The sequence below is a fragment of the Camellia sinensis genome, chromosome 1 (assembly GCF_055761805.1).
Source record: "Camellia sinensis isolate YWXY chromosome 1, ASM5576180v1, whole genome shotgun sequence".
Classification (NCBI taxonomy): Eukaryota; Viridiplantae; Streptophyta; class Magnoliopsida; order Ericales; family Theaceae; genus Camellia; species Camellia sinensis.
The window spans coordinates 140,119,289-140,263,467 of NC_138961.1; the positions used below are offsets into that span (position 1 = coordinate 140,119,289).

General features: G+C 37.4%; 1 protein-coding gene and 1 long non-coding RNA gene across 2 annotated transcripts; one reads left to right on the forward strand and one right to left on the reverse strand.

Annotated features, from left to right (window-relative positions):
- Window positions 1–8,206: 8,206 nt before the first annotated feature.
- Window positions 8,207–71,358, reverse strand: LOC145797943 (uncharacterized). The gene is made up of 2 exons (XR_014339165.1): window positions 70,977–71,358; window positions 8,207–8,432 (listed from the first exon to the last, which is right to left on the reverse strand). It is a non-coding gene; the product is annotated as an uncharacterized LOC145797943 (long non-coding RNA).
- A 47,540-nt stretch (window positions 71,359–118,898) lies between these two features.
- Window positions 118,899–119,843, forward strand: LOC114282573 (proteoglycan-like protein). The gene is made up of 2 exons (XM_028225282.2): window positions 118,899–119,102; window positions 119,322–119,843. Exons 1-2 carry the CDS (start codon window positions 118,995–118,997, stop codon window positions 119,634–119,636), a joined length of 423 nt encoding a protein of 140 aa, XP_028081083.1. The 5' UTR covers window positions 118,899–118,994; the 3' UTR covers window positions 119,637–119,843.
- The last annotated feature ends 24,336 nt before the right edge of the window (window positions 119,844–144,179 follow it).

Consider the following 144,179-nt stretch of genomic DNA (forward strand, 5'->3'; position numbering starts at 1 on the left):
AGATTATGGCTACTACAACTGAAACTGCATCTGGCAGTGGTACTCCTATTGTTACACCTACATCGGCCCCTATCCAGAACCATGTTCATGTACCAATCAATCATGGAGAAAAATCGGAAAAATTTAACGATACCGAGTTTAAGAGATGGCAGCAGAAGATGCTGTTCTATCTTACAACTCTTAATTTGGCCCGGTTTCTCCATGAAGAGGCTCTAGCACTTAAAGAGGGTGAAAATGATCAGCAAGTTGTTGCCGCTGTAGATGCTTGGAAACATAAAGATTTCCTATGCAGAAACTACATCCTGAATGGCCTTGACAATTTGCTGTATAATGTATACAGTCCTCTGAAAATAGCAAAAGAATTGTGGGATTCTTTGGAGAAGAAATACAAGACAGAAGATGCCGGCACGAAGAAATTTGTCGTCGGTAAATTTCTTGAATTTGTAATGGTAGACTCCTAAACGGTAATTTCTCAAGTTCAAAGTTTTCAAATAATTTTGCATGATATTCATTTAGAAGGTATGTCTCTTAGCGAGTCATTCCAAGTCGCTGCTTTAGTGGAAAAGTTACCACCGACTTGGAAAGATTTCAAAAATTATTTAAAACATAAACGCAAAGAGATGACTATGGATGAATTGATTGTAAGATTAAGAATTGAGGAAGATAACCGAAAGGCTGAAAAGAGGAATGAGAAAAATCCTATTGAGTCTAAGGCTAATGTGGTAGAACAAGTTCATAAACTATATAACAAAAACAGAAAGTTTACTAGAGATGGTCCTAAACAAGGCGATAGTAGCAAGAAGTTCAAAGGAAAATGCTATAACTGTGGCAAAACTAGACATCGAGCTTTTGACTGCCGCCGCCCTAAGAAGGATCATGGAAGTACAAGTAAGAAGACCACCAATCAGGCCAATGTAACAGAATTGGATTACATCTCTGACGGAGTAAATGACATCAACCTTTCTGCTGTGGTGTCTGAGGCTAACTTGGTTGGAAATCCCAAAGAGTGGTGGGTTGACACTGGAGCAACTCGTCACATATGTGCGGACAAGAAAATGTTCTCTACCTACAATGAGGCTACAAATGGTGAACAACTTTTTATGGGAAATTCTTCTACTTCTACTGTGGCTGGACAAGGGAAAGTGATCTTGAAGATGACATCAGGGAAAGAACTAACCCTCAACAACGTACTGCATGTACCTGACATCCAGAAGAATTTAGTTTCTGGGTCTTTGTTAAGCAAAAATGGTTTTAGACTTGTATTTGAGTCTGATAAATTTGTATTAACAAAGAGTGGTATGTATGTTGGTAAGGGATACATGAGTGATGGTCTCTTTAAGTTAAATGTAATGACAATTGTACCGAAAGTTGCTATGAATAAGAATAACACATCTTTTGTTTATATTCTTGAGTCAAATTTATGGCATGGTAGATTAGGACATGTGAATTTTGATGCTTTGTGTAGATTAATTGGTTTAGATCATATACCAAAGTTTGAAATTAATCCTAATCATAAATGTGAAATTTGTGTAGAAGCGAAACTAACTAAGGCTCCATTTAAATCGGTTGAAAGAAAAACCGAACCTCTAGAATTAATTCATACTGATGTATGTGATTTAAAATTTATTCAAACTAGAGGAGGCAAAAAGTATTTCATAACATTTATCGATGATTGCACAAGATATTGTTATGTTTATTTACTTAGAAGTAAAGATGAAGCCTTAGAAATGTTTAAACTTTACAAAACAGAAGTGGAAAATCAACTTGGTAAAACCATTAAAATGGTTAGAAGTGATAGGGGTGGTGAATATGATGCACCATTAAATGAATTTTGTGCACAACATGGCATTATTCACCAAACTACAGCCCCTTATTCTCCACAGCAAAATGGAATTGCTGAAAGGAAGAATAGAACCCTCAAAGAAATGTTGAATGCCATGTTACTAAGTTCAGGTTTACCACAGAACTTGTGGGGGGAAGCAATATTGTCTGCTAATTATGTTCTTAATAGAATACCTCACAAGAAAACCAACAGCACTCCTTATGAATTGTGGAAAGGTCGACCGCCTTCCTACAAATACTTAAAAGTGTGGGGGTGTTTGGCAAAAGTTGAAGTTCCTATTCCTAAAAAGGCTAAGATTGGACCAAAAACAGTAGATTGTGTGTTTATTGGTTATGCTCAGAATAGTAGTGCATATCGGTTTCTAACTTATAAATCAGAAATACCTGATATAAATGTGAACACTATTATAAAGTCAAGGAATGCTGTGTTTTTGAACATGTCTTTCCTTATAAGAAAGGACAGGAATTAAGTTCACAGAAAAGAACTTATGATTGTACACAAAGTCAAGAGACTAATGACAATCAAACACAAGAGACTAGTAATGGTCTCGACCAACAAGATTTAACTGATGATGAACCAAGACGAAGTAAGAGAGCGAGAACATCAAAATCCTTTGGTCCAGATTTTTTGACATACTTGTTAGAAAATGAACCTCAAAGCTTTAAGGCAGCAATGACAGGTCCTGAAGCACCTTTGTGGAAAGAGGCTGTTAATAATGAAATTGAATCCATTATGCAAAATCATACTTGGGAATTGGTGGATCTTCCACCGGGTTCTAAACCTCTTGGATATAAATGGATATTCAAGAGAAAAATGAAAGCAGATGGTACAATTGACAAGTATAAAGCAAGACTTGTTGTTAAAGGTTACAGACAAAAGGAAGGTCTGGATTATTTTGATACATATTCCCCTGTGACAAGAATAACATCCATTCGCATGCTTATTGCTATAGCAGCGTTGTTTAATTTAGAAATACATCAAATGGATGTTAAGACAACTTTCTTAAACGGTGATCTAAATGAAGAGATCTATATGGAACAACCCGAAGGGTTTGTAGTATCAGGGCAAGAAAAGAAAGTTTGTCAACTTGTAAAATCCCTTTATGGATTAAAACAAGCACCTAAGCAATGGCATGAAAAATTTGATCATGCAATGCTTACTAATGGGTTTAAGATAAACGAATGTGACAAATGCGTCTATGTTAAAAATACTGACCAAGCATATGTCATAGTTTGTCTTTATGTGGATAACATGCTTATCATTGGAAGCAGTCAAAACATGATCAAATCAACTAAGCAAATGCTTAACAAAAGATTTGATATGAAAGATATGGGGGTCGCAGATGTTATATTAGGAATGAAAATTACTAAAACATCTGACGGATATGCATTATCTCAATCTCATTATACTGAGAAAATTCTTGATAAATTTATCAAGGATGATTTGAATTTAGCTAGAACACCTGTAGACATCAGTCTATATTTATCGAAAAATAAAGGTGATACAGTGTCTCAGTTAAAATACTCCCAAATCATTGGAAGCTTAATGTACCTAATGAATTGTACTCGTCCTGATATAGCTTATGCTATCAGTAAATTGAGTAGGTACACTAGTAACCCCGGAGAAGACCATTGGAAAGCGATCATTCGGGTTCTTAGATATCTAAGATTCACCCGTGATCATGGTTTGAACTTTACTCGATATCCAGTAGTACTTGAAGGTTATTGTGTTGCAAATTGGATATCGGATACTAAAGATTCAAAATCCACAAGTGGATATGTCTTTACTCTAGGAGGCGCTGTTGTTTCTTGGAAATCCACGAAACAAACTTGCATCGCACGATCCACAATGGAATCCGAGTTCATTGCTTTGGACAAAGCAGGAGAAGAAGCAGAATGGCTTCGTCACTTCTTAGAAGACATTCCAATGTGGCCAAAACCTGTGCCAGCTATTTGCATTCATTGTGATAGTCAATCTGCAATAGGCAGGGCACATAATCATATGTATAATGGTAAGTCACAACATATTCGTCGTCGACATAATACCGTAAGGCAATTGTTGTCAAACGGAATAATCTCAATAGATTATATAAAATCTAAAGAGAATATTGCGGATCCGTTAACAAAAGGTTTGACAAAAGAGCTAGTGTATAGTTCATCGAAGGGAATGTGATTAAAGCCTATTACATAAGAGTCGTCATAATGGTAACCCTACTTATATGACTGGAGATCCCAAGAACTAAGTTCAAAGGGACAACTAAGTTATGTATGGCTCACCAGAAATCACCAAGGGATTAAAAATTCCCTACCCATTCCTATGGTGAGAGTGATATCTGCAACATATGTTGTATGCAGGGGTATAAGGTTAAGCTTTGTTTTTAATGATTACTTATATCTTGATTAAGGTATAAAATCAAGACGAGTATAAGGAGATACTCACAATAAGAGTCACCTATATGAGTGTTGAACTGGGGCCGGTTCTATGAGAATGAAAAGGCTAAATTCTCTAGAAACTCTTATGAAAACCAGGCGCGTTCAAGGCCAAAATGAACGCAACAGTGAGAACCACAATGTGTTAGAAGATATTTTGTGTGAAATCTATTGTCTTGGCTTACACAAACGGCTGAACAATTCAAGGCATCGCGTCCATTGGTTAGCCAGTAAGTCCGATAGGTTATCACTAGGGAAGGTTCAAGGCCGAAAACTACCTATCCTGATGCAAGATATTTTCGACTTATACTCTTTTGTTAAGTCTGCATATTGTTGCATTTCCGTTGTCATCAAATTCCATTCATGTGGGGGATTGTTGGAAATGGTAGAAAAATTCTGGGTAAAACTAGAATTTTTTCTCAAGTTTGGTCTATTTTTTAGGTGGGCCCCGAGCGTCGATTTACTCGGGTCAAAGTGGTAACGCGTTCTATGCCGTGTTGTGATTCACGTGGTATATTTGGTTGCTCAAAACCATTACCGAGTGAATGGAAAATTGAAGCCAAAGTGTGCTCCATGGAAATGGAGTTTTGGTGGAAATTCCTTAAGGTTGTAAATTGGCTTGTCCCACATTGATTTGGTGGGAAGTTTTGAAAGGGTTTATAAGGCTTGGGTTAGATACTTGGGGTGTGCCCCAAGGGGTACCCAAGTGTTTTAGAGAGAGAGGTTATGGGCAAAATGGGCTAGACCCATTGGACCAAAAAATCACCACACATGCGCGCGCGCGTTGCCGCCGCCGTTCGTCCGTCCGGTCGGGCGGGCTGGCCTGGGCCTGGGCCTGGGCTTGGGCGCGGATGCGTGGTGTGTGGTTGGGTTGGGCTTGTTCGGCCCAATACTAATCTTTTTGGGTAAAAAACATTTGAATTTAATTTTATTTTTGGTAAAATAAAATCCAGAATTCAAATTAAACTGATTTGGATTTTCTGTACATCCAAACAGGGCCCTTCCCGTTTTCAAACAGAAATAAACTAGTTTGGAATTAGTGCACACCCAAACAGGGCCCTTTCCGTTTTTTGCTATCTGTTTGAATTATTAACAGATTCAAATCTGTTAGAATTCAAAACCAACAGGTATCATACCTGTTCAATTTAAAACGAAGAGCCACCTTTACATCTATAAATAGGACTACCCTCATTTGATTTTTTTTCATTCAGAAATTTCGTATTTCACCTCTGCTTGTTGTATTCTTCATTTTGTTGCATTTTATTTCTGAAAGAAAGAGTGTAAACACTTAGTGTGTTCGTAAGGCAAACAATTTGTAGTGCTGCTATTGTTTGTGGTAGATCATTTCATCCTGGGAGATAGACGTCCAAATTCTGATAGCACCGTGGAGGGGACGAATCTGTCTTAAGGACACAGTGTCAAACACTGGACTTGATCAGAAAATAATTCAAAGAAATTAAATCAAGTAAGTTATTTAATTTATTTTCAGTGTTGTTTTTATTTATTAAAATTAGATTTAAATTTTGTTTTTGTAACAAAATAAAATCTGTTTTTATTTATTTATTTTTATTTCGAGTTTGATTTTTGTAATCAAACAAATTCTCTCATTTTCTTTATTTCTTTATATTCATGTTGTTGTTTTGTACACAACATAATTTAATCTATTTAAATACAGTGAAGATTGTCCAATAGCTTTACTATTGATTGGTGATATTATATGTTAATAATGATGTGATATCATTATTATATGAAATTTTTACTCAAATTTTGTAAAAATTTAAATTATCTTACCATTATATAATTTATTTTAAGACGTAAATATATGATTTTTTTACATTGTCTATAATACTCTAGTTACATTATATGACTTTTTTACATTGTCTATGATATACTAGTTATACACAATACTTTCTTTTCGATTTTACTCGAAGTTAATTGTAAAATTTTATGTGAAATACTTTTCTAATAATTTATTTAAGTTTTTGTATTTATTATTAACTCAAAAATTATTATTATCTTCTTACTGTTGATTATGGAAAAAAGAATTAAAAAAAAAAAGTTGTAATCAATAAGTGCCTTTCTGATTTAATTTCCTTGCTTCGCTCCTGCACATGAGATAGTTAAGTGGATGGTAAGTGCTAGAATTGCAAAAGAACCTTATGTGAAATATCAATACAGAGAAAGATTCTTTTGCTTCTGTAATATAAGACTAAGGGGTTGTTTGGGATGACCTAAATAAGTGCACTTTTTGTCTTTTTACGAAAAGATGTACAGAAAAGTAGAGAGGTGATATGATAGAAAAAAGATAAAAAGATGGATTATTTTGTGTATGCCAAACTTGGCCTAAATTCTGAACAACACATAAATGTACCGTAAATATTGTCTCTTTTGCCAATCTAGCTTTACTCAAGTTAGGATGTCTCATTGGGCCCTCAATTGTGAACGTATACGTTTGGTTATTTGTTCCAAGGTAAGAAGATGAGAAATTGCCTTTTTGTGTATACACTATGAAGCACGGAAACTTCTACGAAGGAAGCATGTCATGTCCGATAACTGTGTCAAACACGACACTCTTTAGACACTCCTAAAAGCATGTCTGGCACTCCTTCAATATGTCTTGATTAAAAAAATCAAATTTATAACATCAGACACTTTAGCGACACTTCTTGAATCCTCCATATACATCTTATATGATGAATCCCTTCATTATGACAACATCATCCATTCTTTATAACACTTCTTGAATCCTCCATATATGTCTTATATGATGAATCCTTTCATTATGACAGTGTTCTCCATTCTTTATAACACAACTTATGCATCCTAAATATGTTTTGAAACATTTATAAGATGAATACGTTATGTGCAATACAATATTATATAATTGTTTTGCATTGTTTAGAATATAATTACTATGTAAATGATATCTTGATATATTTAATTTATGAAGTATAGTCCTTTAATGTAAAAAATGTGTTGTGCTATCATTTTTTATTATCTTTAGTAAATTATTCATATTTATAACATATAATAAATTTATAAAAATATAAAATTTTAACGTGTCTCAAGCATATCGTGCCTTGCGTTTTATGAAAATCAGCTTGTTGGCGTATTGGTGTCGTGCCCATATCATGTTGCGTGTCCGTATTTGTGCTACTTAGTGTAGGCCCTAGCTATTTGTGTCAAGAGAGACAAATATTTCATAGATTATTTGACCTGTTAAAATGGGAAAGTTATTTATCTAATTCTACACTTAATTTTCTCACAGAATTATGAAAGATTTCTTCAAGTGTCTTGCCTCATTCATAGAATCCAATTTTGACAATCTAAGTTTGCCATCGTCTTTCATTGGAAACTTATATTAATATGAAATTGTTTTATTTCCAAAATGAGGATTTTGAAAATGTTTTGAGAAAGAAATTTACATGCACCAAATTCGTTGACTCGTGTCTTTCTAAATGCAATCTTTGTAATTGATGTTTAGTGCCGGCATGCATCACCGTGTGATAGTCTAACTACCGCCACGTACAACTTGTGGCGTTGTGTGTCATCATCTCTATAGATCATATTATCCCTTCATTAATTTCATTAGTTGCATTGCATACACCCATTTCACACAATGAACTATTTTTCTTCATAAATAGCATCACATGCTATACCCTTCTAAGCCTCCCAACAACTCAGTCTGGTGAAACACCCTCACTTTTCATGGATTTAGGTCCAAAGTCGACTCTGGAGATGGGAAGTCGAGGGAGAAAAGGTAAAGGTCCTTATAAAGGTGTCTGGTTGAGGGAAGGAAGATGGGTCTCAGAAATACGTATTCCAAAGACCAACTCAAGGATATGGTTGGGTTCTGTCACGCCCCACTTTTTATTACATGAAGTCATTACCAAATTCATGAATTACTTTCAATTTCAGAGATTACATGCGAAAATAAACTCAAATGTTCAACTAGTAAAAATGAATAACAATTCTCTCATCCAAATGCAAATTAAATACAACATAAGCATTCTAAATAAATTGCCCGAGGGCTTACATCATTAAGGAATCAAGAAGAAAGGTGTAACCCTTTTACATATATGGCATTCCGCCAACACAAAAGAGGCCCCGTGGCCAACAAATAAGAAGATCCAAATCTTGTAGCACATCCTGCTTAATACCTGAAAAAGATTCAACAACGTGGGATGAACATATAGTCTAGTAGGGATCTCTACATGATCCTCAACAATAACAACTTACAGATAGCTATGATCATGAATGCTCAATCTCGTACTAGAATAATAATGTGGCAGTTTATACAAAAATATACATAAGTATAAACTTTTCTCAAAACAGTCAATCCATTCAGCGCTATAAGCGATTCATCTTTCATTTCATTTCATTATCCTTTGTTCCCGAACTTTCGTGACAATAACATTTCTTAGAAAAAAAATTTCACTAAGCCTGTTATTTTTCTCCCATTTCCCATACTTACAACAGATTTGCCTTTCTCAAAACATATTTTCAAATACTCAATTTCCTTCACATTTCCCAAAATCCTGAAAATGGCATTTTGGTTTGTTCCCAATACATTCATATCTCTACATGCATGTGTTTAATAAAAAGGAGACAACAAATCATCAACATGTATATAATCAACAAATGAGGCAACTTGGCCCTCCAAAACTGTAACCATCGCAATCCAGAATATACTCAGGTACACTAAGATAACAACAATAAAAACTCTGCTCTATCGGCTAAATCAGTTCTCCAGACGCTAAGTTAGAAGGTAACGGTACCTCTGATTATAAGCGCAGACAGTTCTCCAGGCGTTAGCTGGAAGATAACGGTACCTCTGATTATAAGCGCAGGGTATAACACCAAAAATCACAATACAACTGGGCATAACCAACAAGTGTAATGCACACACATAAACTATCAAGATACATAAGCAATGTGTTAAAGTATATGAACACATAGGTGTGTGGAGTACATCCCCTATCTCCTCCCACACACTGACGTACATCCCCTATCTCCTCCCTAACCATTATACATATATAATGTATCTTAGCACTTCATTACATATAATGTTCAATTGACACAGACGTAATGCATATACAACAATTCAATATAACAATGTCATCCTCCACCGATGACCAACGACAAAACCTCTAGATGTATTATAGCGACCCCGGTATTCCCTGTTGTTGTTTAACTGTAATCCGGACTCGGTTCCGTAGATTCGTTGTGGTCTTATCCTCTTTTCTGTCCCTTACTCTTTATCTTAGAGTTTTGGGTTGTGTTGGTCTTGTTGGGAGTAAGTGTTCTAGAACCTAGAATCTTTGCCCAGTTTTTGACCTTTCCGCTTGAGCGGGGGTTTCGGCGCTCGAGCGGGCAAATCACCTTCCTAGTATTTCCTCTGTAGTGTTGGATGCTCGAGCGTGAGGTTTGACGCTCGAGCGGGAGTTTGTGTGAGACGCTCGAGCGAGGAGTTAGATGCTCGAGCAGGGGGCCTGTTCTGCAAAACTTCTGGATGGTTGTATCCGCCACTCGAGCGGGGTTTTTGGCGCTCGAGCGGGAGTCTGTGAGTGAGGCTCGAGCGGGGGTTTACACGCTCGAGCGGGGCGACCTGTATAACACACCGAGATTCAGCTTTTTGAATCACTTTTTGATTTCCTTTCTCTCTCTTACTTTTTCAAAACCTCCATTGGAGAGCACCTCACTCTAAAACCTAACTTCTCTCTTAGGATTGATCTAGCGAGAGTGTTTTCCCCACCTTGGGCCTTTGCAAGAAATGTGTTGATCGTCGAGGGCTTCGTTGTGATCCAAGAAATTTGGGGTTTGGAGCACTTTGATTTCGGGTCATCTTCTCCATTTGAGTTCTCCATTTGAGGTAGGGATTCTCCTTGTTCTTTTTCAATACTTCGTCTATAGATAGACATGTGATAATTTTATATTGCATAAAAATCATATCCATGTTGGATTTGTTTGAAATCATGAGGAGGAACCTAGGGTTGGGTGTTGGAAAATGGTTATGTTGTCATTAATGATTGTTTTGGGTTAATTGGAGTGTAAATTAACATGTTGTAGTTGATAGAGTAAAAAGCCCTAAATCATATATTGATTGATAAATTAAAATAGAGGATAGTGAATCTATATTGTAAACCTCTAGTGTTGATGTGGGTTGGGTGAAGGTGTTAATGCCTAAGGGATTAACTTTGGCTTTGGAATGGTTTGAAATGAATGTAGTGGACTAATGTGAGTTATGACTTTATTATCAATATGAGTGGTTTTGTAAAACAAAGGAATGAATTTGGTTTGTGACAACAAAAGAGACGGAGTTGATTTTGTGAAAACAAAAGGAATATAGAACTTGTTTTGTGAAATGGGAAAGGTATTTTGAAATACGTATGAAAATCGAATTGTTGTTTCATGAGTGTTGAACACACACATGTGTGGAATTGTATCTTGAACTACCATGTTAATGTTGTTGTCGGGTTTGTGGCCTCATAGTAATTGAGTTTTTAATAGATGTACTAAATATTTGCATCTAGAGGTTTTGTCCTTGGTCATCGGTGGAGGATGACGTGGTTGTGTTGAATGGTTGTGTATGCATTACACCTTTGTTGATTGAACATCTTATGTGATGAAATATTGAGATGCATTATATATGTATACTTGTCAGGGAGGAGAGAGGGGTTGTACTCCAGTGTGTGTGAGAAGATAGGGGATGGACTCCACGCACTTATGTGTTCATATACTTTGACACATTGTCTGTATCTGGATGGTTTATGTATATATGTTGTACATGTTGGTTATGCCCTGTTGCATTTCGATTGTTGGTGTTATACCCTACGCTGATAATCAGAGGTACCGTTACCTTCCAACTAGCGCCTGGAGAACTGAATGCGCTGAGAATCTAAGGTACCACACCCTTCCAGCTAGCGCCTGGTAAACTGGCATGTTGTTGTGAGAAGTGTATCTTTGGCTTACTATGCACATAGCTAATAGAGCAAAGTTTTGTTGTTGATGTTTCCGTGTTTTGGGAAATATCATGGATTGTGTTGATTATGGTTTTGGAGGGCCGAGTTGCCTCATTGGTTTATCTTTCGCATGTCGGTGAGTTGTTATCTCTATTTATAACAGTGCATATATAGAGTTGATTGTATCGGGAAGAAGCCAAAATGTCATCTTTGTCTTTTGGAAAGTGTGAAGGAAACGGATTTTCTTTAAAAGAAATTATAAATTTTGAGAAGGGTCATCTGTGTATGTTTGGAGAACGAAAGAGAGTAATGGGCTTAGTGAATTTATTTCCTAAGGTATTGTTAATGTTATGAAAGGTTGAGAACAGGGATTAATGAAAAGAAAGGGAAAGATGAATCGCCTATGGCGTTGATTGAAATGGTTGTTTTCAAGAAAAGTTCTTACCTATGTATATTTTGTATAAACTGTCACATTACTATTCTAGTATGAGATTGAGCATTCATGATCATAGCTATCTGTATGTTGTCATTGTTGAGGGCCATGTTGAGATCCCTACTGGACTATATGTTCATCCCACGTTGTTGAATCTTTTTCAGGTATTAAGCAGGTTGAACTGCAAGATTGGGATCTACTTGTTTACTGGCCACGGGGCCTCAGTTATGTTGGCGGAATGCCATTGTTGTAAAAGGGTTACACCCTTCTTCTTGTACCTTAAGTGATGTAAGCCCAAGGGTAATTTATTAAGTATGTTCATGTAATATTTACTTTGCATACGAATGAGAGTATCGTTAATCACTTCTACGGATTGAATATATGAGTTTATTTCCGCATATTATCCTTGTAATTGAATTAAGCTAAAGAATTTGGTAATGACTTCGAGTAATAAAAAGTGGAGTGTGACATGTTTGTATTCAATACATCTATTAAAAGACTCAACTATCGTGAGATCTTAAACCCAACAACAACGCTAGTATGATAAGTAAAGGTAAAACCCCAAATGTGTGTATTCAATACTCAAGATACAATATTTCAATTCCCAAATTCATTTTCCATTTTCAAAATCGACTTGTTCCACAAATTATTCCAAAAACACTTTTCCTATTTCCAAAACCAATATCATTCCTCTCATTTCACAAAACCAATTTCATTCTTTCATAACTTTCCAAATCAATTATGCAAATTAATTCATAACAGTAAATTAGGGTTTTTCTCTCTCTTTCTTAATATTGACCAAAAAGGCTCAAATGCTACCAGCAAACAACAATAACCACATTTGAGACCCAAAATACATATGTATTGGCCCAAAGAACAAAACCCCTCTTTTAATTTATCAAATCAAATATAAATTAGGGCTTTTTCTTCTTTCAACAATGATATACTAATTTACACCCCAATTAGTCCAAATCATAATCAATGATAACAAACCCATTTTCAAACAACCAACCCTAGGTTCACCCTCATGATTTTCAAACAAACCCAACATGGATATGATTTTCATGCAATACAAAACTACCACATGTCTATCTATAGACGAAGCATTGTAAAAGAACAAAGAAATCCCTACCTCAAATGTGGAGCTCAAATGGAGAAGATGAAGAATTTCAAAATGCTCCAAACCTCAAGATTTTCAGATTGATAGGAAGCCCACACCAAGCTTTACACTTTTTACAAAGGCACTAGGGTGGAAGATCACTCAAACTAGATCAAACCCTAGAAAGAATGTGTATTCTAGAGAGAGGAACTCTCAAAAGAGGGCTTAGAAAAGTAAGAGAGAGAAAGGAAATGTGAAAAGTGATTTAAAATCACCCAGCTGCCAACTGATATACGTATGACCCGCTCGAGCAGAGAATAGGACGCTCGAGCGTCAAACACAAAAACTGGACTCGCTCGAGCGCAAGAATACCCGCTTGAGCTCTAAGACACAACTGCAAATTACACCCACTCGAGCGCAAAGGAAAGCCCGCTTGAGCGTAGATTACACTCCTCCAGTATTTTTTTATAGACATCGAACACCTGCTCGAGCGCCAAGAGGCCCGCTCGAGCATGACCCGCTCGAGCGTAAGGAAATTCGCTCAAGCGTGAAAAACACATCTGCAGTAGTTTTGCAGACGCACAAGATACTGAAAATATGCAAACTCCGCTCTAGCGCGAAAAGGGTCCGCTCGAGCGGAACACCAAAAATCCGGGCAACAAGGAATGGGACTAAAGCTCAACCAACCTATTCGAAACACGTCTAATACAACCCAAAACTCAAATACAACGAGTAAAGGATGGAAATGAGAATACGACAACAACACATCCACAGAACCGAGTCCGGAATACAATAAAATAAAGAAAGGGAAAACCGGGATTGCTATAGGTCCTCATTCCTCGCCTGAGAAAGCAGCTCGAGTTTATGATGCTGCCTTGTATTACATAAAAGGTGAAGAAGGTTCATTCAATTTCCCTAACCATAGAAGGCCAGATCTGGCTAATGAATTAGTGGGTTCGTTGGCCAATGATGAAATAAAACGTATTGCAACAAAGTTTTCATGTTCGGATGATTCGGGGGCAAGATCAGAGCCTTCTCTGATGTCGTCTCTTAGGGCAGATCATTTGTCGCTTGAACCTTCAGGTTTACCAGATCCACAGAGTACAACTGAAATGGTTGCAAATAAGGTTGATGGTGAACTATATGTCCCAACTTTTGCGCCTGAGAAAGAACCGTTTGTCCCAACTTTTGTCCCAAAGGAACCATATGTTCCTGCTTATGTCCCAGAAGCGGCCTCCATGTCACATGGAAATTTACAATTAGATGAGTGATTTACGCTAGATTTCATTAATTACAGATCTTAGATATATAATATCATGGATCCTGTTAGATTGTGCTAGTATATGTAGGATCATTGTCAATGGAAGCCTTGTCGTAGTGAAGGTGGTTTGAGTCAATTTTAGAAAATCCATTTAACGTGTCTTATCTTTTCTTTTTGTTCTCTTAATTTGTCAACAACAATGTTATCAAAATCATATGAAGAAAAAAAAAAGAAGTAATCACAAACTTGTATCGTTGGTAACTTGAATCATGACATGCTTTTTCATATCATACAATTTCTTATTATATCATGATTCAATGTGTATTGTATGATACATTAATCTTTATCTTCTCCTTGAATTTAGCTCTATTAGCATTTTTTTTTCCCTTCACTGTCAATCACCATTTCTGACGTTCATTGAACAATCATGAATCATATTCTCATAAAATTCATTACAAAAGATACCAAATCCATATAAACTCACTCACAATAAAAAATGACTCCCATACTTTGTTGTTGCAAAAAAAATTGAATTATGCCAATGGGTGTAATTTTGGTATAAAAAAACAAAACAAAACAAGACAGAGCACAGCGAATATGACAAACCTGCCCAGAGGAGTGGAGAAGGCCAGGGAGAGGACGCATGTAGACCTCATCAGTGAGATGACCGTTAAGAAAAGCATTCTTAACATCCATCTGATAGAGAGGCCAAGGTCGAATAGCAACAACAAAAATCAAGGTACAGACATTAGTCATCTTGGAAACAGGGGTAAATATCTCCTCATAATCAATACTATACTGCTATGAGAAATCCTTGGTAACCAAGCGAGCTTTGTATCGCTTAAGAGAACCATCAGAATGAATCTTGACTTTATAGACCCATTTGCAACCAACCAGACTCTTGCCAGCAGGCAAAAGAACCAACTCCCAAGTGTAAGTCTTCTGCAAGGCAAACAACTCATCCTTCATAGCTTGAACCCAATTAGGATCCTGACAGGCCTCCATGTAAGACTGAGGTTCTGAAAAAAAACTATCATAATAGATAAAAAAAAGTACGATAGGAAGGAGAAAAATATGTATTAGACCAACCCAACCTGTTTGGAGGACGACGCTCACGAGTAGAATATCGATGTGCAGCGGGATCAGAGTCGTTAGAAGCAGAAAGAGCAACAACAAGAGTGGAGAAAACTGGTAATGGGGGAGCCTTGCGACGAGAATAGACCAACAATGGACGGAAAAAAGAAGCTGAAAGAGGAGAAGGAGCCATAGAAGACGCAGACAGAGAGATAGGAATGGCCTCAGGAGGATCAGTGGAGGGCTACTCAACAGGAGGGGTAGAAGGGGGAGAAGATAGAATGAGCTCAAGAGAAACAGTGGAGATATACTCATCGGACGGGACCTCAGAAGGAAACGGATCAATATGAACCAAATCCTCTTTGTAAACTCAGGCATTGAAAGAAGGAAGTTGAAAGTAAGGTAGACTTTCGAGAAAAGAAATGTGATGGGAGACATAAAGACGACGGGAAACAGAGTCGTAACACCGATAGCCTTTCTGAGTAGGACTATAACTAAAAAAAACAGAGGACAAACCGGGCACTAAGTTTGGTCCTATCTTTACAGGGAAGAATGACAAAACAAGCAGACCCAAACACACAAATGAGGGAGTAGTTAGGAAGTTAGGAGAACAAAGCCTCATAAGGACACCGACCAGAAAGAAGAAGAGTAGGCATGTGGTTGAGAAGAAAAGCAACAGTAAGAACTGCCTCCCCCTAGAACGAAACTGAAACTGAGGCAGAGAGAAGAGACCTAACTATCTCAAGGAGATGACAGTGTTTACGCTCGACTTGACCATTTTTGGTAGGTGTATCTGTACAAGAAGTTTGGTGAATGGTATCCCAATTGGCCAAATACTCACAGAACTCATTTTTAAAAATTCCCCACCCAAGTCAAACCATAACACTTTAATTGTAAACCCAAACCGAGAAGTGACCATAGACTGGAAAGTACAGTATATCTGGTAGAAGTTAGACTTATGAGTCATAAGATAAACCCAAGTATAACGGATGCAGATGAAACGTAATATTCTCACACAAGCAAATGGTAAACAATCATCAGCCCAATTTCATGAATGGTCCTAAAGTAACCACACAAACCCTATACACGACCCTGAAAGAAGCAAACCATGATAACAAAGAGAATAATAATCTTAGGAAGGAAAAAAAAAAAAAAAAAGAGAAACAAGTTGTCTATAATAATCAAAGGGTTACATATAGGTCCATGACAATTAAATTAGTTGTAGTCTACTACCTCGTAAACACGAGTAATAGACCAGTTACATAGCATGTATACCCAATTTTGTTTTGGCGGGTAGGGGTAACACTATGTCACATGTATGAGTGTTGGGTACGAGTGCATATCTAGAGGCTGGACCCATCAAACCTTATATTTAACCATACACGGACTCGGCAAAAAAATTCATATATATACATATATTTTTTAATCTATTTTGTGATGTCAGATAAAATAGTGTTGTATGTAAATTACAGTGTCAAAAAGAAATTGTACTCATTTGATAGCAATAATACAATAAAATATACATATAATGATAGTGTGAAATACAAATATATAAGAATTGTTTGACGAAAAGTATCGAACATGTATACCACACCCTTGTCCAAATGTCAGGTGTCTAATCACGAGTATTTGAGTTATTTTTGAGAGCCCATGTAACAGAGTTGTAACAAATAAAAACTTGAGTCTTCAATTTTCATAGCCACCTCCACACCCTTGCCACTGTCCCCCTCCATCTCTCCAAAAACCCTTCTCCGTCACCTTCACCACCACCCACAGACAAAGGTGCTGACACAAATCCACGCTTCTTCCACTCTCTCGCTCTTCTTGATTGACAAAAGCAATTAGCTTGAAGTCGCCAAGCAACTGGACCTCACTTTAGGTCAAAAGTCAAGTGGTGGATTGGTCATCACTGTGAGCTTCATGCTACTACCTTTAATTTCATATGCAAATTCACGGTTTCAAATAAAAAATTGAGTAACTTATACCAAAAGTCCCTAAACTTTTCACTCTAGTATAAGGGTTTAATCTATAAAATTATCTCCACTGCAATATCCGCAACAACAAAAAATTGCATGGGATATCACCACTCTTGTGGGGTTCATGCTCCCTTTCTGTAAATACTTCTTTTACGAAGCTTTTTTACGGAGTTATTTTTAAATTTTGGTTATTTTGGAATTTATTATTTATTTTCTTCTTTTTTTTTTTTTTTTTTTTTTCTTTTGAGTTGGCTTCTAAATATTAGGCTTATGATTAATAGAAGACACTTAAGATATTGAGATTAATATTGAATACTGAGCATTAGGGTTTCTTTGATTTGGCCTCCTTTTATTTACACAACACTAGTAAAAATTTGATTATTTATGACAATTTTGAATGGCTTGTGATGCCATTGGGACTCATTAATGCCCCAAGCACTTTTATGCGGGTAATGACTCAAATGTTGCAACCACTCTCTGGAGTATGTGATGCGTATTTCAATGATATTTTGGTGTATAACCGTTGCCTTGAAGATCATTTGATTCATCTACAATATGTGTTTGACACAATTGGGGGGTGCGACTGGGCAATTTACTTCTAGCCCTATAGGAAGAACATGGAGGGATAGATTGATGTATGCGTTTATGTTCACCGCATTGTCTGGCAGTGGCAGTGCTCATGCTCTCCTGTGGTCAGCATGGGTTTTGGTGTCTAGTAGTGGCGATGGTGTTGTCTGGTAGTGGTCATGGTGAGTAGTGATGACCTGTGGTGGTTATAGAGAATGGAAGAGGGACAAATGTCATGGAGAGAGAGAGAGAGAGAGAGGCATATTTTTAGTGGGCCCATTGTTGATGTGTATGGAATCTTGTTGAATGGTTCTATAAGTAATTGGTTTTTTTCTATTAAATTAATCAACAGTTGAGATCAATTATATGAGATCCAATAGCTAAGAGCCAAGGTGCATGAATATGCACACCTTTTATGAGGTGTGTATGGTAGAAGTTCTCGGATGATTAATGTAAATTTATTGAGCTCGAGAACTAAGACGACCTAATTTTGAAAATGTAAGATATTTCAAAGTTTTCATTGTTGTACGCCATGCGATGATTATATTCTTATCATCATTAGATACATCTTACTTAAAGTTCATTTTTTTTTGTCTTTTCTTTACTTGGTTTTCTTGCTTAAGAAAGGACGCAAGTGTGATTGTGAACTATTTTTTTTTAGTTTATCTATGGTTGAATGATGAATGTCGGTGATTCTGGTGAACTACTTTCAACTGAATGTGGGATGTGCTGTTTTTCTACTTTGGTTGAAACTATTTTATGAATTCTGACTTGGTCAATCTTTTGGTTGTTAATATGATTGATGTGCTCCATGTGAATCTTAATTTGAATTTTTAATTACACAAATCACTAGGGAACATTCGTTAGCACATAAATTTCAACTATATAATGGCTAAGCCTAAGATCCATATATGAATTGATCGAGGTTTATATCAATAGAACCAAAAAAGTCTTCGGAATATAAGCAAGATAAGTGCCACATGGAATCTTCAAAGTTCAAGAGACAGTATACCCAATCAAAGGATAACACATGTAGAACCTCCAGTGGAAATGCTACATTGGAGAAATTTAGAAGATGATCATTCAAGTTTAAATTCAAAATACAGGATATAATTGAACAATATATCACAATCTCATACAAATTCAAATTACTGATAATTGATTCTTATCAATGGCCCTCTATAAATAGGAGAACCAATGCACTGCAAGTAGTGTTTTCTACATTCTGTCAAGTGGAGCTCTTCTGCAAACCTTCAAAGGTTCCAAATCTGCAGTTTGGCTTTTCTTTGACATAATTGAAAATTATTGCATTGTATGATATCATGTAATCAAGGGCTCCAAACTCCCAAAATTTTAATAAAAGAAACATTTCCTTTTAAATGTCTTCTTTTCCATTTTAACTCAAGTTCTTTATTAATTGGAGATTTTGCTTATATTGAGCGAGTAATTAATGATTTGGAGCACCAAATTGGAAATAGAAACCTACAAACAAATAATCAACATTGTTTATTTCAATGACTAAATAATGGATATTTGCATACAGACGTTTCGAAATGCAACTAAAAATTTTACATTTCAAAAATTGTGTCAACAATGCCAAACAAAATAATTGCACGTGTCTAAGCTATTACACATATCTCAATGACTCAATCACCTCGGAACAGAGCCAATTTCTAACATATATGGATATATGAATTCCTGTACTGACATAAATTTATGTTTTATAATGCACATAATTATGTATGTATGCACACGTATATGTACATTGGTATGTAAGTTTATTCACTGTTCTCTGACTGTGCCTTTTCAAATGCTTGTCCATAATCTCTTGTAAGCATTAGATGCATCAAAAGTAGCTTTTAGGAACAACCACAGAAGTTAACCAGACTAACATAAACACATAATAGGGAAATAATTCCAGACAACTATTTCAAGCAATATATATATATATATAAATATAATAAATAAATAAATGTGACTTCAACTAGCTATTTTGGTTGGCTTTTTATGAAAAGAAGTGCAAAAAAGCGGAAAAGTAGAGAGAACAATTGATTTTTTGATAGTGACGTTTTGACTTTTTAGCTATTTTAGATGGTTCCCAAACTTGGCGGCAAATATAACCTTTAAATACCAGGTTGCCAAATCCATATATTCATTCAAAACAAGACACTATATTATAATTCTCATATCTAACCATTAGAAATGAAAAGCAACTCTAGGAGGGTTGTACCCAAACCTTAGGAGGAAGAAATTGATAATTCACTCTTGCTGCTTGAACAGGTAGTAGTTGCCATCGATGGTGGTTCATAAATTCGTGCTTTTTTCAAAATTTCTGCAACCACACAATGCTTATGCTTGCTCAATGGCCTAGAAGGGTCCAATCTAACCTGCAATTACAGCTTCATACAATAAGGTTCACTGTACTTGGAAAGTCATTAAAACTCATAATCACGATGATAGACTAGAAAAGGAAATATCAACTTAGCAGTACATGCGACCATAATTCTCAAACGACAAATATAAATATATAAAAATCAGTGATAATCAAAACCAAACAAAGCAGTTGTCATAATGCTTGTGGTCAAAATGACAGCTTATGCCCATGAGATAAAATAACAAAACGGTTAAAAGAAACCATTAAGTATAAGGAAAATATTTGAGACCCCTAAAAAAACTCCCCCTATTTGACCCACAATGATGTGGCATGATAGGTGTCAACTTTTGATTTGTCATACACTCAACCTTATAGGGTCTAACTCTCTTGCCATATCATTGTGGGCGAATTTAAAGGTCTAAATTGCGGATCTTTAGCATTTCTCTAAGTAGAATGATAAATGAAAACCCAAACAAAACACAGTATCACAAGAAAACAAAACCTAAATTACACTAACATCAATATTACCACCATAGTTATCAAATCAAGAATCTTATCGTGAATCAAAATCTTAATTTTGCAAATCAAGAAGTGCATTAAATTGAATCAAATCATGTGCAATGTTGGTAAAAGCATACTTAAAGCACAAAGCGCCACATCAAAAGAGTACGCATTTACAAAATTACACTAAAAACTTTTTTTTTTTGGGTTCATTTTAATAAGCTTAAAGAGGCTTTTGAGATAATTACATTGGCCACCTCTTTAATAAGCTTGAAGAGGGTCTCCCTTGAGGTTTTAATTCACATAACAATTAGGCCCATTTTCATCAATAATTCATTAGTTGTGGGGATGAAAAAATGATATTGGCATCTCTTTACTACTAGCAAATATTTATCTTTATTTATTTCAATGTCTACCCACCATCTACATTAATTTTGGTCGCTTTAGTCTTGTTATAAGGGAGATCAGCGTAATTATTTCAAAAGTGTAGGGCCAAGTGTATTTTTTTAAACCACAAGGGAGGTGAGAGTAAATTACCCTTCATTGTTTTAATCTTAAGAGTGCTTTTATTTTTTGTTTAAAAAAATATAATTTGTTATTTTTAATCTTTAGGTTGTCATAGTACTAAATGAGCCCTCAATCATTATATTTAGGATTGTATTGGCATAGAAACCGCTACTTACCACTCTAGTGCTTTTCGGTTATTGCCTTTTAGGTATACTAGTTGGACCCACACATGGGGGTCACATTGTAGTTGGAGTGCTTATTTTATGTATGTATATATTGTACCATGTTGCCTGGTAGTGTATTGTATTCGATTTATTAGATAATCGAAAATAGAAGAGGCAACTATTAATTCCTAAGAATTAAGCAAAAGTGTAAATCATGGCTATGTTCCACCAATGTAGCTGCAGCATTAGGTGATGCGTGGTATTCAAGGTAAAGAAGAGGATAATAGCCACAAAAGGATTGGAACATATCAATATTGGAATCAAGCAAAAAAATTATAATAAACATAATTGACTTGCAGGATGTTCATCCACTTCTAACAAGCAGTATTCCTCATACAGAAACAAATGAAAACAGTACACTCAAGGTTTTGAAAAGCGGTTGCGGTTGCCGTAACAGTGGCGGTGGCACAGTTGCGGTTGCGGGGTGTAAAGGCCGTAGCGTAACGGTTGTGGTAACCGAAACCGTGAATTTTTTTATTTTTCGCACAATTTGAAAAAAAAACTTATCAATACGCATATTTTTTTTTCCATGATCATATTTATTGGGTTTAAAATAAATATTGATCAATTTTTGTAAATTTTTAACTATGATCCAATATATTTCATATTTTTAAATCACTATAAACTGAGTTTTTTACATTTTATTTTAATAAATGACTTTATATTATACAAAAAATCAATCACTAACTATTATATATAAAATAAACAATAACAAAAGTAAGAGAATAAATAAGAGCCTAAATATATATATATGCATATTTTAACCAAGCCAAATAGATAATGACCACACATATTATTATTATTATTATTATTATTATTATTATTATTATTATTATTATTATTATTTTCAAACAATATATAGATAGACACACACAAACAAAATGGTTGAGTGATAACAACTGAATAGAATAGCATAGGTCTTACAACTTCAACAAATCAGTAACATGCTCTTCATCTTTCCTCTTCTCTCTCTATCTCTTGCTCCTCCATTTTCTCTCTTTATCTTCCCCATTCTCTCTATCCCTCTTCTCCCATTTTCAGTTTTTTTTTTTTTTTTTTTTTTTTTGTGTTTTTTCGAAAGAAGCAATTCAGAACCGTTACGTAACGGTGCGTAACAGGCCGTTACGGCTGTTACGACACCATTACAACCGTGATGACAACCGCTACGGCAGCTGCTACGGCCGACACACCTGTGAATCTCAATCACACTGCAAAAGCGACCGTAACGGGTGGCGGTAACCACCACAACCGTTACGTAATTGCAGCTGCTTTTTAAAACCTTGAGTACATTAATCAATTGCTTTGAGATGATCTCAATCTGGAATCACTAACTTTAGAATCAACATAATTAGATTATAAACCAACTATTTTGAGACTGCCATTTTAGGTATTTAAAAAAAAATGAAGGGATCGGATATAATACAATGCATTCTCATTTATCATGCATAGATCGTTTGACAATCATTTGGCATGCAGCAATTTTAGCCTAAAAGTCAAAAAGTTACTAAAAAAAATCAAAAAGTCTATAACCTATATCAAAAAGTCAAAGATTCCATTTTCTCCTTACTTTTTGAGCATTTTTTTTTTGTAAAAAGTCAAAAAGTCATTCCAAACATACTAATTTTTTTTTTTAACCTCATATATTAGCCAAAAAACTAAAAAGTTACTAAAATAGCATGTTCCCAAACGAGACTTTAATATGCAACGGATTAAATATCCTTCGAAGGATACTGAGTGAAACAGATCTTGTATTGGTCTCTACTCCTTCACTGTCTTAATTCACATTATTCTAATACACAGATAAATTTCCAAACAAGTACTTGCAAGTCTCCTCAAAGCTATTGAATACTTAAATTTTCTTACCATAGACATGTTAAGAGAAAACAATGATACATAAAAAAAAATTAAGTCAAACACATTTGCAAAGAATAGGGGAATGGCTCTAGAAATATGCTCAGATTGTCGAAAGTGCAGTCTGCAAGTCGTTAAATGGCCACAGTAGCCCAAGAAAAAATGATAAAATGTTTCATACTGAGTTTTAGCTTTTTCACGTTACGCTTTGTAACAACCCAAAAATCTGGAAACCCGAACTAACAACTATATTCTTCATTGACATCAATTTCTCATTAAATCATGCGAAAGCTTATAATTAATCTCAATCATTCAATAACCAAACCATACTAAACCCAACATTCCATTCCTAGATTTCTTAAGAGATTACAAAATGAAATCATAGGTGTTAATACATTCATCAATCCTAAGACATGAATCTATAGCATGAGAAATAATAAAATGAAGTCTAAACTAACACAAGTTTTATGTCTTAAAGGTTACAGGTTCCAAGGCATAGCCCGGTTACACCAAAAGGAGTTACACAAACCAATACAAAGAAGCCCTTGGCTATACAAAAAATATACACAATAAACGAGCTTCAAGCTCCAAAATCCTCCCAAGTCATCACCTTGGCAGAGGCATGCCATCAACATCTGAAATTTGACGGCATTGGGATGAGCATTGATGCCTAGTAGAGAGTATCTTAATGAAATATATGATGCTTGACACTGTCATGCGGTGAATACATATGAAATGCCATGCCAAAACATAAGTTTTCATTTTGAGAAATAATTCCATGCACTAGTTCCAAAACCACAATTCAAATGCTTTTCATTTCGATAGAAAACAAGGCAGTAAATACAACTCTGGTAATCTCTAGGCTAGTGTCAGCAAGTAGTCTCATAGAGCACTACCAATCCACTTTACCGACTCTTAACCGGAAAGAACTTGGAACCTACTCCGTGCATGTTTTTGATCTTTCACCATGGACCTAAAGCCAAACTAATTACCACAACTACACCCCCTAAACAGATTCACCACGGTATTTACCTATTTTCTCAAAAACAATGCAATGGTTCTCAATACAACCATTTTCAATGAGATTCTCAAAATCCGAAACACTGAAATTCCAATTCCATGATACGTTCAATGAAATGCATGATTTGTAAACATTTCAATTTGCCTAATTCACATGCAATTCTACAACACGGCAATTCTATCCTCCACCGATAGCCAAACAGTCATCTCTAATTTGATAATTAAAAAATAACAACAGTTTACGATCCAACATAATCTCAAACTTTTGAAATCAATATGATTTTCTAAAAAGCCCAACACATCACAAGTGTTCAATATTTCATCATTCCTCAAGAGTCACATGGATCTCATCAATACAAACCCATTGTAAAATCTTTACATTTTCTAGGTTTTAGGGAAATTTGGGGGTTTCCTCTCAATGCACAATTTTTCTCAAAATCCAAGTCACCAAGTAATCATGAGAGTGTTAATTTGAATATTAAACAAAACTTATGAGTTTCCCTCAATTTATGCAATAGTATATACATAATCAAAACCCTAGTTTTTCTCCAAACTTCTAGCTATCAAGAATAGCACATAATAATGCTAAATAATATGCACATCATTAAGAAAGTCCCTACCTCAAAAACTAGGAGAGAATGCAAGAACACCCAAAACTCGGTGGTATGAAAATGCGATCTAATATGATCAAAACGTTGTCCTTAGCGTGCTCTAGCTTTTGGCCTTAAGAACTAGGGGTGAATTTGTACTAAAACTGGATGATAACAAGGTTGGAAATGCTTGGATGCTCTCAAATGGCGAATAGAGAAGAGAGAGAAAAGGAAAGTGATCAAAACAGATTTTTTTCTGAGACTCAGGTTATATTTATAGTCTAGACCATCATGGGCGCAAACTACACATCATGGACGCGAATAACTCAATTACAGGCGCTGTCAATTCCTCGCGGACGCGACCAAGCTGGTAGCCGGGCCACTATCGCAGGTGAAGCCACTTTCCGCAGGCCAAAGTATTGCATGATGGTTTTGGTTGCAGGAGCAACCTTTTTCTGCAGAGAAACTACTGCAAGATGGTTTTTGTCGCGGCCTGGTTGCAGCCCTTCGCAGGTGAGATGGTGTTGGTCGCGGGCGCCACCAAGCAAGCAGAAGGCACTGGTTCTGTTTTCTAGAGACAAAAAACCAATGACAACCTGTGCACAACTCAATCAAATGAAGTAGGAAACAAGCTCAACAAGTGTAATATCTAAACGAAAAAAGTAAAAAGATCAGGTCTTGACCAGGGCCATTATACGCTTCATCTCAATTTATTATATAGGTGACTTGGGGATCTCCTTTCAGTCCTCTGATCACATCTATATAAGTGTTGCATCTAGTATACTTCATTGTTAATTAACTAAAGCTAAAGTTAATCTGCCAAGGTCCAGATATTGGATAGCTACATTGCATGCATGCGCACATATGCAGTTGTGTGTTTTTTTTTATCAAAGAAAATTTAGTTTAAGGCATCCAGGCCTCTAGATGTGGAGCTTGTATGATTTATTTGGAGGATATTTGCTTTCACAAGGATGAGTGAGTTGTTTTAGAGCAAATGAGAGTGTCCTCAAATTTGTGGTACGCATAATTAGAAATAAATGAGAAGCTAAATCAAATCTACATTAAGAATGTATTATCAAAAAAATAAAAAAATCATCAACAAAATATGCATTAAGAAAATGTGGATATTCACAGGGGAACAGCAATAGTGAAGGCATACCCAAAAAAGGGAGAGAGAGAAAAAAGCAACAGTTAGGGCACTCTATGATAAAAAGTTGCAATTGTAACGGACAAGGGTTTTGCTGATTCCCGGTAATGCTTTATTGTAATTTTATCACATCCACTAATTAGTGCTTCTTTTTCATTGCATCCCTCTACATATCATATATAGATAAAGAGTGGTTACACAATTGAACTTCGCAGATTTTTGTTATCAATTTTTTTCCTTCAATGTTGTTGTTCCTTTATGTACACATTGGGTGAATTTTCGGAGAAAGATATAGTTAAAAAAATAAAAAATAAAAAATTTTAAGCTGCTGCTCAATTCGTTCTATCCCTTCACAATTGTCACCCAAAACAGAGGAAGAAAATGCAAATATGGTCTCTGGTTCTCAAAAAGTAGAAGAAACAAAAAAAACTTGTCTAAACAAAGTGGTTGGGAATCCTGGTAATGGAAAAAAAAAAAATCCTACAATTTCAATTTCTTGCCTATTCTAACAAATATTTTCTCGTATACCAAACAGAGAAAGCTATAATCAACATCATAGGCTCCACCACCAGCCACCGGCAGAATACACATACTCCTTCTAGGGGGAGTCGGAGGCAGAAGCTTTGACATCTAATAGAAATAATGTCAAACAATTGGATCTCATATCAATGGAACAATAACTAACATCTAGTAGTTAATCTAATCCCATAGTTTTGTTATTACGACTCTACCATCCAAAATAGTTTTGTTCTTATTTGTAGTTCTTTACAAATCCAAAATGAAAATCATATGATACGAAGTCCACGTCATTGTTGATATGCAGTGGTTTCTGAGGTGAATGCAAAATAAGAAATTGGGCATTTTTTACACGAGTTGTGTTAAGTTGACTGGTAAACATAGGCATAATACAAAATGCAGGAAATTAACATATGGTGAGGACTACCAACTTTTGTTGCCAACATAGCATACTTTGTTCTTCAACTACACTCATAATGGAGCGGAGAACATTGGCTATCTACGAAATGCAGCCTTCCAACAATGAAGCTGGTGTTGAAGAGGTGGGAAAGAAAACCGTCAATCTCAAATCTTAAAACTACGAGGAAATAACATTTTCAATGCAGCGAACTTGGGAGCTTCCCATTCGCTGGCTTATCAGTTTGGAAGCTTATAGATGCTTTAGTAGCAATGCTTTTTTTTAGCATCAGCAAAGAATTTTAATAAAAAAGAAGAATGAGAGAGAACAAGAAGTCCTCAAACAAACAAAGAAAGAAAAGGCAGAACAGTCAAAACAAATAACACTAAACTACTAGCACTAGAGATGGCAAACAGCAGCCCAATCCCTAGAAATCAAGAAAAATGGAACTCCTTTAAAAGGAGGAGAAGCAAATGCCCAAAATGAAGCCAAGTATCCCGTCCTATCCCACAAAGACTCCGCATCTGATTCCTGCCGTCAAAGATTCGTGCATTTCTCTCCAACCAAATAGTCCAAAAACTAGCAATGTTATGCTTGTGAAAAGCTGTATGTTGCAGTAATTCTCCTGTTTTTTTTAGCACCTAATTTTCCATTGATCTACCAAATTTCATGCCTTCAAACCGATGAAATTCTTGTGAGCCTCAAAAAGATGGTGCTTGCAGTATCTCACAATGCCAGTAGCCATAATAAAGAGGTGTGCAATATGAGATAATAAAGAGGTGTGCAAGCTGGTGCTAGCAGTAGCTCACAATTCCAGCCCTTGTCTTTTTACAAGTATTCATCCACTAAATATTTTTGCCATGGGTAGGAGATAAGAAAGCTAAAGGTACTTGTTTAGCTGTTTAAATCCAGGTTAAAAATCTGACTCTTGGATTCCATGAATCACAGATCATGGCATGGATTTCCATGCTAAGGCACAATTTCAACTCCTAAGATTTAAAATGTACATACCTATATGCAAATAGGGATGGACAGCCACCCCAAAGTTTTTTTTTTTTTTTTTCTAGTTCTATTATAGTAGGTATTAGGCTACGAATATTTTCAAATTATATAGGCTCTCCTCCATATATTTTTTTAGAAAAATTAATACTCACCCCCCCTCCCCCCAAGTTCTTCTGCTTTGGTTTTCACTTAAAGTTCTTCTGTTTTGGTTTTCCTTTGCAATCCTTCTTTTGTATCAATTTTCAGTCTTATAGGTTTGCGCCCGTAAGATTCTTTTAAAATTCAATACTCCCCCCTCTTAAGTTTTTTCTGCTTTTGGTTTACCTTTTCAATTCTTTTTTTTGGTTTTCCTTCACAATCCTTCTTTTGTTTCAATTTTCATTCTTCCTTTTCTTATTATTTGAATTTCTTTTTCAGCTCGTCTTCCATATTTTGTTTTCATCTCTCTTTCAATTTCTTCTCCTTCATTTTGATTTTGGTTTCTTCTTCCCCTATGTTTTGATTTTCATTTCACTTTTCAGTCCTCTTTCTCCTTCTCTGTTTCGGTTTTCACATTGTTAAGTACATTTTTTTTGTGGCTTTTTTATGAATCTATGAACGGTGATGAAGTATAATGCTAACTTCTTCCTTTTTTGGGTAAGTTGCTAACTTCTTCCTTGTTTTATTGTATAATGTATACAAGCATAGAAAAAATGAAAAATTAACCTTATCTTTATTTACATTGAAGCTTTATTGAATAGATGCCTATAACATAATTTTGATAGCTATATCCATATTAATCATACATAAGCATGCATGATTGGATTTATTAATTGTATGATTCTATCATTTAACTATAAGATTAAGCAACTTTTTATTTGTTATAATACAGAGAAAGGTAGAACATATGCCTCTAATTCTAGAATATGGAAGAAATGTTAACTTGAATTGATTAGTATTGTATAATATAGTGACGCAAACAAATTATACCACTAAATATAACATCAGATAGTGTATATGCTCGAGATTTTGATATTTCTTCTGTCATGAAATGTTTTATGTTATAAAAGAACGTCAAAAACAATTCTAGATGCCTAACTTTAGTAATAGATAGAGCAATAGTTCCTAGATCTATACATATGTTGACTAGAAATATGTGTGTACATCCCTGTAAGCATGCATACATATACACACGCACAATCAGAACCACGTGACAAGCATATAATTGAAGACTATGATTGTCTTTCTTTAGTATGAATGGGACTGAATCTGTAGGGAAACAATTTCATGTTGGGTCATTTGCACAAACCCATGCATTACCAGGTAAATGCTTATCCGGAGAGACTATTTTGGTCCATTGTAGAACTTAGCCATGTTACCTCAACATCTAGTATTTTGTATTCCTCTGGGCATTTAAAATAAATAAATAAATAAAATCTAGAATTTATCAGCGAGATCGATGCTCAGCACTTGTACTGGAGTGTCCAGAAGGGGACACCACGTCTGACAAAACAGAACAAGCATGAAAAACTGAAAATTACCCATAAATTTAAATTTTTGTGAGACAAAATAAGCCAATTACAAGCCAAACAACATCAGAAATCGGAAAACTTCACTGCAGATGCAAAAGGACAATAGAAAGATGTCCTATATTGCTTCCAATTATAAGCTACCATACCGAGTTTCAGCTGGTGCCTCAAACTAAGAAGCAATGCACCGTATGTGTGTGCATTCATCTACATCTATTCTGTGTACATATGTATATATATAGAATGAAACAAGATAAATTAGAAAGTATAAATGAATCCTACATATATATATATATATATGGGGTACTAACCCGGTCGCCGATGTTGCAGAGGTTGTGCTCATCATGGGCCATGAATTTGGAGGTGCGCTTGACGTATCGATTGTAGAGCTTGTGGTGGAAAAGCCTGTCGACCGCCACAACCACCGACTTCTGCATCTTGTTCGACACCACCATCCCCACCAACAGCTTCATGTTTCTGTCCTGCCAATACAGATCAATTCAAGTAAAAAAGGATCAATTCCTCCAAGTCAAAAGGTAACCTTGTAAACACAAATTTTAAAACATGAAGGGTGTGTTTGGTAACGTTTACGTTTTCAGTTTATATTTATAATAATTTTATAAATTGATTTTTGTTTATTTTTAGAAAAACATAAACTACAAACGCGTTTGGTAATTGACAAAATGTTTAAAAAAAATTTTAAAAAGTGAGAAATGACAAGTGGTGGCAAGTGGCGGCGGAAGACGGTAGTGGAAAATGGTGACGGTGGGTGGTGGCGGGTGGGTAGTCGTGGTGGGTGGGTAGGTGATGGTGGCGGGTGGCGGGTGGTGGGTGGTAGCAAGTGGGTGGTGATGGGTGGTAGCAAGTGGGTGGTGGCGGGTGGTTGGTAGCGGATGGCGGGTGGTGGCGGGTAGTGGCGGTGGGTGGGTGGGTGGGTGGGTGACGGTGACGGGTGGTGGGTGGTAGCGAGTGGGTGGTGGTGGCGGGTGGTGGATGGAAGTGGCATGTGAGTGGCGGATGACGGGTGGTGGTGGATGGGTGGTAGTGGCGAGTAAGTAGCACGTGGTGGTGGTGGGTGGGTGGGTGACGGTGGCAGGTGGTAGCGAATGGGTGGCGGTGGTGGTGGCGGCGGGTGGTAGGTGGTGGTGGCAGGTGGGTGGCGGATGGCGAGTGGTGGTGGGTCGGTGGTGGGTGGATGAGTGGTTGACGGCGGCGGGTGGTGGGTGGTGGTGGTGGGTGGTAGCAAGTGGGTGGTGGTGGCGGGTGGTGGGTGGTGGTGACAGGTGGGTGGTGGGTGGTGGCGGGTGGTGGTGGTGGTGGTGGTGGGAGGGTGACGGTGGCGAGTGGTAGGTAGTAGCGAGTGAGTGGTGGTGGTGGTGGTGGGTGGTGGGTGATGGTCGTGGCGGCGGCGGCGGCGAGGGGTGTGTGGTGGTGGCCAGTGGGTGGCAGGTGGGTGGTGGCTGGTAGGTGGTGGTGGCAGGAGGTGAGTGGTGGGTGGTGGTGGCGTAAGATGGTGGTGAAAAATAGTGGCGGGTGGTGGCTAGTGTTAGGTGGTAAAAAAAAAAAAAACTCAAAACTCAAAATGGAAACACATTTTTTGTGTTTTCATTTTTTGGCCAAATTTATAAACTGAGGCCACTGATTTATAAATCAAAAATTTTACCAAACAAGTTTTTATTTGAGTTTTTAAAATTTTTGTAAATATAAACAGAAAACTGAAAACGGAAGTGTTACCAAACGGCACCGAAGTGTTTCAACACATTTTAAAATTTTATGTTACAAATGTCCACTGTTTAGTTTTTTGACTAAACAGTATTGATTATTTGAATAGCAGGTTCTTATTTCTGATCTGTATTTCAGATCGTTAATTACACATTTTATACAAATGAAACATCCGATTGATAAAAAAACAAAATAAACAACAAAAGACAATTTAAAAAAAAAAAGAAATATTTTATTGAGATTGTTATGGGTTTTGAACCCTCGAATACAAAATACAGTTTGGGTTTGGAACCCTTTACCTATTCATCGCCATTAGCGTAGGCTCTTGAGTTCTCTAGGCTTATCTTCTTTCTTGTAACGATTTGTTTAGCTCTCAATTTCTTTCTCTCTCTCTCTCTGATCTTTTCACTTCTGATTCTCTGATCCCCGTCTTGTGTGATGGCCCTCATATTTATGGAGGGCCATCAGGTGATAGGAATGCTTCATCTTCAATTTGAATTTCAAATTGAATGATAGCGCCATTTGAATTTTGAATAATAGCGCTATCTGATTAATCGTATATCTTATTAACCGGATTGATGGTTTCATCTTGTGTGGTGTCCTTGCTGTAGGCTCTACAGGTGTCATCTTTCGTAGGCTCCACGTGTCATTTGAGCATCTTGAATAACATTGTTGAGATACAACGTCGTTTTACTTATGTACTTCAACGGATCATATTGATCTTTTTTAGGAAGTGATTACCTACAGCCTTCTTATTATAGGCTCTATACGTGTCATAAATTTAGTTAAAATTTATGTGCCAACAAATGCCCCTCATGGCTTGCACAAGTGAATTTTCTTAACTGTGCGAGTCACGACGATTTGGCACTTTTTTCTAGATGATCTTTAGGTCTTGGATGAGATTATTTCTTTGCTTTGGTCCCTGGTTTTTTTTTTTTTTTTTTTTTTTTTTCATAGGCCCTGTTACTTTTGTTGCATGGGTCTTTTTTGGACTTGATCTTTTTCATTTTTATTTTTTTTAATTTTCTTGTTATTTTTTTGTTTTTTTTTTTAAGGGTCATGAATAAGGTCTAAGATTTAATTGGACATTTCCTTTTGTGGGCCTCCAACTTGCCACCATTTTTGTGGGCCTCCAACTTGCCACCATTTTTTTTTACAGCAGATTTTTCCTAGGTCATTATGAATTTTCCTAGACCATCATGGACCTTTCCTTTTATAGGCCACCATTTTTAATTGGGTCTTTTCTTTTGTGGGCCTCCAACTTGCCACCTTTTTTTCTACAACAGAATATTTTTTTTTTTTTTTTTAGGCCATCATGGACCTTTCCTTTTCTAGGCCACCAATTTTTTTAAATTGGGCTTTTTCTGTTGTGGGCCTCCAACTTGCCATTTTTTTTTACAACAGACTTTTTTTTTTTTTTTTTTTTCTAGGCCATCGTGGACCTTTCCTTTTCTAGGCCACCAATTTTTTTTAAATTGGGCCTTTTCTTTTGTGGGCCTCCAACTTGCCACTTTTTTTTTTTTTAGGAGATATATATATATATATATATTAGGAGTTTGTCTAAATGGAATATGATGGATTGACATTGGTAGGATTTCTAATCCTACACAAACTCTTGCTTCTATAGAGTATTTCAAATCCTACCTAAACTCTTGCTTCTTTGAAGTATTTTAGGAGACCACTACCTCCTTTCTTAAGCAAGAAATTTTTGCTTATATAATACATATCCATGCATGTGGACGATAGATATTTTTCCTCCTACAACTTTGTTCTTCCAGCAGAATTTTTATTTCCAGCAATTTTTCAGCAGCCCTTTTTTATTCTGCAAATTTTGTAGTGCATATTAAGTCTTCATCCTTCAAAAGTTATCTGGCCATTATCTTTCTTCTTTCCCCAAAAGAAGGCACAAAAGAATTCCTTCAAATTCCTTGTAATCAGGTATACTTTCATCATAATATTTGTTGCTTTCTTTTCACCCCTGGTTTTTACTGCTGCCATTTTTTTGCTGCTGCTAGAAGAAAGTTTTAACACCCATACCAACTTCATGGATGTCACGCTCATAAATTCTAGATGTTTTTTAAGGCATAAGATCTCTTTTCTTTAAGAAAGAACATAAAGCAGCAATCTGTCTGGTTTTCTCTTTAACCAGATTTTTTTTTTTTAAGACTGTTTTGAGCAACAACCTGTTTTAAGCAACAACCTGTTTTAACCAGATTTTCTTTACACAAGGCATAAGATGTTTTTTAACTCTCTTTAGCAGAATTTTAAGCAACAACCTGTTTGGTTTGTATTTATATATATATATATATATATATTTTTTTTTTACTCACAATAGAATCAAGTAAGCAGATTTTTAAAAAATTTTTTTTTTTCTGCTGCTGCCAGTTTTTTTTATGAGCCCAAACAAAGACCTTTCTTGTTTTAAAAAAGAAAAAATCTTCTATACCCTTTTGTGTAACAGCATATATTTGTTTATTTAGCAGATTTTGCTAAAAAAATATGAACAGACTTTTTTTTTTCAAAATAATAATAATTTTTTTTTTAAGCCTGCTATCTTTTATTTTATTTTATTTTGTATTAGTAGCAGTCCCTTGTATAATTGGTGCTTGGCTTCATAAGACTGTTTTGATCTTCTTTCATAAAGGTCTTTCAACTGGCCATTATGACAACTTCAAATCTTTCCTTACATTGAATTTCCACTTTCTGCTAATTTATCCATCAAACTTGCATCCCTTCTTAGTTTGACAAAGACAATTTTTGTCTGCTGCTCCAATCAGATTCAAGCTACTTTAATGAATTCCACCATTCAATCTCCCCTTTGATCACTTTTAGAAAAAATTAAAAAAAAAAAAAAATCTGATTGGAACACAAACTTAAGCCTGTTGCTGCTGCCTTTTATTTTATTAGTAATTGGCCCAATTGTACAAAACAACCTTTTTTTTTTTATTTATTTATTTTTTATTTTGTATCTAATCTAATCAAAGACTGCCCCCTCGTGATTCGTGCAAGTGAATTTTAATTGTACGAATTATGATTTTTTTTTTTTTTGGCAATAGCTCACGTCTTTTTTCCTCTTTTGCAGGCAACACGCAAGGTGTTAGAGTTTGTTTGCAGGTATCATTGCCCCTTCTAACCTAATGGCAATGAGTGGCTTGAATCCTTGGCAGTGATTGTGTCCTTTCACCCCAATGGCTTGAATTCTTGGCAGTGATTGTGTCCTTCACCCCAATGGGTTGAATCCTTGGCAGTGATTGTGTCCTTCACCCCAACGGCTTGAAACCTTGGCAGTGAATGTGTCCGTCACCCCAACGGCTTGAATCCTTGGCAGTGAATGTGTCTGTCACCCCAACGACTTGAGTCCTTGGCAGTGATTGTGTCCTCTTGAAACCTTGGCAGTGAATGTGTCCGTCACCCCAACGGCTTGAAACCTTGGCAGTGATTGTGTCCGTCACCCCAACGGCTTGAAACCTTGGCAGTGACTGTGTCCGTCACCCCCAACGGCTTGAGTCCTTGGCAGTGATTGTGTCGGTCACCCCAACGACTTAAAACCTTGGCAGTGATTGTGTCCGTCACCCCAACGGCTTGAAACCTTGGCAGTGATTGTGTCCGTCACCCCAGTGGCTTGAAACCTTGGCAGTGATTGTGTCTGTCACCCCAATGGCTTGAAACCTTGGCAGTGATTGTGTCCATCACCCCAACGGCTTGAGTCCTTGGCAGTGATTGTGTCCGTTATCCCAATGGCTTGAAACCTTGGCAGTTATTGTGTCCGTCACCCCAGTGTCTTGAAACCTTGGCAGTGATTGTGTCCGTCACCCTAACGGCTTGAGTCCTTGGCAGTGATTGTGTCCGTCACCCTAACGGCTTGAGTCCTTGGCAGTGATTGTGTCCGTCACCCCAATGGCTTGAATCCTTGGCAGTGATTGTGTCCGTCACCCCAATAGTTTGAAACCTTGGCAGTGATTGTGTCTGTCACCCCAATGGCCTGAAACCTTGGCAGTGATTGTGTCTGTCACCCCAATGGCTTGAAACCTTGGCAGTGATTGTGTCCGTCACCCCAATGGCCTAAAACCTTGGCAGTGATTGTGTCCGTCACCCCAATGGCTTGAAACCTTGGCAGTGATTGTGTCTTTCACTCCAATGGTTTGATTTCTTGGCAAGGGGCTTTCGTCACTTTCTTTATATTAGGACATTTTGCCTCAACTAACCCCTTTTTTTTTTTTTTTTAGTAAGTATGAAAAAGACACTCGAATATCTTCGACGTGACGAGAGGAATGTATTGGATAAATTTGGTCCGAAAATAATTCGGCACAAACCTATCACTGCTTTATTGTCACCTACCGAGTTGGACCCCTACATCCCTTTACATACGGCTTCTGAAGACTTGGTCTATACAGGAATTCGAAACTGCTGTGAGATTCTCGAGAAAGGGCACTCCAAATCAATCGGTTCATTCCCTGTCTCAATCCTCCGTCCATTTTCTGAAGACCTTGACTGCTCTGAATTTAATACTCTTCTTAAGAGAATGAAACATGAAAAATTGAAGTGGGATAATTCTTTTAATGTCCGCAGTATTTCTACTCATTTGCAATCCCCTATATGGATTTTTTGGTTGAATGACGTTCTTTCCACATTTGCCCCTATTTTGAAGAAGTGTGGGATTTATTCTGCATTCTATGTATCCCAATTTTCTTATGCTAGGAATGTTGCCCTGCTCAAAGGATTCTTAGAGCGGTGGTCACCCAACACCAACACTTTCCACACCATTTACGGCGAACTTGGGATCTCTTTATGGGACCTTCATCGCATTAGTGGGCTCCCCATTCGTGGTGAGTTTTATGAGGAGTTCACCCCCTCCAATGACATTCTATATTCATCCCAAACATCCAAGGCATGCCATGGGCTTTTCTCCAATGACATTCTATATTCATCCCAAGCATCCAAGGCATGCCGTGGGCTTTTCAACATTTATGCCAGCTCTTCTCAATCCAAGAAGTTTAACCACTGGATTTTCAAATTCATTGATGAATCCCCAACTTCGATTAGTGGTTTTCAACGAAAAGACAGAATTCCTGATGATCTGTATCTTTCTGGTTTTTTGGCGAGCTGGCTTAGCGGATTTGTCTTCCCTCACTCTTCCGGGGAAATTCGTCCGACGACCTTTCATGTAGCCACCAAAATGGCAGGCGGAACCTTATTTGGCCTGGCCATCCCCGTCCTTGCATACCTCTATCATTCTCTTGGTAAAATGGCATCATCTTCACCTGGGAAAGAAAATATTCAGGGTCCTTTACATTACCTTTTTGGATGGATTTCATTATATTTTGTTAAGACTTACTCTCATGGGGGTCCTCAGTCGATTTGTCCGATTTCTAATTTTCATTTCATGCCATATCTTGGGTTTATTGGAAACCAATCGACTGCCCAGTTTTTTACTGATAAGTTTCCATTTGTGGATTCTCTCCTAACTTATCGTACGGAGTGTCAGTTTAGGGCTCTTACCCATGAAAGTGAACCTTCAGGCGTTCTGGTCGACTCTGAAAGGATATCACCGTTCCACCTTGGCTATCTTATATCTTTGAGGCAAGGGATTTTAACTTTTAAAATGGGATTTAATTTCATTTCTAAACCGTACTCCCCTAGCCGATATGGTCGTCAATTTGGGTTTGCTCAAGTGTGCCCTACACCGCTTAATGTATCTTGTCGGCAGCCCTCTGAGTGGTCAAAATTTTATTACAACTGGCGCCATATGCTACGTTGCGGCACAAAAGTCTCATTGGAGTTACCAGGCTCCCGATCTACTTCTCACGTAACCATGCCTTATGCCAATTGGTGGTTGGGAACTTCCTTTACCGTGCTTCAATATGTTACTCATACCCAGCCGAAATCTTCACGCAAGAGAAAACTGGATATGTCAATTAAAGACCGAAAGACGAAGAATCCTCCTTACTCTAGAGCTAGGTCATCATCTTCATCTATTGCTCTGGAAGCATCATCACCTCAGAGAATGGATAATAGTCGACCACTTATTGCTCCTTCTCGATCTAGTTACTCGGTTTCAGATCTCCTTCATCTTTTCGAGGATATGTGTAATTCTCAATTTAAAATGAGATTTAGCTTTGAGCAAGTAGATTCTGGTCCTCAATTTTCTAATCTCGCAAAGCTTTTTCCAGAGACTATGTTTATCAGTGATTGTACAGGAACTTCCCAACCCACCGTAGCGACCAAAACCCCAATGGATCAATTTTGCACATACTTGTACTCTTTTCTTGAAGATAAAGATGAGAATATGATTCAAGAACCCTTTAAGGGAGATGGGTATGAATTAACTGCCTTGGGTCGTATTCGCATTAAGAGTGTTGAAATTCCTTCTCCTACCAAATCTTTTGATTGTTCTCTCAATGGAAGTAGCGAGAGTGAAGATGAGTTTTATGACTACACCCCTCTTTTAGATGGCACACCGACTAAGATGAGTAAATCGCCTTCAGCAAATGTAGCTTTTTCTTCTCCTTCGAACGAGTCATCCAAGCTATTAGAGAAAGGTATAATTCTTTTTTTCTTTTCTTTTTTTCTTTTTTTCTTTTTTAATTTTTTTTTAATTTTTTAATTTTTATTTATTATTATTATTTTTTTAATACCTTTCATTTTCTTAGACACTGCGCCTCGGACTTCCCCAACTGCCTCGCATATGCCATTGGCTACCTTTAAGGGTATTCTTATTCATTTCTTGTACCTCATTTTATTTCATCATGTATAGATACTCAAAGAACTCTTTTCTCTTTAGATCATGCCACATTGCAAAATCCATGGTCCGCTTGTGGGAATCACAACTTGTCTCCTCCACCTAAGTCTCTTCAAGCCGTACACCAATGTATACTTCATTCATATATATATATATATATATATTGTTTTTACCTTCTGTGTTTTCATTGAGTATCTCCTTCTATTTTCACAGAAAATACTTCTGACACATTGGAAAAGACAGACGAAATTACTTCTGATACCTCGGAAGAGGCCCAAATTCTTGCAGACTTACTTGAAGCAAATGGGGTTAACAAATTATTTGACAAACTTGAAGCACCCTTTGCTCCATCTAACCTTCTTTTGGGAACTTCCTCTAACGAAGCAGCCACCCATATTCAGAAAGGTCTTACTATTTCTCTCCAATCAATGACGGATGTTAATGGCATGATTGCTGTAGCAAACAAAGTTTTCATGATTTTAAAGAGTTTGGGTGTAGACTTCATCTCCTTTTATGAGAAGGTGAAGATATTCCTTGAGTGCTTTGCTTTGAAAACCCAACTTGCAGATTCTTCAAACTTGTCTACTGCAGAATTTGAGGCCCAATATTATGAGAAGAAGCTTCATTTCGACAAAGTTTCTAGCGAACATGAACAATTGTCTACTTCAATTATCAAGTCGGATGAGCACATTGCGGGTCTTAAGAATGTATTAGAAATAAATGAGAAGCTAAATCAAAACTACATTAAGAATGTATTATCAAAAAAATAAAAAAATCATCAACAAAATATGCATTAAGAAAATGTGGATATTCACAGGGGAACAGCAATAGTGAAGGCATACCCAAAAAAGGGAGAGAGAGAAAAAAGCAACAGTTAGGGCACTCTATGATAAAAAGTTGCAATTGTAACGGACAAGGGTTTTGCTGATTCCCGGTAATGCTTTATTGTAATTTTATCACATCCACTAATTAGTGCTTCTTTTTCATTGCATCCCTCTACATATCATATATAGATAAAGAGTGGTTACACAATTGAACTTCGCAGATTTTTGTTATCAATTTTTTTCCTTCAATGTTGTTGTTCCTTTACGTACACATTGGGTGAATTTTCGGAGAAAGATATAGTTAAAAAAATAAAAAATAAAAAATTTTAAGCTGCTGCTCAATTCGTTCTATCCCTTCACAATTGTCACCCAAAACAGAGGAAGAAAATGCAAATATGGTCTCTGGTTCTCAAAAAGTAGAAGAAACAAAAAAACCTTGTCTAAACAAAGTGGTTGGGAATCCTGGTAATGGAAAAAAAAAATCCTACAATTTCAATTTCTTGCCTATTCTAACAAATATTTTCTCGTATACCAAACAGAGAAAGCTATAATCAACATCATAGGCTCCACCACCAGCCACCGGCAGAATACACATACTCCTTCTAGGGGGAGTCGGAGGCAGAAGCTTTGACATCTAATAGAAATAATGTCAAACAATTGGATCTCATATCAATGGAACAATAACTAACATCTAGTAGTTAATCTAATCCCATAGTTCTGTTATTACGACTCTACCATCCAAAATAGTTTTGTTCTTATTTGTAGTTCTTTACAAATCCAAAATGAAAATCATATGATACGAAGTCCACGTCATTGTTGATATGCAGTGGTTTCTGAGGTGAATGCAAAATAAGAAATTGGGCATTTTTTACACGAGTTGTGTTAAGTTGACTGGTAAACATAGGCATAATACAAAATGCAGGAAATTAACATATGGTGAGGACTACCAACTTTTGTTGCCAACATAGCATACTTTGTTCTTCAACTACACTCATAATGGAGCGGAGAACATTGGCTATCTACGAAATGCAGCCTTCCAACAATGAAGCTGGTGTTGAAGAGGTGGGAAAGAAAACCGTCAATCTCAAATCTTAAAACTACGAGGAAATAACATTTTCAATGCAGCGAACTTGGGAGCTTCCCATTCGCTGGCTTATCAGTTTGGAAGCTTATAGATGCTTTAGTAGCAATGTTTTTTTTTAGCATCAGCAAAGAATTTTAATAAAAAAGAAGAATGAGAGAGAACAAGAAGTCCTCAAACAAACAAAGAAAGAAAAGGCAGAACAGTCAAAACAAATAACACTAAACTACTAGCACTAGAGATGGCAAACAGCAGCCCAATCCCTAGAAATCAAGAAAAATGGAACTCCTTTAAAAGGAGGAGAAGCAAATGCCCAAAATGAAGCCAAGTATCCCGTCCTATCCCACAAAGACTCCGCATCTGATTCCTGCCGTCAAAGATTCGTGCATTTCTCTCCAACCAAATAGTCCAAAAACTAGCAATGTTATGCTTGTGAAAAGCTGTATGTTGCAGTAATTCTCCTGTTTTTTTTAGCACCTAATTTTCCATTGATCTACCAAATTTCATGCCTTCAAACCGATGAAATTCTTGTGAGCCTCAAAAAGATGGTGCTTGCAGTATCTCACAATGCCAGTAGCCATAATAAAGAGGTGTGCAATATGAGATAATAAAGAGGTGTGCAAGCTGGTGCTAGCAGTAGCTCACAATTCCAGCCCTTGTCTTTTTACAAGTATTCATCCACTAAATATTTTTGCCATGGGTAGGAGATAAGAAAACTAAAGGTACTTGTTTAGCTGTTTAAATCCAGGTTAAAAATCTGACTCTTGGATTCCATGAATCACAGATCATGGCATGGATTTCCATGCTAAGGCACAATTTCAACTCCTAAGATTTAAAATGTACATACCTATATGCAAATAGGGATGGACAGCCACCCCAAAGTTTTTTTTTTTTTTTTTCTAGTTCTATTATAGTAGGTATTAGGCTACGAATATTTTCAAATTATATAGGCTCTCCCCCATATATTTTTTTAGAAAAATTAATACTCACCCCCCCTCCCCCCAAGTTCTTCTGCTTTGGTTTTCACTTAAAGTTCTTCTGTTTTGGTTTTCCTTTGCAATCCTTCTTTTGTATCAATTTTCAGTCTTATAGGTTTGCGCCCGTAAGATTCTTTTAAAATTCAATACTCCCCCCTCTTAAGTTTTTTCTGCTTTTGGTTTACCTTTTCAATTCTTTTTTTTGGTTTTCCTTCACAATCCTTCTTTTGTTTCAATTTTCATTCTTCTTTTTCTTATTATTTGAATTTCTTTTTCAGCTCGTCTTCCATATTTTGTTTTCATCTCTCTTTCAATTTCTTCTCCTTCATTTTGATTTTGGTTTCTTCTTCCCCTATGTTTTGATTTTCATTTCACTTTTCAGTCCTCTTTCTCCTTCTCTGTTTCGGTTTTCACATTGTTAAGTACATTTTTTTTTTTTGGCTTTTTTATGAATCTATGAACGGTGATGAAGTATAATGCTAACTTCTTCCTTTTTTGGGTAAGTTGCTAACTTCTTCCTTGTTTTATTGTATAATGTATACAAGCATAGAAAAAATGAAAAATTAACCTTATCTTTATTTACATTGAAGCTTTATTGAATAGATGCCTATAACATAATTTTGATAGCTATATCCATATTTATCATACATAAGCATGCATGATTGGATTTATTAATTGTATGATTCTATCATTTAACTATAAGATTAAGCAACTTTTTATTTGTTATAATACAGAGAAAGGTAGAACATATGCCTCTAATTCTAGAATATGGAAGAAATGTTAACTTGAATTGATTAGTATTGTATAATATAGTGACGCAAACAAATTATACCACTAAATATAACATCAGATAGTGTATATGCTCGAGATTTTGATATTTCTTCTGTCATGAAATGTTTTATGTTATAAAAGAACGTCAAAAACAATTCTAGATGCCTAACTTTAGTAATAGATAGAGCAATAGTTCCTAGATCTATACATATGTTGACTAGAAATATGTGTGTACATCCCTGTAAGCATGCATACATATACACACGCACAATCAGAACCACATGACAAGCATATAATTGAAGACTATGATTGTCTTTCTTTAGTATGAATGGGACTGAATCTGTAGGGAAACAATTCCATGTTGGGTCATTTGCACAAACCCATGCATTACCAGGTAAATGCTTATCCGGAGAGACTATTTTGGTCCATTGTAGAACTTAGCCATGTTACCTCAACATCTAGTATTTTGTATTCCTCTGGGCATTTAAAATAAATAAATAAATAAAATCTAGAATTTATCAGCGAGATCGATGCTCAGCACTTGTACTGGAGTGTCCAGAAGGGGACACCACGTCTGACAAAACAGAACAAGCATGAAAAACTGAAAATTACCCATAAATTTAAATTTTTGTGAGACAAAATAAGCCAATTACAAGCCAAGCAACATCAGAAATCTGAAAACTTCACTGCAGATGCAAAAGGACAATAGAAAGATGTCCTATATTGCTTCCAATTATAAGCTACCATACCGAGTTTCAGCTGGTGCCTCAAACTAAGAAGCAATGCACCGTATGTGTGTGCATTCATCTACATCTATTCTGTGTACATATGTATATATATAGAATGAAACAAGATAAATTAGAAAGTATAAATGAATCCTACATATATATATATATATATATATGGGGCACTAACCCGGTCGCCGATGTTGCAGAGGTTGTGCTCATCATGGGCCATGAATTTGGAGGTGCGCTTGACGTATCGATTGTAGAGCTTGTGGTGGAAAAGCCTGTCGACCGCCACAACCACCGACTTCTGCATCTTGTTCGACACCACCATCCCCACCAACAGCTTCATGTTTCTGTCCTGCCAATACAGATCAATTCAAGTAAAAAAGGATCAATTCCTCCAAGTCAAAAGGTAACCTTGTAAACACAAATTTTAAAACATGAAGTGTTTTAACATATTTTAAAATTTTATGTTATGAATGTCCACTGTTTAGTTTTTTGACTAAACAGTGTTGATTATTTGAATAGCAGGTTCTTATTTCCGATCTGTATTTCAGATCGTTAATTACACATTTTATACAAATGAAACATCCGATTGATAAAAAAACAAAATAAACAACAAAAGACAATTTAAAAAAAAAAAGAAATATTTTATTGAGATTGTTATGGGTTTTGAACCCTCGAATACAAAATACAGTTTGGGTTTGGAACCCTTTACCTATTCATCGCCATTAGCGTAGGCTCTTGAGTTCTCTAGGCTTATCTTCTTTCTTGTAACGATTTGTTTAGCTCTCAATTTCTTTTTCTCTCTCTCTCTCTGATCTTTTCACTTCTGATTCTCTGATCCCCCGTCTTGTGTGATGGCCCTCATATTTATGGAGGGCCATTAGGTGATAGGAATGCTTCATCTTCAATTTGAATTTCAAATTGAATGATAGCGCCATTTGAATTTTGAATAATAGCGCTATCTGATTAATTGTATATCTTATTAACCGGATTGATGGTTTCATCTTGTGTGGTGTCCTTGCTGTAGGCTCTACAGGTGTCATCTTTCGTAGGCTCCACGTGTCATTTGAGCATCTTGAATAACATTGTTGAAATACAACGTCGTTTTACTTATGTACTTCAACGGATCATATTGATCTTTTTTAGGAAGTGATTACCTACAGCCTTCTTATTATAGGCTCTATACGTGTCATAAATTTAGTTAAAATTTATGTGCCAACAAATGCCCCTCGTGGCTTGCACAAGTGAATTTTCTGTGCGAGTCACGACGATTTGGCACTTTTTTCTAGATGATCTTTAGGTCTTGGATGAGATTATTTCTTTGCTTTGGTCCCTGGCCTTTTTTTTTTTTTCTTTTTTTTTTCTTTTTTTCATAGGCCCTGTTACTTTTGTTGCATGGGTCTTTTTGTGGACTTGATCTTTTTCATTTTTTATTTTTTTTAATTTTCTTGTTATTTTTTTGTTTTTTTTTTTTTAAGGGTCATGAATAAGGTCCAAGATTTAATTGGACATTTTCTTTTGTGGGCCTCCAACTTGCCACCATTTTTTTTTACAGCAGATTTTTCCTAGGTCATTATGAATTTTCCTAGACCATCATGGACCTTTCCTTTTATAGGCCACCATTTTTAATTGGGTCTTTTCTTTTGTGGGCCTCCAACTTGCCACCTTTTTTTCTACAACAGAATATTTTTTTTTTTTTTTTTTTTTTTTAGGCCATCATGGACCTTTCCTTTTCTAGGCCACCAATTTTTTTAAATTGGGCTTTTTCTGTTGTGGGCCTCCAACTTGCCATTTTTTTTTACAACAGACTTTTTTTTTTCTTTTTTTTTTTCTAGGCCATCATGGACCTTTCCTTTTCTAGGCCACCAATTTTTTTTTAAATTGGGCCTTTTCTTTTGTGGGCCTTCAACTTGCCACTTTTTTTTTTTTAGGAGATATATATATATATATATATATTAGGAGTTTGTCTAAATGGAATATGATGGATTGACATTGGTAGGATTTCTAATCCTACACAAACTCTTGCTTCTATGGAGTATTTCAAATCCTACCTAAACTCTTGCTTCTTTGAAGTATTTTAGGAGACCACTACCTCCTTTCTTAAGCAAGAAATTTTTGCTTATATAATACATATCCATGCATGTGGACGATAGATATTTTTCCTCCTACAACTTTGTTCTTCCAGCAGAATTTTTATTTCCAGCAATTTTTCAGCAGCCCTTTTTTATTCTGCAAATTTTGTAGTGCATATTAAGTCTTCATCCTTCAAAAGTTGTCTGGCCATTATCTTTCTTCTTTCCCCAAAAGAAGGCACAAAAGAATTCCTTCAAATTCCTTTTAATCAGGTATACTTTCATCATAATATTTGTTGCTTTCTTTTCACCCCTGGTTTTTACTGCTGCCATTTTTTTGCTGCTGCTAGAAGAAAGTTTTAACACCCATACCAACTTCATGGATGTCACGCTCATAAATTCTAGATGTTTTTTAAGGCATAAGATCTCTTTTCTTTAAGAAAGAACATAAAGCAGCAATCTGTCTGGTTTTCTCTTTAACCAGATTTTTTTTTTTTAAGACTGTTTTGAGCAACAACCTGTTTTAAGCAACAACCTGTTTTAACCAGATTTTCTTTACACAAGGCATAAGATGTTTTTTAACTCTCTTTAGCAGAATTTTAAGCAACAACCTGTTTGGTTTGTATATATATATATATATATATATATTTTACTCACAATAGAATCAAGTAAGCAGATTTTTTTTAAAATTTTTTTTTTCTGCTGCTGCCAGTTTTTTTTATGAGCCCAAACAAAGACCTTTCTTGTTTTAAAAAAAGAAAAAATCTTCTATACCCTTTTGTGTAACAGCATATATTTGTTTATTTAGCAGATTTTGCTAAAAAAATATGAACAGACTTTTTTTTTTCAAAATAATAATAATTTTTTTTTTAAGCCTGCTGTCTTTTATTTTATTTTATTTTGTATTAGTAGCAGTCCCTTGTATAATTGGTGCTTGGCTTCATAAGACTGTTTTGATCTTCTTTCATAAAGGTCTTTCAACTGGCCATTATGACAACTTCAAATCTTTCCTTACATTGAATTTCCACTTTCTACTAATTTATCCATCAAACTTGCATCCCTTCTTAGTTTGACAAAGACAATTTTTGTCTGTTGCTCCAATCAGATTCAAGCTACTTTAATGAATTCCACCATTCAATCTCCCCTTTGATCACTTTTAGAAAAAATTAAAAAAAAAAAAAAATCTGATTGGAACACAAACTTAAGCCTGTTGCTGCTGCCTTTTATTTTATTAGTAATTGGCCCAATTGTACAAAACAACCTTTTTATTTATTTATTTTTTTATTTTGTATCTAATCTAATCAAAGACTGCCCCTCGTGATTCGTGCAAGTGAATTTTAATTGTACGAATTATGATTTTTTTTTTCTTTTTTTTTTTTTGGCAATAGCTCACGTCTTTTTTCCTCTTTTGCAGGCAACACGCAAGGCGTTAGAGTTTGTTTGCAGGTATCATTGCCCCTTCTAGCCTAATGGCAATGAGTGGCTTGAATCCTTGGCAGTGAATGTGTCCTTTCACCCCAATGGCTTGAATTCTTGGCAGTGATTGTGTCCTTCACCCCAATGGGTTGAATCCTTGGCAGTGATTGTGCCCTTCACCCCAACGGCTTGAAACCTTGGCAGTGAATGTGTCCGTCACCCCAACGGCTTGAATCCTTGGCAGTGAATGTGTCTGTCACCCCAACAACTTGAGTCCTTGGCAGTGATTGTGTCCTCTTGAAACCTTGGCAGTGAATGTGTCCGTCACCCCAACGGCTTGAAACCTTGGCAGTGATTGTGTCTGTTACCCCAACGGCTTGAGTCCTTGGCAATGATTGTATCGGTCACCCCAACGGCTTGAAACCTTGGCAGTGATTGTGTCCGTCACCCCAACGGCTTGAAACCTTGGCAGTGACTGTGTCCGTCACCCCCAACGGCTTGAGTCCTTGGCAGTGATTGTGTCGGTCACCCCAACGGCTTAAAACCTTGGCAGTGATTGTGTTCGTCACCCCAACGGCTTGAAACCTTGGCAGTGATTGTGTCCGTCACCCCAGTGGCTTGAAACCTTGGCAGTGATTGTGTCTGTCACCCCAATGGCTTGAAACCTTGGCAGTGATTGTGTCCATCACCCCAACGGCTTGAGTCCTTGGCAGTGATTGTGTCCGTTACCCCAATGGCTTGAAACCTTGGCAGTGATTGTGTCCGTCACCCCAGTGGCTTGAAACCTTGGCAGTGATTGTGTCCGTCACCCCAACGGCTTGAGTCCTTGGCAGTGATTGTGTTCGTCACTCCAATGGCTTGAATCCTTGGCAGTGATTGTGTCCGTCACCCCAATAGTTTGAAACCTTGGCAGTGATTGTGTCTGTCACCCCAATGGCCTGAAACCTTGGCAGTGATTGTGTCTGTCACCCCAATGGCTTGAAACCTTGGCAGTGATTGTGTCCGTCACCCCAATGGCCTGAAACCTTGGCAGTGATTGTGTCCGTCACCCCAATGGCTTAAAACCTTGGCAGTGATTGCGTCTTTCACTCCAATGGTTTGATTTCTTGGCAAGGGGCTTTCGTCACTTTCTTTATATTAGGACATTTTGCCTCAACTAACCCCCCCCCTTTTTTTTTAGTAAGTATGAAAAAGACACTCGAATATCTTCGACGTGACGAGAGGAATGTATTGGATAAATCTGGTCCGAAAATAATTCGGCACAAACCTATCACTGCTTTATTGTCACCTACCGAGTTGGACCCCTACATCCCTTTACATACGGCTTCCGAAGACTTGGTCTATACAGGAATTCGAAACTGCTGTGAGATTCTCGAGAAAGGGCACTCCAAATCAATCGGTTCATTCCCTGTCTCAATCCTCCGTCCATTTTCTGAAGACCTTGACTGCTCTGAATTTAATACTCTTCTTAAGAGAATGAAACATGAAAAATTGAAGTGGGATAATTCTTTTAACGTCCGCAGTATTTCTACTCATTTGCAATCCCCTATATGGATTTTTTGGTTGAATGACGTTCTTTCCACATTTGCCCCTATTTTGAAGAAGTGTGGGATTTATTCTGCATTCTATGTATCCCAATTTGCTTATGCTAGGAATGTTGCCCTGCTCAAAGGATTCTTAGAGCGGTGGTCACCCAACACCAACACTTTCCACACCATTTACGGCGAACTTGGGATCTCTTTATGGGACCTTCATCGCATTAGTGGGCTCCCCATTCGTGGTGAGTTTTATGAGGAGTTCACCCCCTCCAATGACATTCTATATTCATCCCAAACATCCAAGGCATGCCATGGGCTTTTCTCCAATGACATTCTATATTCATCCCAAGCATCCAAGGCATGCCGTGGGCTTTTCAACATTTATGCCAGCTCTTCTCAATCCAAGAAGTTTAACCACTGGATTTTCAAATTCATTGATGAATCCCCAACTTCGATTAGTGGTTTTCAACGAAAAGACAGAATTCCTGATGATCTGTATCTTTCTGGTTTTTTGGCGAGCTGGCTTAGCGGATTTGTCTTCCCTCACACTTCCGGGGAAATTCGTCCGACGACCTTTCATGTAGCCACCAAAATGGCAGGTGGAACCTTATTTGGCCTGGCCATCCCCGTCCTTGCATACCTCTATCATTCTCTTGGTAAAATGGCATCATCTTCACCTGGGAAAGAAAATATTCAGGGTCCTTTACATTACCTTTTTGGATGGATTTCATTATATTTTGTTAAGACTTACTCTTATGGGGGTCCTCAGTCAATTTGTCCGATTTCTAATTTTCATTTCATGCCATATCTTGGGTTTATTGGAAACCAATCGACTGCCCAGTTTTTTACTGATAAGTTTCCATTTGTGGATTCTCTCCTAACTTATCGTACGGAGTGTCAGTTTAGGGCTCTTACCCATGAAAGTGAACCTTCAGGCGTTCTGGTCGACTCTGAAAGGATATCACCGTTCCACCTTGGCTATCTTATATCTTTGAGGCAAGGGATTTTAACTTTTAAAATGGGATTTAATTTCATTTCTAAACCGTACTCCCCTAGCCGATATGGTCGTCAATTTGGGTTTGCTCAAGTGTGCCCTACACCGCTTAATGTATCTTGTCGGCAGCCCTCTGAGTGGTCTAAATTTTATTACAACTGGCGCCATTTGCTACGTTGCGGTACAAAAGTCTCATTGGAGTTACCAGGCTCACGATCTACTTCTCACGTAACCATGCCTTATGCCAATTGGTGGTTGGGAACTTCCTTTACCGTGCTTCAATATGTTACTCATACCCAGCCGAAATCTTCACACAAGAGAAAACTGGATATGTCAATTAAAGACCGAAAGACGAAGAATCCTCCTTACTCTAGAGCTAGGTCATCATCTTCATCTATTGCTTTGGAAGCATCATCACCTCAGAGAATGGATAATAGTCGACCACTTATTGCTCCTTCTCGATCTAGTTACTCGGTTTCAGATCTCCTTCATCTTTTCGAGGATATGTGTAATTCTCAATTTAAAATGAGATTTAGCTTTGAGCAAGTAGATTTTGGTCCTCAATTTTCTAATCTCGCAAAGCTTTTTCCAGAGACTATGTTTATCAGTGATTGTACAGGAACTTCCCAACCCACCGTAGCGACCAAAACCCCAATGGATCAATTTTGCACATACTTGTACTCTTTTCTTGAAGATAAAGATGAGAATATGATTCAAGAACCCTTTGAGGGAGATGGGTATGAATTAACTGCCTTGGGTCGTATTCGCATTAAGAGTGTTGAAATTCCTTCTCCTACCAAATCTTTTGATTGTTCTCTCAATGGAAGTAGCGAGAGTGAAGATGAGTTTTATGACTACACCCCTCTTTTAGATGGCACACCGACTAAGATGAGTAAATCGCCTTAAGCAAATGTAGCTTTTTCTTCTCCTTCGAACGAGTCATCCAAGCTATTAGAGAAAGGTATAATTCTTTTTTTCTTTTCTTTTTTTCTTTTTTTATTTTTTAATTTTTTTTAATTTTTAATTTTTTATTTATTATTATTTTTTTTTAATACCTTTCATTTTCTTAGACACTGCGCCTCGGACTTCCCCAGCTGCCTCGCATATGCCATTGGCTACCTTTAAGGGTATTCTTATTCATTTCTTGTACCTCATTTTATTTCATCATGTATAGATACTCAAAGAACTCTTTTCTCTTTAGATCATGCCACATTGCAAAATCCATGGTCTGCTTGTGGGAATCACAACTTGTCTCCTCCACCTAAGTCTCTTCAAGCCGTACACCAATGTATACTTCATTCATATATATATATATATATTGTTTTTACCTTCTGTGTTTTCATTGAGTATCTCCTTCTATTTTCACAGAAAATACTTCTGACACATTGGAAAAGACAGACGAAATTACTTCTGATACCTCGGAAGAGGCCCAAATTCTTGCAGACTTACTTGAAGCAAATGGGGTTAACAAATTATTTGACAAACTTGAAGCACCCTTTGCTCCATCTAACCTTCTTTTGGGAACTTCCTCTAACGAAGCAGCCACCCATATTCAGAAAGGTCTTACTATTTCTCTCCAATCAATGACGGATGTTAATGGCATGATTGCTGTAGCAAACAAAGTTTTCATGATTTTGAAGAGTTTGGGTGTAGACTTCATCTCCTTTTATGAGAAGGTGAAGATATTCCTTGAGTGCTTTGCTTTGAAAACCCAACTTGCAGATTCTTCAAACTTGTCTACTGCAGAATTTGAGGCCCAATATTATGAGAAGAAGCTTCATTTCGACAAAGTTTCTAGCGAACATGAACAATTGTCTGCTTCAATTATCAAGTCGGATGAGCACATTGCGGGTCTTAATCAAAGGATTATTCAAACCAAAGAGTTACTCAAACAACTTGAAGAGGAATTGTCATCCACCCAAGCGGAACATGCATCCTTTATGTATGATTTTGCATAAGCTTTCGAGAGTGTTTCTAAATCAGAAGAAGACGTGCAAACTGCTCTGAATGTTTTGAGCCAACACAAGAAGAAGAATGGACAACACAGTGTTGTGGAACGTACTTTTGAAAGGGCTAAGGCTTCTCTTAATGAATGAATGCACTTTTATTTTTTTATTCATCCGAACATAATGTATTTATGAAATTTCACTCAATGATAGATTTATTTGTTATATGAAATTTCTCAATACAATACATTGATTTGTCTTATTTTAGCAGTACACAATAGATTTATTTGTTTATATGAAATTTTCTCAATACAATACATTGATTTATCTTATTTTGGCCGTACACAATTTATACTCTTGCGGGCCAGGAGTATCCAATGTTTTATCACCTTAGATTTCGGTGAGGTATTTTAGCAGTTTAACCACATACAATACCGTTGGTGGTGTTTGACTTTTGTTTGGCCGTACACAGTTTATACTCTTGCGGGCTAGGAGTATCCAATGTTTTACCACCTTAGATTTCGGTGAGATATTTTAGCAGTTTAACCACATACAATACCGTTGGTGGTTCTGACCTTTGTTTGGCCGTACACAGTTTATACTCTTGCGGGCCAAGAGTATCTAATGTTTTATCACCTTAGATTTCGGTGAGGTATTTTAGCAGTTTAACCACATACAATACCGTTGGTGGGTTTTTTTTTTTTTTTTTTTTTGCATCTAATCTAATCAAAGACTGCCCCCTCGTGATTCGTGCAAGTGACTTGTTGTTTTTGATTTTGTACTTGGCAAATAACTTGTTCAAAGCATCACTCCTGAATGGCTGTCCATTATCCATGATGATACTTTCTGGAATCCCAAACCTGTAAATGATATGGGTTCGGATGAACTCGGAGACAACTGCGCTTTTATATCCTTTAAAGCCACAGCCTCTGCCCATTTTGAAAAAATAGTCAGTTGCAGCTAGGATGTATCGATATCCTGCTGAAGATGGAGGTACAAAAGGACCAATAATGTCCATACCCCATGCTGCAAATGGCCAAGAACAAGTTGTTAAATGTAAAGGCTCTGGGGGTTGGTGGAGAAAGTTCCCATGGAATTGGCAGACTTGGCATCTTCGAGCATAATTTATGCAATCTACAATCATAGTCGGCCAATAGTATCCCAACCGTTTTAGATGCATATGTAATTTAGGACCACTTTGGTGTGCCCCACATACACCTGCATGCATTTCTGCCATTACCTCTTGAATACGCTCCTTGGCTATACACCGCATGAACATTCCATCCAAAGACCTTTTGTATAACGTTCCATCTTTCCACAGGACGAATTTGGTAGCCGTACGTCTCACTTCAATTCTTTTTACTTTATCTTCAGGTAGCCTACCATGTTAGAGGTAAGCTATGAATGGTTCCCGCCAATCCTCCTCGTTTTCTCCTTTCGCGGTGACAACCAAGATTGGAACCAAGTCAGAAACCTCTTTTAAAGGTTGTAACACCCTTCTTTCACCTACCGTGGTAGTAATTGTTTTGCTATCTGGTAGGGTGAGTGATGCAGCCAAACTTGCAAGTGAATCAACTCGAGCATTTGTTCTTCTCTTCACATGGAAAATATGTGTTTTTCTGAATTGCGAAAGCAATTGATCAGCCCTTTCATGATACGGAATGAGACTTGTTTTCTTAACAATGTATTCTCCACGGAGTTGCTTTACCACCAGTTCCGAATCTCCATAAATTAAGAGTTCTTCAATAGGAATTTGTAATGCCAATTCTAATCCAGCAATTACAGCTTCATATTCTGCCTCATTATTTGAGCATCCTTCACTTAAGGCGAAAGAATGGGTGATTATAGCATTGTTTGGAGTCACAAACACAATTCCAATTCCAGCTTTATTGTTTTTAGGATTTTCTTGCTTTTTGCCATCTGGACTCCTTGAAGCTCCATCAAAATACATCTCCCATCCTTTCTGAATTTCTACTTGCATAACCTCTTCATCTGGTAAATCAGTTACTAGGGGTGAGTCATCAGGTATAGGATGTGCTGCCAAAAAATCTGCTAGAGCCTGCCCCCTTACAGCTCTTTGGGGAACATATTCAATTGCGAATTGTTGGAGAATTACAGCCCACTTTGCAATTTTCCCTGAAAGTATGGGCCGTGAAAGTATATATTTCAAGGGGTCTGCTCTTGATATCAACTTGACTTCGTGTTCCAAGACATAGTGCTTTAGTTTTTGCAAAGCGAACACCAAGGCAAGACATGTCTTTTCGATAGGGGAGTAATTGACCTTTGCCCCAACCAAAGTACGACTCAAGTAATACAAGGCATTTTCTTTCCCATGCTCATTATGTTGTGCCAACAATGCCCCTAACGAACCATCCGAGGTTGTTATGTACAACAAAAGTGGTTTTCCTTTTATTGGGCTCATAAGTACTGAAGGCTTCAAAAGATACTCCTTAATACTATTAAAAGCATTTTGGCATTGCTGATCCCATTCAAATGGAACACCCTTTTTCATCAATCTTGAGAACGGCAAACATCGACCAGCCAAGTTAGAAATAAATCTTCTGATATAGGCCAATCTCCCTTGTAGCCCCTTCAATTCCCTTAAATTTCGTGGAGGAGGCATTTCGGCAATAGCTTTAATCTTGGTAAGGTCAATTTCAATCCCTTTGTTTCGAACCACAAAGCCAAGAAATTTTCCTAATGAAACTCCAAATGCACATTTTTGTGGGTTCATCTTGAGTTTGTACCTCCTCAAACGTTCGAAGATTTTTCTCAAATCTTCCACATGGTTTTCCTTTTCCTTTGTCTTGACGACAAGATCATCAACATAGCATTCGATGGTGTCATGGAGCATATCACCAAAAATTACAGTCATCGCCCTTTGATACGTGGCCCCAGCATTTTTCAGGCCAAAAGGCATTACCTTATAGCAAAAGACTCCTCTCGGAGTCCTGAATGCAGTCATTTCTTCATCTTTAGGTGCCATTCGGATTTGATTGTATCCTGAGTATCCATCCATAAAAGACAAGGTTTCATACCCAGTAGTTGCATCTACAAGCATCTACAAGAAGTTCAGTGATGGGCAAAGGAAAGTCATCTTTAGGACAAGCCTCATTGAGATCATGGAAATCAATGCAAACCCTGATTTGACCATTCTTTTTCTTGACTGGCACTATGTTTGCTAGCCAGGTTGGATATTTGACTTCTCTGATGAATCCTGCATTGATAAGCTTGTCAACTTCGGCTTCAATTTGGGCTGTAAGCTCTGGTCGAGTTCGCCTCTGAGGCTGTTTAACTGGCCGTTTCTCAGGGTAAATTGCAAGCTAATTGTAGACACCCCATTTTTGACCGTCCTCAAGACTTGGACGTCACCATTTGAACACTCGGTGATTATCCATGTTTGTGTTTGTTTGGAGTTCCCGGAGGTCTCGGCTCGCGCGCCTTGCCTCAGGATCCCCGAACTCAACCGTTTAGTGTCTGGTTTTGCACCAAACACTTGCATCTTGCCTTTGAGAGGCAGGGTGAGGCTTGTAGACCATCCCCACCCACCACCGGCAGTGGCTAGAGGCCACCGGCTGGTGTTTGATGCCACCGGCAATGTAGTTTGCCGGCCGGCACTATTTATTGCCGGTCAGCACTATTTTGTGCCGGTCGGCACTCTTTTTGGCCAAGATGGCATTTTTGGCCGGCCGATTGCTGTTCATCTGCTTTTGCAGATATTTTTAGACAGCGGTCTTGCTTTTGCTCTCCTCCATACCCGTGTATGGAGGGATCTCCCTCTTGTAAAGCTTGTCTTGTAAGCTTTACAAGAGATATAGAGAGAGGCTCTCTCTTGGAACAAGAAGAGAGGACTTAGGCTAGAGAGAGAGATTTTTTGGGAGCAAAAGACAGCCATTGTTGAGCTCTTGTTCTAAGGTTTGGGTGAGATACACTTTCTATCTCTCTTTCCCTCCCATTTGTTCACTAGGTGCTTTGTGTCTTACTATTGCACACAAACACCTAGTGTTTCACCTTCCTCTTGAAACTAGGGTTCTAAGGGCTTGTTCTTGAGTTTCTTGACTGGTTTGGAGCCAAAGGAGGCCATTGGAGCATCATTTGTGAAGAAGGCTTCAAGGGTGAGAATCTAGTCCCATTTTCCCCCCATTTTTGCATTGATTTTATACCCATCTTAGAGCTGTTTTTGTGCTTATTGTATAACATAAAAGTTCTGTTTTTAGACCCTCTTTGTTGTTTATTAAGAGTGTTTTGTTGTTTGAGCGTTGTTGACCACCCTTAGGCCTTGAAAGGCCTCTTTTTTTGGACCATTTTGCGCTAGCTCCGGGATTTTGGTGTTGGGGTCTCTTCACCACTGAAATCTTGAGGGATTTCAGTGGTGAAGATGATGCCTTGAAGTCCCAAGAATGAGAGGGCCACCCCCTCTCCTTGTTGTCCTTGAAAAGGGCATATTTTGGCCTCTTAAGGAAGCCTATGCTTGAGTGTGTGTTGAGCATGTTTGGTTTGTTTTTCATGCTTATATACCTATAATATAACATGATTTTAAGTTGGTTTTGGAACTCCATGCATGCTTAGCATAGTTGCCATGTAATGCCTTATTTATGCCTTAACATGTTTTAGGTTGTTAGCCTTTGTTGGAGCATGTTTTAGGCTTGCATTTGTGAAGATTTTGTGCTTATCTTGACATGTTTTAGGTCTGTCCCTAAGTGTTTGGGTTGATTTCGGCATGCTTGATATAGCTCCTTTGTATTTGGGCTTGTTGGCCTTGAGTATGTGCATGTGTAGCATGACATCTTTACATTATTTTGATGATTTGGGATCATCCTACATGCCATTTTAGTCCCATTTCCATGCTTGTTGGATTGCCTTGCATGTCTCTTTAATGCCTCATAAGCTTGTGTAGCAATGCTCCATGTTTTGGTGCTTATTCATGCTTTTGTTTTGAGTCATTTGAATGCCATTTAAGTGATTCTTGAGGTTTGTTTTAGCATGATTTTAGAGCTCATGTTGCATGTTAATTGTTCATGATTGCCCCTTTCAAGTGTGCTTGAGGGTTGTCTAATTTGCGCCTAAGTGTTGGGCCTTAATCGTGTGTACGTGTGCATGTGTTTTGGCTTCTTGTTTTGGTCATTATGGCCACTGTTTTAGGCCTTATTAGAGCTGCCTAATTCATGTATAAGCCCATCTTGCCATCCATTTGCATTGCCACATGTATGCTTGCATAATTGCATAAGTTCATTGCCATGCCATGTTGCATTCCTAGCTTGTATGCCTAGGTTGCATTGCATCTTGCATGCATTCCTTGTCCCTTGACTTGGGTGATAGGGATTGGGAGTTTTGTTTGATTGGTTTGCATTGCATTTGAAACCAAAGTTGCATACTTGGTTCTTTGGGCCATCATGCATGGAAATGCGTGATTGGTGGTCCGAAAATCGAGGCACATGCCCCTTTGAGTCATTATCATGATAAGGGACATGGTTGGTGCATACATGCCTTGAATTGTGCTGCCATGCCTTGTTTTGCCCTCTGTTGCTGTGAGTTGCAGGTTCTGCAGGCTTTCTTTGCCGACCGGCAGTGTAAGGTGCCGGCCGGCAATCTTTTCTCTGCCGATAGCTTCAATTTTGTGTCGATGGCCACATACCAGTGCCGATGATGATCCCACTCAGCCGGTGGTACTCCCCAGTGCCCAGGGATGTAACCCTGAGGTTTTGACAGCCTCCAGAGGAGTGAAGGAAGGAAAACAGAGGCAGCTCGTGCATGGCGGCGCGCTTTTTGAGGCGTTTTACTGTTTTTCTTAGTCTATTTAATTTGTTAATTAAATTAGGCAATTTGTAATATTAATTAGCTTGCGTAGTTAATTAATTTGTAATATTTATTCGGTCCCTCCGAGCGAGGGCAAATCTGTAATAAGTGTGCGTGAGTGTGTGTATGTCTTCCAACCTCACGTCTTTCTTCCCTTTTATTTACCTGCTTATGATGGTAGATTAGGGCATGTTTAAATTCAGCATACCTTATGCTATGCATGCGTGCATTCATGCATTTTGTATTACATGCATTAGGCTCGGTACATCACGCTAACTGCATTCGTACTTCAAATCAAAAAGTGAATATGTGATAATTGTGCATTTTCACATGACATGTTTAGGATAGCCGAGCCTATTCTAGCAACATTTTGTATGCGATGCATTAGACACTCAACATGGACTTGGATCATGCATGTTTGCTAACGAGTTCTTTGTTTTGGCACGGAGTACGATGTAAGTATTTCCGCTTTAGCATATCGCATGAGTGTGAATGTCGCCATGACAGCATGCTTAACATGTGGCTAGATGCTTATGTGTTATAAACTGCTTGAATGCCTGTGGGTGAAGGTTGGATTGTTTGAGTTGGAAGAACTCATTGAAATCCGTGTTTTAGCCTACTTGCGAGTAGCAAATTCCAAAGCATTTTCAAAACGAACGGATATGCAATGTTTCTTTCCAAATTAGGCAATCTAGTCTATACTTGTTTGTTGCGCGCATAACGTAGTAATTCTAGGCTAATAATTGGTTTAAGAACACATAAAGTTTTCAAAAACGGATATCACGGTTAGTAGAGGCCGGTCTTCGGACCGGGCGAAAGGGGGTGCTCATAGTTGACCTTCCCCGATCGTACCCAAGCTCCCGAGCCGAGACAACTCCGGTGATGACGGACATGTGGCCTTCGGCACCGAGTCAGGGTTTCCTAAATTTCCCATTTTAAAAAATATTTAGGTGGCGACTCTGTATCTGGCAAAGCAGTCCATGTTTGGCACTACTTTTTCAAAAATCTGTTTCTCAAAACGATTTGCCAAATTTGGACTCTTTGGTTCAAGATTAAGAACCGCGACACAAAATCGAGAGTCTGAACTGTAGCGAGGTCCCCCCGCGGGCTTGTTACACTTATGGACTACAATCTCTGGATTAAGACCAGGCATCTCACTATAGTTCCATGCAAATATGTCACGATACTCCCTTAAAAAGGAAATATATTGCCGAGCTTCTTCTTCCTTTAAATTTGCACTAATGAAGGTTGGTTTGTTTTCTCCTTCATCACCCAGATTTATTTCACGAAGGTCATCCACGGTGGCTTGGCCTCCTGCTTCAAATTCTGCTGGTGCAGGTTGAGCTTCATCTTGGTCAACATCTTCCAGCACATCTTGAGTGATAGTCATGTTTACTGGAAATTTTTCCTCATTCCCCTGATAGCCTAACCCCTCTGTCCTGGCGGTGATAATACCGCCTTGCTGGATAGCCTGCCTCTGTGAAGGTGTTAATGCAAAGTCAAAGGGTGTCATTGTTCCTGGTATTTTTTCAGGATCTAAACCAACTTTTACCAACATCTGTGTGATTTCTGCACTGAAGGTAGGCTTCTGAAAACTCGAGATGTTTTCTTCTTGCATTTGTTCAACTTTCACTTTCTGTTCAACATCTCCAAGCGAGTGGAATATGATGGGTTTCGACCCTTTTCCTTTAGAAGGGACCACAATCTTATTATATTTTTCCACATAGGTGCATTCTGTCCTTCTTAATGGCAACGTGAACTCACCCTTGAGATCCAAAATTGGATTTATTGGGCTAGAGCCTTTGCCCCCAGTTTCCTTTCGGACTTTGGCACATATCGAAAAGTTTTTTTTGTTGAAACTGGAGTAGACTCTAGAGCGTCTTTGACATTCGGAGTATCTTCAGACTTCTTCACATCTTTTCCCTTTCTTTGTGAAGTCTTTGTATAGAAGCGAGCATCAGCATAGTAGGCCTCTACTTCTCCAAATGGATCATTGTCAGCCACAATTGTCCCCTCTTTTTTGGGTGAAGGCAACGGGTACTTAATACATTGGTGAAAAGTTGATGGCACTGCATGATGATTATGCATCCATGGTCTCCCAAGCAAAGCATTGTAAGAGGTGTCTACATCAATAACCAAGAACTCAGTGCTTTCTTCAATATCCCCAAACTTGGTTTGTAATTCAATTTTCCCCATTGGGCGTTGCTCATTCTGATTAAATCCTTGAATGACCAAACGACTTGGGCGAAGTTGTGAAATTCGAACCCCTAATAAATTTAAGGCCCTCCGAGGCAGAAGGTTCACCGCAGATCCTCCATCAACGAGAATTCGAGAAATTTTCGCATCATGGATAAGCCCAGTGATAAACAAAGGCCAATTATGGTCTGTCATTTCAGCACACATGTCTTTCTCACCAAAGGTTACCATAGCCATGCATGTAGTTGCCTTCTCTTGATTTCTACCCTCAATTTTTTTGTGGAAATCCTCTGGCTTGGACAGGGCATATATTAAAGACTTTCGAAGCTCTGGAGACATTTTTAGTGCATCATATACGCTCAACAATGCTGGAATTTTCTTTAGATGAGCTAGTACATCATATTTCACTTGCTCTTCCTCCAGCAAAACTTGTGGAACTTCCGACGTTTGAGGGTCCTGAGGATTTCGTAATTTTCTCCAGTAGGTCAAATAAGTCTGGCATACTTTAGCAACCGCCTTTTCGTTGACCTCAACTTCTTTTATTCCCTCACTTTTTTGGACCATGTTAACTGGTCCAGCTGCAGGGTGGTCATCATCATCAGTCACTTCTCCATCTTCTTGGAGCTGCATTCTTCTCCCATTTCTTAGGTACCGGGAGTCACGCCTATAAAAGCATTGAGATTCTTCAAAACCATTCTTCATGGCCTCCCAACTAGGCACCACGACTCCATCGAGGGAGCAATACCAGTCAAAGGCGATCCCCTCTAAGGAAAGGGGGAATTGTTTTAGGCAAGGTGCTTCATTTTGAGCTGTTTCCCCACACTGTTTCAAAAAACGTCTAATATGTTTTTGAGGATCTCCATACCCCTCATATAGGACAAAATTTGGAAGTTCCTATCCTTCAGGAAATGGTGTTTGCTCTACCCATAAAGGGAACAAATCCCTTGGGCGATAAGTGCCCATCTCTTGAAGGTCAAGGGCAGTTTCAATCTTCTCCTCAATTGTGCCTTCTATGAAATCATATGTTTGACAAGATGTACCTTCGTCATCCAAATGTTCTGACATCTCAATTTCTATTGGCCATGGTTTATAAAATGTCCTATAGAATCGATCAGCCATGGTGTCCCAATCTGGGATAGAATTAGGTGGCAGGCTGATGTACCAATCCGCTGCCCATCCTTCCAAAGAAAGAACGAACTGCCGTAGAAGTAACGCCTGGCTTTTTACTGTGTTTCTACATTGTGCAAGGAAACGAACCAAATGGCACCTTGGACAACCTGTCCCATTATATAAAGGAAAACGAGGTACTGCATATCCTCGTGGGAACTGAACCCATTCGACCCAATCAGGGAAAGGGTGTCCAGAAATTTGATTTCTTTCAATACTCAAATTTTGATGGGCTTCAAAACCCTCATCTTTCAAAGAGACTGTTACTTTTGCCTAATGTTCCGTTTCCCTTCTAGCTTCAATTTTTGCTTTCTCATCATCACCTGAATTGCGAATGATATGTATTTCTCGCTCTTCAAAATTTACGTCCACAGTGATGACATTACAAGGAAAGTCAAAGTGGTCACTTGATACACTTTCTCCATCGTATGTCCTAGCTGAGGATGTGTATGGTGAATCATCAGGGGAAAAGTCAAGTTCCCAATCTTCATTAGGATCCTCAACTTGAGATGACTTTGCTTGTTTACTTGAATGCTTCCATACTTCATCATCCGACTTACACCTGCCATTCACCTCATCATCCTTGAAGTGTAGTCATTTTTTCGCCTTTTTTACAAGCTCAGAGTCGGACCTACACCCAGTGTCTCTTTGTTCTGTTCCCCTTACATATTCTAGAGTGCTTTGATAGTACATTGGTGGTACTGGCGAATACTCTGGAGAAAAGGCTTCTGGTGTATACTCTGGAGAAGCTGGTGTATATTCTGGAGAGGCTGGTGTGTATTCTGTAGAAGTTGGTGTATACTCTGGTGACTCAGGTATACAGATAGAAGATGTAATGCAATCCCCTTCCCTAACTTTTGAACCAACTTCACCCTCATCTTCCTCGCCATCACTCAAAACAATGATGGTTAGGCAAGGGGCCAAAGTAAACTTTTCCTCCTTTCTTTTATCAAAGTATGTCTGCAACTCCACAGATTGAAATTTTGAAGGTAAAAATTCCTCCAATGTGACTGGGACAGGAGGACCTTGCTCTAACTGCTCATCAGGGACCAATTTCTCCCCCTTTTCCTTCTTTGGGTTCTTTTTTCCTTTTCTCTTACTTACTTTGGCTTTTTTCTGCTTCCTAGAAACTTTTGGCCCTTGTGTTGTTGAATCAACCACACTTCTAGCTTTCACTGTGGCATTTTGTTTTTTCTTCATGCTTTTTGACTGATAAACAACCCATTCACCTTCATTATCATTGTCGATAGTGATTGGGTTAGCAGATGCTTTCTCTTAAGGGAGTTCGATAATTTTAGAGTCCAAAAGTTCCTGAATTTTATCTTTCAGAACAAAGCACTCTTTTATCGGATGGCTAATCAAATGATGGTAGGGGCAATACTTTGGATCGTTGGTCTTTCCTACCTCATGTGGTCTTTTTACCTCAGAGAGAGCAATCAACTTTTGCTCCAACAGATCTTCAAATAGGTCTTCGACCATATCATCCATGAAGGAATATTTCTTCTCCAACCTCTCTTTCATAGTCACTTTTTTAAATTTCTTGGGCTTTTTAACCCCTACTACAACGAGACCCTTCTTTCTGGTTTCGATTGTAGTTGCAGTCGAGGACTCAACCCTTTCAACGGCCCTAGACCTCCTTCGTTTAGCTAAATGCAGCTCCATATCATGAGCTTTAGTGCATAGATCATTGAATCCTTCAAAAGTTTGAGCCATAAGAGCCGTAGAGAGCTCATGTCGGAAGTTGTTAAGGCACATCCGAATTAACTCTAATTCTGTAAACTTTTGAGGACAAGCAAATGTCAAAGCTCGCCATCTTGCAATGAAATCTGTAACAAACTCATTGTCACGTTGCTTGGTCTCAATTAGTTCTGGTACTCCAACTCGTCTTTGTGTGTTGCAGAACTGTTTAAGGAACTCCTTCACCATAGAATCCCAATTTAGGATTGATCCCTCAGGAAGATTAGCATACCAAGTAAATGCAGAACTTTCAAGCGATTGGACAAATAGCTGCAGGCACAGGGCCTCATTCTGGGCTATTGGCCCGCATCTTGAAAGGAAATGAGCCACATGTTGTCTTGGATCTCCTGTTCCATCAAACATTTTGAAATCTGGTTGGGAAAAACCAGAAGGGAATAGAACAGCATCTACCCATGCTGGGTAAGGTTTTGTAATTATTCGAAAATTCTCATCATCTTTTTCTTTGACTTTCTTTACTTGTCTCCTCACCATATCATCAATCATGGCCATGAGCAATGGATTCATACCACCACTGGTTAGATCGGAGTAACAAGGACCATTGCCCCCTGGGGCTAGTGTGCTTTGTATGCCCACGGATGTCCCCACAACAGGTTGTGTCATTTGTTTGGGTGCACTTCCTGGTCCTATCATTTGGGCCTGTAACTGTTGCATTTGCTCCAACATAGCAGCCATTTCCCGTTCTCTTCTCTCAAGTTGTTCTTGTAGGGCCACCACTTTTTCCTTGAGACCTTGGTCTTGTTGGACCTGCGAATTTTCACCTTCTTTCTCAACCTCAGTCATCATAACTGCGACTTTGTTGATATCTTTCAATTCATTGTTTCCAATATCCGTTGAAACAAACGAGATAGAATCATCTTGTTCGTATAAAGGATTATCAACCCCCACAACATTACTCATATTTGAAGCATCTGACTGCGATGCTTTGTTTTGAGCCTAATGGGTTATGGACCTTGTCACAGGCCCTTTTCTTATTCCCTTCATAGATAGTTCAACCAAAGTAGAAATATTTGCCAAGGGTTGCTTACCCTCCTCCACCTTAGATTTTCCAACAAAGACAGGACTTTCAACTTGTTTTTGGGGTTCATCTTTCGAGAGAGCCCTTTCAATAGCTCCTATAACATTTGTTGCCACTGTTCTTAGTTCCAGTTTCTTTAAGGCCTTATTTCTTCTTCGCCTTTGTCTTTTCGAAATTGGACCGGATGACATATCAAGTCGAGCCCCTAAGGGCATAGAAGGAACCGTTTGTGCCTTTGTAAATTCCTCATGAATTTTCAAAACAGTCCCTACATTTTTAGAGCGTGGCAATTGATGTTGATTCAAATCCCGTTGGGCCAACAGGTGTTCCTTATTCGAACCTTGTCGGGCCAACGGGTGTTCCTTATTCTGTCGGGCCAACGGGTGTTTCTCATTCGAACCTTGTTGAGCCAACGAGTGTTCCTTATTCTGTTGGGCCAACGGGTGTTCCTTATTTGAACCCTGTCGAGCCAACGGGTGTTCCTTATTCAAACCTTGTCGAGCCAACGAGTGTTCCTTTGGCTCCTGAGAGTTGACTGAGATTTGGTTTGACTGATTTTGTGCTCTGAACAGAACTATCAGTTCGTAGGCAGCAACTGTTTTTTCAACAACAGGGGCCTTTTTTCCATCAACAGGAGTTTGGGTCATTACCCTCCTCCCAATGGCCCTAATGATGGCCATGTTTTCAACAGAAGCTTTCTTTTGGGCAGACTCCACCATTTTAATGGAGTCTTCTACCCTTTTGAGTAGTTGGGCCACAACATTTTTTGTTGCCCCCGTTGAAGCTGCAACAAAAGTCGCAGTTGCAAACTGATTAGCCTCCTTTGCCTGAATTAGAAAGTTCTTCGTTCGGGCTGTGGCCCTCACAATTGCGTACTGCTTTGACGCTTTCACATAATCTTCAGTAATCTTTCTCAAACTTTCAGCTTTCTAGAGAAGTGTGACTTTCTTCGTCACACCAGTTACCTTCGGGACAGCCAAGAGCTTTCACTCCGGAGCCCCTTGGGTGGCAGGGGAAAGAAGTGCATCTTTCCAGGATTTCGTTGGCTCTACCTTTGAGACAGCCAAGAGCATTCGCTCCGGAGCCCCTTGGGTGATGGGTGTTATCTCCAACCTTGGTGATTTCAGAACCACTGGAGTGTAGGTTTGTCTCCTAACAGTTGCTTCAGCATTCCTATAACAAAAGAATAAGTCAGTAAGTTTCAACTATATATATATATATTTTTTTTTTTTTTTGTTCTTCAAAAGATGGGAGGAGAAATAATGTCCCATTGGGCGTGCCAGAATTTGTAGACACAAATTTTAAAACATGAAATGTTTCAACACATTTCAAAATTTTATGTTACAAATGTCCACTGTTTAGTTTTTTGACTAAACAGTGTTGATTATTTGAATAGCAGATTCTTATTTCCGATCTGTATTTCAGATCGTTAATTACACATTTTATACAAATGAAACCTCCGATTAATAAAAAACAAAATAAACAACAAAAGACAATTTAAAAAAAAAGAAATATTTTATTGAGATTGTTATGGGTTTTGAACCCTCGAATACAAAATACAGTTTGGGTTTGGAACCCTTTACCTATTCATCGCCATTAGCGTAGGCTCTTGAGTTCTCTAGGCTTATCTTCTTCTTTCTTGTAACGATTTGTTTAGCTCTCAATTTCTTTCTCTCTCTCTCTCTGATCTTTTCACTTCTGATTCTCTGATCCCCCATCTTGTGTGATGGTCCTCATATTTATGGAGGGCCATCAGGTGATAGGAATGCTTCATCTTCAATTTGAATTTCAAATTGAATGATAGCGCCATTTGAATTTTGAATAATAACGCTATCTGATTAATCGTATATCTTATTAACCGGATTGATGGTTTCATCCTGTGTGGTGTCCTTGCTGTAGGCTCTACAGGTGTCATCTTTCGTAGGCTCCATGTGTCATTTGAGCATCTTGAATAACGTTGAGATACAATGTCGTTTTACTTATGTACTTCAATGGATCATATTGATCTTTTTTAGGAAGTGATTACCTACAGCCTTCTTATTATAGGCTCTATACGTGTCATCAATTTAGTTAAAATTTATGTGCCAACAAACCTTATAGAGAAAAAATCAATATCAATACAAGTCTAAACATTTGACAATCCAAGACATGTCGATGACCACTTTTCTTTGATCCAATCAACAAATAACTCAGAACCCATATAGCGCAAACACCGAAAGAGGTGAAAACAAAGATACCTATAAGGATAAATCATCATTGGCTTCTAGGGTTTAAGGGAAATCGATCAGACTAGTAAATTATCACTGTAACAAGTGATTGAAAGAAATTTTATGCATACAAAACATACATACATATGGAACGGGGAAAGGGGGGTTCGGAGAAAGGAAATCATTGCAGATGGGAGAGGTGGGGAGAGAGAGAGTTGAGGATGGAAGGGAGAGAGAGAGTTGAGGATGGAAGAGAGAGAGAGAGAGTGCTCCTGAGCTCCATACCTTGAGATAGATTGTAGAGAACGAAGTTGCAATTTCGAGGGAAGGTGTACTTTTTAAAGAGCAAGCTGTCACGGATTAGGCACTTGTCATCCTCCCGAGAAGCCGGCTCCACGAGTGGTGCTGCATACCAGTGAATTATGCCCAAGGACCAACCCAGGAGATGCGATAGGGATCTACCTTGCCTGCCTTGCAGCTCGCAAACTAATGCGCTTGCAAGGTGGGTGTAGAACTCACACAGTGTTGTGAAAAGCGCGCCTAGGTGCAAAGCAAAGCGAGGCGCAAGCTGTGCGCCTGAACAAGACTCGGGCAAGGCGCTTTGAGGCAGTCACGCACCTTAGACGCGACTTGAACCAGGCAAGAGATGCGTAAGGCTCGCGCCTAGGCGCGCTTGATTGTTTAGGAGCTTATTCTGATCTAACGGCTGTGGTGTGTGTGTGTTCGAATGGCTCTAACCACAGAGGATTACAACTCATATACAATATGACCCAAATACGACTCAAATGAATCCCTAATCTGTGTCGTCTCTTCCTGTCTCACCTTGGACTTCGACTTTGACGAGGCTGCTGGACTTCGACTTCGACTTCAACATTTCAGGTGTGCTTCGACTTCTTCTTCTTCTTCTCTTCTGGTTCGTTGTGCAAATTTTATCTTATTTTCTCTTCTGGTTTGACTTCTTTGGCTCTGTTTTTTTTTTTTTTTTTTTTTTTGGGCTTCTTCAACTTTGACTCTCTCTCTCTCTCTCTCTCTCATTCTTCTTCTTTTTTTGGGCTACTTGTCTGTCTTTGTCGACTGCTCTATTTTTTTTTTCTCTTCGCTGCTTCGATGGTCCTTTTTTTTTTTTTGGGCTTGTTCGACTTCGACTCTCTCCCTCCCTCCCTCCTTCTTCTTCTTCTTTTAGGTTGCTTGTTTGTCTCTATCGACTACTCTGTTTTTGTTTTTTTTGTTCAATTATGCCTCTTGAGTCTCTGTTAGAAACCAAACAAAAAAAAAAATACAAATACAAAATAAGACTTATATTACTGATTCTGATTGATTAACTAAAAAATACACTGAAAAAACTTTACAAATAATTATTTAATACACTGTGCTGTTGGTCTGTTTTTTTTCCTTTTTGTTTTTTTTTTCCTCTGTTAGAAAAAAAAATTACAAATAATTAATTCATCACACATTATATTACATTGAAATTATTTTCCATTTATTAAATTTGTTGTGTAGAAAATGACATCGGAAAGTAATAGAAAAGATCCGACGTGACAACATGCCCATTTGGTAGAGGAGAATAATTTAAACAAATCTGAGTGTAATTTTTGTGGTAAAGTATCAAATGGAGGTGTTTATCGGGTGAAACAACACCTTGTGAGAGGTTATAGGAATGTCACTGCTTGCCTGAAGTGTCCAGCTAATGTAAGAGAAGAGATTAGAGAGTTCATGTCAAAAAAGAAGACACAAAAAGAAGAAATGAACATGTTGCCTGATTTCGATGACATGGACACATGGAAGATGAAGATGAAGATGAAAATGTTGTTGAGATCAATGTCAATCAATGCCTTAATTTGACAAGTAGCAACCAAGGTTCATCCAAATCCAAATCCAAATCAAAAATGCCAAAGAGAAAAGGACCTATGAATTTTTACTTCACAACCAATCCTGAATCAGTGATGAAAAATCGAAGAGACTAAGCAAAAGGGAAGCAAACCAAAATTTATGCGAATGACCCTTACAAAAAGGAAATGAGAGCTCGGGCAATACAAAGATTTGCAAGGTGGATGTATGATGCTGGTATCCCTTTTAATATAGTAAATTATGAGAGTTTTGGACCAATGATTTAAGCCATTGGGCAATATGGTCTCGGTATGAAGCCACCAACTTACCATGAAGTGCGGGTTACCCAACTCAAAAAAGAGGTGAAACATACTGAAGATTTGATGAAGAATCATAAAGAGGATTGTGCAAAATACGAGTGTTCCATAATGGCTAATGCTGCACTGATAAGAGGAGGACATTGATTAACTTTTTAGTTAATTGTCCAAGAGGAACCATGTTTGTTGAGTCGGTTGATGCTTCTAGCTATTCAAAGGATGGACAGAAGCTAGTTGAATTACTAGACAAGTTTGTGGAGAAAGTTGGTAAAGAGAATGTGGTGCAAGTTATCACTGATAGTGCTGCAGCTAATGTATTGACGGGTAAGAATATTTCCTCCTTCCTTATGTCGAAATTGTTTACTCATAGTTTGTTTTGTATTTAAAATTTAAAAACTTGAAAATAATAATTCTTCGTAATTGTTACATTATAGGGAGGTTTTTGGAAGCCAAGTATGAACATTTGTATTGGACACCATGTGCTGCTCATTCCTTGGACTTGATGTTAGAAAACATTTTTAAGATACCTCAACTAAAAAAGACATTTGAAAGGAGTATTGTAGTACATGGCTACATTTACAACCGGCCTACGTTGCTAAACATGATGAGGCGCTATACAAATCTGAAGAATTTGATCCAACCTACAAAAACTAGATTTGCAACAGCCTTTCTGACTTTGTCTAGGATGTATCAACAAAAAAATAATTTGAGAAAGATGGTCACTTCCGAAGACTGGACCTCAAGCAAATGGGCAAAGGAGCCACAAGGTAAAAGAATGGCACAAACTTTGTTGATGCCTTCATTTTGGAATACTATTGTGTTTGCCCTTAAGGTCTCGGGTCCTCTCGTCAAAGTGCTTAGATTGGTTGATACCGAGAAGAAACCTCCCATGGGATACATTTATGAGGCAATGGATAGGGCAAAAGAATGCATTGCAAGTTCATTTGATCATAAAGAAGAGAAGTATAATGAAATCTTCGAAATGATCGACAAAAGATGGGGATGTCCAATTGCATCGGCCTTTACATGTACGAAGTAGTACCGTGAGGGAAGGGTGAAAAGAACCCCCATCGGGGAGTGAAATAGAACATGAAACCATAAGCTCCCAAGCAGTGGGAGGAGCCTGGGGCTCTGACCGCGTGCCTGCTGAAGAATGAACCGGCGACTCATAGGCAATGGCTTGGTTAAGGGAACCCACCGGAGCCGTAGCGAAAGCGAGTCTTCATAGGGCAATTGTCACTGCTTATGGACCCGAACCTAGGTGATCCATCCATGACCAGGATGAAGCTTGGGTGAAACTAAGTGAAGGTCCGAACCGACTGATGTTGAAGAATCAGCGGATGAAGCTACACACTTTCTTAGCCCAGAATTCTTTTACCCAAAAGCTTTAGAGGTTCAAAAAGATCATGAAGTGATGAATGGGTTTTATGAATGCATGCAAAGGTTGGTCCCGGATGTCACTGTTCAAGATTTGATCACTAATGAAATGAGTATTTATACGAAGGCTGAGAGCCTTTTTGGCAAGCCTGTTGCGATTAGGCAAAGAAATACAAGGGCACCAGTTAACATATTATAAACTCAGAGTTTACTTTTAGTAAATACTTTTAGTAAAACTCAATACTTGCTAACAATTATTTCTAACTAGTGATTATCGCAGCTGATTGGTGGGCATCATATGGTTCTAAAACCCCAAACTTGCAAACTTTTGCCATAAAAGTCCTTAGCGTAACATGTAGTTCATCGGGTTGTAAACAAAATTGGAGTGTATTTGTACATGTGAATATTTAACATTCTAACTAATTTTTTGTTGAATTTAAATATTTTTTATTCTCATTATATAGAATTTAATATTTTTTTAATACTTGCAGCTTCATAGCAAGAAAAGAAATAGATTGGAACAACGTCTCAATGATTTAGTATTTGTCAAATATAATAGAACATTGAGATTTAGGTATGACATGCGGAATACTCTTGATCCCATATCTTTGCAAAATATTGTTGAAAGCAATGAGTGGTTGCTTGGGAGGATAGATGGAGAATCCGATGAAGATAATGAGCCAGTGTTTGATAATGATGATGGCTTGACGTGGGCCACTGCTGCTAGAGCTTCTGGAGCAAAAGAAAGTAGCCATGCAAGTACAACAACAAGTTCACGCTCAAAGGCACAACCGAGGATGTCTAAATCATCAAGATTAACTCCACTTCAATTAATAGATGAAGAGGAAGCGGGCTCATATGACATAGAGAAAGATGATGTTGAGGGATATAAATCAACTGAGGGAGAAGAAGATGATAGTTTGCTTGCCATTGATGTTGAGGATGATGATTGATTGACCGACCTAACCTATCCTTTCTTATGATATTGATGTTTAGTATTTATTGGATATTTATGTTTTGGATGTTTAATGTCTATGTTTTTTTATTTTATTTTTATTTTATTGAATGTGGATTATTTTATCTTTGAAAATTGAAATGCTATGTAATATGCACTTTCATGACTTTGAGAATTATTCTATAATTTGTCTTGAATTTTGATTACTTTTTATTTTAAAACAAATTGTCTTAGAACTATGAATGATTAGTTTATGTTAATTTTTCTATTTTTTACTAAGATTGTGCGCCGTACTTCAATAAAGCCTACGCCTCGCCTTGCGCCTAGGCTCCAATAGACCTTCAGCGCCTTAGTGCGCCTTAAGCCTTTAAAAACATTGTCGCATTCCCAATGAGTCGGTACGTGATATGCTACCACCGCCAGTCCCTGATGCCCTCGTCAAGGGGACATTACCCAACCTGCCGCCATGCTTGTCCATTCCCCTACCCATGGGAACCCGCCCTGTGTGAACACCACTCTGGGTGCGGACCCCACAATGAAAGCGCTTGGTGTAAGTCCCACGTACTGTTCCCATCACAGTGCCCCTAGGCTAGCTCTGATACCATGTGTCACGGCCTTGGTTGTTTCCAAGCTATCCGTGCAGCACTTAGACAATCTCAAGCTTCACTTGATGATGCTAAGTCAGCATAACTCACAAACTTAGAAGAGAGACAAGTTAAGAAGACAATAAGAGTTTGAGAGAATTTTGTATTCGCTATGAGAAAGCTTTACAATTCTTAGATCCTTGATGGAGCAAATGAGCCCCTCTCCTATTTATAGGAATCTTAGGCCTTCTCTAGAATATTCCAGAGCATACAAGAAAAGGACTATGGAGAAACTTTTCATGGAAGCTTTCCTTACCCTACAAGAGGGTTCAAGAATCCTCCTAAAAATACCTATATAAACATCTACCTCATTCTAAAAGTAGGTGCATGGATCTTTTACCATCTTCATTTCTCTAGGAGGTTCTAAAAGCTTCTATTGCTTTCATTTGTCCAATCTTCACTTAAATGATATAAAACATATTCTAAATCCTTCCATGTACATTATAAAATTATGTACCATATTTCCACATTTTCTTAAGTCTTCCAGGAACTTCCGGAATATTCCATTAGCCTCTCTTCCTTAAGACTTCCTTTTGGTAGGCAATTTTGTCTAGGTAATTTGGCGGGATGTGACAAAACGCTCTAAACCCCTACACTCTCTGCCAAGTACATCAAAACCCTAGATACTCAGCTCGCTGCAGAGCTTTTTGATTGGCGACACTGAATTTTTCAAAATACAACATCGTCCACTTCGTTTTGACGTACACAATGGATAGGGAATTTCAATCTAGCCACCATCTTTAAAATGCTAATCAATGCACACTAAAAATGTTTCAAGAATTTGAATATACAAGGGAGGTTTCCGTGTTAATAAATTAAAAATTAAATACGAAAAAGAATATATTGAGTGCTCAATTTTTTAAGTTGCAAAATTATTTAATAAAAATTTAAGTATTGAATTAAAGTAAATTTTTTGATATGTATAATATTAAATTTGAAATTTATTTATTTTCAAATTATATTTTTAAATTTTCATACTGTGAAAGTAAAATGGTAGTGGTGGTGGTGGCGGAAGGATAGTGGTTATGGTGATTTAGTTTAAGCAAAAAGAATGATGGTGGTGGTGGTGATGTAATGATAGTGGTGTTTATGGCAACAGTGGCAGTGATTCTGGAGATGAAAAGTCGTACTAGTTATTGTGGTGGTGTAGGGGTGTGCGCGGCAGGCTGCTGTGCAGTTTAAGTATTAAATAGAAACAGCGTGTCAGGTGGTGGATTGACAAATTTGTCATTAGAAACCACCATTTTTTAATCAAAAACCGGCAAAGCGATTGGCAAATCATGGCGGTTTCGACTTGGCATTTCGGACGGATTGGCGAATTAGAAAAAATTGATTTAAATTACAAAAGTGGAATCAAAGATTTAAAAATCCTAACTTTTAATTAACTAAAATAGTCAAAATTAAAATAGATGTCCATTCATCTAACATTCAACATACAAACTAGCAGACTAAAAATCCAACAATCCAAAATTATAGTTGATTGTTATGGGGTTGATGATGGATGATGCAGCCGAAGGATTGGATCACTCTAAAGGATCCAAATTCGACAAACCTAACCAAACCCAAACAGAGCTATGCATATATATATATATATATAGATACATAGAGTACTGAGTACATACACACACCCAAATGGTGATTGAATTTTGGAGATGGAGATGAAATCATGGGCTTCTTTTCCAGCATCTACAGAGAGAGGCAACCACCCTCAGAAACTTCCGAACTCTTTGCTTGAAGAAGCCTCAATTCATTCTCTGGGTTTCAATCTCCAGATTTAAGAAGAAAAATTATAGAAAAGAGGAGTTATCACAGAAAAAAGAAGTGTCCTTTCAAAACATGAAGAAAGATGTCCTTGTTAAGCTACTAAATGACTCATTTGTGTACAAAACCCTAAAAAAAAATTCAAATTCATGGAAAAATAAAAAAATAAAAAAATCAATTAAACACCATGCAAGTAATATATTGGGGATTATGATTAAGAGCCAATGTGAAAACATGGTCACCAACAGAACAGCTAATATGGAGAGGGAGAGAGAGAGAAAGAGAGAGAGAGAGAGTACCAGGCGACGACGATTAGCGGCGGTGATCTGCGTCAATCGGCAAGGCGAGAGGCGAGAGTGTTTTCTCTCTCTACTATTCTTATATGCACAGTTGGGTATTGATTGGGCGTGTGTGTGAGTATGTTTTATTAAAGCCTATTTTGAAAAGGAAAATGTGTCGTAACTCAAATTTTATGGTTCAAAAGTGGTTTAAATGGCCAAAATGACGTCGTTTTGGCCATTTTTATGTTGTTCTGTACTCAAAACGACGTCGTTTTGACTATTTGAGCCACTTTTGAGCCACAAAATTTGAGTTACATAGCATTGTCGTTTTGAAAAGTAGTTGGTGTTTGGCAGGTGTTTTTGGAGTTAAAATAGTTGCAAAAAATAAAATAGGTTATTTTAGTTACAATAAATAAAATATTATATTCAATCTATAATCATTATACTATTCTCTTACAAAAAAGTCAAAAAATCAAAAAGTAAAAAGCCTTTCTCAAACCAAGTTTTTACCTCAGACTAAAATAGTCAAAAAAGTCAAAAAGCCAACCTACTTCCCAAACAGAGGCTGAAAGTCATTTCTTAATTTTTAACTCACTTTCCTTTCTCATAAAAAAGAAATTCAAATATAATTTTTAATTATTTTTTCAAAACAAGCCTAAATAGAATTGGCGAGTCAAGTTAATTTGAAAGGTTGGTTGGATTTTTGAAAGAGCAACGGTACAGATTTCAAAAATTTTATTAAAATTTTTATTAAATATTATGAGTATAAGATTTATATGGAACTTATATGATGTGGATCCTATACTCATATGATACGTTTAATAGAAATTTTGATAAAAATTTTTATATCTCTATTTATTTTTTCTTTTGAAACTATTGCTCGCGCTGCCCCCACCCCGCCAAACCTCCAAAAATGCACAGTTCCACATGATTTAGACAATTTTAGCAATTTAAAAAGTATTTTACATCGTCCTATACATATTACATATATTTTGAAACGTGCACAATTATTTCATTATTATTTAAGCAAGTTGTCAATTTAAAAATAAGAACAAAAAGACTTATTACGGGTCAATCTCATAAAGTAAACTTAATTATCATTATCATTATCATTATCATTAAGTTTTGTTAACCTTTTAAATGCGAGTAATGTTAGACCTATTTTGAGAAGATGATTATAATAAATTTTTTGGTTAAAATTTGATTATAAGCTAATTATAATCAGTTTTTTGTGAGAGAGGGAAGTGGGTTATAATTTGGGAAGTGGATTATGGCCCTGTTTGGTAGAGCTGTGGGAAAGTGATTATAACTTATAACCTAACAGCTTATAGCTGTGAACATAAGTTGATTTTTGATTTATAAATTAAGCTTCTCTTCCTCTACTCAAAGAATAAGTTGATTTTTGACTTACAAAAAGCTATAAGCTGTATTGTTAAGCTGAACCAAACACATCAAAATATGTTAAATTAAGTTAAAAGCTGAAATAAGTTGGAAATAAGCCTTACCAAACAGGGCCTATAACCCACTTGCCAAAAGACCCCCTAGTCTCATGTGAGACATTTGGTCAAAATTTCGATAAATCTTTTGTACTCTAGCTTTTTTCTTTAAATGCACCAATAACTCATCAATTGTCTATATTACCCTCATTAAATATCTTCTTTTCTCTTATCTTTCTAATATATTCCCGATCTTGTTGCTCTTTCTCATCTCTTTTTCTCACTCACTCTCGCTCCCTTTCTCTCAATCATTTATGAAGCTTCACACCACCACCACCTAGGCCTGTAAATGGATCGGATTCGGATCGGATCTGTCAAAATCCGAATCCGATCCAATTAAGACAAACCCGTATCCGATCCGAATCCATTTAGTCTATATCCGATTACAGATATCCGAATCCGAATCCGACGATTTCGGATATCCGATCCGATCCATTTTATTTATTTATTGAGCTACAATTTTATATAATTTTTTTTTTTTTTTCATTTTGTGTTTTTTTTCATTCAAATCGAGAATAATCGGATCGGATTATCGGGTCGGTTCGAATTTTTGCATATTCAATCCGATTAATAAACGGATTAAGCAGATTCGGATAATCGGATTATCGGATCGGATTTTTTATAAACGGATTCGGAATATCGGATCGAATTCGGATCGGATTCAGATTAAATCCGATCCATTGACAGCCCTACCACCACCACCACACCCACAGTCACCATCCACTGTCAACCACCACTGCTACTACTCACCAACCACCTTCACTATCATTAATCTACACTCTATCGTTGTCGAACTACCACTACCATCGTCGAGCTATCGCTACCATTGTCAATCTGCACTCTATCTTATCCGACTACACTTTATATCTCTGATCTACACTTTATCTTCTCCGATCTACACTCCACCATTGTCAATTTATACTCAATCATCAAAGATCTTGGATTCTGTTTTGGATTTGTAAGATGATGATGATAATGATGAAAGATACAAAAATTCTCCAGATCACACCTCTTTTTCTTATTCTCTCTATCAATTACTTGTAAACTAATGTCGGAGAAATTTGTGTCAGTGATAAATTTATCACTGAGAAAACTATTTTGTATATGTAAGTGTGTGAATGTGTTTTTTTTTAATGAATAAGTGAGGGAGTGTGCATGTATGCAAGTGTGAGTGTGTTAGTGAAAGAGAGTAAGTGATTAACTAATTTGATAAATATTGATATAGTGATAAACTTTTTATTGATATATTTTCAGTGATAAATCTATCATAGTAATAAATTTATTCGTCTTACTCTTTTTTTATATGAAAATATATAAATGTGTTTCTTTGAATAAATAAGAGAGGGATGATGCATGTATGTAAGTGTGAGTGTGATAGTGAAAGAGAGTAAGTGATTAATTAGGGGTGTGCGCGGTGCGGGTCGGTGCGGTTTGAAAGAAAAATAGAAACTGTATGACGGGTGACGGATTGATAAAAGTGTCACTAAAATTTGTCATTTTCCTAATCAAAAACCGGCGGTTCGGTTGGCAAATAATGACGGATTTGCCTTGGCGGTTCGGACGGATTGGCAGTTTATAAAAAATATAATTCAAATTACAAAACTTAAATCAAAGAGTAAAAAAAAAACGAGAGATACCGTGATGTTAAGCATCTTGCGAAGCTTTCTTCCGATGCAGCAAGTGTAGCAACAACATGATAATATCAACGACTTTGCCATCAGTTCATTACAAGCATCTGTGGAAACAACAATGATCAAATACAATACATAAAATTAATATCATTCAGGATTTATAATATATTGAAAATGTTTACTGTTGAAAAGTATTTAGATTGAAAAGTGAGCTGATGCAAGTTTGCAACATGGCCAGAAAAAAAAAAAAAATTGAAAAGTGAATTAGAATCTAACTTTATTTTGGATTACTGACATCTTGAATTCCCCTCGAGCAGTAACGTAATACTATATTCTAAGGTATAGAACAACAAGCAAAATTAAGTAAAAAAGAATTTTTAAAATCTTATAAAACATGATTTAATAGCGGTGCGGCTCGGTGCGGTTTGGAAGAAAAATAGAAACCGGTAGATTGATAAAAGTGTCATTAGAATTTGCCATTTTTCTTACAAAAAACTGGCGGTTCGATTGGCAAATCATAACAAATTTGCCTTGGCGGTGCGGTTCGGTGCGGTTTCGGTAGTTTCGGCGATTTCGGCGGTATTATGCACATCCCTACCCACAGTCACCATCCACTGTCAACCACCACTGCTACTACTCACCAACCACCTTCACTATCGTTAATCTACACTCTATCGTTGTCAAACTACCACTACCATCGTCGAGCTATCGCTACCATTGTCAATCTGCACTCTATCTTATCCGACTACACTTTATATCTCTGATCTACACTTTATCTTCTCCGATCTACATGTCACGCCCCAAGCTCTGTGACAACGCCACACACTCATATAAGTGAGCATGCAAGGCTAAGAATCCAATCACATAACCCACAAAATAAAATACTCAAATTAAATCCTTAATTGTCATAATGCCAAAATCCATAAAAATAAATAGTCCTCATATGAAAATGTCCACCAAGTCCACTAATTTAATCTACTAACAAAACAATAATCCAAGTACTTAAATCATGGTCCTACTTTCGGCAGTCTCACATGTAAAAAAAGATCCCGCGCAGCTCTACTCTTCAGAATCTGAAAAAAATAAGAGTAAGCTAGATAGCCCAGTAAATAACCAACCATCACTGCTAGCTGGATCAAGTATACTAATATAAATAAATAAATCGATAACCAATAAATATAATTTTTTCTACAGTTCAATAAATGAACAATTATTTGTAAGGTGGTTTCATAGCTAAAAATAAACAATGTACAATACATTTTAAATGAAAAGCCAACAAGATAATTCAAAGTAATTCGTTGTTCAAATCGATGGTTCGATATTCAGATGGTTCAATGATTTGATTCACAAAACCCAAGTCTTACTGACTACGGTCACATAGTCCGTGACAAGGCCCAGAACCACACATAGGCTGGTGGTAAAGCCCCAAAAGAAACTAGTTTCTGTGCCAATAAATAACCCCTATTGGCTAGGGTCCAAATCATAGTCAGACTAGAGTGATGTTCAAAATTCAAACAATACACAACTTTTAAATAAAACATTCAAAGTTTTCATGAATAAATGTTTAGTACAATTTTCAGAATAGTTTAACCAAATATTCAAATAATTTTCATAATAATATTCGATGTTGTTTTATACTTGACCCATATTTTATTTTAAGAGAACATAAAGGCTATAAATAAATATTTATGATTTTAAACGATTCGATAGGAATAAAAATGAACCAACAGTGATAGAGGGTTACTTACCTCAAACAGCTAAAATAATATTTCCAAGCTAATCTCAAATTACCAAGATCCACCTCAATCTCACAAACCTAATAAAATATTACACCGCATAAACAATTATTATGTGCACCCATCCATCTCTTCTTGTAACAACAATAGAATAAATTAACCCAATAGTCTATTAGGAACTCCTACGATTTAGCATCAAAACAAAGCCATCACGGCTTCAGAAATTCTCAACCCATATTATTCTCTTGTTGTTTATATACATGTAAAAAATTGTAATTGCTTGTAGTCAATCGTGTATCCCACAAATACACCACCATTAAACTTAACCCATCACATATCAATCTCAAAATATGAACCACCCAAATGGGATGCCAAATACACTCTAAAATTGAGCAAAATTGAGACCCCCAACATAGACTACATCAATATATCTATTTAATCATATATGCCCATAAAATCATCTATTGATATATTAACACTAAAATCATAGATAGGAATACAATAAAATAAATCTTACCTAAGTGATGAATAAAGCAAAACCACCACTCTTATGAATCCTCCCTCTTCCTTGGTTTGAGTTTCTTTTCTTTAATTTTAAACTTTTCCAAACCCTTGCTTGCTGCCTTCACCTTTAACTCTTCCAAACCCTTTCTGCAGCACAAGCCACTCTTCTCTTTTTCTTTTCTTTTTTTCTTTTACCTTCTCAAACCCTAGCCGCCTATGGAGCAATTCATAGCCTCTGTGTTGTTTGTTTTCCAAGACATAAAGCCACAATAGGTGGGCTTATTAACCTAATTTCTCAAAGTTACAAAATTACCCATCTAAGTAATAGGAAATATAATGCCATCTCATAACTAATTCTTTGATATTAATAAATGACTCATATAAGTTAATTTAATTACTAATCTATCCAATAAAATAATCCTACACATAACTTGGGTTTTACATCCTTCCCTCCTTAAAAGAAATTTCGTCCTCGAAATTTGACATACCTGAAGTCTCAAAAAGTTGTGGATACTTTCGTTTCATTTCATCATCAAGTTCCCAAGTTGCTTCTCTTTCTGAGTGATTACTCCATTGAACCTTAACATAGTGGATGACTCGACGCCTCAAAACTTGTTCCTTCCTATCAACAATTCGTATAGGGAGTTCCTCATTTGTCAAATCCTCCTTAAACTGCAACGGTGCATGATCAATCACATGACTAGGATCCAATATATACTTCCTTAACATTGAGACATGAAAAACATTATGAACTCCAGCTAGTGAAGGTGGTAGGGCAAGTCTGTAAGCTACCTCACCAATTCGATCTAAAACCTCAAATGGCCCAACAAATCTAGGACTCAGTTTACCACGAACACCAAACCTCATTACTCCTTTCATAGGAGACACCTTAAGGAACACATGGTCTCCAACCCCAAACACCAAATCGCGTCTCCTGTTATCTGCATAGCTTTTCTGTCTACTCTGTGCCGTGCGAAGTCGCTCTCTAATAAGATTGATCTTGTCCATTGTTTGTTGCACAATCTCAGGCCCTAACAACTTCCTTTCACCGACATCATCCCAACACATAGGTGATTTACACTTTCGTCCATATAAAGCCTCATATGGTGCCATCTGAATACTCGCATGATAACTGTTATTATAAGAGAATTCCACTAAGGCCAAATGCTCATCCCAAAAGCCTCCAAGATCGATAACACAAGCCCTCAACATGTCTTCCAAGGTTTGAATAGTTCTCTCTGACTGTCCATCAGTTTGAGAATGAAAAGTAGTGCTAAAATTCAAACTAGTGCCCAAAGCTGTATGCAAACTCCTCCAAAACATAGATACAAATCTGCTATCTCTATCAGACACTATGGTCACCGAAATACCATGCAACTTCACAATCTCCTTGATATACAATTTTGCAAACTTCTCTAAGGAGAACCCTATCTTAAAAGCTAGAAAGTGAGCGGATTTGGTCAATCGATCAACGATAACCCAAATAGCATTGTTACCACCTTGGGTCCTAGGCAACCCTGTCACAAAATCCATGGTAATATGTTCCCACTTCCACTCGGGAATAGGAAGAGGTTGTAACTTACTTGCAGGTCTCTGATGTTCAACTTTCACTTGTTGACATGCCAAACATTGAGCAAGATACTGAGCAATTTCCCTCTTCATATTATTCCACCAAAAGTTCCTCTTCAAGTCTTTATACATTTTAGTGCTCCTTGGATGTATAGTATATCCTGAACTGTGAGCTCCTCTTAGGATTCTCTCTTGAGCTCTAAATCATTAGGCACACACAACCTCTCTCCAAATCTCAGGCTTCCATCTTTATGCATACAAAAGTCTATCTGTAGCCCTATTTCCATTTCAGCCTTAAGTTTTTGCAACTGAGGATCTCTTCCCTGAGCATCTTTAATTCTATCAATCAAGGTGGGTTGAACTCTAAGGTTTGCCAATTGCACTCCATGGCTATGCCATCTAATCTCAATATTCAACCTCTGCAAGTCCTCCAAGATATTCTTTTGGTCAGTGATCAAGGTAGCCAAATTACTCTGGGCCTTTCTACTCAAGGCATCCGCCACTACATTGGCTTTTCCTGGATGATAATTGATAGTCAAATCATAGTCCTTTAATAGCTCCAACCATCGCCTTTGCCTCATATTCAATTCTTTTTGAGTGAAAATATACTTCAAACTTTTATGATCAGTGAATATCTCACATTTCACCCCATACAAATAGTGCCTCTAGATTTTCAATGCAAACACCACGGCAGCCAACTCCAAATCATGCGTAGGATAATTTTGCTCATATGGCTTCAACTGCCTAGACGCATATGCCACTACCTTATCATTCTGCATCAGGACACAACCCAAGCCCATCTTCGATGCGTCACTATAGATGGTAAAACCTTCATCTCCGGACGGAACTACAAGTACTGGAGCAGACACCAATCGACTCTTTAGATCCTGGAAACTCTTCTCACAATCATCAGACCATTCAAATTTAACCCCCTTTTGTGTTAAACGAGTCAAAGGCATAGAAATTCGGGAAAATCCCTCAACAAACCTTCTATAATAACCTGCTAAACCCAAGAAGCTACGAATTTCAGTGACACTAGTAGGCCTATTCCACTCTACCACCGCCTCCACTTTCTTGGGGTTAACAGACACCCCATCTCTAGATATCACATGACCCAAAAATGATACACTCTCTAGCCAAAATTCACACTTCTTTAATTTAGCAAATAATTTATTCTCCCTTAATATCTGCAACACTATTCTTAGATGTTCTTCGTGCTGCTCTTTACTCTTTGAGTACGCAAGAATGTCATCAATAAAAACTACCACAAACTGATCTAAGAAGGGTTTAAATACTCTGCTTATTAAATCCATAAAAGCTGCAGGCGCATTGGTCAACCCAAACGGCATCACTAAAAATTCATAATGCCCATACCTAGTTCGGAAGGCTGTCTTAGGTATATCTTCCGCCTTAACCTTCAACTGATGATAGCCAGAACGAAGGCCAATCTTAGAAAAGACTTGTGCCCCTTGCAACTGATCAAATAGGTCATCTATCCTAGGCAAAGGATATTTATTTCGGATTGTCACCTTGTTCAACTCTTGATAATCAATGCAAAGGCGAAAACTACCATCCTTCTTTTTCACAAATAAAACGGGCGCACCCTAAGGAGAAACACTAAGCCTAATAAAGTCCTTATCTAGTAACTCTTGTAATTGTTCCTTCAACTCTTTCAACTCTGCTGGGCCATCCGATACGGAGCCTTGGAGATAGGACCCGTACCGGGTATCAATTCAATGGCAAACTCAATCTCTCTATCTAGTGGCAACCCCGGTAACTCTTCAAGAAAAACATTGGGAAATTCCTTCACAACTAGAATATCCTCTAACTTCAATTCAGTCTCACGAGTATCTCTCACAGAAGTTAAATAGCCCTTGCACCCATTCCTTAACAACCGTCTAGCTTGCAAAGCTGAGATTACCAAAAGAGGAGTGTTAACTCCACTACCCACAAAACAAAATTCTGGTTGATTAGGAATTTGAAATACTACCCTTTTTCCTCGACAATCAACAGAAGCATAATTGGTTGCCAACCAATCCATTCCAAGAATTATGTCAAAGTCCCGCATATCTAAAACAGTTAAGTCTATAAGCAATTTTCTGCTATCTATACTAACCACACGAGATTTGCCAATGTCTCCTCATGTTCCATTGCAACCTATATGCATCAATAATAAAATCTCATCTTATTATATTCTCAAGTCCCTATAACAAGTAAATAAAAATAACATTATATCAAATTATATGCGTTCCCAATCCTATATCTACCCAATCTCACCACTATTCTATACCAGCCTTTAAAATTACAACCTGGCTCTGATACCATAAAATTGTCACGCCCCAAGCTCTGTGACAACGCCACACACTCATATAAGTGAGCATGCAAGGCTAAGAATCCAATCACATAACCCACAAAATAAAATACTCAAATTAAATCCTTAATTGTCATAATGCCAAAATCCATAAAAATAAATAGTCCTCATATGAAAATGTCCACCAAGTCCACTAATTTAATCTACTAACAAAACAATAATCCAAGTACTTAAATCATGGTCCTACTTTCGGCAGTCTCACATGCAAAAAAAGATCCCGCGCAGCTCTACTCTTCAGAATCTGAAAAAAATAAGAGTAAGCTAGATAGCCCAGTAAATAACCAACCATCACTGCTAGCTGGATCAAGTATACTAAAATAAATAAATAAATCGATAACCAATAAATATAATTTTTTCTACAGTTCAATAAATGAACAATTATTTGTAAGGTGGTTTCATAGCTAAAAATAAACAATGTACAATACATTTTAAATGAAAAGCCAACAAGATAATTCAAAGTAATTCGTTGTTCAAATCGATGGTTCGATATTCAGATGGTTCAATGATTTGATTCACAAAACCCAAGTCTTACTGACTACGGTCACATAGCCCGTGACAAGGCCCAGAACCACACATAGGCTGGTGGTAAAGCCCCAAAAGAAACTAGTTTCTATGCCAATAAATAACCCCCATTGGCTAGGGTCCAAATCATAGTCAGACTAGAGTGATGTTCAAAATTCAAACAATACACAACTTTTAAATAAAACATTCAAAGTTTTCATGAATAAACGTTTAGTACAATTTTCAGAATAGTTTAACCAAATATTCAAATAATTTTCATAATAATATTCGATATTGTTTTATACTTGACCCATATTTTATTTTAAGAGAACATAAAGGCTATAAATAAATATTTATGATTTTAAACGATTCGATAGGAATAAAAATGAACCAACAGTGATAGAGGGTTACTTACCTCAAACAGCTAAAATAATATTTCCAAGCTAATCTCAAATTACCAAGATCCACCTCAATCTCACAAACCTAATAAAATATTACACCGCATAAACAATTATTATGTGCACCCATCCATCTCTTCTTGTAACAACAATAGAATAAATTAACCCAATAGTCTATTAGGAACTCCTACGATTTAGCATCAAAACAAAGCCATCACGGCTTCAGAAATTCTCAACCCATATTATTCTCTTGTTGTTTATATACATGTAAAAAATTGTAATTGCTTGTAGTCAATCGTGTATGTAACGCCCTCAAAATAATAACAATAAACCCATCAGATAAGACATAAGTATTACATGTTAACCTCATAACAAAATGCCCTACGGGCTTACAGCTTTCCAAGTTAACACTTGGTTACAACAAAGAGTTCTAACTCGTTTACACATTAAGCCCTTGGCTTGAAATTACATGTAATACATCAAAAGTAAAACGACAAAACTATGCCCGCCACTAGCCTCCCAGCTACGTCCTTGGAGGTGGCATGCTTCCTGTACCTGAAAATGATATTCCCATATAGGGTGAGCCACAGCCCAGTAGAAATACACTAAACCAACCATGGACAATGACTAAAACATTAGCAATTGATAGTTGGTCAACACTGATTCAATCACATAAATTACATATTTATGTCAACGACTTACAAGTCCCAATTACTTTTCATTTTCCCTTTTTCAACAGATAAGCATGCTAGCTCTATCATCATTTCCACAGATATGTATAAAAACTATATCTCACATTCAGATAAGCATAAAAGCTATATCCACATTCTCAACAGATATGTATATCAACAATATCCACAGATAAGCATACAAGCTGTATCCACACTCTACAACAGATATGTATATCAACAATATCCACAGATAAGCATACAAGCTGTATCCACACTTCACTTCACAAAGATAAGCATATGAGCTCTATCTTCACTTCTCTAGACAAGCATATGAGCTCTGTCTACGGAGTACATCCCCTATCTCCTCCAAATACCTATCCGGTTTAGAGGTCCATCCCCTATCTTCCCCTAAACCGCGGAGTACATCCCCTATCTCCTCCTCTACACATAACGCATATAAACACATTGGTTCTATATACAATCACACAATACAAACAATTAATGTATTCTAGCAACTGTCAAGTTCCATAACACATTCCATTGATTAGTTTCAGTTTGCCTAATCAACATACATTGTCTACAACAATCACGACTATCCTCCACCGATAGCCCAAAGCAGTTATTTCTAAAACAGAACATAAATGCACAATTGGATATTCAACCAACATTTCATTTCCTCATTTCTCACCAATTAATTATCCCAATTAATTAAACAATGTAATTAGGCCATTTTCCATAATTACCATTTCAACCCTTAGGTCCCATTTTCATCAATGATTCAACAATCATTCTATTTTTTTCTATGCCAAACCTGCATCTAGGTTTATGATGAGTAAAACCCCAACCTTTGTAAAATTACACAAAAGCCCCAAACTTTCACAAATTACCAAACCAAGCCCAACATCTCAAAATACCAAAATCTAAAGACAAAACCCATAGAGAGGAGTAGGTTATCCCTACCTCAAATTCGGAGTCCCAAAGGAGAAGACGACAAAACCCAACGTGCTCCAAAACCCGAGATTTTCAGATTAAAAAGAAGCCCTCGACGATCAACAACCTTTTTGTAAAGGCCAAAGGTGAGTAAATCACTCCTACTAGATCAAAACCTAGAGAGAAGGTAGTATCTAGAGTGAGAGGCTCAACAATGGTGATTTTGGAAAAGTAAGAGAGAGAAGAGAAAGCAAAAAGTGATTTGAAAAGTCACAATTTCGGGACTTAAACCCAGTCTTCCGCTCGAGCGTAAAACACCCCGCTCGAGCGGCCACTCACAGACTTCCGCTCGAGCGGCCAACCTCCCGCTCGAGCGCAGAATGCTCTCGCCCAGCACTTTTGCAGAACCAGGCCTCCGCTCGAGCTCCCAACCCTACGCTCGAGCTCACAACACTGCACAACAAGATACTGGATGGATGTAATCTACGCTCGAGCGCCAACACCTCCGCTCGAGCGTACAGGCCAAAAATCTGGGCAACTAGTTTTGGTTTCTAAACTCAACCAACCTGTAACAAACCCGCTCAACACATCCTATAACTCAAATACAAAGTAAGAAAGGATGTAAACAAGATAATAAACAACTACCAACATCCACGGACACATGTCCGGATCACTATACAACAAGGGTAAACCCGGGATCGCTATAACCTCCCCCCCTTAAAGAATTTCGTCCCCGAAATTAAGCACAAGTTTTCAAAACAAGTTTTTCTCCCTTTTAATCAATGTTACACTTGAACATTCAACAATTCGACCCATTACCGGTCATCCCATCCCTTTAACAAGAGACATATCACAATATGTAAACAACATATGTATTTTCAACATGCATCAACATTATGCACTATCCTTCCAATTTCAACAATATATTTAACGCATATAATGTCACTTTCAACTTCCATATGAGGCAAGTTCCAAAACATACTTCCAATAACCAAAACATTTTCAATGTTTCACAACTTAAGACATATATAAAAGCTCTCAAGTTCCATAAAATGTAAAATTTAAATATAAAATTACATATCAACAAACAAGTCCGGATATTTCTCTCGGACTTCCAACTCACGTTCCCAAGTGGCTTCCTCCACTCCGTGATGTTTCCACAAGACTTTCACCAAAGGAATGGTCTTGCCACGCAGGACCTGATCCCGCCTATCCAAGACCCGAACCGGTCTCTCCTCATACGAGGCATCCTCATCTACCTCTAAATTAGTCCAATCCAACACATGTGATGGATCTGGTTCATACTTCCGAAGCATACTCACATGAAACACATCATGCACTCCGGACAACTGCGGCGGTAAGGCTAACCGATAAGCAACCTCACCTATCCTCTCAAGGATCTCAAAAGGACCTATAAACCGAGGGGATAACTTCCCACTCTTCCCAAATCTCATCAAGCCTCGCCTAGGTGATATCTTCAGAAAGACATGGTCACCTACCTCAAACGCCAAAGGCCTCCTCCTACGGTCGGCATAACTCTTTTGTCGACTCTGGGCTGTAACAAGCCTCTTACGGATAAGCTCAACTTTCTCCGTCGTCTCCCTAACCAACTCCGGACCCAACAAAGGTGCATCACCCACCTCGGCCCAACAAACTGGAGACCTACACGGTCGGCCATACAAGGCCTCAAACGGTGCCATACCGATGCTAGACTGAAAACTGTTGTTGTAGGCAAACTCTACCAATGGCAAGTGCCTCTCCCACGTCCCACTGAAATCAAGGACACAACCCCGAAGCATATCCTCGAGGATCTGAATAGTACGCTCGGACTGCCCGTCAGTCTGAGGATGATAGGCCGTACTAAAGGTCAACTTAGTGCCCAAGGCATTCTGCAAACTCTGCCACAACCTGGCAGTAAAACGAGGATCTCTATCTGAGACGATCGTCACTGGGACCCCGTGCAATCTCACTACGTCCCGAATATACAAGTCGGCAAGATGATCTACCGAATCTCTCACGCGCATAGGAATAAAGTGCGCCGACTTAGTCAACCGGTCTACAACCACCCAAATAGCATCACTACCCCGCTGAGTCCTCGGAAGACCCACAACGAAGTCCATAGTGACATGCTCCCACTTCCACTCGGCAATAGGCAAGGGTTGCAACAAACCCGCTGGCCTCTGATGCTCGGCCTTCACTTGCTGGCAAGTAAGGCACTTCGATACGAAAACAGCCACCTCTCTTTTCATACCCCGCCACCAAAACTGGCGACCCAAATCCTGATACATCTTAGTACCTCCCGGATGCACCGCAAGGCGCGAATGGTGAAACTCTCGGAGTACTTCCTCTCGGCAAGATTCCGGTACAAACAAACGGTCTCGGTATCTCACACTCAGGTCGGGATACACCGTCAAACCCTTCTCAACTTTCCCACTGGAGATCTTCTCTCGGAGGGATTCTACCTCAAGGTCACCTCTCTGTGCCTCTAACACTCTAATCACAAGTGTAGGCTGCGCAACAACAGAAAACAAGGCCGCAGCCTCAACGGATTCGCCTAGTAGCAAATCAAACTCGCCAAGTGCTCCCAACATTTCCCATTCTCGGATGGCTATACAAGCTACATCACTAATGGTTTTCCTACTAAGGGCATCGGCCACAACATTGGCCTTTCCCGGATGATAATGTAATTCAAAATCATAATCCTCGATGAACTCCATCCATCTCCTCTGCCTCAAATTCAAGTCTCTCTGTGTAAACAGATACTTCAAACTCTTATGATCCGAGAATACCTCGAACTTCTCACCATAAAGGTAGTGCCTCCAGATTTTCAAGGCAAAGATCACAGCTGCTAACTCTAGGTCGTGTGTGGGGTAATTCTTCTCGTGTATTTTCAACTGACGTGAGCCATAAGCTACCACTTTCCCCTCTTGCATCAACACACAACCCAAACCCTCTCGTGAGGCATCACAATAAACCGCATAACCCAACCCTCTCTCCGGAATAATCAACACCGGAGCGGTAGTCAATCTAACTTTCAGCTCTTGGAACGACTTTTCACAAGTCTCACTCCACACAAACTTGACTCCCTTTCGAGTCAGTCTAGTCAACGGTGACGCTAACCTGGAGAAATCTTTCACAAACCGACGGTAATACCCAGCTAATCCCAGAAAACTGCGGATCTCAAACACACTCTTAGGCTGTGCCCAATCTTGCACTGCCTCAACCTTGGATGTATCAACAGACACCCCTTCCCCGGATACCACGTGGCCTAAGAATTTGACTTCCCTCAGCCAGAACTCACACTTCCCAAACTTGGCATACAGCCTATGGGCTCTAAGTAACTTAAGCACCACTCTCAAGTGTTCCTCGTGCTCCTCCTCAGTAGGCGAATAAATAAGAATGTCGTCCACGAAGACGACCACAAATCGGTCTAAGAACTCCCGGAAAATCCGGTTCATCAAGTCCATAAAGACTGCCGGTGCATTGGTAAGCCCAAATGGCATCACCAGAAACTCGTAATGGCCATACCGCGTACGGAATGCCGTCTTAGAAACATCCTCCTCCCTGACCCTCAACTGATGGTAACCCGACCTCAAGTCTATCTTAGAGAAACAACGGGAACCCTTCAACTGGTCAAACAAATCATCTATACGGGGCATAGGATACTTATTCTTAACCGTAGCCCGATTCAACTTCCGATAGTCAATACACAATCTCAAGGCACCATCTTTCTTTTTAACAAAGAGGGCCGGTGCTCCCCACGGTGAAACACTAGGGCGAACAAAGCCCTTATCGAGCAATTCCTGGAGCTGAACTTTCAACTCAACCAACTCTGCTGGAGCAAAACGGTAAGGTGCCATAGAAATCGGCGCCGTACCAGGCACTAAATCAATAGAGAACTCTATCTCCCGGTAAGGTGGCAAACTAACAAGATCTTCGGGAAAGACATCCGAATACTCACAAACCACCCTCGGTAACACAATCTGGGTCTCAACACACTCGCTACTCTCAAAGCTAGCAAGTAAACCACTAAGCTCACTTCGCCCTCGCGAATCAAACCCCGGTGGCAAAACACTACCAACCCGGTCTCCCAAGAAATGGAACCACTCCCCGCTCAAGGTACATAATGTAACCCTCTGGCGGTAGCAATCAATAACAGCCCGGTATGACGATAACCAGTCCATACCCAAAATAACATCAAAACCCCTCATGGGCATGACAACAAACGGAAAAGGAAGCCTATAGTCGGCGACCTCTATATCACATCCTCTAACACCCTGTTTCAGAATCAACTCACCACCCAAAGGCGATACCACACAAATAGGAGATGCTAACTGTGCTAACTCCAATTCCAAAACAGATGCAAATGTAGCAGATACAAAAGAATGAGATGCACCCGTGTCTATCAACACATTAGCAACTGAGTTGCAAAACAGAAAAGTACCTCTCACTACTGATGGAGCCGGTACTAAATCCTGCGCGGTAACAGCATACACGCGCCCCGTAGGCCCCTGGTCTACCTGCTCACCTCTCGGAGCAAAAGACTGCTGCACAGACTGGGATGACGAAGCTCCCGGATTGGCCCTCGAGGCCTGCACAGACTGAGCTGGCTGAAAACCCTGCGTCTGCCTAGAACCAGACGCTCCCGAAGTGGCACTCAACTGTGGGCAAAACCTCTTCATGTGCCCAGGTTGTCCACACTGATAACAAATCAAGAGCTGCCCCCTGCCCAAACTCTGACTCGGCGGTCTAGCTGAAGAAGAAGCAGCTTTCTGACCCCCACCCTTCTGCGGGCAAACAGAAACCTTGTGACCCAGCTGGCCACACTTGTAACAAGTGAATTCTCCCTGACTGCCTCTCCCCGAGCCTACACTAGGCACTGGAAAGGTCGATCTAGAGACTGCACCCTGAGACTGCTGAGGGTTAGAACCCCTCTGCCTCCTGCCATCACTCTGACTATCCTGGCTCCTCTTGGAGCCTCTCTGACCCTCATCCTCCTCCTGCATCATAAGCTCCATATGAGCTGCAGCATCCACTAGGTGTCTATACTCTCGAATATAAGACCCACCAACTCTCAACTTGAGGCCCCGCCTCAACTTCCGCTCAAACTCATAACAACGGCGTTCCTCAGACGCCACCAGTTCAGGTGCAAACCTGGACAGACTGGTAAAAGTAGCCTCAAACTCGGCCACTGACAAGCCCTGCTGATTAAGCCGGCTAAACTGATCCCTCAGCTTCTCCCTTGCTACTGCAGACAAAAACCTCTCCTGAAAAGCATTCACAAACGCCTCCCAAGTACCACCAACACGAGCTTTCTCGTATTTCCACCATTGACCCGCATCTCCCTTCAGTTGAAAGGATGCCAAGGTCACTTTCAGTGCTCCGTCCTCGATGCCAAGCATCTCAAACGTCTTCGTTGTCTGTTCGAGCCATTCATCTGCCTTAAGCGGCTCTTTAGGATCCCCGATAAACTCATCCGGATTACACCGAAAGAACTCCCTCTTCAAGAAGGAAGGCCCTGTCTCAGCTGCCTGATTCCCAGCTCTAAGAATACCTAAAGCTCCTGCTATCTCTCTGGCCAAGGCACCCATAGCCTGCTGACCTACTGGCTCGGCCACATTGGCCTGCCCAACTCCCTCCTGCACTGCCGGGATCTCACCCTGTAACGGTACTTCCTGCCTCGCAGGTCTACCACGCCTAGCACCTCTTCCTCGTCCTGACATCCTAATAAAGGCAACACAGAACGTTAGCACATTCATAGGTGTGCCGAAACTAATCACTCACGTCCTAATGCATGGACAACTGTAATTCCCTCCACATAAGCACATAAACACATAAGCACTTACGAACTTCATTTCCGGATAATGATAGTCCCGAGACGTTACTAGAGTTCCGGTTAGAAACAGCATTGATCAAGTGCTTTTCCAACAAGACTCCCAGAAACTCAAGGATCCAATCAACATCCTAGAAATTAAATCCCATACCCACATAGTCACATAAGCATGTTATCAAATAAGCACATAGCATATGATATTACATCTAAGTCTCTACCAAGCGAGACAAACCCATTGTGATACTAAATCACTTCCCACGTACCCAAAGTATTCGAACCCGGTACGCTCTGATACCAAGTTGTAACGCCCTCAAAATAATAACAATAAACCCATCAGATAAGACATAAGTATTACATGTTAACCTCATAACAAAATGCCCTACGGGCTTACAGCTTTCCAAGTTAACACTTGGTTACAACAAAGAGTTCTAACTCGTTTACACATTAAGCCCTTGGCTTGAAATTACATGTAATACATCAAAAGTAAAACGACAAAACTATGCCCGCCACTAGCCTCCCAGCTACGTCCTTGGAGGTGGCATGCTTCCTGTACCTGAAAATGATATTCCCATATAGGGTGAGCCACAGCCCAGTAGAAATACACTAAACCAACCATGGACAATGACTAAAACATTAGCAATTGATAGTTGGTCAACACTGATTCAATCACATAAATTACATATTTATGTCAACGACTTACAAGTCCCAATTACTTTTCATTTTCCCTTTTTCAACAGATAAGCATGCTAGCTCTATCATCATTTCCACAGATATGTATAAAAACTATATCTCACATTCAGATAAGCATAAAAGCTATATCCACATTCTCAACAGATATGTATATCAACAATATCCACAGATAAGCATACAAGCTGTATCCACACTCTACAACAGATATGTATATCAACAATATCCACAGATAAGCATACAAGCTGTATCCACACTTCACTTCACAAAGATAAGCATATGAGCTCTATCTTCACTTCTCTAGACAAGCATATGAGCTCTGTCTACGGAGTACATCCCCTATCTCCTCCAAATACCTATCCGGTTTAGAGGTCCATCCCCTATCTTCCCCTAAACCGCGGAGTACATCCCCTATCTCCTCCTCTACACATAACGCATATAAACACATTGGTTCTATATACAATCACACAATACAAACAATTAATGTATTCTAGCAACTGTCAAGTTCCATAACACATTCCATTGATTAGTTTCAGTTTGCCTAATCAACATACATTGTCTACAACAATCACGACTATCCTCCACCGATAGCCCAAAGCAGTTATTTCTAAAACAGAACATAAATGCACAATTGGATATTCAACCAACATTTCATTTCCTCATTTCTCACCAATTAATTATCCCAATTAATTAAACAATGTAATTAGGCCATTTTCCATAATTACCATTTCAACCCTTAGGTCCCATTTTCATCAATGATTCAACAATCATTCTATTTTTTTCTATGCCAAACCTGCATCTAGGTTTATGATGAGTAAAACCCCAACCTTTGTAAAATTACACAAAAGCCCCAAACTTTCACAAATTACCAAACCAAGCCCAACATCTCAAAATACCAAAATCTAAAGACAAAACCCATAGAGAGGAGTAGGTTATCCCTACCTCAAATTCGGAGTCCCAAAGGAGAAGACGACAAAACCCAACGTGCTCCAAAACCCGAGATTTTCAGATTAAAAAGAAGCCCTCGACGATCAACAACCTTTTTGTAAAGGCCAAAGGTGAGTAAATCACTCCTACTAGATCAAAACCTAGAGAGAAGGTAGTATCTAGAGTGAGAGGCTCAACAATGGTGATTTTGGAAAAGTAAGAGAGAGAAGAGAAAGCAAAAAGTGATTTGAAAAGTCACAATTTCGGGACTTAAACCCAGTCTTCCGCTCGAGCGTAAAACACCCCGCTCGAGCGGCCACTCACAGACTTCCGCTCGAGCGGCCAACCTCCCGCTCGAGCGCAGAATGCTCTCGCCCAGCACTTTTGCAGAACCAGGCCTCCGCTCGAGCTCCCAACCCTACGCTCGAGCTCACAACACTGCACAACAAGATACTGGATGGATGTAATCTACGCTCGAGCGCCAACACCTCCGCTCGAGCGTACAGGCCAAAAATCTGGGCAACTAGTTTTGGTTTCTATAACTCAAATACAAAGTAAGAAAGGATGTAAACAAGATAATAAACAACTACCAACATCCACGGACACATGTCCGGATCACTATACAACAAGGGTAAACCCGGGATCGCTATAGTGTATCCCACAAATACACCACCATTAAACTTAACCCATCACATATCAATCTCAAAATATGAACCACCCAAATGGGATGCCAAATACACTCTAAAATTGAGCAAAATTGAGACCCCCAACATAGACTACATCAATATATCTATTTAATCATATATGCCCATAAAATCATCTATTGATATATTAACACTAAAATCATAGATAGGAATACAATAAAATAAATCTTACCTAAGTGATGAATAAAGCAAAACCACCACTCTTATGAATCCTCCCTCTTCCTTGGTTTGAGTTTCTTTTCTTTAATTTTAAACTTTTCCAAACCCTTGCTTGCTGCCTTCACCTTTAACTCTTCCAAACCCTTTCTGCAGCACAAGCCACTCTTCTCTTTTTCTTTTCTTTTTTTCTTTTACCTTCTCAAACCCTAGCCGCCTATGGAGCAATTCATAGCCTCTGTGTTGTTTGTTTTCCAAGACATAAAGCCACAATAGGTGGGCTTATTAACCTAATTTCTCAAAGTTACAAAATTACCCATCTAAGTAATAGGAAATATAATGCCATCTCATAACTAATTCTTTGATATTAATAAATGACTCATATAAGTTAATTTAATTACTAATCTATCCAATAAAATAATCCTACACATAACTTGGGTTTTACACTACACTCCACCATTGTCAATTTATACTCAATCATCAAAGATCTTGGATTCTGTTTTGGATTTGTAAGATGATGATGATAATGATGATAGATACAAAAATTCTCCAGATCACACCTCTTTTTCTTATTCTCTCTATCAATTACTTGTAAACTAATGTCGGAGAAATTTGTGTCAGTGATAAATTTATCACTGAGAGAACTATTTTGTATATGTAAGTGTGTGAATGTGTTTTTTTTTAATGAATAAGTGAGGGAGTGTTCATGTATGCAAGTGTGAGTGTGTTAGTGAAAGAGAGTAAGTGATTAACTAATTTGATAAATATTGATATAGTGATAAACTTTTTATTGATATATTTTCAGTGATAAATCTATCACAGTAATAAATTTATTCGTCTTACTCTTTTTTTATATGAAAATATATAAATGTGTTTCTTTGAATAAATAAGAGAGGGATGATGCATGTATGTAAGTGTGAGTGTGATAGTGAAAGAGAGTAAGTGATTAATTAGTTTGATAAATGTTGATAGACTGATAAATTTATCATTGTTGAATACTTTTACTTCTTTTCCATTTTTATTCTTATCATCAAATTTGAGGAAGTATGAGAGAGTTACATGGTGAAGATGGATGTCGATTTTTCTTAAACAATTACAGAAAAATTGTCAAGAATTATTACCAAAAAAATATTGTCAGAGGTGGTCGCAGGCCGCCAAAGATGGTGTCCACCGAGAGAAGGTACAGTCATGGTAGTGTGAATAATGGAGATGAAAAACATAAGGAGAGGGCATTTTATAGATATTGATAGGTGAAAAATACAATAAGACTTATAGATAAATAAGTCTAGTCAACAGAATTGGCCTGTAAGTGCCCCCTTTAAATAAATTTTTTTTTTAAAAAAAAAAAGAGCTAGTTGAATTTTTTTATATATTAATTTTTGGTATTTGATTGTTATATTTACATTATTAAAAAAATTCATATGAAAAATCAAAAAATGGTGTGATCATTATGATGGTAGTAACATAATTTCACTATTCAATCTAACATTAACCAAGTGAACTTTTACTGTTTTAACATTAATTTAGACTGAAATTTTATTGTACGTTTTTTTTTTTTCTGAAATTTTGTAGTTAACATAGATCTTATTTGATATATTTTTCCAAAGGATTCCAAAATATAATTTTGTCAAAAACAAATATCTACTTAAAAAATTATGCAATTTTAAAGTTTTAAAAAATAAGATAAAGGCATTTTGAGGACAAATTGCACCTCACCTATCTTGAGGTTTGAGAAAATACAATTAGCCTTAGACTTTTGACATCCATTTTAAGACTGACATCTCTTTAACTAAATTGACTGAAACTAATACAAATGATGAGTAAACATCATAGTTGTCAATCTCGTACCATACCGGTCAGTACATACCATACCAAAAAGAAAATGGAATATAAATAGGTCAATACCATTCAAGTTAATCTCTCGATGAATACCGGCCAATTCCCTAAATATCAAACAATATTGACCAGAAAATGTAATTTCAGCAGAATTGAACAGTATGCAAGCAAAAATGAATTTTTGAATTTTTTGTTTTATTTTATAGAAAAAATTTGTAATAAATCCATACTCCTACCGATGTAAGCCTTTAAGGACAAGGGTGAAATTATTGGGACCATAAGGACATTTGTTGAAAATTTATTAGTCAAAATGACATTACCTATTACCTATTGAAATTTTTATTTTTAGCCTATCTGTTGAATTTTTTTTTTATCTATTGAATTTTTTGAATCTATCTATTCAAATTTGTGTCTATCTGTTAAAATTCACCAAGCCTATTTGTGGCACCATAAATCTGCAGTTCTTATTATTAGTTATTATTTATATAATTACAAGACATGTGACACTCTCTTACTCATTTGGAGGTTATGAGAAGTTATAAACTATTAAACGCATGTGGAAAGGTTATGAAGTATTAAACACATGTAGAAAGATGATGGAAGACAAAGTGGAGAACATAGAGCATCTAGTGGAGGTTAAATGAAGTTATAGAGACATAGAAATGAAGTGAAAGATCATGGAGTACGAAATGGAGGAGATGAAAGAATGGTGTAATTACTAGGTAGTTTTTTTCCTATAAGTCTTTGCCTATAAATAGTCTTTCATAGCTACATTGTAAAGATTCAGCTCAAATCAAAGACAATTAATTTCTATTTTCTTGTCATTTATATTTCCTACACTTTATGTTCTACACTTTACTTTCAGCACTTCCTTTTCGAAGCATAGAAGTAGAGGTAAATTAATAGTTACTTTAATTGTTCACTCAATCACTCCGATTTTTCACTCAATTATCCTTTTTCATCTCCCTCTCTTTTTCTTTTAGTTTTCTTTTCTATGCACTTGACAATTTTGAAGTACTCTTCATTGAGGCCAAAGAACCGTCAACGCAATTGATTGATAATTGGCTTGAATTCAATCTATAAGGATTTTTCAATTCTTATTGGCACGCTCACATTTATGATATTTTCCTTTCTAGGAAAAATAACCCAACAGTTGTTTGGCACACCTAATAGGACGTCAAGTGTAAGAAATAAAAAATGAATTGGATTCATTCATTCCAAATAGCCTAGATGAAACCTTTCAGGAATAAATAAAAAAATTTGAATTTTCAATAAGAGATCCATTTTCTTGATGAAACAAACTTTCATACATTACAATATTATTTGGTGGAAGAAAAAAGACACCATTTAATTTAAGAAATTCATCAACTTGATATGAAAATTCACCAATAGAGAAACTAGTTTGTAACTCTCACTACCAAGTCTTTTACCAAGTCTTTAATGGTTACAATTGGTGAGTGTTATCAGATTTTTTCCAAGTCAATAACGATTGAAATTGGAAAAGAGTCAGCTTCATCAATGGCTCGGGAGGTCAAGAAACCCATTTTTAAAGAGCCAACTTATGAAAATAACATGACTAAAGAGCATATTATTGAGCCAAGCATTGTTAAAAATGATGTTTCATATAAGGCTTGGGGGGCTGAAATACCCACTCTTTGAGAATCAAACCATGGATTCCTATGGAGGATTTTCATAAGTCATTAATGGCTAAAATAGAAAAACAGCCCATTAGGCCAAGAAATAATGAAATTCAAGAGGTAGAAGAATATATTCTTAAGCCAAATATGGCTAAGAATAATGAACAACCCATTGATCATGAATCCGAATTTTTTGAGTTTGTTCAAAATGTCAAGGTATATGAATTTTTAAAGCTCTTTTATGTGATAGCTTTTGTTGTTTAAAATTTATTTTGGATTTGTGGATCACATCAAAACTTGATTTTGATGAAATGGTTTTTGAAAGTATGTTCGTTGAATTTTACATTAAGAGAGCAAAAAAGTGGCCAATCAATTTAAAATTGTCATGGCCATTTTTAGTAGTCAATCATAGCGGCTGCAAGTTAAAATTTATAACTAGCCGAAAAACCATGACTACTAATTTGAACTCTCAAAGAAGAGACCACTTCGAAAAATTATGGGCAAATCAAATAATGTGTACTATCTGAAATTGGCACTGTGTAATTAGCCAAATGTGGCTAACAAGGAGAACATATGCAATTTTGGTTTAATCACTTGTGCTTGTACTGTTAGATCTTATCAACTTTGGCCATTTCATAGGAACAAAAGGGTTCTGGATTTGAACAATAATCATTTCTTTATTCAAAGGAAGATATGGGCCATTCCCTAGAATAACTCATTCGAAGGGCCAAAATTCATTAGTACATATTTATGAAGAAGTAAGGAATGAAAGGTGGGTCATATTTGAATATTGGCTCTCTTGAAAATAAGAGGTTGCAAATTGCTTGAAAAGAAAACAACTTCAACTTATTTCGAAGCATTTTCCTTAAACATTCTTGTGCTTCGAAGTATTATCTTTAAATATTTTGTGTTTCGAAGTGCTTCAAAGCCACCAATATTTGGTTGTTGCTGATTAAGAAGTCTAGAAATTAAGACCATAAAATTATGTTGGCATAATTTATTAGAAAGAATGGACAAATTAAGTGCTTCAATGGCTGCATAGCTAAGAGCTTCAAATGAATTAAATATCATCCAAATGGTCTATTTTAATAGGCACATACCAAGAGCCTCAAAGCTAATTGATGAACCATGATATCATGCGCTTCAAAGTCGCCTTATGAAATATTTTTTCCCATGTGTTGCGAAGTTAAACCATCGAACTATGGTGGCATAGTAATGTGCTTTGAAGTTGCCTTATGAAATCATATATTGTTCTTGTGTGCTTTGAAGTAAAGGCCGTAGAACTATGTTGGTGTTAATTGTAATGTGTTTCAAAGTCTTTAGACGCTGCTTCAAAGGCACACAAACTGGATGCCAACTTCAAGTTTGAATGGAATGGCAAAATGAAGTTCAAATGGAAAATGAAGGAAATACTTCGAAGGCACTATTTTACTTTAAAGTTATTGCATTCGAGCCGAAATTAATAACGACATTCTTCGAAAATACAAAGCCAACTATAGTTTGATAAAACTACATTCGAAAGTAAAAACCAATTATTGGTTTACACAGCATGAATAATTTTCAAAAGCATTGTACTACTTTAATGGAGCTTTAAATAATGCTTCGAGTAAAAATTCAAGCTTCGAAGATTGAAAACCAACCATCTATTGGATGGTACTTTTGTTTGCAAAACCAGATATGAAAATATATGGGTTTGTTAAAGTAGAATATGCCTCAAAGCTAGCTCTTTCCATGTACCCCTTTTCTTGTTTGTTTTATTCATTGTTTTGATAGATGAATGTTGCTTCTTTATGAAGCTGTGTGAAGAATAAAATGTGCAATTCTTGCACACCTTTGAAGCTTTATTAGTCTTTGAAGTATGTAGCAAGAACATTCAAAAGATGATTTTTGTTTTCTGTCAAGGCTTATAAAACATATGTTTGGTCCTCTATAATACCTTTGAAGCTTGTTATTAGTCTGTAATGTTAATAGTCAGCATGTGTAACAACTTGATAAGATGAATCATGTTTGGATATTGGCTTTGCCTTGAAATATAAGGTTTTGAATTATTCTACGTGCAAGCAACATCAACCTACTTCAAAAAGGTTCCTAGTTTTCTAAGTGATTGAAGTATGAGTAAAACAAAATTGTTTTATTTTCTTCGAAGGATTGATGTTGATTCGAAACACATATATATATATATATATAATATCCTTTCAAGGCATACATAGAGAATTTGAGACATGTAGCCATAATTTAATGCTCATTTGAAGCACTTTATTGATGCTATTATGTTATTCGAAGCACTTGTTACAAATTGTTTGGCTAAAAACAGGTTTTTCCTAAACCCTGGCCTATTTTTGAAGTGGGATCCATGCACCAAAGTTGGCGAGTCTATGTGGCAACGCATTCTTTGCTGCATAATGATTCATGTCATATATTTGGTTGCTCAAAACTATTATTGGGTGAATGGGAAATCGATGTCAAAATGAGCTCCATGAAAATGATGTTTTGGTTAGTTTTCCATAAGGGATGAAGAAAAGCTTGTCCCACATTGCTTAGGTAGGCAAACACGTTGTGGGTTTATAAGCCTTCAGTTTGCATCTTGGGGAGGGCCCCAAGAGGTACCCAAGTTTTATGGAATGGGAGGTTATAGGTTAAGTGGGTTTTGACTCATTGGACTAAAAAACAACCACACATGCTCTCGCCGCAGCCCGCCCACCCGTCCGAACCAAACCAGGTGTGAGGCTGGGTTAAGCTTGGTGTTGTCTAGCCCAATGCTTATTTTTTTTGGCCAACAACTTTTGAATTTAATTTTTTTATTTAAATTCCTACCGTTTGAAATTCAAAATTATTTCCGAATTGACCCTAACGTTTCTAAACGTTGGCAGTTTGGTCCAAACACTCCTTTCCAGCTTTTCCTCTAACCCAAACAGGTTCCATACATGTTCATTTGTGTCCCGAACAGCCACCATTTCTTTTATAAATAGGTAGTCCTCCATTTGTTCAAATTACTTCAATTTTCATACTTTTTCCAACATATTTCTACATTCATTTCTTTGAGAGAGAGTATATACACAAAGTGTGTTCGCTGTGCAATTAGTTTGTAGTGCTGCTACTAATTGTCGTCGATCATTTTATCTTGGAAAATAGTCATCCATATTCTGAAAGCACTTTGGAAAGGACAAATCTGTCTTAAGAAAACAGTGTTGAATGCTGGACTTGATCTGTTATCGGAAAAATAATTTTGTAAGTACTTTTCCATTTTTTTGGTTTATTTTCTTTTCTATTTTCCAGATTCTGTTTTGTTTTTGTAACAAAATAGAATTCATCCTATTCATTTTCTATTCATTTTATTTTGGTTCAACGTTTAGTACTCGAACAGAATTTTGTTTGTCAAAATTCATTTGCTTAATACAGTGAAGATTGTCTAACGACGCTTTGTTGATGTTATTCGAAGCACTTTGTTGCTCAATATACTTGGTTCGGCTCTTCAAAAATTCAAGTAAACATCATTTTTAGGGGCCGCAGGGGGTAATGTTGGCATCATAAGTCCGTAATTTTATTAGGGCAAATTACACTAACAATCCCTATAGTTTAGGGCTTATACCACTTTGGTTCCTGACTTTTCAATTGTGATACATTTGATCCTAAATTTCAAATCTTGTTCAAGAACAATCAAAGATGTTTCCTTTGCAAATGGTTCATTTCAAGGGTAAAGTTGTCATACAATTTATTTTGTGTTGGTTAACTTATATATTGTTTGAAATGTAATGGCCTTATTTTTAATGAATAATGCCGGCACTTTTTTTGTTATGAAATTTTGTTTGATTTAGTTTTCAGAATCTATTTTCAGAAATTTGTTCTAAGAAACTAAAACTTAAATTGGTAAAAAAAAAAATTAAAAGTTTTTTATAATTTTATCTTTTGAGAAGGTAAAAAGAATTTTTTAAAAGTATTTTTTTGATATTTATTTTCGTTAAATTAGTTTTTTTTTTCAAAAGTCAAACATGACGACAACTTTGATGTCATTATTAAACCAATCCATTAAATCAAAAAATCAAAAACTAAAAACATTTCATATATTAAACATGTCGATAACACAATAAAAGCCTAATAACCATCAATTACATGATAACCATCCAAACATATCTATTAACAACAAAAACAACCATCTATTATATGATAACCATCCAAAAACATTAACAAAAACAATCACCCATTACATGATCATCATCATCCAAACACATTCTAAAAATGAATTTGGTAAAAAATAAAAAAATAAAAATGTAAAAGATTTATCGGTTTTATATAATTTTATCTTTGGTTAGTAGAAATAATTTTTAAAAATTAAAAAATAACATTTTGACATTTATTTTTGTCGAACTAGTTTATATTTTTATCAAATTGATGGTTTTGCACTTGAAATTGAGCATTTTCCGTTTGCAAAGAAGACGGTGTCTTTAATTGTCCTTATTTGGAACGAGATTCAAAATTTAGGATCAAATGTATCACAATTGAAAGGTTAGAGACCAAAGTGACACAAACTCCAAACTATAAGGACTGTTAGTGTAATTCACCCTTTTTATTATTAGTTATTATTTATATAATTGCAGGACATGTGACACTCTCCTACTCATTTGGAAGTTATGAGAAGTTATGAAATATTAAATACCTATGGAAATGTTATGATGTAATAAATACATGTGAAAATATGATGTAGGATAAAGTAGAGAACATGGAGCATCAAGTGAAGATTGAAGGAAGTTATGGAGATATAGAGATGAAGTGGAAAATCATGGAGTATGAAGTGAAGGAGACGGAAGAATAGAATAGTTATGAGGTAGTTTTTTTTTTCCTACAAGTCATTGCCTATAAATAGCCTTTCATGGCTACATCGTAAGGATCCAACTCAAATCAAAGACAATTGATTTCTATTTGTCTTGTCATTTATATTTCTTGTACTTTATGTTCTGCACTTTACTTTCAGCACTTTCTTTTCGAAGCATAGAAATAGAGGTAAATTAATGGTTACTTTGATTATTCACTCAATCACCTCGATTGTTTGCTCAATCATCTTTATTTGTCCCCATCTCTTCTTTTTTTAGTTTTTCTTTTATCTACACTTGGCAATTTTTAAAATCCTCTTTATTGCGGTAAAAGAATCGTCAACTCAATCGATTGATAATTGGCATGAATTTAATCTGTAAGGATTTTTCAATCCTTGCTAGCATGCTCGCATTTATGATATTTTTCTTCGTAGGAAAAATAAGCCAACACTATTTTTCCTATCTGTTCAAATTCAACAAGCTTGCTTTTTTCTATCTGTTTAATTTATTATTATATCTATTCAAATTCTAATACACACAAACGCGCGCATATATATATACATATATATATATATAGAGAGAGAGAGAGAGAGAGAGAAAGAGAAAGAGATGGGTTTTGAATAGAAAAAAAAAGATTTTGACAGATAGGATAAAAAAAATTTGACAGCTAGGACCTTTCTTTCTCTCTCCATCCACAAACCCACTATTTGTTCATGGAAATTGAAGGTTTTAGAGGAAGCTAGGAAGCATATAACGACAAAGGATATATATATATATATGTTGGAAATTCAAAGTTGGACTTATCGGCCGAGTGTCCTATTATATATATTATGATATATGTTGTTACCCTAAGAAAACAAAACAATACAACTTTGGATGGTTAAATTATATGCTTAAATATATTATATATTTTAATTATTTACTACTAGATAATATTTTAATGCATATATAATATTTTTGCAATAAATCCGAAAATGGTACCCAAAAGTATACTAGTACCAGTAGATACCATACCAATTGAAAAAATAGTACTTTGTCTGGTACGGGATTAACAACTTTGGTAAACATTGAAATAAATAAAAATAAATATATATTTTATTAGAAAATAAATGACAACAACATTTTGTTTTTCATTCATACAACTAATAAATTATTGATAAAAAAATTATATAATTGTTATGTGAATTAAAATCTCAAAAGAGATCAATTTAATTATTTAAAAAATACGAGGCGAATTACATTCTTCCCAAATCTCAAAAGAGAGATGTGTAATTTATGGGAAATTTTATAGGTACACCATCATTTATCTTAGTACACACCATTTACTTAGTACACATCACACTCCATCTGAATATTTTATTTTTTTTCAATTCACTCCATTAATTTACAATTAATACCAAAATACCCGTTTCTTCCTTATCACAATCCCTAACCCTAACTTAACATTACCATCCACTGCTACCGCCCTTACCGCCGCCGTTGCCATAATCAACTGTCATCCGTTGGCATCCCTTCTCCAATTAACAACCCCCCCTTACTACTCACTTCACTACCATACAATTGCTAGCACCATCTCGTCATCCCCTCTTCTCGCACCTATGTAATTCCTTCCACCGCCGTCTACAATCGTCCTTTCGAGCCCTCTTCTTCCATTATTTTTGCAATCAACCTCCCCAGTCTTGTTGTCCTTCTTCAGTCTTTCTCTAACATTGCTCTCCACCACTACAACCCGTCACTTCCGCAATCTTTCCATCCCTACAACCTTCACGACACAGCGAGAAAAAGAGATAAAGAGAGAGGGAGAGAGAGATTTGAAGAAGAAGACTGGATTGGTGGTCGTGGTTGTTGTCGCCATCCTAAACCCAAGATCTGACCTTCCAGCTTGACACCCTAGATCTAGGAGGAGGTGAAGAAGAAGAAGAAGAAGAGGAGAAGGTGGAGACGGAGACGGAGACGACACTAGAGTAAAAGAAGAAATGGATGCTGGAGAAGGGGTATCGACGATTGCGGTAGCTGTGGTCGATGGTGATTGTTATGTTTGTGGCTGTGCCAGTGGTGATGGTGGTAGCTGGTAGGGTGTGTGAATTGAGAGATTAGTGTTTTTGAATATGTCTAAAAGAGTAATTTAGTTGAAGGATACAATAGGAATTAGAAAAAAAGGGAGCCCCTATTCTCATTCCACTTTGCTACAAATACACGCCATTCTTTGTCTTTTACTACACATTAATACGCTTTCACACAAAATACACTCCCCAAAAAAACTAAAATTTCAAGGGTATTAATGTAACTATGTACAATAAGAATGGGTGGGGGGGTGGGGGGGGGAGAGAGTGTATTTGGAGCAAAGTAAAATGGGAATAGCGGCTCCCAAAAACATAGTAAATGGTGTTGTAGACAACCCATTTTTATCGGTCTTAAGACTTGGACGCTTTCTTCTGAACACCCAATGATGAAAATTGGAATGTGCTATTTTATGAATTTCTTAGCAGAAAAATTGAGTTTAAGGTTTAATTCCAACCTTACACCCGTTTTGGCCAAATTATTTTAGATCTATTCAAAAATATTTTTTAGAATTTTTTTTTTGGGAAATTTAGTAGTTTTGAAAAATCAGCTCTCATACCACATGGCAAACCATGTGTTTTTTGGAAATATCGCATGGCTAGCCATGTGTTTTGGGTGTTTTGGAAGTCTATAAGTGCAACCTCATTTCGTTGAAGGAAAAAATAAAAAAGTAAAAAGAGGAGAAAAAATTTTGAGAAAGAAAATTGTGTTTCAAAAAGAGAGAGAGAAAATTTTGGCTAAGAGAATTTTTGTTTTAAAAATCTTGAGGGCGACAAATTGATTTTGAAAAATCTTACATTATTTTGAGAGCAAAAGAGCCTTTTCAACCATCCAAAATTCCATTAAAGCTAGAACTTGAAACATCTCGTTGAAATTTCAAAGTATACATCATAACCTTGAGGGTGATCAAGAGGAAGTTTGGAATCTTTCATTGGAAGGTGAACTTCAAGTCTTCAATTTTCATATATTTTCTCTCTCATATTTATTTTTCTGCTTTCTATTTCATAGTGTTTTGTTATAATCCAAGTTGTTAGTTTAGTTCATATTTATTTTCTTACTTTCTATTTCATAGTGTTTTGTTATAATCCAAGTGGTTAGTTTAGCTCATATTTATTTTCTTGTTTTCTATTTCGTAGTATCTTGTTGTAGTCTAAGTGGTTAGTTTAGCTCATATTTATTTTTCTGCTTTCTATTTCATAGTGTTTTGTTATAATCCAAGTTGTTAGTTTAGTTCATATTTATTTTCTTACTTTCTATTTCATAGTGTTTTGTTATAATCCAAGTGGTTAGTTTAGCTCATATTTATTTTCTTGCTTTCTATTTCATAGTGTCTTGTTATAATCCAAGTGGTTAGTTTAGCTCATATTTATTTTCTTACTTTCTATTTCATAGTGTCTTGTTGTAATCCAAGTGGTTAATGTAGCTCATATTTATTTTCTTGCTCTTATTTCATAATAGTTTTGTTGTAATCTTGCATGTCCTATCTTATATTTGTTTTCTTGTTTTAGTTTCGTAATAGTTTTGTTGTAATCTTGCATGTCCTATCTTATATTTGTTTTTCTTATTTTAGTTTCAAGTTAATTTTGTTGTAATCTTGCATATTCTATCTTATATTTGTTTTTTTATTTTAATTTCATGTTGATTTTGTTGTAATCTTGCATGTTCTATCTTATATTTATTTTCTTATTTTAGTTTCATATCAGTTTTGTTATAATCTTGCACTTTCTATTTTATATTCATTTTTTTGTTTTAATCTAACCGGGAGTGGTTAGTTGAGTCACCTTCATATTTTTTGTTTGTGTTTTTCTCAGTGTTGCAACAAGACAACTTTTGCAGTAAATAAAACTCATATCATGATTTAGTAGAGACCGATTTTTGATCAGATAAGCGGGGGTGCTCAAATAATGACCTTCTCCTCTTATACCTAAGGTTTCGAGCCAAACATCCTTGGTTACGACGAACAGTGGCCTTAGCACAAGTCACGGATTTCATAATTTTTTCAAAACTATTAGATGGCAACTTTAAGATCTGGTGATGTAGTCCATTTTTGGCAAATATTTCGTATTAAAACGGGTTTTTCATAAGAAATTGCCAAATCTAAACTCTCATATGTGTTTCATATTGCACTCGCGAGACTAGATCGAAGATAATCAAGGGTCCGAACTATTAACCCGCGCGGGTACTCCCTGGGCATGTTACAGGTGTGCACTGAGAGAAATAATGATGTGTAAATAGAATTTCTCGTAATTTACCCCTGTCTTTATTACATCAAAATTTATATACTTATTGTTTGACAATACAATCTTAGAGCAACTCTAACTATAATCTTCATTTTTTACTAGTTAAAATATGAAAAAAGATAATTTTTTTATTTTGCCTAATTCTTTTTTTTATCTATGTACTCCAACGCTACTATTTATTTTACCTATTTATACATACAAATTATTTCAGACAAATTATATTAAATCCACTCAAACTTTCGACCATTTATACTTTAACCTCCTAATGTTTTAAACCCAACAATTACCCCCCTCAAACTACTTGAATTTGAACATTAAATTTTTTTTGTTAGACATCTGTTAGATATTTGGATGAAAAATTGTCATGTGTTGTGCACATGATGATTATATTAAATTTTATGACCAAATTCTCCTATTTTATCTTTCATAAAATAGATATCATGTGCACCACACATGACAATTTTTTATCTAAATATCTAATAGATGACTAATAAAAGGACTTAATGTTCAAATTCAAATAATTTGAAACATTAGGGTGGTAAAGTGTAAGTGGTCAATAGTTTGAGGGGGTTTAATATAATTTGCCCAATTATTTAGAGCCTCCCAAGGCTCTTCAAATGTTGCTAACGTTGAAGAATTTTGTTTAAATAACTATTATAATAGATAACCCATTGAAATGACTAAAATATGATACTCCCTCCGTCCTAAAATATTAGTCCCTTATTTCATTTTTCATTGTTTGAAAATATTAGTCCATTTTCAAAAATCAAGTACAAAAATAATATAAATTTCCTATTTTGCCCTTCTTTTAAATTCATTAACAATATAAAAAGTACAATTATGACATTTATATTCTCCAAAAAATGTATTATCAAAGGGCAATTTTGGAAAATCAATTTTTTTAAAGTACAATAATTATGCTACCAAAAAAAGTTGGATTCCCTAGAATGGATTATAATTTTGAGACGGAGGGAGTAATATTAATTATAATAATTAATAAGTCTCATTTAAAAAATCTCTTGAAGATGCTTTAAGGGACTTATAGTCCAAAAGCATAAAAACAAAAGCAAAATGAAAAGTGTGTAGAGGGGAGGGTGTCATTGCAACGGTTTAAAATAATGTGAATGCTATAAGCCGATATGTGCAAACATGTTTTCAAAAAGACATCACCCGTGGGACAACTATAACTAGAGAGTAATGATTGTGATTCCCATCCCCACAAATCTGAACCATTCATGATGTGGACCCCACACATACATAAAGGGTCAGAATCACTTTGGGGGTGTGGGTCATCTCCAAAGGGATCCCAAACATTTTCCCTGTGCTTTGTGTCACGTCCTCAAACCCGCCCCTAAAAGTTTGGGCATGACCCGTTCGAAAACGAACATTTAACCTGTTGTATATAACATATGGGGCCTTATCGGAAGTACATAATATGAAAATAATGATACATGTAAACTCCATTGAGCTACTGCTACATGCCAGGATCTCATACATCACATGCATCATAGTAGATAGGTAAAGTTCCAAACTATATCCCGGAGCATCGGTTATATACAACTACATATATAGTCTCAGCCCTATAATTGGGCACATACAAAAAGCATTGAAGTTTTATACATTCAACCTTGGGTGGACAATCAAAAGTAAACCAGCATCTTAATAGATTTTACAAAATAAATGGTCTCATGTAGTGCCTGGACCCACGAAGGTTGACAAAAGAAAACGGGTGTCATGGCTAGGACTGGCCACCTGGTTGGTTACCTACAGAAACAGACATAATACAGAGTGAGCCAAGCTCAGCGAATAGTAATACATAAATGAAACAATGCTTAACTTGAACATAATACCAAAGCGTATAAAAGGACAGAGTTCACATAGTTAGTCTGATTCTGTATTGATTTTATAACGGCCTTAGGCCCATTCTTGAAACGTAATAGCTTGAAACATAATATCTGGAAACATGATGGCTATAAGCCCTTAAACAAAGTGGCACAAGGCCCTTAAACATGGTGACACGAGGCCCTTGAATAAGTTGGCATTAAGCCCTTGAAACATTTGGCATTAAGCCCTGGAAACATTTGGCGTTAAGCCCTTGAAACATTTGGCATTAAGCCCTTGAGTATGCTTGTATGAACTCAAGAGGTGTCTCACACGGACTCTAGAGGTGACTCACATCGTAGTACTTAGTTCCGTGTAGCACTTTGTTTCATATCATAATAACAGAACAACTTGATTTTAGAGTCTTACAGAATGAACGTATTTCATCTTTTTCATTATGCTTTACATGCTTTGATTCTTTCACAGAGGTACATAATAATCATGCATTAACAGATTGCTAATGACAATCATTGACTGTAGTAAAGCGTACTACTACTCACAGTGTTGAGATGCCGTGTTACTTCCTCCCGGAGTGTGTCCTGAACACATTTAAAACTTATACATTAGTTCATTTTTTTCTTATCAATTTACTTTCTATTTCACTTCACTTCGAAGGAATATAGAAATATCAAAAAGGCATCAAATACATATTCCGACAATATTAGAGGCTTCTACATGCAAAACGGAGCAATTCACGTTTCTTAGCATGGGTCGCACGTGCCGCCGTGAGCCCCGCACGTGCGGCAAGCTCTCCCGCACGTGCGGCAAAATGCCCCGCACGTGCCTTTTAGACAGTAGCCAAGCCCCTGTTTTTCACCATTTCCCGTACGTGCGGCCATGACTCCCGCACGTGCGGCGATTCTGCCCAAAACAGTCCGAAAATTCGTGCAAAATCCCACCTTTTGGCACATACTCACAAGGCTCAATTAGCATTCTTACTTGATAATACACGGTCTAAAATCATGTTAAGACAATGACAATTACATCAATCTAATTTAGTTCATCATTCTTAGGTTCACAACATACACATGTCCATGAGAGTTCTAACTTTACACATCCATAAACATATGTCCACATACTTGAATTCAAATTAAAAGATCAAATACAACTTCTTCATGGTTAATTCAAAGTGAATCAAACAACCAAGTAAAAGTATCTTGCCCATTAACTTCTACACATACACAAGGGTACAATTACCATCTTCAAATACCATGACCAAGGGGAAAATCTCACCCAAAGCTAAGAGAAAGGCTTTGGAAAATGATTAGACTTACCTTAAGCTTGAGCTCCTTAGATTCTCTACCTTCTCCTTGTTGAATTCCTCTCAAACCTCCACTCTCTCTCTCATCCTTTCTCTCTTAGAAAAATATCTTAAGAAAATCTTCTAAGTCCAACACATATGAACACGAGTATATATTTACATAGAAGCATACCATAGGTGAATAAAACAAAAATCACTCAGTTTAATCATCTTAAATTGAAATTTCACAGAAACACTTAATATTACCTAAAAATTATGATGATCACATATATAACATCAATTTTAGATAATTAAGCCCCTAAGGCTTCCAATTTCTGCTTCAAACATTCTAATGTGACAGATACTTGTTTTGTTAAAAAGATAGACTCCCTTAAACATGCCTTAAACATGGAGTTCCCCTACTTAGACATAATTTTTCATAGAATTTTACGATACACATTCAAAAGCATAAAACAAAAACTGAAAATATAGCAGAAAACTTGTACGAGGGTCGGGTTATTACACTTTGATTGGCAATTTCTATGCTAACTTAACCTACTTTATAAATGTCATATTCATATGATTTTTTGAATAAGAAAATCATATAAATATTGTTGGACAATCTTCACTGTACTAAACAACAAACGGAATACAAAAGAAAAACAGATTGCTTGCAATGAAATAAATTCTATTTGTGTACTAAACAATAAACGGAATACAAAAGAAAAATAGAAAAGGAGAGAGATTGTTTGATTACAAAAATCAAACCAATAAAAATAAATAAAAACAGATTTTTATTTTGTTACAAAAACAAAATCAAAATCTGATTTAAACAAATAATAAACCAAAAAATAAATTAACAACTTACTAGATTAATTTCTTGAACAATATTCTGATCAAGTCCAGTGTTAGACACTGTGTCCTTAAGACAGATTCGTCCTCTCTACGGTGCTTTCAGAATATGGACGTCTATCTCCAAGGATAAAATGATCAATCAACGAATAAAAGTAGTACTACAATTTATTCGCACAACGAACATACTAAGTGTTTACACTCTTTGTTGAATGGAAAATAATGCAGCAAAAATGCAGAGAAGGCAAACAATATTTTGGACGAAATTAGAGTAAAAAACCAAGTGAGAGACTTGTCTATATATAGGTGTAAAGGTGACACTTCATTTTGAATTAAACAGGTCATAAACCTGTTTGAACAGGTAGCAGACCTGATTGGTTTGAAATGGCACTGTTTGGGTTTGAATTCAAACAGATATGAATCTTTTTGGGTTCGAATTTTGAACAAAACCTATTCTGGGTTTGTAACAAATTCGGATCTATTGGACAGAGGTGCAAACTATTTTGAAATTTCAAAAATTGAAATTAACCTAGATAGAAATTCGGAATTAAATTCGAATTCTTGGACATATTTTATTTCAAAAAATAAAATTAAATCCAAATGTTTTTGGCCCAAAAAAGATAAGTATTGGGCCGGACAAACCCAACCCAACCCAACCCAACCACACACCCAGGCCCAGGCCCAGCCCAGCCCAGCCCTCCCGACCGGTCAGACGGCCGGCGGCGGCGGCATACGAGCGTGTGGTGATTTTTTGAGTCCAATGGGTCTAACTCATTTTGTCCATAACATCTCTCTCTAACAAACTTGGATGCCCCTTGGGACTTGCCCCAAGTTCCAAACCTATGCTTTATAAACCCACAAAACTCTTCCCACCAAACCAATGTGGGACAAGCCTTAAACCATACCTTTAAGAAATTTCCACCAAAACTCTATTTCCATAGAGCTCACTTTGGCTTCAATTTCCCATTCACCTGATAATGGTTTTGAGTAACCAAATATACCACGTGAATCACAACGCGGCATAGAACGCGTTACTACTTAGACCTGCCAACTTTGGCGCACAGGTCCCACGTAAAAAATAGACCAAAGTTAGGAAAAAATTCTATTTTCCAAATTTTTTCAAAACCCATTTCTAACAATCCCCCACATGAATGGAATTTGAAGACAATGAAAATGCAACAATATGCAGAATTTGTTGAAAGAGTATAACTCGAAAATATCTTGTATCCTGATAGATAGCTTTCTACTTTGAACCTTCCCTAGTGATAACCTATTGGACTTACTAGCTAACCAATGGACGCAATGCCTTGAATTGTTCAGTCGTTTGTGTAAGCCAAGACAATAGATTTCACACAACATATCTTCTAACACATTGTGGTTCTCACTGTTGTGTTCATTTTGGCCTTGAATGCTCCTGATTTTCATGAGTGCTTCTAGAGAATTTAGCATTTTCATTCTCATAGAACCGGCCCCAGTTCGACACTCATATAGGTGATTCTTATTGTGAGTATCTCCTTATACTCGTCTTAATTTTTATGCATAAATCAAGATATAAGTAATCATTAAAAGCAAAGCTTATCCTTAAACCCTTGCATACAACATATGTTGCAGATATCACTCCCACCATAGGAATGGGTACGGAATTTTAATCCCTTGGTGATTTCTGGCGAGTCACACATAACTTAGTTGTCCCTTTGAACTTAGTTCTTGGGATCTCCAGTCATATAAGTAGAGTTACCATTATGATGACTCTTATGTAATAGGCTTTAATCCCTTCCCCTTCGATGAATTATACACTTGCTCTTTAGTCAAACCTTTTGTTAACGGATCCGCAATATTCTCTTTAGATTTTATATAATCTATTGAGATTATTCCATTTGAGAGCAATTGCCTTACGGTATTATGTCGACGACGAATATGTCGTGACTTACCATTATACATATGATTCTGTGCCCTGTCTATTGCAGATTGACTATCATAATGAATGCAAATAGCTAGCACAGGTTTTGGCCACATTGGAATGTCTTCTAAGAAGTGACGAAGCCATTCTGCTTCTTCTCCTACTTTGTCTAAAGCAATGAACTCAGATTCCATTGTGGATCGTGCGGTACATGTTTGTTTCGTGGATTTTCAAGAAACAACAGCGCCTCCCAGAGTAAAGACATATCCACTAGTAGATTTTGAATCTTTAGTCTCCGATATCCAATTAGCATCACAATAACCTTCGAGTACTGCTGGATATCGAGTAAAGTTCAAACCATGATCACGGGTAAATCTTAGATATCTAAGAACCCGAATGATCGCTTTCTAATGGCTTTCTTCGGGGTTACTAGTATACCTACTCAATTTACTGATTACATAAGCTATGTCAGGACGAGTACAATTCATTACGTACATTAGGCTTCCAATTATCTGGGAGTATTTTAACTGAGACACCGTATCACCTTTATTTTTCGATAAATAAAGATTGATGTCTACAGGTGTTCTAGCTACATTCATATCATCCTTGATAAATTTACCAAGAATTTTCTCAATATAATGTGATTGAGATAATGCATATCTGTCAAATGTTTTAGCAATTTTAATTCCTAATATAACATCTGCGACCCCCATCTCTTTCATATCAAATCTTCTATTAAGCATTTGCTTAGTTGATTTGATCATGTTTTAACTGCTTCCAATGATAAGCATGTCATCCACATAAAGACAAACTATGACATATCCTTAGTCAGTGTTTTTAACATAGACGCACTTGTCACATTCGTTTATCTTAAACCCATTAGTAAGCATAGCATGATCAAATTTTTCATGCTATTGCTTAGGTGCTTGTTTTAATCCGTAAAGAGATTTTACAAGCCGACAAACTTTCTTTTCTTGTCCCGACACTACAAGCCTTTTGGGTTACTCCATATAGATCTCTTTATTTAGATCACCGTTTAAGAAAGCTGTCTTAACATCTATTTGATGTATTTCTAAATTATACAACGCAGCTATGGCAATCAGCATGCAGATGGATGTTATTCTTGTCACAGGAAAATATGTGTCAAAATAGTCCAGACCTTCCTTCTGTCTGTAACCTTTTACTACAAGTCTTACTTTATACTTGTCTATTGAACCATCTACTTTCATTTTTCTCTTGAATATCCACTTATACTCAAGAGGTTTAGAACTAGGTGGAAGATCCACCAATTCCCAAGTATGATTTTGCATAATGGATTCAATTTCATAATTAACAACCTCTTTTCACAAATGTGCTTCAGGACCTGTCATTGCTTCCTTAAAGCTTTGAGGTTCATTTTCTAATAGGTATGTCAGAAAATCTGGACCAAAGGATTTTGATGTTCTCGCTCTCTTCCTTTGTCTTGGTTCATCATCAGTTAAATCCTGTTGGTCGAGACCATTACTAATCTCTTGTGTTTGATTGTCATTAGTTTCTTGACTTTGTGTACAATCATAAGTTCTTTTCTGTGAACTTAATTCCTGTCATTTCTTGTAAGGAAAGACATTTTCAAAAAACACAGCATTCCTTGACTCTATAATAGTGTTCACATTTTTATCAGGTATTTCTGATTTATAAGTTAGAAACTGACATGCACTACTATTTTGAGCATAACCAATAAACACGCAATCCACTGTTTTTGGTCCAATCTTAGTCTTTTTAGGAATAGGAACTTCAACTTTTGCCAAACACCCCCACACTTTTAAGTATTTGTAGGAAGGTGGTCGACCTTTCCATAATTCATAAGGAGTGCTGTTAGATTTCTTGTGGGGTATTCTGTTAAGAACATAATTAGCAGACAATGTTGCTTCCCCCCACAAGTTCTGCGGTACGCCTGAACTTAGTAACATGGCATTCATCATTTCTTTTAGGGTTCTATTCTTCCTTTCAGCAATTCCATTTTACTGTGGAGAATAGGGTGTTGTAGTTTGGTGAATAATGCCATGTTGTGCACAAAATTCATTTAATGGTGCATCATATTCACCATGTGACGCCCAAAAATTTGAAGACATCATGATAGGGTTTAAAACATAAAATTAATTTTCTTAATTAAGAATCTTCATCAATGTTGCCACCAAATTTACCATCATTCATTAATTAACAACATGGAAACTAAAAATTCTTAAATTGCAACTCCAATCAAACTTAAAACTTTGTCTTAGTACACAAATATAAAAAGACTAGAGAAAAACTAGAAAACTAAAAAAAAATGGTTCATGAAATTTTGGCATGCTTCAAGCTAACCAGGGTTGATTGTTGCCTTCCAACACCTCGGTGTTTCCTTCGGTTTCTTCGGTACCTGGCATGAAACGCCAGGGCAACAGGAATGCCAATGAGCGACGAGCTCAATAAGATACTACAACTCGAAAATACCCATCCCGATAATAATACTCACAATTAATGAATAATGCGTAGTAACAGAATAACAGGTAGCATTTAATAAGCATAACATGAATGCCATCAGTTGAAATAATAACAATAGATAATAATAATAAAATGGAAAACGGAAGCAGTATTTCATCATAAGGAAAATGCCCATTTTTCTTTTTAAATTCTCATAGATTTAGTTTATCAGATAAGTTTAAGTAACTCCCCGCGGAGCATTATTTCCACTCAACCTCTAAGCAATGGCCACGGGCAATTCTGACTCCTCCTTGGTCAAAGATTCAAATGTTACTTGCTGTAACTACCAATGATGCCCACGCACCAGGGTTACGTACCTGAGTCGTGACATCACGGTCTGCCCCAAGAGAAGGGTCTATGTTGTGACACCCGCACCACCAACCTTATATCGCCTACACCGATAAGAGCCGAAATACCTTCCCGTGCCACGTTAGGGTTCGCAACTCACTTGCGCAAGATTCTAAACCGGGCTCAACCCATCACTTGTAAACTTTAATGCATCTATTCAATTTCGTGTTTCTTTACTTCGTCAAACTCATATTTTGATGCATGTGCGAGTTTTAGCTTGATAACCACAGTGATATAATGTTTATATAGCGCAACACAATCATATATGGCAACCAAAATAAATGTGATAGAGTGTCTTAGGAATCATCACAAAATTTCTAAAGAATTAACACACTTCTTCTTTCAACACTGTATTGTCAGACAAAAAAAAAATATGAAACCCATACCAAACGAAGTTTAACCATTATAATATTTTAACTGATGCTAGTTCATCGAGTTAGAAAAATATTTCGAGAAGAATACCAGGGCTAAAAACGATTTTAAAATGGAGAAATAATTTTTGGAAGAAAACTGGTTTTTCTGTGACAATGAGTTACATTAACCTCCAGCACGGGTGTTCTGTGTTCGAAAAATAAAAAAGGGCCTCAAACGGTGTCGAAAAGAGGCATGGTCAGAACGGTTTGCTAAATTTTTGAGTTTAGAACATATTTCCAAAGAGTGTGAAGACTGAAAACCAGTAGAAGATGGTCAAATAATTTTTATAAGAAAACTGGACAGATTCTGTCACATTTTGGAAAAATTGGCGTTTCTCTCTCGATACTTAATAAAAAATTATGAAACTAGCGGCATTTGAAAGGTAACTTAAAAATATAACTTTACTGATTTGAATCACTTGAAAATTCATTTTGTGGAATAAACAGTGACCTAGTAAAGTTAGCATTGCTGTTGCCTCCAAACAGCAATGAAGTTAAAAATATATTCAGGCCATGAAACGTTGTCAAATAATTTTCTTCAATATTCTAGTACCATGAAAACATGTTAAACTAACTCCAGTAGTTTCATATTTTATGAAAGTGTTCTCATGAGTTTGTTTAGGGTTTATTCAAAACGGATTAAAAAATCTATTTTGCTGGAAGTTCATTAGTTTGCGAAAAACACACTTTGTATCCACCATGAATCACATGCAAGACTAAAAAAAATGTTTCTTACTACTATTCCCATGTGAAACTCTAACCTTCGTATTTACTTTCATTAGTGATAACATAAAATAATATTTATGAAGAGTAAATACAAATTCATAAGCATGCAAGATTGATTCAACAATGGAGAATACTTGAACACATAAGGAGCAAAATCAGTAGCTAAACCATCCAATCCATACTTGCAAGAAGGATATAAATCACATAATCATAAGATTATCATTCTATCCAAATGTAACATGCATTGAGCATTTGTGTATTATCAATACACACTCTTGCATATTTTTAATGTATAGATTTAGTTAGGAAAAACATCTAAGGGAGGATAGGGGTTGAGTATTTTTACCTTAATCAAGTAAGAAAAATCCCAAGTGTTGAGCCTTTCTTCCCCTCTCTTCTCTCCTTTCCCTCTTGCTTTCTCTCCCACTTTCTCTCCACTCTTTCTTTTCTTTCACAGCCGTGTGTATGTATTATGGCTGATGGTGAGGTCCCTTATGTAGCCAATATGGGAGCAAATTTTTGTTTTATTTTATTATTTCCTTTCTTTAGCAAAAAAAAAAATTTCTAGATGCCATGCTTACTTCTCCTGGGATGTAGAGTGTAGAGTGTGAAATTGGAATTGTCATCCTATGCCATGCTTACTTCTCCTGGGATGTAGAGTGTGAAATTGGGAAAACAAGCATGCCTTGCATGCAGCAGAGCAGCCTAGGGAAAAAGAAGTGGCAGTCAGCCACTTTTCTTGCAATTTGACCCCCCCTTTTTTTTTGAATTGAATTGAAATTAATGCCAATACAATATTAGCATATATATATAACCTTATTTATTTATTTATTATTATTATTATTATTATTTTTAACTAGATGGTTTTCTTCCTACTAAACTCTAGCTAGCTTATTTACTATTAATTTAATCCATTTAGTTTTCACATCTGCATTAGCTACAAAATTTTATTTATTTTTTATTTTTTATCACAGGAAGATAAATAATTTTATTTAAAGGAATTTAACATTGGTATTGATCATGATGCTATTAACACTATAATTTGATAATTTAATAATCATTATTAATTGACTTAATATTGTTATTAACAAACTAATTAGTTGTCCAAAAATTTAGATTCTTACACACAACCCTTATCATTTTTAACCATTTTAATGGTTTTTCCAAGTTGATTTTCAATTTCTGTTTTGTAGAGTTTAAACATTTCTAAGGTTTCATCTCTACTTCTAAGTAAATAAACAAACAATATCTTGTGCAATCATTGATAAATGTTATGAAATTTTTTTTGCCTCCTCTAGTTTGAACAAATTTAAGATCACATACATCTGTATGAATTAATTCTAGAGGTTCGATTTTTCTTTCAACTGATTTAAATAGAGCCTTAGTTAGTTTCGCTTCTACACAAATCTCACATTTGTAATTATGATCAATTTCAAACTTTGGTATACAATCCAAACCAATTAATCTACGCAAAGCATCAAAATTTATATGTCCTAATCTACCATGCCATAAATTCCACTCAAGAATATAAACAAAAGATATGTTATTCTTATTAATAGCAACTTTTGGTACAATCGTTATTACATTCAATTTGAAGAGACCATCACTCGTGTATCCCTTACCAACATACATACCACTTTTTGTTAATACAAATATATCAGACTCAAAGACAAGCCTAAAGCCATTTACTTAACAAAGAACCAGAAACCAAATTCTTCCGGATGTCAGGTACATGCACTACGTTATTGAGGGTCAGTTCCTTTCTTGATGTCATCTTCAAGATCACATTTCCTTGTCCAGCCACAGCAGAAGTAGAAGAATTTCCCATGAAAAGTTATTCACCATTTGTAGCCTCACTGTAGGTAGTGAACATCTTCTTATTCGCAAAAATATGACGAGTTGCCCCAGTGTCAACCCACCATTCCTTGGGATTTCCAACCAAATTAGCCTCAGACACCACAGCAGAGAGGTTGATGTCATTCATCCCGTCAGAGATGTAATCTAATTCTGTCACATTGGCTTGATTGGTGGTCTTCTTACTTGTACTTCCACGATCCTTCTTAGGGTGGCAGCAATCAGAAGCTTGATGTCCGGTCTTGCCACAATTATAACATTTTCCTTTGAACTTCTTGTTGTCATTGTTGTTGCCTTGTTTAGGACCATCTACAGTAAACTTCCTCTTTTTATTACGTGGTTTGTGCACTTGTTCAACCACATTAGTCTTGGACTCAATAGGATTTTTGTCATTCCTCTTTTCATCCATTCGGTTATCTTCCTCAATTCTCAATCTTACAATCAATTCATCCATGGTCATCTCCTTGCATTTATGTTTTAAATAATTTTTTGAAATCTTTCCAAGCCGGTGGTAACTTTTCCACTAAAGCAGCGACTTGGAAAGACTCGCTAAGAGACATACCTTCAGAATGAATATTATGCAAAATTATTTGAAAATTTTGAACTTGAGAAATTACTGTTTAGGAGTCTGTCATAACGAAGTCCAGAAATTTACCGGCAACAAATTTCTTTGTGCCGGCATTCTCTATCTTGTATTTTTTCTCCAAAGAATCCCACAATTCTTTTGCTGCCTTCAAAGGGCTGTAAACATTATACAACACGTTGTCAAGGCCATTAAAGATGTAGTTTCTGCACAGGAAATCTGAATGTTTCCAAGCATCTACAGCGGCAACAACTTGCCGATCACCTTTATCCTCTCTCAGTACCGGAGCCTCTTCACGGAGAAACCAGGCCAAGTTTAGAATTGTAAGATAAAACAGTATTTTTTGCTGCCATCTCTTAAACTTAATACCGTTAAATTTTTTCGATTTTTCTCCATAATTTATTGGAACTTGAACATGGTTCTGGATAGGGACTGGAGTTGGTGTAACAATTGGAGTACCACTTCCAGTTGCAATAGCCATCATATCTGATTACAAAAATCAGAAAAAACCAAAACACAAATTAATTTTCTAGTTATTAAAACCAGAAAATAAATTATAACACAAAATAATTTTATTTTCCTTGTTACTAAAACTAGAAAATAAAATACCACAATAATTTTCTGTAATACAAATTAATATTCTGTAATTGTTAATGACACCAGTATATTACTACTAGCTGTCAAAGAAAATAGACAGTATATTACTATTATCTGTCAAACAGTATATTACTACAATTTATTTTCCAACCAGAATATCACTTTTGTGAAAACACAGAAAATTAAATACAATGAAGACACCAAAAACTGGTTTGTCTTAAGATTGTTGGACAATCTTCACTGTATTTAATGAAATAAATTCTGTTTGTGTACTAAATAACAAACGGAATACAAAGGAAAAATAGGAAATAAGAGAGATTGTTTGATTACAAAAATCAAACCAATAAAAATAAATAAAAACAGATTTTTATTTTGTCACAAAAACAAAATCAAAATCTGATTTAAATAAATAATAAACTAGAAAATAAATTAACAATTTATTAGATTAATTTCTTGAACAATATTTTGATCAAGTCCAGTGTTAGACACTAGTGTGTCCTTAAGACAGATTCGTCCTCTCCAGAGTGCTTTCAGAATATGGACGTCTATCTCCCAAGATAAAATGATCAATCAATGAATAAATGCAGCACTACAATTTCTTCACACAATGAACATACTAAGTGTTTACACTCTTTCTCAGAAGGAAAAAAATGCAGCAAAAATGCAGAGAAGGCAGACAATATTTTGAACGAAATTAGAGTAAAAAACCAAGTGGGAGACTTGTCGATATATAGGTGTAAAGGTGACTCTTCATTTTGAATTAAACAGTTAATAAATTTGTTTGAACATGTAGCAGATCGGATTGGTTTGAAATGGCACTGTTTGGGTTTGAATTCAAACATATATGAATCTGTTTAGGTTCGAATTTTGAACAAAACCTATTCTGGGTTTGTAATAGATTCGGATCTGTTAGACAAAGGTGCAAACTGTTTTGAAATTTCAAAAATTGAAATTAACCTGGATAGAAATTCAGAATTAAATTTGAATTCTTGGATAGATTTTATTTCAAAAAATAAAATTAAATCCAATTTTTTTTGGCCAAAAAAAGATTAGTATTGGGCCAGACAAGCCTAATCCAACCACACACTCGCACCCAAGCTTGCTCGACTGATCGGATGGTGGGGCGCGCATGTGGTGATTTTTTGGGTCTAATGGGTCTAGCTCATTTTGTCCATAACCTCCCTCTCTACAAAACTTGGGTGCCCTTTGGGGCCTACCCCAAGTTCCAAACCCATGTTTTATAAACCCACAAAACTCTTCCCACCAAACCAATGTGGGACAAGCCTTAAACCATACCTTAAAGAAATTTCTACCAAAACTCTATTTCCATGGAGCTCACTTTGGCTTCAACTTTCTATTCACCCGATAATGGTTTTGAGCAACCAAATATACCATGTGAATAACAATGCGGCATAAAACGTGTTACCACTTAGACCCGCCAATTTTGGCGCACGGGTCCCACGTAAAAAATAGACCAAAATTAGAAAAAAATTCTGTTTTCCAGATTTTTTCAAAACCCATTTCTAACAAATATATATATATATATATATATAAATTTTTATTCATATATATATCTTTCCCCACATTAATGTGATTTTGCACAATAATCTTTGATGAAAGTGAGGCCAGCCACCTCAGCTTCGGCGCCAAAATTTTAAACTGTGGACGACGGTCAAAACTAACTCCCAATTGGAACCCACCTCAAAACACAACCAATCCTTGTAATTCTCCAACTAAAACTATGCTGTCCATAGGAAATAGTCAAATGTAGTGAGATTGGCCACAAACACTTGTTTGAGGTCAAAAAATGCTTACAAGAAGAAGTCTGTCCTTCCCAACATTAGAAAATTGGAACAAGTTTCCACCCTCTATATAACCTCTTCCTTGTCCCTCCTCTTCTTTCCAGCCTCAAAATAGTTTTACTCATTTGCACAAATACATCTTCTCTTCAATCAATATTCATCTCCACCTTGCCCACTCGTCCCATCGTTTATATATATAAAACCATGGGAGGTTGTGCAAGCAGACCCAAGGACTTGGATGTCAAACAGGAGCCCCTCCCAGCCGAGGATACCACCACCGCAAAGCCAGTCGAGGGCGAGACTGTTCCACAAGTAAACATTGCTAATTAGCCTTTGCAATTATGCTATGAACACTCAAGATTTTCATAGAGTAGGACACACATAAGTAGGGCTTAACTTTTATCTCACACTAGTGTCTCATTGTGTGAAAATCTTTTGTTCACTTAGACATTCTCTTAGCCCTTGATCTAATTAGTCTCACATTTCAATTTATTGTCTTTAATGCATGTGTTTGTGATTGGTCGTATGCAGGAGGTCAATGGAGGAGAGAGCAAGAAGGAAGAAGAGCCTTTGGTAGATCTTTCTGAACCGGCTAAGGAGGTTGCCAAGAGCGAAGTGCCATCCACCGAATCAAAGCCTGTCGAGGAGGCCAAAGCTGGTTCGGAGGTGGCTAAGCCTTCAGAGCCCATTGAGAAGACTGCCGAGCCAGCAGAAAACAAACTCGAGGCTGCAAATGAAATGAAGGAGGAGAAGAAAGAAGTACAAGGTGGCGAACCAAAGAAGGTCGAAGAAGTTGCCGCCCCAATCTTAGAAGATAAAAGTGATGCTCCTCTTGTTACCCTGTGATCATGATCATCATCAGCGCTGTTAAACTCATGTATTATTGATAGAAAAAGCCAGAATTGCGCGCAAGTGTGTGTAATCATAATGCAGATATGATCATATTTACACAGCTTGGTTTCTTGGGGCTCATGTTGGAATGACCTGCATCAAATAAATAAATAAAAAAAAAAGAAGGAAAATTATAGTTTATTTATGAAATATTACATTATGCAAGTGTACTGAATTATCGCTACATTCCTGTTTAATTGAGCAATCAATAAATAGCCTCATTCACTAAAACAAACAAACAAAGAAACAAAGACTATAGGCCGTTACAGATTTTGCTTGAGTGCTTGTTTGTTCATGGCAGATATAGTGACAATTCGCTTTGAGATTTCCTTCCAAATTCTTATTTTGTTGCACTTGTCTAGCATTCTTTGGTTGAGAAATAAAAGCATCCATTGTGCTCTATCATATGAGTCTTAGAGTGTCATAGAAGTCGTACAAGTTCCAGATATCTCTGTTATTTTGTCAGTCACCATTGTTAAACCGAGCCATTTATCAGTTGGGCGAACCAACTGTCGTGAACTTTATGCCTACCAGGAATGAACCAGCCTAATATTGACAAACACTAATCGCCTACTTAGAAAGTTAATGGGGCTAAGCATGATGGACTCAGAGGCACCATTTATAAATGTCTTGGGAAAGGCATCTTTAACAAACTATTGGGGGCTAAGCATGTTGGTGCAAAGTGCAGAGAATCTATAGGAATCCCACTACCTAACATGCACTATAGTTCCTCTTTCTCTCAGGTCTGCCAATAATACATGATTTTCAAGACAGTGACCAATATGAAGAAAAAAAAGAACTATGGTGTGACAATTTACATGTTTGAATAGAATGAAACTTGTAATTTCCTGTGGAAGTTAAAAAATATGGCAAACCATCCTCTGGTTGTACCTGCATCTTCTCCTAAATTGTTTCCCACTACTCACATTTTATCAGATCAACTTTTGAAGAATCACCTTTTGAGTGTTACAGAAAGCGAAGTAACAGAATAATGATTTTTGAATGCATGTATATGTCTTCCTATGCAGAATTAAATGGGAATACCTCTCTTTCTTACTGTAGGGGGCCCCCTTTGGCTTGTCTACATAAAACTGTTTCGCTATAGTTATTTAATAAAATAGAACAAATTTTCCTCTATCCAGAGAATTGTAAATGGTTTATCTGTGTACTTGCCATTTTGATAGCCATGGAACAGAAAATAATACAACTTTTGCCTGCCTCATTAAAATCTTTGAATCAGTAGATGATATAATATAGTCCAAGCAAGATATAGGGGATAAATTGGAAAAAAAATAATTCACAAGGAATTCATTAGAACACAGATCAAAGGTTTCAATCAAGTGGTTACTAAAAGTCCAGCTTTGCATAATGTTAACAGTAAAATTGAATCATCTAATATGTCATCAATTTCTACTGTGAAATCCGTACTTCAGGAATCGGGTCAATTGCATAAAACATGTTTAGTAGAAATGTGTCAAAACCACAACCAGGAGCTGCTTCTTTTGATTGTGTATATGGTATTGTAACTAAGCAAAGCAAGAGATTGTTAACTTGTAACTATTTCAGGCAAATTGGCCTGCACTAAGGTTTTTATCTAGAGGTTCAACAACATCCTAACAAAATTGTTGACCATAGTAAAGAAGGTAATTTTAGAAAATGGAGACGGAGATATGATAGTTCTAGCTCCAAACGTACATTTATTAAAGAAGGCCAATGACAGAGAGTTTTGGTTGGAACAAGAGGAAAATACTGCATGCTATAGAGAACAGCCACAACGAACCTAATCTATTCAGATCCCCCCAACAGGACCATTGCTTTCTAATTATTGTTTATGATTGTGGCTTCTAATTCTGTTTTGCAGGTGGTTGATCTTGCTTTTAGAGTTTTCGAAGAACATACAAATAACTTTCTAATTTTGTTTTTGCATTCTGGTTTGCTCTTCGATCTTCTATGCATTAGGTGGAGCTTGGGTGATATTCCTCTCGTTTTTTTATGTGAGTTGTTGTTTTTATCTTTGTTCAGTTGGGTTTGTCATCTCAACCTTTATGTATGCTTTCTCTTTATACTTTGATGCCCCCCCCCCCCCCCCCCCAAAAAAAAAAAAAAAACAGGCAAGTTTGTTTTTATTAGGTGTAGAAATTTGGCATATAACCCGTTAACATGACTTGAATCATACATGTAATTAGAGGGTTAGAATTAATTATTTTTTGACTTGAACCTGAATATAACATGACCTGAAAACACGAATATTAAATGGGTCGTATTTGGGTTGAACACGCGAAATCTAAAATGGACATTAATAATTTGTGTTGGTATATTAACATGAACTCACTATTGACTCACATGTAATCCGAATACAACCTGAATTTAATAACTATAAGATTTTAAGTAATTCCTTATCATCCGTTAAATTATAAGTTAAATCTTTATATAATAGATATAATTAATGAAGTGCAATCCTAAATTAATAATAAATCAGTTGTCGGCTGTAATTTGATAAGTTGCTTGCCTCTCTCAAAATCTTGAAGAACTCTTCGTTCAAGCAAATACCATAAAACTTTTTATTTTTTATTTTTATTCTTCTTGGCATACAAGTTACAACTTGCAATGATGAGTCAACGTGATTGACAAATATAATATATTTTGTTAGTATATTAATATTTTTTGTGTTACAATTTTTATTTACTCTGCTTAATTTAGTTAGTTTATTAATATTTTTTGTGTTATAGTTATAATTCACTCTGTCTGATTTAGTTTTTAAATTTTGTTCTCTAAATTTTTTTACAAACTTTAAATTAATTTGATAAAAACATAAATCAAAAAAATATTCATCTCAATTAATATAAAAATAATGAGTATTTTTGTTTTCTCATCAAACTAGTTTTTATGTTTAATGAATTTTTTTCAAAAAAAAAATAGATTTTAAAAAACTATTTTTATTTTATTTGTTTTAAAGCTTTTTTGAAATTGTATCAAGCATGTCGTGTTAAGGTTAATATGGTTATAAGTAGGACATGCTAGGAAACATGAACCCAATATAAGGTTAACACAGTTATAAATAGGTCAGGCTAGTGTCAAGATAACTGATATGTTTAATTAAATGGGCCGTGTTAGTGTTGGATTATTTTGAACATGAACCCGATATGACATGACACAAAAACGACATGACATTGTTGTCTTTTTTGGCTTTCGAGGGTTAGAAATGTAATTTGAGAGTGCCAGCAAAGATTAATAAGTCCTTACAGAAATACTAAGTGCCAACCAATTAACCAAACGATTGCTTCGAAGTTCTTTTAACCTCAATAAAGAGAGCTTTTACTCGTGGCTTGTTTTTTGGAGAAAATTCAGAAGGCTGATCACAAAAATAAAAGAAAGAGGGAGAAATAGCTTCAGAAATCAAATTTCATCAAATAACCAAGAGTTTACAATTTGTACCTTCGCATTCTCACAGCCTCGAAGGGGATTACAGTAACAGGCTATCTTAGAACTATTCCTAGGAATTGGAAGTGCAAAATAGGAAAATAAATGACTAGAAAATAAAGGATTGGAAATGTAAAGGACAGGAAAATATAAAGCAAAATAAACTGGCTTCAAGATCTGGTTCTGGGTCCTTTCATTATCAGCATTCTCCTTTATTTATAGGCTCTGATTATAACCGTCGAAGTGACTAATAATCGTCAAAATAGGTGATAACTGTCGAAGTAATCTCCATGATCATTGGTCATGACTTTAAACATTTTGCTTCCACTAAATCATTGTTGTAGTTGGTCTTCCCTATTGAATTTGAATTTAAATTGTAAGCAATTGTTTGGTCACGTCATCGTACGCATCTTGACTACTCTAGTGTTTCACAGACCCATCACCATTGATATAAGTTGCCACGTGTCTGTTGATGACTGGAGACTTTCACTGACTTCCCAACTTACCCCTTATGAACCACGTGTCAGGCTGTGATGGGTTTGTACAAAATATATAGCACATATTACCCCCCACACTAATATAACTAATACTTGGTAATATTAGTGGATTGACGCACTTCTGCCCACGTCCTAGGACGTGCATGGTAATTAATTGTTCTGGAAGTATAACCATCTTCAAGCAATGTTTAAAATACTGAACTTCCTCTTGTGTTTGAACCTTACCTGCACTATCTGTGCAAGTGAAGGGACTGATACATTTTTGATGGCTAATCAAACATTTTCCTTTATTGATCATGCATACGAAGAGGTTTTGGACAATGATGGCGAACCTTGAAAGAGCTCTCATGCATTTATTGGCCATAGTTACTGTAGACACCCCATTTTTGACCGACCTTAAGACTCAGACGTCACTGATTGAGCGTTTGGTGATGTCGCATATTGTGCTCGTTCTAAGGTTGCGAAGTCTCGGCTGCGAGCCTTGCCTTCGGACTTCCGGGCTCTTTCGTGTTTTGCCTCGGTTTGCGAACTAGGTCCCGTTTTCTCTTCCCGATGGGAAGGAGAGGTCTCGTAGACCATCTCTCAGTGGCCGTAGGCTACGTTTCATGGTCGTAGGCCATTTTTCCCGTTTGGAGCCCGGTTTCCGATTTTTCGGAGCCGTCGGCCGTGTGCCTCGGTTCGGGACCGCCTAACCACCTCCGTTTGCTCCAGTTTTTGGCACACATCTTATTTACTCCCTTTTGGGGGACACTATGGCTGGAGAGACCAACTTCGTGGTCGAATGCCACCTCCGGTGTTTAACAACCCATTTTCGGGGCCCCAGGTCGCGCGTTTCGGTCCCTGAACCTCCGTTTTGCATCCGTTTTGGTTCATTTTTGGTGGAGACCTTATTTTCATTGTTAGAAAGCTTGTAGGAGGGTGGGAGGCCAGCAATTTTTTTGAAAAGCCAGTTTTATTTCTTCATCGCTCTCCGTCGCCCGTTTTCCTCACTAGAAAGCTAATGTTGACCACTCCCGGGCCACTTTCTTTAGTGCTAAACCCCATATTGTGTTGTACACACCTGGGAGGCCACCAATATGAATAGGCCGGCCAGTAATTGTCTCTGACCCTTTTGAACCCCTCTAAAAAGTTGGCTTTTCTCTCTTCTGGTTCACATTTTCTAGGTTTTGATCACATATTTGTGTTGTGCACACATGGGAGGCCACCTTTTTGGGGTAGCCGGCCAGCAATTTTGATTAACTCTTTTGACCCCTGGCCAGCCGGCCAGGGGGGTGGCCGGCCGGCCAACTGAACCTTTTGAACCTGGCCGGCCATGATCCTTTCTCCAAGTGTATTCCAGCTGTGCCAGCACTCTCCCTCTTTAAAACCAGCACTCTACCACCATTTTGGGAGGTTAGAAAAAATCCTCTTGGAGCTTTTGTATACAACTTTCCCTCTCTCTCTCATCCAAGCCTCCAAACACCTTGGTTCTTCGCCATTTACACACCAACCCATAGCATAACACCTCCATCACTCATTCCAGCATCTGGGAGGACATTTGAAGAGGTTGAAAGTTTAGAAATTTGGTCCAAAAGCTGCTGATTTACTGCTCTTCAAGGGTAAGCACCAATTTCCCTTAAACTTGCATTCTTTTGCTTCATTTATAAGCCATACTTGCAAGCATTTTTGGGCTCCGACCCAAACTAGAAATAGTCTTATTTTGAGGTCATCTTCATATTTGATCAAGGGTTTTTCTCTGTTTGAAGCCACCTGCTACCCCTTTCCCTTTATCTCTCTTTTAGGGCTATTTCTTGCATGATATGTTAGCCCTGTTTTTAAGCATTTTTGGGCTTCAAGACAAACTGTAAAGTGCTTTATTTTGAGCCCCTATTCAACTTTGTTGAAAGGCTCTTCACTTTTTTAGGCCAGCTACTGCCTCTTGCTCTCTATCTCTCTTTTAGGGCCATTTTTGCATCATATTTTAGCCTTACTTGTGAGCATATTTGGGATTTTTCATAAACTATAAAGTATCTCATTTTGAGCCCCTCTTAAACTTTGTTGAAGGGCTCTTTCTTGTTTGAAATCATTTACTGCCCTGTTTGCTCATTCTCTCTTTTAGGGCTATTTTTGCATGATATATTAGCCTTGTTTGTGAGCCTTTTCGGACCTCGACCTAAACTGAAAAGAGTCTCCTTTTGACATCATATTCATGTTTTATTAAGGGAATTTTCTTTTTTAAGGTCATATGCTTCCTTGTATGCTTGATTGTCCATTATTTTGAGCCTTACACCTAAGCTAGAACACTATTTTGAGCCTCCAAATCAGAGGGGAGTGACCCCCTCTCACCTTGACTTGTTTGGTGGTCATTTTTGGCCTTCCAAAGAAACCCTATCTTGCATGCTTTGAAGTCACTTTCCAAGGTCAATTTGTTGAGTTCTAAGACTACCATATTTGATTTTCATAGTTGCTTATGCCATGCTAAGTGTCCACTTTGTATGTGCTTAATAATCCATTGCACGGCCCTCTAAAGGAGCTCATCATTTTTGCATGTATTGGTTGCATCTCCATGGTTATTTGGGCATATTTTCACATGTTTTATTCACTAATTTTTGCTGGTTTGGTAAGATTCCATGTGCATCCTATACCTGCCATATAACTCATGTTTGCTAGCCAATCTTGCATGCTACTTTAGTCCATTTTGCTAGCATCTTTTGGCCATGCTTTGAACTGGAAATGTTCATGTTTTGGGATTGCCTTGGCTCTGTCTTTAGACTTCATGATAAAATAATGCATGCTTTGTATAGCTATAAGTCATTCCATGTGCCTAGTTTCGAGTTTCGGGGTTCATCTCATGCACCGGGTGCCTTTTTTCCATGTTTTGGGGCTGTTTAGCATCATATTTCAGTGCTGGAATTTGTGAGTTTGTATGCCATCTTGCATCCCTTGTCATGCCTTGTTAGAGTCACATGTTATGCCTAGGATTAATCCTCGGTTTGCGTGCATGTGTGCACGCATTTCGATAGTCTCATCTTCATCTAATGGCCATTGATGTGAGTGTGGCTGAGGTCCACTCATGTTAGTGTAAGTCCATCGTGCATTGTGTATGCCATTTCATAGCATTGTGTATGCTAGGATGCATGTTAGGATCGCATTCATGCATGTCATGCATATTGCATAGTGCTTGAGATAGGAGTTAGCCCAAGCACGGGAAACGAGGGACATTTCGTACTCCGAGTGACGGAACGTGTCTCAATTCCCTGTCGCCGACATTTCAAATTACCCATGATGGAGTTTAGGCCTTGTTGTGTCCATATGTGCATTCATTTCATATTGAGTCGTGCAAATCGACTCCTCGGCCATCATGCATTGAGATGCGTGATTGGTGGCGCGAGGATCGAGGACTACACTCCCTGAGGAGTAGTCATGCATACATATGTGAAAATACTTTGCCATGCCCCTTTGTTTCTCTCTGTTGCAGCAAATCAGAAATCGGCAGCCTTTCGGAGCTTGGCACGCATCCCGGGAACAATTACAAACAAAGACGAGCCGGGACATCGCAATGGATTTCCGCGCAAGGCAACTCGAGCATGCATCATCCATCATTCGGAATAGAGCTGAGGTGGTCCACGGATTTGCGTGCAATTTATTGCTTTCCTAGATTAATTTGCTAATTAATTAAGATTTTGTACTTATTCGGACTGTACTATTTATTCAGGACTGTATATTATTTATTCGGACCCTCCGAGTGAGGGCACAACTGTAATAAGTGTGCGTGTGTGTGATGTATGTCTTCCAACCCCACGTCTTTCTCCTTTTTATTTACCCACTTATGATGGTTAGATTAGGGCATGTTTTAATTAGCATAAAGTATGATAGCATGTTTGCATTCATTCATCTGTTTTGCATGTACCGGGCTCGGCGCATCATACTAATTGCATTATATTTCAATTCCAAGTTGAATACTTGTTAGTTGTAGCATTTCACATGCCATCTTTAGAATAGCCGAGCCTTCTATAGTTGCATTTTTACATGTGTTGCATTAGGCATTTCTGTATAGTTAGGATCATGCACGGATTTCTAATTAGCTTCTGTTTTGGCTTGGAGTACTCGGTAAGTTTTATGCTTTAGCATCCTTGCATGCGTGTGAGTGACTGCCATGATAGCATGCTTACCATGAGGCTATATGCTTATATGATATAACTGCCTAAATGCCTGTGGGTGAAGGCTGGGTTATTTGAATTGGAACAATTCGTTGACCATGAGTTTTAAGCCCACTAGATAGTGGCAAAATCATGTTTTCTAAGCCCATCTGAGGGTGGCAAATCCACGTCTTAGCCTACTTACGGGTAGCACCATCAAACCATTTTCAAATAAACAAACATGAAATGTTTTGTTCCAATTCAGGCGACCCAGTCTATACTTGTATGTTGTGCGCATCACATAGTAAATCTAGGCTAATAACCGGAATAAGAACGCATAATGTTTCCAAAAATAGATATCATGGTTAGTAGAGGCCGATCTTTGATCGGGCAAGTGGGGGTGCTCACGAAGTGACCTTCCCTAATCGTACCTAAGTTCCCGAGCCGAGGCAACTTTGGTGATGACGGACACATGGCCTTAGGCTAACGAGTCAGGGTTTCCTAAATTTCCCGAAAATAAAACATTTAGGTGGCGACTCTGTATCTGGCAAAGCAGTCCATGTTTGGCACTTCTTTCAAAATCTGTTTTCTCAAAACGATTTGCTAGATTTGGACTCTTTGGTTCAGATTTAGAACCGTGACAATTTGAGAGTCCGAACATGTAGTGAGCCCAAATGAACAGAACGGGACTCATCCTCCCGGGACGTTCGGGGACGTCTACAGTTGCCCTCCTTTATTTATACAAATTATGAAGGCTTTTGCAGAATATGTACCTTTAGAACAAACACTTGCTCAAATGGATCTCGAAACCTCTTCATCTGCTCCAAAGCTTTCTGCGTGGGATGAGGATGCCTCTTCTTTTACCAAAACCACCGGTTGGAATGCTTGGCCAAAACCAACCTATCAAGACCCAAACCCGCCCCTATAGGTTTAGCGTCGTAACCGGCCAGTAATCCGCTACGGTTTCAAAGACAAAATTCAAAATATTTAAGTATAATTGGGGCCTGAAGCGGAAGCAAAAATAATATTGTGCATCGAGTTGTGCGTACATGATCAACTGTAGTAATTAAAACACTTTTAACACACTTATATATACATGTACGAAGACATATTTTATAACATATCTCACACACTTCATGGAGGACTTTTAACAAAATACAAAGACCAACTCAAGCCTGACAAAATGAAATAAAGCCCCTCTACACAGAGATACTTCTTGGGTGGCTTGACAAAGAGGCAGACTCTGGGGCAAACTCTAACGTTGATCCTCCAATTGCTCACCTACATATATATATAAAGAGTGAGCTAACGCCTAGTGAATAATACCAAAGTAAAGAGGCTGTATGAATAAGATTCTTAATCAAGTAAATCACATTAATACATATTACACGTAAATCAAATTAGAACGACCTCAGATCCATTATTTCCATATTCATATCTATGCGTATATTCATATTCATGTTCATGGGCACCTTTTCATTCAAACGGCCTTTGGCCCATTACATTCAAATTCAAACAACCTTTGGCCCATTATAATATTCAAATGGCCTTCAGCCCAATTCATTCACATCAAACGACATCGGGCCTAATCATATCAAACGGTCTCTGGCCTAAACATATCAAATGGCCTCTGGCCCATCATTATATTCAAATGGCCAATGGCCTTTGGCCCATCATAATATTCAAACGGCTTTTGGCCCATCATTATATTCAAACGACCTTTGGCCCATCTTAATATTTAAACGGCTTTTGGCCCATTGTTATATTCAAACGGCCTTTGGCCCATCATAATATTCAAACGGCCTTTGGTCCATCGTTATATTCAAATGGCCTTTGGCCTAATTCATTCACATCAAACGTATCAAACGGCCTCAGGCCCAATTCATACTCTTATCACATACCAAATGGCCTTAGGCCCAAATCATATTCTTGACAGAGTCTTATACAAAAATTAGGCATATAGAATACTCATTTGTAATTCAAATCAACAAATCCATGGAACTTATACATAAGTAGCATTTGGAAAATAATATACTTGAAAATATCTTTACTAAGATATTACTCACAGTGTTCAGATGCTTGGTTCACCCTTGTAGTTGACTCTACACAATTCATGATACACATAGAAATCGGGTCACAATACATTTCATTCTGTTCTTTAATTCGTTTAATTCTCTTAGGCTCTTTTTAACTCTATAGTTCATTTATAATGCTTAGTACATGCCTAAGAGTGCTTAAGAGTGAAAGAGAACGAAAATCGACATATGAAATAGCTTTTCAAAATTTTCTGACACAGGGTTCTTCGCTTGAACGCAACATTGGTCGCTCCAGCGGACCCTTTGGTTTGCAAAAATACTGGTTGCTTGCATTCTACACTCGAGCGACAACTTCTCTGCTTGAGCGATAAAGTCGATTTATGGGTTTTCTAGAATGTTTTTGTGCTTCAAAACATAACTTTAAATGATACAACTTATGTGTTTTGTCCTATATATCAACCATACAACTTCTAACATAATATAATGTCAATTCTACAAGATTTGAAGCTCAAATCTCCAAGGATTCATCATACAAGCCCAAATCATTTCAAATTCATTTCCATAACTTCATAACTCATGCACATAAATCCTATATTTTCATGGATTGTGCATGCATGTGAAATGTAGACCCTAATTTCATATCAAATGGTAGAAATGACACTCAAATTCATGAGATTCAACAAAATTATGTATGCATGTGTGATTTGGTGCCAAATTCTCCATGTTTCAAAAATCATCTTTCTTTATTTTATGAAAACATAAATTGAAGCTATAAAGCCTTTTCAAAAATATTTGAATGTATGAAATTTAATTCAAAATCAAACTAATTTTTTATTCTCAAATATAATTTATAATTTATTTCCATATTTGTCCAAATTTAAATTTAATTCATGTTCTTCATATCAAGCCCAATTCCAAACTCACAAATTCTAAAACATGAATTAAACTCTCAAAATATAATCTCAAAACTTGGGTTCATACATGGCTTTTCTAAAAACACACAAACTCTTAATTAATCAAGAAAATATGATCAATTTTAAATCATTTACATCAAAACTCCTTTAATTTAAAAACTGAACTCATTTGTTCATAAACTCATAATTTGCCAAAGCTTAGTTCTTATTTCATCAAAACATGAAATCAATTCCAAGAAATCTATGATGCATGTACAATTAGAGTATCAAAATTGAAGAATATGTTCATGCATGTAGAGATTAGTTTCAAACTCATGTAAGACTACAAAAATCAAACTCAACATAATTAATTCCCAATTTAACTTCCATAAATTTGAACCTAACTTCATTTCTTCATCATCTTGCTCATTTTCTTTTTATTTACATGGAATTGAACCCAATTATTTCTTAATTTAAACTTTTAGTTAAATTATTTATAAAATCTAAGTTTCAATTTCTTACCTTAAGTCTTCAATGGTTGAATTTCTTGAGTCTCTTCTCTTTTCTTTATTTTCCCTTGCTTTTCCTTAGCTCTACTTCTACATTTCTAGCAAATAGGTGCTGACTTGAACCATCTCTCTCGGTGCTCTCTCTCTTGGCTGTTTTAGTGAGCTTCTACCACAAAGTTTTATTACATTACATTCCTCTCTCATATACAAAAGCTAGAACCAATAAGGCTCTCCAACTTTCTAAGGCATACACTAGTATTTTAATAAATTTTGAGTAGGAGAACCAATTACATATTCACTTAATTGATCACTTTTAAAGCCTAAGTAATTACGATTATCACTCAATTACTCTAGTTAATCTCAAATTAAATCTTGATTATCATATAATTAAATTAATCATAACTAATCATAAATCCCACACAATTTAATTGATCTAATTGACTTCCTTTAGAGCCCAATTAATTATATTTAAATTTATCACTCTGAATCAGATTTTTAATCAAACTCCCAAAAGGCCCCAAATATTAAATTAAACTTATTTCCATCCTCAATTTTGGTTTCTTAAATCATTAAGGCCTTCAATTTTAGATTAAACTTCAAAATCTTCGCCAATAAATTACATACTCAATTGAATGCCTCATAAATAAATTTAATTCATAATAACGTTAATTCCCAATTCTCATAACTTAATTAACTCCAATTTGGACCCAATTAATCAAATCTCAATTTTACAAATCTGAATCTTATATTTAATTAAACTCCTATATGGTCCGATACTCAAAATTAAAATAATTTAATTTACCAATTATACTCTCTTGAGCCATTTAGACTTTCAATTTCGCATTCCAAAATAAATCCTTATTAAAATCAAATACGAATTAGACTCTAAAATTTTCATAAATCCCAAATTACCTTAGAGTAACAACCAATTAGAATCTAAATCTCCTTAATCAATTAAACATAAAATCTTGTACATGATGTGGTTGGCTTAATCTAAGGCTTATGCTAATTAAATTCGATTAATTCATTATGAATCGAAATTTTACCAAATTTCATTGCAAGCTCTAAAAATAATGCTAAACACAGATGTAAGGTCAGTTTTGGTTTCTGTCGCCTCTAAGGCTATAAATTTTCAGTTCAAGGTTCCAATTGCGACATATTTTTCTACACCCAACATATATATAAATTCATAATCACATAAGAACTCACATAATTTAACACACAAATTCATATCAAATATATAATCACATGCGTAATCAAGTTTATTACTGGTTGGGTTATCACACAACCGAACCTCCAACAAGGGAGCAAATTCATCACAAACTCGTTGAATTTGAAGACCCTACTTCGGTTCCTCCTTCGTCGCCCAGCTTCGTAGTATATCCCTATTTACCATTTCACTGTCTCCACTGCCTCGAAGACAATTTACTTTCGGCATGGTATACTTCTACCTTACCGACCAAAATAGTACGGAAGACCCCTCACCCAATAGAGCCTCTGGGACTGAGCCCCTCACTCTTGGCCAAGATGGCAAAACTTTGCTCTTCTAACTGGCTAGAGTGTGTGAATGAGCCCCAGTTTCCACTTTTCCTTAGAGGGGACCCAACTACTTCTCTCATTCCTCTTAATCCTAACTGGATTGAGGAGCTGAAGCTTACTCTTTTTGAGGACCGACACTTCACCCCTCTCAAGCCCCAACTCCCCCTACTGTTTATCAGCAATATAAGGCCCAAACTTTGTTCGCTGCCTTCTTCTACTTATCCTTCGAAGTGCTTCAAGATGACACCCCTCACAAGAACTTTCTCTAGGCTTGTGACATCATCTCTTGAAGCCACATCCTTAATCCAATGGCCCAAGCAGAACTCCATACCTTCTTGGACCAGCTCCCTCTGTTGCTTAACTGGCACAAAAATGCCTCGGCCACCAACGAATCGTTGGAAGAGATCTTAACCTATCTATTCAAACCCAATACAAAGCAGAGAATATTCTTGAAGAGTATGAAGACTTCAAGAACCACGATTTCGCATATAGAGAGGATACCGATACGGATGGCATGCATGGGATGGATAAGGTGGATGAAGTGGAAAAGGCCCTGAATCAAACAGAATTTAAAATGACGGCCTAACAACCTTTCCACCAAATAAGGGCGCACTAGTTAGACAAGCCCCATTTAGATAGGATAAATGAAAGGTTGGAAAAGAAACATGTTTTTATTTAATTTTGCTGGACTAAATTCCATGACCTTGTAACCCTGTCCATTCCTTACTTTTACAAGATTGAGAATGTAGCTAGGCCCTCCCAATGTAAATGTTCATGTTAATAAAATTGGGTTTCTTTGTTCCAATTGTATGGTTTGTATTTTGTCAATATGCATGCCTTTCTCCCCAAACTTGTTAACATACCTAGCAAATATCAGTTTCAAAGTAACCTATCTATTTCGAAGCCTGGTCAAGGGCTATGAAACATAATTTTCTTCCTCAAAAGGTGATAAAATATTCCTTCGAAGGGCTCTGTTTGGTAGAAAGTCCAAGAATGTGCTTTCACACCTTTGAAATAAAAAACATGGATTTCTTTTCTGCCACTTTCATGGTTTGCATTTGCCAATTAATCTTAAAACTTATTACCAAATCAACAAATATTGGCTTTAAAGTAACCCATTCCTTTCGACGCCAAGCTAAGCACTTCAAAGCACCTTTTCTTTCCTCAAAAGGTAATAAAATACTCTTTTGAAGGAAATCTTTTTGGTAGAAAGTCCAAGAATGTGCTTTCCCACCTTTGAAGTTAAAACGTGGGTTTCTCTTCTGCCACTTTCATAGTTTGTATTTGCCAATAAGTCTTTCAATCTTAAAATTTATTAACAAATTAGCAAATACTAGCTTCAAAGTAACCCATTCATTTCAAAGCTAAGCCAAGTACATCAAAGCTCACCTTCTTTCCTCAAAAGGTAATAAAATACTCCCTTACAGGAAATTTCCTTGGTAGAAAGACCAAGAATGTACTTCCAAGACCTTCGAACTGTAAAACAGGCCCTAACTCCATACGGGTTAAAGTATAGGCTTCAATATTCTAGAAAATCCTGGCTTCGAAGCCAACCATTCATTTCAAAGCCAAGTCAAGCATTTTGAAGCATATTTTCTTTCCTTAGGAGGTAACAAATTGTTGTTTTGAAGGAGAGTTTTCTTGATAGGAGGTCTAGAACGTGTTTTTAGGAAAAATAAAGGCCTTAACCCCACATGGGTCAAATGAAAAACTCAAATAACTTGGGCCTATTTGACCCGTTAGGTTAAATGGGCAACTTAGACAAGAAGGTATAAAGCCCCAATTTCTTGCGCTCTTACCTATTCGCTTGTTCATTCTTTACTCTTACTCCTATTGTTGCTCACTTCAGCTCTCACTATTCTCTTCTCATTTTCCTTACTCTTCTTTTAATCTCTCATTAATGTTTGCTTCTTTTTCTACGAAAATGCCAGTCATTGAACATTTGCGTCCCTCAGTGGCTTTAAGGAGATGTATCAATGATGAAATAGAAGGTCGAAGTGCGATTGATGGAAGGATCTTTGTCCCTCGCCACCAAGCACAAGGGGAATATATTCTTGGCCCTATTTTTAAGGAAGCTCCTATTGCACTTTGTAGACACCCCATTTTTGACCACCCTTACGACTTGGACGTCACCACTTGCACACCCAATGATGTGTATATGCTTGGTAAGTGCTCAGGGTCCTCAGTAGAATGTCACAGCTTTGAGCCTTTCAAACCCTACACACTTGTTGCCTTATTTTTGGACCAAAACTAGAGTTTTTCAAGCCTGCAACCTCTTGTAGCCTGCCGGCCTCTTCTATTGGCTGTCGGCCACAAGTGCATTTCGCAGATATTTTTCTGCCAGCTATGCCAGCTATTGGCACAGATGCATGCACCTTCTTACACGTGTATATTGATATTTTTGCGAGAGTTGCATGGTTTTCTATATATAGGAGGCCTCCCTTTCCATTTTAAAGGTTGGAATTTTTAGAGAAAAAATTCTTTCTCTCTCTCTCTCTCTCTCTCTCTCTCTCTTTACAACTCTCTCTCTCTCTTGCAATTTCTTAGCTTTTTGCAAGCTTTTGTCTATACACTCTTAACCAAACCTCTCCATCTTTGAGTTGAGGTACCTTTGAGCCTTGTTTGAGCTCTTGAGGGTGTGTTTGCCTTGATTTGTTGCCTAGAATTGGTTCTCCTCTTCAACAGATATAAAGCTTTGCTTCTCTTCTTACTTTATTTAATTTTTTTCCTACCATTTTCCCAGTGTTTTGGGGCTGTATAAACTCTGTATTTTTTGGCTAAAACTTGTGGTTTAAGGCCAATAAGGGTTGAGGGGTAGTTCACCCTTCTTTACACCTTACTTTCGAGGCTTTTACCCTTGTGTTTCCCATCTCTACACTATCTCTTTTTGAGATTTTAAACATTAATTTTCAGAGTTATTTCAGTGGCTAAAATAATGGTTTGATGTCCAAAATTGGAGGTGTTAGCCTCCCCTCCTTGTGTCTTGTTTACTAGCCTAGCATGATCTATGTTTTAGCTTATTGTTCTAGCTATTTTTATATTAATTCGAGCATGTTTTAGGACTTACTTCGCACTATTTTAGGACTACTTTTAAGTGTTCATTGCATTTGAGCCTTATATTACATGCTTGTAGTGCAATTGTTCTCATAGGTTTGGTGGTTTAGGCCTTAGCCACCATCCTATTTGAGTTGACAGCATTTGTTTCATGCTTTCCTTACTTGTGATCACCTTTAATCACCTCTGCAACCTCTCCCATTTCTTGGATTTTGCTTTGCTTTGCTTTGCTTTGAGAGTTGTTTCAAACCTATTATTCTTTTAAGCTTGAGATTAAGGTTGCCATGCTTAATGGTTTAATCCCTTGTGGGGGTTCATTATCAACGGCATGACACCTCTCTCATGCCTTAAGCCAACTCTTGGTTTGACACTTCTCTCCTTTAGAGAACTTAAACTCACTTTTGAACTTAATTGATTAAAGGATTGAAAGGTAATTAAAATGGAGTAATAAAATTGGTCACTAAAAAGAGGCAAGATAATAATTTGGTTTGGGCTCAATCGGACGTTAATTGAACCCTTGAGTCTTGAGTTGTTTCATACTCATTAGTGATGAAAACGTTTCAAGAGTCATTGTCAACCACTTCCCTTGATCATTCATGATAGGGAGGAGGTTAGAGAGTCTTTATTTGTTGCATTCATTGAACTAGCACACTTGGTTCATAAGCCATCATGCAATGAAATTGCATTCATTGATGGTTAGTGAGCCAAGTTTATTACTCCTTTGAGCTGTTCAAATGATAAGGAGAGGTAAGTTGTGCAAACAAACCCTTGAGAATACCTTGCTCCTACTCTGTTTGCCCTTTGTTGCAATAGGAGAATCTAGTCATCAGTGGTCGGTAGGGCACCATTGCTGGACGACAGGCCATCACTTCTAGCCTGCAAGCCATCTGTGCAAAATCCAGTAGTGTACTTTTGAAACAGAACAGAGTTGTTCTGAGGTGAAAAACAATGTAAGTGTTCTACTATGCAATAGAGGCATCTAGCAGCAGAAATAGCAGCTTTTTCGAGTGAAAAGTCTACGTATGCATGAGCATTCCTCGTTTCCCGAGGAGGAGTAATTAGAGTAGCTAATTTAGTTACTTCATGTTTAATTAATTAGTTAGTGTAGTCACCCCATTTTTGACCGACCTTAAGACTCAGATGTCATTGATTGAGTGCTCAGTGATCGCGCATGTTGTGCTCGTTCTGAGGTCACGAAGTCTCGGCTGAGAGCCTTGCCTCCGGACTTCGGGACTTTTTGTGCTTCGCCTCGGTTTGCGAACCGGGTTCTGTTCTCTCTTCCTGAAGGGAGGGATAGGTCTTGTAGACCATCTCTCAGTGGCTGTAGGCCACTTTTCGTGGTTGTAGACCACTGTTCTCATTTGGAGACCAGTTTTCGATTTTCGGAGCCGTCGGCCGTGTGCCTCGGTTCGGGACCGCTTAACTACCTCCGTTTGCTCTGGTTTTTGGCACACACCATGTTTCCTCTCTTTAGAGGGACATTGTGGCCCGGGAGACCACCTTTGTGGTCGCACGCCACCTTTGATGCTTAACAGTCAGTTTTTGGAGCACCCGGCTGCGCGTTTTGGCCCCCGAACCCTCGTTTTGCATCCGTCTTGGTTCATTTTTGTCATAGACCCTAGTTTCATTGTTAGGAAGGTGGTACAAGGGTGGGAGACCACCTTTTCTTCTTGGAGACCACCTTTCCCTGATCGACCGATTTTTCTTGACAGGTAAGTGGTCTCCCTCACTTTTGAACCACATTTTTTGGTCTCCCATACCACCACTAAGTTGCTTTCACCTGGGAGACCACCAATTAGGGCTGCCAACTAGCTTTTGATGATTGACCCTTTTGAACCTGGTCGGCCGACCAGGGCAAGGGGTCGGCCGACCACCTGAACTGGTCGGCCGGCTTTCTCCTTTTTTGTCTCATTGAGTGTTAGCCAGCTGTGCCAGCTGGAAGCCTCAGAATTGATCCTCCATACACGTGTACGGAGGATCTTTAAGCTTGGTTTTAAGCTTCTTGAGGATGCTTTAGCCCCTCTCCTCTATAAAGGAAGAGGTCCTCTTCCTTTGCAAAGGTTCAGACTTTGCTTCTAAGGCATACAATATACACCTCTCTATATCTCTCTCTTTTGTGCTCAAATACTCCATAGTTCTTGGCCCTTTGCACACCAACCCTTAGCTTAACCCTTCCACCATCCATCCAAGAACCTTGGAGCTGGTTTTCAGAGGTTGAAGGTTTGCTACTTTGGTCCAGAAGCTGCTGGAGGTCTTCTCTACAAGGGTAACTCTCATTTCGCCCTTTTAAGCATTATTTTGCTTCACATCTTAGCTCCATTTGCAAGAATATTTGGGCTTTGTCATAAATTGAAAAAAGTCTTATTTCAAGCTTCTTAACATGTTTGTTTAAAACCTTTTTTCTGTTGGGGATCATCTACCCCCTTTACATGCTTCATTTCTCTTTGTTTTGAGCCATGCATTAGGGCTTCTATGTTGAGCTTTGTTGGCCCTTTTGACCACTGCAATCCAGGGGATTTTCAGTGGTTATTATGTGTTTTTGAGCATCAAAATCAGAGAGGGGTGATCCTATCATCCCTTGTCTTGTTTACTAGCTTTCTTGGTCTTACAAAGGAGCCCCTATTTGCATGTTTTCAAACCATGTTTTAGGCTATTATTTGTGAGTTTTATGACCTGAATGACCTCTTTCCAGAGGTGGTTTTTCCATGTTAAGTGTCCATCTTGCATGTGTGGAGTAACCCTCTTCATGGCCTTTCAAAGGAGCCTTCACTTGCATGCTTCCTAGCCCCCTTTCAGGCCCTTTTTGATGAGTTTTAGGGCCCTCATAACCTCTGTCCAGAGGTGGCTTTGCCATTTTTGATGTCTATCTTGTATGTGTAGAGTAACCCCTTCCATAGCCTTTCAAAGGAGCACCTCATTCTAGCATGTGTTAACTAAGTTCTAGTGGGTTTTGGGTCATATTTTGGAATGCCTTGTTTCTGTTTTTGGCTGGTTTGGTAGTCCTTCACATGCTTCATATAGTTGTAGTGTAAGTCATGGTTCACTAGCTTGTTTTGCATGATGTTTTGGCCGCCTTTCCTAGCATATTTTGGCCTTGCCTTAAACTGATTTTGTGCATGTTTTGGACTGCCTTAGCTCTATTTTTGGGTCTTATGGTCGAATGATGCTTGTTTTGCATGCCTGTAGTTCAATATCCATGCTTAACTTTGAGTTTTGAGGTCCATCGCATGCATATACTGAGGTGTTTTCATGTTTTGGGGCCATTGCACATCTTATTTCAGAGCCTATATGCATGCCATATTCCCATGATTTTCAGTCTTTACCGACCATTGCATGGGCTTCATTTGAATGCATTCTGAGCCATCGTTTTAGACCAATTTTCCATTATCTTGGACCTGTGTAGGGTCTATTTGGGGTTGGTTTTGCCATTTGTGCATTGCTTTGTGTGCCTTTAGTGTAACGCACTTCACTAGTTTCGGTATTCGGGCCATCTAGCATGCATCGGGTGAAGTGTTTGCATGATTCGGGACCATTGTGCATCATATTTCAGAGCTGGATCATGTGCCATTCTACGCCATATTTCATCCTTTGCCATGCTTCGTTAGAGTTGCATGTTGTGCCTTAGGATTGGTTCTTTGCGTTTGTGCATGTTTGCATGTATTTCAACTGTCTCATTTTCATCATATGGCCACTGATTTGAGTGTGGCTAAGGTCCACTCATATTGGTTTAAGTCCATCTTGCATTGTGTATGCCATTTGGTTCATGTTGTTGCATGTTTGACCATCGCATCGTGTATGCTTTGATTATGCCTTTGCGTATGTCCATCTTCGTATGCGTGCATTGTGTATGCCATATAGCTCATGTGCATTGTGTATGCCATTTTAGTCCATAGCATTACGTATGCTAGGTTTCATGTGTGCATATCATCCCTCGCATGCCAGCATGATTAGGTTGCATTGCATTTAGGGTTGCATGTTAGTCGCATTGTGTATGCCATCTCATTGCATTGTGTTTGGAGTAGGGTTAGTCCAAACACGGGAAACGAGGGGCGTTTCATACTCAAAGTGACGAAACGTGTCTCAATTTCCGGTCGCCGACACTCTTGACTATCCATGATAGAGTTGTTGGCTTTAGATGCTTATTTGTGCATTCATGTCACATCAAGTCGTGCAATCCGACTCCTCGGCCATCATGCATCGGGATGCGTGATTGGTGGTCCGAGGATCGAGGGTTACACTCCCTAGAGCCTATGCTATGACGGGGAGAGTGGTCGAGCACACATTTGTTGAAAATACCTTGCCATGCTTCCCTATTGCTTTGTGCTGCAGAAAACCAAAATCTAGGGGCAGAATGTGGTCGGCTGACCAGGTTTTCTGGCAGGCCGACCACCCTTTTTTGTCTCCACCACAAAGGGGTGGTCAGCAGTGGTCTCCTATGTCATTGGCTGGTCGGCAGTCCTCCCACAACTTCCCAGAGTGGAGTTTCAGCCTCTTGGAGCTTCGCACAAGTTTTTGAAATAAATTGCACACAAAGGGGAGATGAAACATCGCGATGGATTTCCCGACGAGGCGACTCGAGCATGCATGCATCCATTGTCATCCAAAACAGAGCCGAGGCAGTCACATTCATTTAGTTTACATGTTTATTTAGCTAGTTTGTTAATTAGTTAATGTCGTGTAATAATTAGCTATAGTTCATTATTCATTCGGTTGTGTATTATTTATTCGGACCCTCCGAGGAGGGCAATGTTGTAATAAGTGTGCGTGTGTGTGTTGTATGTCTTCCAACCCCACGTCTTTCTCCCTTTTATTTACCTGCTTATGATGGTTAGTTTAGGGCATGTTTCAATTAGCATACTTATGCTCGCATGTTTGCATCATTCATCTATATTGCACTCACCGGGCTCAGCGCATCATACTAACTGCATTGTATTTCAATTCAAAGCTGAATACATGTTATCTGTTGCATTTCATATGCCATGTTTAGAATAGCCGAGCCTATCTTAATTGCATTTTGCATGCGTTGCATTAGCCATCTTAACATGAACTAGGATCATGCATTGATTACAAACTAGTTTCTGTTTTGGCTTGGAGTACTCGTTAAGTGTTTATGCTTTAGCATCCTTGCATGTGTATGAATGACTGCCATGATAGCATGCTTACCATGAGGGTATGTGTTTATGTGATATACCTGCCTGAATGCCTGTGGGTGAAGGCTGGGTTGCTTGAGTTGGAATAAATCATCGAAACCCGTGTTTTAGCCTACTTACGAGTAGCAAACTTCAATCCATTTTCGAAACAAACGGATATGTGATGCTTTGTTCCAACTCAGGCAATCCAGTCTATACTTGTTTGCTGTGCGCATCACATAGTAATTCTAGGCTAATAAACCGGAATAAGAGCACATGTGTTTTCAAAAACTTGATATCATGGTTAGTAGAGGCCGATCTTTGATCGGGCGAGCGGGGGTGCTCACGAAGTGACCTTCCCCAATCGTACCCAAGTTCCCGAGCCGAGGCAACTTTGGTGATGACGGACACGTGGCCTCAGGCACGAGTCAGGGTTTCCTAAATTCCCCCAAAATAAAATATTTTGGTGGTGACTCTGTATCTGGCAAAGCAGTCCATGTTTGGCACTTCTTTCTAAAAATCAGTTTTTCAAAAATAATTTGCTGGATTTGGACTCTTTGATGATTCATCGGTCTTGCATTGCACTCTGCGAGATTAGATACAGGACCGTGACATTGAGTCCTGAACTGTAGTGAGCCCAAGTGAACAAAACGGGATTCCCTCCCAGGACGTTTCGGGACGTCTACAGTTAGCTAATTAGAATTTGGTAATTAATTAATTAGTGTAAATTGTGATGTTCTAATAACTAGCTAGAATAGTTAGCTTCATTCGGTTTGTAATAATTAGTTAATTCGCTTTGTAATAGCTAGTTAATTAGTTTAGCTAGTTAGTTCATTCTGACCCTCCTGTGTGAGGGCGCAATGTTGTAATAATGTGTATGTCTTCCAACCCCATATCTTTCTCCCTTTTATTTATCTGCTTATGATGGTTAGCTTAGAACCATCATGCTTTGTTTAGCATACTGTCATGACCCCAACCCGCCCCTATGGGTTTAGCACCGTAACCGGCCAGTAATCCAAGATTACCGAAGGCCTGCTTAATAGTAATACAGTAATACAGAGTACAGGGGCTGGCGGAAGCCAATATAGTAAATAAACAGTGTCCAATGAGCTGTGACAGTCTGTATGCAAAAAGACTTTTCATTCAAATATATACAGTCGAACAAAAACAATATGTACATATATACAATCATTCAGTTCAGGGACCTAATCCCTATTAAACAGTATAGTACAGTAACCAAAATAGTTACAGAGACAGAAGGGGGAAATTAAAAACACCCCTAAGCCAAAACTTGACAGGCTCGGAACCTCGCATTGAGGCACATAGGTTGGCTCGACAAAACTAGAGTTTACCCCGACATTTCTAGCTGCGATCTGGTGCCTGTACACCTACATATATATATGAGCAGTGAGCTAAAGCCCAGTGAATAACACAATGCGTAAACAGTAGTGGTTCCAGTAGTGGTTCCAACAAGGGAACCGACAGAGATCTCTGTAACAGTAATAGTAAACAGTAGTTGCTAAGGATGCCACAATACAGTTTAGAATATAGGACATACATTCATTCAATTAACAGTATCAGTTCAGAAAGCAGTACAGTTCAATTGTTCAGAAGATAATCATTTTGAACATATCTTTGCACAGTTGTTACTCACAGAGTTCTGGGCTACGGTAAATCTAGAGTGTGTCCTCAGTCGCCAACCCTACACAGTTTACAGATTGAACACACACTAGGCTACACAGTTGGGAAAGATAATAACTTAATCCCTAATTTGCCTCGGTGTGGTTTTACATCTATATCCTCATTAAGATGTTTTAAACTAGGCCTAAGAATGCCTAGGATGAGATGAGGATGCAAAGATGCACCTTAAAAACATTTTCAAACTTTTCAGAAAACAGGGGTCACGCTCGAGCGTAGGTGACTCCGCTCGAGCGGACATGCAGACAAAGGTTTTTGCTCGAGCGTATACTTACCAGCTCGAGCGTTATGCAAAACAGTCAAAAGTGCTGGATAGGTGAAAATCACGCTCGATTGGGCGCTCGACACCCACTCGAGCATGAGATTGTAACTAGCCCGCGGGGGACCTCGCTACAGCTCGGACTCGATTTGTAGTCACGGTTCTAAATCTGAACCAAAGAGTCCAAATCCGGCAAATCGTTTTGAGAAAACAGATTTTTGAAAGAAGTGCCAAACATGGACTGCTTTGCCAGATACAGAGTCGCCACCTAAATATTTTATTTTGGGAAATTTAGGAAACCCTGACTCGTTGCCAAAGGCCACGTGTCCGTCATCACCAAAGTTGCCTCGGCTCGGGAACTTGGGTACGATTGGGGAAGGTCACTTCGTGAGCACCCCCGCTCGCCCGGTCATAGACCGGCCTCTACTAACCATGATATCTATTTTTGAAAACATTGTATGTTCTTATTCCGGTTATTAGCCTAGGTTACTATGTGATGCGCACATCATACAAGTATAGACCAGGTCGCCTGGATTGGAACAAAACATCTCATGTTTGCTTGTTTGAAAGGTGGTTTGCTACTCGCAAGTAGGCTAAAAATGCAGATTTTGCCACTCTCGGGTGGGCTTAGAAAAGATGGTTTTGCCACTATCTAGTGGGCTTAAAACAAATAGTTGATGATTTATTCCAATTCAAGTAACCCAACCTTCACCCACAGGCATTCAGACAGTTATATCATATAAGCACATAGCCTCATGGTAAGCATGCTATTCATGGCAGTCACTCACACGCATGCAAGGATGCTAAAGCATAAAACTTACCGAGTACTCCAAGCCAAAACAAGAACTGTATTAGAAATCCATGCATGATCCTAATTATAAAGAAGTGCCTAATGCAACACATGCAAAAATACAACTATAGCAGGCTCGGCTATTCAAAACATGGTATATGAGATGCTACAACTATCATGTATTCAATTTGGAATTGAAAATACAATGCAGTTAGTATGATGCGCCGAGCCCGGTGCATGCAAAACAGATGAATGAATGCAAACATGCTATCATACTGTATGCTAATTGAAAAAATGCCCTAATCTAACTATCATAAGCGGATAAATAAAAGGGAGAAAGACGTGGGGTTGGAAGACATACAACACACACACGCACACTTATTACAGTTGTGCCCTCGCGCAGAGGGTCCGAATAAATATACAGTCCCGAATAAAAGAATATTACAGTCCAAATATTACAGTCCGAATAATATACAAATTCCTAATTAATTAACAAATTAACTAAGAAAACTGTAAAACTGGCATGCAAGCCAGGGACTACCTTGCTTCTGATGAA

What these genes read in the sequence shown, in the direction of transcription:
- LOC114282573 (XM_028225282.2), top strand. Translation starts at nt 118,995, where the DNA reads ATGGGAGGTTGTGCAAGCAGACCCAAGGACTTGGATGTCAAACAGGAG. An exon ending in AGGGCGAGACTGTTCCACAA is followed by an intron (nt 119,103 to 119,321) that starts GTAAACATTGCT and finishes GGTCGTATGCAG; the next exon opens with GAGGTCAATGGAGGAGAGAG.